The sequence below is a fragment of the Quercus robur genome, chromosome 3 (genome assembly GCF_932294415.1).
Source record: "Quercus robur chromosome 3, dhQueRobu3.1, whole genome shotgun sequence".
NCBI lineage: Eukaryota > Viridiplantae > Streptophyta > Magnoliopsida > Fagales > Fagaceae > Quercus > Quercus robur.
The window spans coordinates 68,313,911-68,458,089 of record NC_065536.1 but is presented as its reverse complement, the minus strand read 5'-3'; the positions used below and the strand labels follow the sequence as shown (position 1 = coordinate 68,458,089).

Sequence of the window (144,179 nt, the reverse complement as noted above, 5' to 3'; positions counted from 1 at the left end):
AATGTGGATTTGACTTGAACACAAAATATCCTTTAATTTGGTTGAGGGATGGATCGAAGATTACTGAAATGGAATTGCAATGAATCTCTGGCTATGAGCTTGTTTAGAAATCCTTTGTTCTTCGCGTTCTTCGTGTTCTTCGTGTTCTTCGTGCGTTCTTCGTCTTCGAAGGTTTGTGGTGGAAGTTCTTCGGAGCTTTAGAGGCTTGAATCCGTTGAGCTTCAATGATTTGTGATTTGTTGATGTTTTCGGACACTTTTGGCTTGATTCCCGTGAACTTTGAGATCTAGGCAGATGATCTGGATGATTCTGCTTCGAATGTTCTTCGATTTTGGGGCTGAAGTTCTTGAAGGCTTTGAGGCTTGATCTTCGCAGAGCTTTTTCACTTCTGAATTCTGGTCCTCCTAAATGTCTCAGGAAGGCTTCTATTTATAGGAGTTTTGGGGTGGGTGAGCGACACGTGGCGGAGCTTGATTGGTGACACATGTCACAGCTTGATTGGTCCGCTTGAGTCATCGCTTACACATGCGAAGTTGCTTGAGTCATCGCTTACACGTGCGAGGCTGCTTGAGTCATCGCTTACACGTGCGAGGCTGCTTGAGTCATCGCTTACACGTGCGCTGCTGCGTGATTGGCTCTTGCATGACACTTGGCAAATTTCTGTTGGCTTCTGAATAGTGATAGCAAAACCTAGCAGCAATACATGGTGTTCTGTAATTGGCTGTATTTTGTGGACTTGGTAATGTGATGTGTCAGCTTGTGATAGGTCGGGAATTTTCCCTCTCTACAAATGCCCCCTCGAGACTCGTTCACACACACGATCTCGGAGTGTGGTGTGGGAATGAGTTTCGAAAAATGGATTTTTGGTACTTGACTCTTTAAGTGAAGTAGTTGAAGGTAGTGGAGCTGTTGAAGGTGGTGGAGCTGTTGAAGGTGGTGGAGCTTTCAGAAGGATAAGATTAAGTTGAAGTACTTTCAGAAGAGTATTTTGGATCGTTGGCGGCGATCACAAGATGTTGAAGATGGGGAAGATGAGAGAATGGTGGCTGGATACAGCATGCAGGGTCATGGAACTAACCTCGTGTTTTTAAGAACTTCTGGTGAAGTTATTTCAGAAGATCACGCTTTGGATTACAACGAGGACAGGTGGGAAAGTGGTTGAGTGCGCCTGCATAATTGTATCACTCAAGTTAAGTTGAAGTAATTTCAGAAGCTTATGTATTCTGGGTATGCTGGTAGTGGCAACGAAGAAGATGGAAATGAAGCAAAGCAAATGAGCAAAGCATACACCACCATGGTGCTGGCCCTGTATGCTGGGACCCTTCTGGTGTAGATGTTTATGGGAAGTACAACTTTGAATATGGGACTGACTGTGTGTTGCATGGGGTCCGACAGCAAGTAATCGAATGCGCCTGTGTAATAGGACCATGCTGACGGACGTTATGTTGAAGTAATTTCAGAAGAGTATCTTCTGAAATCCTTCAAGCTAATTTTAAGTTGGAGTAATTTCAGAAAATGAGTTTTGAGGTACCAGCAACGATGACCTTTGGGTCCCATAGTAGTGGGGACATGGAATAAAGCTTTGATGACCATTTACCGGCACCAAAAGCTGAATTCTGATGAGCTGACACCTTGGAGGTTGTTTTAAGTGTTGGATGGACAACAATTTGTAGGATACCCCAACACTTTTTACCATCTTCATCTACTGCCTCTTGTTGGAAAAGCACAGAAAAATGAAAGATGGAACCAACTTGTGATTCTGGTCTTAGAAACCAGCCAAGTTGTTGTTTGTTCCGAACCACTGCTGCTGCTGGAAGACCAAGCAATTGGAAAGAGACTACAGGAGCCCTGAGGTTAGGAACAAGTGTGTCTGCCGGACTTGGATTTCCTGGCCAACCAAGTCCAAGGAAACGTGGAACCGCAATGCAGACCTTGTTATGAGTAATTTTATGGACAAAGGTGGTTGTTAAGTGAGAAACAAAGTTTGTTTGGATCTCAAAACTGCAATGATGTTGTAAATAGGGTTTCGACTGACCCATGGGAGGGTTGATCTCAAACCGATTATGAAGCAAAATCGGTTGCTAGGTGTTGAGAATGATGAGGTCATAGTGAGAAATGGTTGTGAAAAGGAGGATTTGAAAATCTGAAAGAGGCAAATCTTCATTTCATGATTCAGTGTTTTTTTTTTTTTTTGGATGAGTTTTTGATGAACCCGGCCCTCCTATTTATAGTAGAGAGATGAAGAATGGTAGGTAGGTAGTTAAGAATGGTGGTTGAGAATTTTTGGTGAGAATGGTAGATGGGAACGGTAGGTGGGAACGGTAGGTGGAAATGGTAGGTGGGAACGGTAGGTGGGAATGGTAGGCACCGAACGGGAATGGTAAGTTGAAGACTGGTAGGCACCGAACGGGAATAGCAGATTGAACTAATGACCTAGTGTAATTTTAAGACACATTTGTGAGAGTTCATTTGCACTTTGAAAGGCAAGTCTTGATGAAATCTGGAGAATAACCTTGCGGGGATCCCAATTAAATGGGTGAATCTCAAATTTTGTTCTTGAGGACCTAAGCTTTGATCACTTGGAATTGAGTCATTTTTGCAATTTTCAAGTCTCAAATGACGGAACGGACTCCAAAATCGAAATGTACTCGAAAAATTGATCAAGATAGGTCCATCTAAAAAATTTTGATGTTTGGTCAACATTTGCGCAAAAGTCAATTTTTTTGGAAATTGGACGTTTGCATAATTTCTCAGCTTCGAATGAAGAAACGGGTCCCAAAATCGGAATGTACTCGAAAAATTGAGTGGGACAGGCCCGTTTTTGAAAATTTTGATTTTTTGGTCAAGGTCAAAAGTCTGCTTGGTCAAAGCATTTTTTTTTTTTTTTTTCAGGCGGTTCGGATCCGGGTCAAACCGGGTCGGTCCGGGTCAAACCGGGTCAGGCCGTAGTGGGTGGTGACGTCACGGATGACGTCACTGCTCTTGGACGCGTGTGGCACGTGTGGAGGATGACGTCATCCATGACGTCATCGGACTCGTGTGGCACGTGCGAACTCAGGCGGATCTTGATCGGCGCGTGAGATTTGAAGGCCGTGCCGCCGAATCTTTTGGCGGCGCGTGCTTGGGCTTTTGGGCCTAAAATTTTTGGGTTTTGTTGGTCGAAGGCCGTATAAGACCCCTGTATGGTCAGTTTTGTAAATCTCTGAGCAGGTTTGCACAAATCTGAAGGCTTAGGTCGCGGTTCCTTTGAGAGATTGTGGCCGCTCGTGGCGGTGCGTGGCGGCTCCGTTGCTGAAGATTTTTCTGGGTTTTGTACACCAAAGTCTTTAGAAGACTTCTGTGGGTTGATTTCTTTGTGAAATTGTGTCAAAAACTTTAGAAATCCAGAACTAAGTCCGCAGCCATTGTTGGTTTTGCTGTCACCTTGGTCTTCATGGGCGGTGGCCGTTCTGACAGGACGGTGCCTAGATTTAGACTTGTGGGTCTTGAGGTTGTTGGTGAGCTGTATGTCATCCTGCATTTCAACAGTCGGTGCAGTTTTCTTTGAACTTGAGTGCATTGGAGTTGCAAAGTCTGACTTTAAACATTTCGGCAGCATCATTTTTTTTTTTTTTTTTTTGTCTCAGAAATTTTCTATATAAAGCCACCGGGTAAGCATTAAGTTGTACAAGCAGTTTGCAGTGGGTTTTATCTCAGAAATTTTCTATATAAAGCCACCGGGTAAGCATTAAGTTGTACAAGCAGCTTGCAGTGGGTATTATCTTTAAGTGTAGAGAATTTATGCAGAGAAATATATATTTATATATATATATATATATTTTATGCTTTGTTTATACTAACAATTTTTTTTTTTTTTTGTTGACAGGCTAGTGATTGAAACTGAAGCACATTTTTTTTTTTTTTTTTTTTTTTTTTAAGACGTGCCATGAGATTTTCTTCTGATAAACTCTTTGTTGTTGCTTGTTTTTGTTACGTAGCATGCTTTCCTTGGCAATTAAGCTGCACCAACACTTGTCTTTTCAATGCAACCATTTCAAGAGTCTTTGCAACGTAGCCGCATCAAGAGTTTTTTTTTTACCACGAAGCCGTGCTAGTATCTGTCCTTGTATTGAAGTCGTGCCAACATTCAACTTTGTCATGGAGTGATGTCAACACTTCATTCGTGCCAATATTCATCTTTATCATAAAGCTGCCTCAATATTTCATTCGCCGAAGCCGTGTCAACATTCATGAAGCCACGTCGAAACTTCATTTGCACAGAAGTCATGTCAACATTCATGAAGCCATGTCAACACTCCACATTGCCATTGAAGCTATGTCAACACTCCATTTTTGCCGAAGTCGTGCCAACGTTCATTTTTGCCATGAAGCCACGACAACACTTCACATTAGCACTTGCACTCGCATTGAAGTCGTGATAACATTCATCCATGCCATGAAGCTACGTCAACACTTCATTTTGCACCGAAACTATGTTATCATTCATCTTTGCCATGAAGCTACGTCAACACTCCATTTACGCCGAGGCTATGAAGCCACGTCAACACTCCATTTTCGCCGAAGCCGTGTCAACGTTCATTTTTGCCATGAAGCAACGACAACACTTCATTTGTGCCAAAGCCATGAAGCCACGTCAACACTCCATTTTCGCCGAAGCCGTGTCAACGTTCATTTTTGCCATGAAGCAACGACAACACTTCACATTAGCACTTGCACTCGCATTGAAGTCGCACCAAAATTTTTTAGAGGCAACATAGCTCAGACATCAAGGGTGCATAACATTTGAAGACGCCAGAGCATGCTACCAAGAATTTTGATATTGCACGAACATGTTCGTAGAGGAGAGATGATGCCACACCGGCTTCAGATATATAATTTATCATCATTCCGGAGGAAGTTGACGTCATCCAGATTTCAGAGACATGATGTGAAACAACACCACTCAGAAGGGAGATGATGTGGTTCTAATTTCAGAGTTATGAAGTGGCACAACCTAGAAGAGAAATGGTGTAGCTTAAACTTGCAAGGTACAAGAAGATGCCCCCAGGAGATAAGTGATGCAAAGCATACTTCAGAAATGTGGGAGAATATCCATTGAATATGGGCAATGCCTTGCCAACCAAAGGGACCTTAGAAGCGCATTGATGACTGTTGGAAAACTCCTCAAGTTAGACTGGCCATCATTCTTCTTTTCATGTGACTGAACTTGGTAACAAGTATTAAGCTGCCTACGTACCCCGGAGAGGGATCAAGTCATCACGTAGTTCAACAGACTTTTTTTTTTTTGATGATTTTTTTTTTTTTTTGATGATGATTTTTTTTTTTGATGATTTTTTTTTGATGATCCTTTTTTTTTTATATGATCTCTTTTTTGTTTTTGATGATTTTTTTGTTTTTTTGTTTTTTTTTTTTCTTTCTTTTTTTTTTTTTGGTTTTTTTTTTTTCAATAATTTTTTTTTTAGTGCGTGACTGAACTCAGCAAAAGAGACTAAGTTGCCTACGTACCCCGGAGAGGGATCAAGTCATCACGTAGTTCAAAAGATTTTTGTTTTTTATTTATTTATTTATTTATTTATTTTTGTTTGTTTTTCTTATGTGTTTTTTTTTTTTTTTTTTTTTTTTTTTTTTTTTTTTTTTTTTTTTTTTTTGCAAAAAGGGGGGCGCAGTGTGTAATAGTGGGTATCACCACTGATCGAACCCGAGATGGCCTCAAGGGTGACACGGGCGTCCAACCGCTACGCCACACTCGCAATTGTTGACATGGAGTGAGATTAATTTCTCCTTATTGGTACGCTTTGAAGGGTAATGGGAAGACATCATGTACTCTTGCAGCGCTACAGTGGGTAGTTTAAGCTCTTACCGAGGAGCAATTCTTGATTTTCAAGCATAGAAGCGTTTGAGGAACTTCCCATTGATGGGGCCGATCCTTACACCATCATTATCAATCAACTTGTAAGCTCCATCGGTGTAGACTTCTTGCACAACATAAGGTCCATCCCATTTTGAAGTGAACTTATTGCCTGTACGATGAGTTGTGATGATAGGTCTTCGAACGGCGAGGACTAAGTCACCAACTTGGAATGATCGTGGTTTGACCCTTTTATTGAATGCGCTTGAAAGACGAGCTTGATAGCATTCAAGGCGTTGTTGGGCCTCAAGCCTTTTTTCATCAAGTGCCTCTAATTCTTGCAACCTGAGCTTGGCATTTTCTTCTCCAGTCAATCCTTCTTGAATGGCAATCCGCAATGATGGGATTTGGCGTTCTAAAGGAAGGACGGCTTCAACTCCGTAGACAAGAGAATATGGCGTTGCTTGAGTAGGCGTTCGAAATGTTGTTCGATATGCCCATAATGCTTCTCCGATTCTTTCATGCCAGTCTCGCTTTGTCTTGGATACCACTTTTTTCAACAAACTGCCAAGTGTTTTGTTAAACGCTTCAGCTAGTCCATTTGCCGGGGCATTGTACATGGAAGAGTTGTATTGTTTAAATTCAAACTTCTCGCATAGCTCTGTCATCAGCCTATTGCAGAATGGTTTGCCATTATCAGTTATGATATACCGAGGGACACCATACCGATAGATCAAATGAGTTCGAATGAAATTGACCACCGTTTCTTTCTTCACTTCCCTAAGGGGTACAGCTTCCGCCCATTTTGAGAAGTAGTCAGTTGCGGCCAAGATGTACAAGTGGCCACCGGATGACTTTGGTAATGGCCCTATTGCATCAAGACCCCATGCATCAAAAGGCCAAGAAGCTACAATTGGGTGTAGAGGTTCTGGCGGCTGATGGATGAAGTTCGCGTGATATTGACAAGCTTCGCACTTCTTAGCGCATTCCATAGAATCTTGCACCATTGTAGGCCAATAGTAACCCATTCGTTTGATCCTATAGTGTAACTTAGGACCTGACTGATGTGCACCGCATATGCCAGAATGAGCCTCTTCTAAGGCTTGTTTAGCCTCCTCCTCTCCTAAGCAACGGAGAAACAATCCATCAAATGAACGGCGGAAGAGAGTGTCTTTATAGTAAATGAATCGAGCAGCCCTCCGCCGAATTTCAGTCCTGTGGCGTTTATCATCCGGGAGTCTTCCATGTTGAAGGTATTCAATGATCACTTGTCGCCAATCTTCTTTTTCGACAAGGCATACAGAAATGATGTTGGCTTGCTCTTCTTCTTCTTCTTCAACCACGAGAGGTACCACCCACCTTTGGGAAATAGCGACTTTGGTTGTCTCTTCTTGGGATAATGCTAAGGCAGTAGCCAAATTAGCTAAAGCATCGGCCTGTCTATTCTCCTTCCTTGTTATATGCTCCAATGTGATGGCCTCAAAGTTTGCTAGTAATTTCTTCGCATATTTGCAATAGGGGATGAGGTCTTCTTTCTTGACGTCATATTGCTCCAAGATTTGGTTGATAATTAATTTGGAATCCCCAAAGATTTCAAGCTGAGCTATGCCCATCTCAATGGCCATTTGTAGACCAATAATCAATGCTTGATATTCAGCTACATTGTTAGAGCAAAGTTCTTTTAATGAGAACGAGTACAGAAGTATTTGTCTTTGTGGAGAAACAAACACTACACCTGCCCCCGCTCCTTCTCGACGTGCAGCCCCATCGAAAAGCATAATCCATGGTGGCATTTCTTCAATGTAAAACACATCTTCATCCGGGAAATCATCGGAGAACTCCCAATCAGATGGAACTGGGTGATCAGCTAAGAAATCTGCCAATGCTTGTCCTTTGACAGCTTTTTGTGGAATGTATGCAAGGTCATATTGTTGTAGCAAGACTGCCCATCGAGCTATACGACCCGAAACCACTGGCCTGGAGAGGACATATTTGATCGGATCCGCCTTTGCTATCAAACGGACTGTATATGCTTGCATGTAGTGCTCCAGTTTGTCTATGGCAAAGAAAAGAGCGAGGCACATCTTTTCGATAGGAGAATAATTTAATTCAGCCCCATTGAGAGTTCGACTTAGATAATAGAGGGCTCTTTCTTTCCCCTCTTTATTTTCCTGTGCCATAAGAGCACCTAGAGACTTTTCTTGGGCTGCAATATACAGCACCAAAGGCTTTCCTGGGATAGGAGCACCTAAAACTGGAGGATTAAGCAAGTACCTTTTGATGAGCACAAAAGCATTGCTACAAGCCTCATCCCATTCAAAGTGCACATCCTTTTTCATCAATCTATTGAAAGGTTGACATCGACCGGCCAAATTTGAGATAAATCGTCGTATGTAGGCCAGTTTTCCCTGCAAGCCTCTAAGTTCTCGTAGATTCTTGGGCTCTGGCATTTTCTGGATAGCTTCAATTTTGGACTGGTCAATTTCAATACCGCGGTGCCTCACAATGAAACCAAGAAATTTTCCAGATGTTACACCAAAAGCGCATTTGCGGGGGTTCATTTTAAGCTGATACTTTCTCAGTCGGGTGAACACGGATCGTAGATCTGCCAGATGGTCTTCCCTCCTTTTTGTTTTAACCACCAAATCATCGACATAACACTCCACGTATTTATGAAGTACATTATCAAAGATCTTCTGCATGGCCCGTTGATAAGTAGCACCAGCATTCTTTAGTCCAAAAGGCATCACTTTGTAACAGTAAATTCCCTTAGGGGTACGGAAAGCTGTAAGCTGCTCATCCTTAGGATTCATTCGAATTTGGTTGTAACCCGAAGATCCATCCATGAAAGATAAAGCTTCATGACCGGTAGTGGCATCAACCATGACCTCAGTGATGGGTAATGGAAAATCATCTTTGGGACATGCATTGTTCAAATCACGGAAGTCAACGCACACTCGGATTTGTCCATTCTTCTTCTTGACAGGGACGATGTTAGCGATCCATTCCGGGTACTGCACTTCACGAATGAAGCCTGCTTCAATGAGCTTATTGACCTCGGTTTCTATTTGAGGTATAAGCTCTGGCCGAAACCGTCTTTGAGCTTGTTTGACTGGGCGCACGCCTTTCTTTACTGCCAAATGATGTAGAGCAATACTCGGATTGAGCCCAGGCATTTCCTTGTAAGTCCAAGCGAACACATCTTTGTACTCTACTAGGAGCTTGAGGTATCCTTCTTCTTCTTCAGGGGTAAGAAGCGCACTGATGAAAGTTGGCCGGGGTTCTTCAACAGTTCCTAAATTGATCTCTTTAAGTTCATCAACTGTAGCTTGTCCTCCATCTTCCAAGGCTGGAGGAGCTTCATCGACCTCTTCATTGGTTGCTTCAGCATCTAATAGTGTACCCTCTTCTATTGTAATATGAAACGAGGATGATACCTCTTCAATCTCCTCATCATGGACGGGTGACTGACTTGTATGTACAATCGTTCGTCTTTTGACTTTGAGCGATCCTTCAGTGTTGATCTCCAAGGTAAAGTTACGTTTCATGCGTGAAGGAATGCTACTGCGGATCTCATCATTGGCTTTCTTCTCCCCTTGAACGTCAAAGTTTATTGAACTTTGAGAATGACTATCAATAGGCCTTTTCGTTGCCCCCAATCGATCAAAGACTGATTTACAAGCAAGAGTGTCCCGATTTGGTGTTAAACAAGTTGTATTTAACCTGTCGAACACTGTGATTCGTGATGACGAGGCCTCGATGCGATCAAACACTGAGACATGGGGTGAAGAATGGTTTTCTCTTTGATTTGAACTTTCGCCGACCTCCACCGTTATGTATTGGGAACTTGAAGGATCGCTTCTTTTCTTGATCCATATCTGAGCTGGTTGTTCGGGAGTATAACCTAATCCGGTCTTTGGGATATGAATTTCATGCCCTTCAAGCCGCATTTTCCTTTGTGTTTTGCTAAGGCCATGCATCTTTTCTCCGGTGGCTTCTGGAATTAGCCTCCCTAAGTCTTCTTGTTTTGAGAAATCGTAGCCTGCTTTGGCTAACAGCCTATATGCCTTTGGGTCGAACCATTCTTTCGTCCGCTCACTTGGTAGAATACCATGCTCTATCGGGCTTTGCGAAGACCTCACGAATCCATTTAATGGCTTCGAGGGCAAAGGGTTTGTGGATGAAGTTAAAGGCATGACATGATTTTCTTTCAATATGGCTACATCCTCCATCGTGAGCTTTGCAGGTCTTCCCATGTCTTTTGTAGGTTGAAGGCATTCTGTGAATGGTGATTGTCCATTTTTGCGATGTGATAATGGTATATACCGGAGGAAGGGCTCTAGGCCTTTCTTTGGGGAAGAAATGTCCTTTTTGGCGATGAATTTAACATGCTCCTTTTCATCCTGTTTACTTTTCATAGACGGGATCTCAATTGGAAGAACCTCGCTAGAAATGTCTTCTTTTGCATAGAATTTTGCATCAGCAAAATGAGCTTCGGTTTCTGCAAAAGGCTTTAAATCGGCATCGACCTTTTTTATTCCATTTTGAAAGAACTTGAAGCATTGATGCAAAGTTGATGGCACTATTCCATTTTCATGGATCCAAGGACGTCCTAACAACATGTTGTAGGTCGTCCTAGCGTCAATGACGTGGAACAAGACGTTGCTTTTCAATTCCCCAATGGATAATTCTAGGTGGATCACGCCGATTGCACGTTGTCCTCCTTGATTAAAACCTTGGATGACCAAACGACTGTGTGATAATTCTTCCCTAGTAAAACCCAGTCGTTTCATGGTCATTTTTGGAAGTATGTTAACGGCTGAACCTCCATCCACAAGGATACGCTCGATCCTTTGTTCACGAGCATAACCAGAGACATAGAGTGGGCGATTGTGGGGCTTAGAGCCTAACAATAGATCCTTATCAGTGAAAGTTAAATCTGGAGAGCATGCGTAACATCCCTGTATTTGTTGAAGCGTATTGGTATGAGGGGCGTATATCTCTGGCTCCTCAAGAGCTTGGGTGAGCACTTCTTTTGGTGATGTGGAGGATTGCAAGGGTTCAACTTCATCGACCTGAGATTGGAGTTCCTCCAAGGATGACACGGTCTCTTTTGGATCACCATGGTCAACGTCCTCTTTTTCGTCCTGGATTTCGCAACGAGAAACTGTGTGGACAGCCTCGGCTAAGTCATTTTGAAAGAATTTTCTGGGGAAGAATTCTTCCAATGTGATGAGCTTCCGAGATTTTCGGGTTTGTGCTGAATCTTCATACACTTTTGTTTTCAGTCTCCCTTGCCTCTTATCACTCATTCTTTTTGACCAAGGCTGAATCTAGTTTTGTGCTCTTCTAGACTCTCGGGTGATCAAATGAAGAGGGAATGCTCGTTTCTTCTTCCATCTCTTGCGCACAACCATTGTCCAACCTTCTTCCTCATCCGTCGTTGACCTTTTATCATCGTTTGAATTATAATGAGGTGCTTTTTGTGAGAGCTGAACTTGAACCGGTTCCAGAGAACCAAAATGGATGAGCGTGGTATTTGCCCCTTGCCTAGTAGTTGGAGACATGGAACTAGGTAACCCACAAGAAAATGTGACAAGGTTTGACTGAGCAACATCATTAAAATCCAAGTCGATTTTCCTTTCCTTGGCCAGCTTCATGATGAGTTCTTTAAGAACAAAGCATTTTTGGATTGGATGACTTATGATGCGATGATACTTACAATAGTTCGGGTCATCAACTTTTCTCATCTCTTCCGGTCGTTTGCATTCTGGCAATTCAATTAATTTCAATTTGAGCAGTTGTTCTAACATTTCAGGCATATCAGCGTCTAGGAAAGGATAGACTTTTTGTTCCCACTCCTTAAGTGATGAGCGAAGCGTCTCACGCTGTTGACCTCCTTCGGGCCTCTTTTCATTGGCCTTCACATTTCTTGTTGAAATTTTGACTGGGGCAGGATCGACATTCATTGAGTCTTTGATATTACTTTTTGAATTCCTGTCATTTTTCCTTATTTCCCGTCTTTCTTTCCTTTCTTCAGGTACGGGAGGTTTCGTATTCCCATGGCTGGAAATACTTAATTCCATGTCATGCGCACGAGTTGCCAACTCTTCAAATGTTCGAGGCTTTACTCCTTGAAGGATGTAAAGAAGTCCCCAATGCATGCCTTGGATGCACATCTCTATAGCAGATATTTCAGTAAGTCTATCCTTGCAATCTAGACTCAAGGAACGCCACCGATTGATATAATCAACGACGGGCTCATCCTTCCACTGTTTAGTATTGGTAAGCTCCATCATGCTTACCGTGCGTCGTGTGCTGTAGAATCGGTTGAGAAATTCCCTTTCAAGTTGTTCCCAGCTATCGATTGACTCGGGCTCTAAGTCTGTATACCAATCGAAGGCATTCCCTTTCAGTGAACGAACAAACTGCTTTACAAAGAGGCCTCCTTGCGTCCCTGCGTTCTCGCAAGTTTCTACAAAGTGAGCAATGTGTTGCTTAGGGTTTCCTTTGCCATCAAATTGCAAGAACTTGGGAGGTTGATACCCATTTGGCATTCTCATGTTATCAATGCGCTTTGTATAGGGTTTGGAATATATGAGAGAACTTGTGGAAGAACCTCCATATTGTGCTCGAATGGTATTTGTAATCATATCCTGCAGTTGTTGGACAGACATCGAGGCCATTGAGGTGGAATGTCCATGTTGAGAAGTGCCTTCACCTCTTTTTTCTTTATCACCCCTGGCATTTCCTCCTTTGAAGGTAAAGCCAGGTGGCTGCTCGGGGTCAAGACTTGATTCACCCGAATCTTGTACCTCCAGCTTGTTCATTAGGGTTGCAATTTTGACATCCTTTTCTTCAAGTGCCTTTGTGAGAAGGATGACCCTTTGTTCCATTTCAGCCATTTTTTCTTCCATGGTAGAGGTGTTAGTCATCATTACTGGCATGACCTCTATAGATGATGGAGAAAATGATGAAACAGGATGAGTTAGAGGTGCTTCACTCCTTAAGTTTCTCATCACGGGTGAAGAGTTGATAGAAAAGGTCTTTGTTGGGGATGATTCATTACTGGTCCCCAAATCTTTCGAGGTAGATGAATCTTCAGTGGTAGCTTTCCTATTTGCAAGAAAGTCCAAAGAGATGACAGCAGGAGATTGGTTTTCTTGGGTTGGTTGAGGTTGGAGTCGATCAAAAGCTTTGGATCGACTGCGAGTGATTGGGCCGACATACTCATCAGCACTGGAATCATCAACCACTGATTTTCGGACATTCTTGCTAGAGGCCATTGAAGCTAGTAGCAAAATGATGTCGAATTTCTTTTCTTTTGAAGGAGAAAGAGATGAGAGGCAGAGAGGTCCCACCGGGCGTGCCAGAATTTGTAAGCGACTAAATTTCTAGTTCGAAATAAATCAAACAAGTAAAATAGTTTCACAAATGCGAATTTGTATTGATGATTGTGTGGTACAATTCTCTGTAAATACAAAAGAGTTATCCTCTGATTCGATCTCCTTGCAAAACTTATTGATTAGATTTATGGTAATGTGGATTTGACTTGAACACAAAATATCCTTTAATTTGGTTGAGGGATGGATCGAAGATTACTGAAACGGAATTGCAATGAATCTCTGGCTATGAGCTTGTTTAGAAATCCTTTGTTCTTCGCGTTCTTCGTGTTCTTCGTGCGTTCTTCGTCTTCGAAGGTTTGTGGTGGAAGTTCTTCGGAGCTTTAGAGGCTTGAATCCGTTGAGCTTCAATGATTTGTGATTTGTTGATGTTTTCGGACACTTTTGGCTTGATTCCCGTGAACTTTGAGATCTAGGCAGATGATCTGGATGATTCTGCTTCGAATGTTCTTCGATTTTGGGGCTGAAGTTCTTGAAGTTCTTGAAGGCTTTGAGGCTTGATCTTCGCAGAGCTTTTTCACTTCTGAATTCTGGTCCTCCTAAATGTCTCAGGAAGGCTTCTATTTATAGGAGTTTTGGGGTGGGTGAGCGACACGTGGCGGAGCTTGATTGGTGACACATGTCACAGCTTGATTGGTCCGCTTGAGTCATCGCTTACACATGCGAAGTTGCTTGAGTCATCGCTTACACGTGCGAGGCTGCTTGAGTCATCGCTTACACGTGCGAGGCTGCTTGAGTCATCGCTTACACGTGCGAGGCTGCTTGAGTCATCGCTTACACGTGCGCTGCTGCGTGATTGGCTCTTGCATGACACTTGGCAAATTTCTGTTGGCTTCTGAATAGTGATAGCAAAACCTAGCAGCAATACATGGTGTTCTGTAATTGGCTGTATTTTGTGGACTTGGTAATGTGATGTGTCAGCTTGTGATAGGTCGGGAATTTTCCCTCTCTACAGTTACTATCCATTTTCTCTCACTTTACCAATATCAAACTCAATTTCTTCCTCTTTACCAATATAAAAGAGAAGAAGAGAAGAAGAAATGTCAATGAACGGTTGTGGAATTATTAAACAAGGTATTACTATTGTATTTTTTTTATTCATAGTTATTTTTTAAAAATAGATTAAAATTAGGGATAATTACACATAACCCACTTGTGGTTTGGATAAAAATCACTTTACCTACCCGTGGTTTTAAAAGTGTCACTTAACCCACCTGAGGTATGTTTTTGTCAATCTCCGTAACCCACCCCAGTCTCTGTCGTTACAAAGACACCTTTTAACCCCAAAATAGAACATAATGCGAATCAAAACACCCAAAACTCAAAAACTTTTCAAGAGAGATATCTAAGGTGCGATCAGCTTGTTCTTCGTGGTTTAGAGTGTCTAGAGGGGGAGAAAACACTTGTTTTGCATTATCGAAGCTAGGTAAGGAATGTGTGACTGCTGTTCATCGCGACCCTGTTCTGTATGTCACTTTTAAAAAAAATATTTTTATATGTGTGCATTTTGCTATTTATATGTAGAATCGCTTAGGATGTAGTTAATGTACTACTATGGTTATTTATATAATGCGTATACCTGAAAGAATCAAGTTAATTTTTCAATGATTACACTTGTTTGTGAACTGTGGGTAGTGTGGTCCCTATGAATTTGTTGGGAATCTGGTTTTGCATGTGCTTTATGTGGTTCTTTGTTCGTGTGTTGTTGTGTTGTTGTCAATTTGTTGGCTTGTTGTCTCTTTTGGCTTCTTGTCATTTTCTGCATGTCAGTGTGTAAACAAACTACTTATTTTAATTACAAATGGTTGACTTCACATTTGACATTGAAATTCATGTTGGGGGATGTTTTGTGGAAGAGCCAACCATTGAATATGTGGGTGGGTCTTTACATACACTGACAAAGATTGACCCTAACAAGTTGAGATTCTTTGAAATTCGAGATTTATGCCATCTAGTTGGTGCTCCTAAAGAACACAGTAGATATAGGTAGTTACTTCCTGAAGGTGGTCTACAGGATGATTTAAGAGCCATAGAAACAAATGCAGATGTGGTGAACATGACTACCCTTCATAGGGCATGGCCAACTGAAAAAATCATAATCTATACTGATATAGATGTGGAGCCACTGGCAGTTGAGTATCCTGATGGAAGGGGACTGGCAAATGGTGGTGTAGGTGGTAATGGAGGGGGAGTGGTAGATGGTGTAGGTGGTGATGTAGGTGGTGATGCAGTAAGGGATGAAATAGATTTGGAGAGTGATTATGATGAAGATGATGAAGATGATGAGAATGATGAAGATGATGAGAATGATGAAGAAGAAGATGTTGAGGATGTTGAGATTGGTGCAAGTGATGAAGAAGAGGATGTTGAGGTTAGTGCAAGGGTTGAAGAACAGAATGTTGAAGGAGATGATGATGATTGGCTAAATGAAGGCCTAGAGAGGGATGACTTTGGTGATGACATATTTGCTACTCAAAACTTAACTTCACAAGGTTCTGCTCAAAACTCAGCTCCACAACCATGTGCTCAAAACTCAGCTCCACAAGGTTCTGCTCCCAATACAGCCCCAGAATCAAGTAATGCACCTCACACAGCCCCAGAATCAAGCAATGCACTCCATGCAGACCCTAAGTGGGCTGAGCCAGCCCTTGAGGATGGCCTGGTAAGCATGGATGGGTCTGATGATGAGCAGGTACCTGAGCAGGTAGAGTTTAATGATAAAAGTGACATGAGAAATGTTGTACTGAAAAAGGAGATGAAGTTTTCTAATGCAAAGGTGTTCAGAGTTGTTTTGAGGGAGTATGCAATCAAAAAACCTATTGACATCAAATTCAAGCTTAATGAGAGGACCAAGATATCAGTTCACTGCAAGAATGGGTGTGGGTGGAGATGTTATGCATCTCAAATAAGTGGAGAGCTAACATTTCAGATTAAGACCTTGACTGATGACTGTACTTGCCCCAAGTCTTTTAAAAATAGCCAAGCAACATCAGCTTATGTTGCTAAGAGGTTCATTGAATATTTTAACAAAAATCCAAATTGGGAGGTGAGTGGTGTACACAACCATGTGATGCAAAATTTATCTGTTGACCAGTGTAAACTAAGTGTATAGGTCAAAGAGAAAGGTAAAAGATTTGATCAATGGAGATGAGCAACTGCAATATGGTGTCCTTAGGGACTATGCATAAATGATAAACACTGTAGACAAGGGGAGTAGGGTTATACTACAGACAGAAATGGCTGATGAGACTTCCCAGCTAAAATTTAAGAGGATGTATGTTAGGTTCAATGCTCAAAAGGTAGGATTTTTAGGTGGATGCAGGCCATTTATAGGTTTAGATGGTTGTCACATAAAGCACAGATTTGGTGGGTAAATCTTATCTGCCACTGCCAAGGATGCAAATGACAACATTTTTCCAGTAACCATGGCTGTTGTGGAACAAGAAACCAGGGAGTCTTGGATATGGTTTTTGGAAATTTTTGCTGATGATATAGGGAGGCCAGAGGAGCTTCAGTTGGTCTTTATTTTTGATAGGCAAAATGTATGCAAGTTTTGTTTTTTTTTTTTGTTCAGTTACACTTGAATAGTTTACTTTGTTTGCTGAACTAACCTGTTTTGTTTGTTTGTTTGCTTATTTACAAGGGCTTATACCTGCAATAGAGAAACTATTCCCTATTGTGGAGCATAGATACTATGTGAAACACATCTACAACAATTTCAAAGTTGATCACAAGGTATTGGAGTTGAAGGATGCACTGTGGAGGTGTGCGGCTGCCACAACAGTAAGGGAGTTTGAGAGATGCATGCAGTATATAAGGGATTTAGATGAAAAGGCATATGAGTATCTTGCAAACATTGCACCTGCACAGTGGACAAGGTCACACTTCACTCCGAGGGCCTTAACATATTGTTTGGTAAATAACTTGAGTGAGTCTTTTAATGCAATGATATTGAAGTCTAGGGATAAGCCTATCTTTGCAATGTTGGAGTGGATTAGGGTTAGACTTATGACTAGGCTTTACACAAAAAGGGAAAGGATACAAAAGTATGCTGGAAAGTTGTGTCCAAGCATACAAGATAGGTTGGAGAAATTGAAGGTTGAAAGTAAGCCATTTAGTGCTACCCTAGCTGGCAGTTTCCTTTATGAGGTAGGTAGTTAGTACGAGAGGCATGTAGTTGATCTTATCAAGAAGACATGTAGCTGTAGGTCTTAGGATTTCAATGGCATTCCTTGCAAACATGCCATAACAGCCATTTATACAAACATTGAGACACTAGAAGACTACACCCACCCATGCTACTTCAAAGAAACTTACATGGAGATATACAAGGAGGTACTTCCTCCCATGCCTGGCCAGACAGAATGGGTTGAGACTGGACAGCTTGCTCCCCTAGCACCTCACATATACAAACCACCAGGCAGGCCACCTAAGCAAAGAAAGAGGGCTTCTGATGAGCCTAGGAAGCCTTACAAAGCAAGTAGGCTGAACAGACCTGTAAGGTGTGGGAAATGCAAAAAGGAAGGGCCTAACTCAATAGGGTGCAAGGTTGGCGTCACTGGGGAGACACCATGGCAAAGGAGACAGAGGCTTGAAAGAGAGAAGTTGTAAGTAATTGGGATTTAAATGGAAAAAAAAAAAAAACTTGTTTTTAAACTTACGAAGGTATTTATGTATTGAAACTGGGTTTTGTTGCAAGCAAGGGGAGGGGTTCCTACACCTAGTACCAGATCTGCACCTTAGCTTGCACCCCAGCCACCATCCCAGTAACCTACCCTGGCCTACAACATGATGTTTGCCACTCAGCCTTCATCCTCACAGCAAGGAAATTAAACTAGGCCATCTCACAGGAGAGTAGGATGGTTCTCTTCCTCACAGCCAGAGTTTCACACACCTAGGGAGACCTGGGATACCCTACCAAGTTCTTCACAGGTAACTTAGTTGAGTAACCTCTTTCCTGGATGGTTGTGTAGACTGAGATATTTTTTAACAAGTGGATCTATTTTTTATTTTGTAGCCTTCACATCCAAATAGGAGCACTGGTGGTGTGAGGACTAGAGGACAGCTTGTTGCACAAAGGCCACCAAAAATGAATTCAGTGGGTGGAAAGAGGAAAGAGGAAAGATTAAAGGCAAGAAATGAATGAAGCTAGTGGGTACGCATGCCAGCATTAGGAGTAAAGCTAGTGGGAACATGTGGGCCTTTTTGTTTTTTTGTGAAGATTCCTGTTGGCTTTTTGTAATTATCAATTAGTGTAAAAAACAATCACCTTGTTTTGAGCAATTATTGTAAGAGGCAAAATTTTAAGCCAATTATAAAATGCCACATCAAAGTTTAGTGGCAAATTATAAATTAATGTCATTAAATTAATTAAATTAGATAATGACATGTGTCATCCAAATTGGCATCACATTGGCAAATCGAAATTTGCCACATGTCATTTGGCCCACAAGATAAAGAAAAATTTCCTATTCAAAATTTATGGGTAATTATCTTTATTAAAATAAATAAATAAATAAAATAAAGATAAATTTTCTATTCAAAATTGGTAGATAATTATCTTTATTAAATAAATTAAATAGAGATAATTATTTATCTTTGTTGATTATTATCTTTATCAAAATATGATCTTTATCAAGATAGATAAATAGAGATAATTATCTCTAAGAAGAATTTGGGCCAATCAAAAGTCTGCTACATACTTTCAAGCATATCAATTCATAGTGGAGCTTATCCTCTGAAATCACTATAAATAGAGGACATCCCCTCTCATTTTCACCAACCAAGTTTTCAAGAGGCCTAAGCTCTAGAGAAATTCCATCTCAAGAAACTTTGAAGAACTTGAAGCATCTTTGAAGAACTTGAAGAACAACAAATCTCTATAAAGCTTAAGGCTAGAGATTCGTTGAGAAGACCGTTCAATCCATCTTCCAAAAAATTCAAGAAGATCTATTGTTCGAGTTCTTTGAAGTTCTATTGGAATTAAGCTAAAAAGCCTCCACAAACCTCAAAAAACCCAAATCTTTGAAACTCAATGGATCAAGCCTCTAAAGCCCCGAAGAACTTCAACCCTAGAGCCTTCACCTTCGAAGACTTGAAGAACAAAGAATCTCTAATAAGCTTGAAGCTAGAGATTTATTATGAAGACCGATCAATCCATCTTCCAATTAAAGTCAAGAAGATTTTTGTTCGAGTCAAATTCAATGAAGATAGAATTAGAGGGTATTCTTTTGTAAAAGAATTGAAATAGAGATTGTACTCATTATACATCAATACAAATTTATATTTGCAAACCTATTTCTTTTCAATTGTTTGATTTTCTACAATTGAAAAAAATTTGTGTTTACAATTATATGTATGTGTATATATGTATATATATGTAGTTGGCCTTGGAATGTGCTTTTTTGTAATTAAGGTACAATACACTCCAGGTTGTTAAATAGAAGTTGTGGTATTACAGTTTGTATGGAACAATATTTGTCCAAACTAGATTATATGAAAGTTTATTTATTGCTACTACAGATTGTGTCCAAGTAGGTTTTTCCAAAATAGATTGTATGGAAGTTATTATTGTGGAATGGTTGTTATGGTATGCGCAGGTAACTATATGGAACATTATTTGTCCAAACCAGATTATATGGAAGTTTATTTACCAGATTATATGGAAGTTTATTTATTGCTACTACAGATTGTGTCCAAGTAGATTTTTCCAATATAGTGTATGGAAGTTGTTATTGTGGAATGGTTGTTATGATATGCACAGGTCATTGATAATTGACCAATACTTTTTTCATTATATGCCCATAGACTTGTGGTATGACCAATACTTCTTCCATTGAATGGTTGTTATGGTATGCACAAAATACTCAATAATTGACCAATTCTTCATTCATTGACACATCAAAACATTATATCAGTAAACTAGTGCTATTACAATACAAATTCATTAATACCATTGCCATAACTATCTCTACTAACCAATTAACTAATTCAGGGCAACAATCTAGGTCTCTTCACTCCAGAGAACTCAATTGAGCCAAAACACAACAACATAACAATAACAAAAAAGATCCATGACAAAATGCATGCAATCTTCCACATTCTCTGCTTCTCTTCAGCAAACATGGCCTTTTCCTTAGCTTTTGCACAGACAGCTCGAGCCTTTCTCTCCCTTTCCTTGGCTTTTGCTTCCTCTTCAAGAGCCTTTTCTGCCATTTGCCTAGCTTCTTCTGCCGTTTCCAGAGCTGTCCTTTCCTGTTAGGACATATGTGTTTCACTTGTTAGGAACATATGTCACTATTTTTATGTAATTGGCTTATCCTTTGACAAAACGCACTTTACTTGTATTTGGGTAGATTTAGGATGTGTTTAAATACTTTAAGAAACCATGTTTCAAGATCAAGTGTTGAAGCCTTCAAGTCTGTCCAAGAAAACAAGCTGATAGTGCAAATTCATTAAAGCTCAACAGTTGCATCTATCGAGCTTAAGAAAGTTGTTCAAGCCTCGTGTGCTCGACACCCGCTTGACAGCTTCTATCTGTCGAGGTTTAAGAATTTCAGATTTTTGATATGATTTTCTTGGGATCCGTGAATATATCTTTGGTCTTTCTTTTCTCCTAACCCTAGACATATAAAAGGATTGTTTTAAGAGCCGTCAAACAGTTCACAAGTTGCACAAGCATTGAGAAAACTCTTTTCAAGCAAATTGTGACCGGAGACGAAGTTCTTACCCTAGTTCATCTCTTTCTCTTGAAGAAGTTGCTGTGTATGTGCACCGTAGGGTTTTGTGACCAAGCATCTTCTTGATCTTCATCGTGTGGATGAACTGAAGAACTTCGCAGCCAACAACCTTCTTAGTTGGTAATTGAAGTCACGTACTGGGATCTGCGCAATTGGTTAGTCACGTACTTGGGAGTCGTGCATTAGAAAGGGGAATTGTCACTACAAAACAAGTCCAATTGGGTATTGGGGTAAGGATTCAATTGTAAGTTGGTAAGGTACTTGGGATTCCTTTACTTGTAACTGCTTGTTGTAATAATAGTGGAGTTTCAGGAGTGGTGACTTGAAAATCACCTGGTCGGGTTTTTGCCGTTAGGTTTTCCCCATTTGTAAACAAATCACCGTGTTATTTATTTTCCGCTGCATAATTAGTTTATTGGTGATTTTTTTGTGCTATCACGCATTTGCATGATAAATTGATTAATTAATAACTTGGTTAATTAATTAATTAATTTTTATCACAAGGGGTCATTCAGTTTGTGGCCTATCATTTCCTTTTCATTGGCAAGTTAGAGAGCACTCTAAAGCTTAGACATCCTCTCTAGAGCCAAAGGTGTAGTTTCATTCCCAAGAGGATAGGTTGGGTTATCAACCCAAACAAAGAAAGGACACTTAGGACCAACCTTATAACGGCTACAACCTAAGAACCTCCTACCAAAATTGTACAAACTCAAACTTGTTCTCAAAACACAAGTTTGCTCATTGCACATATGCCCACATGAACCCGAGAAATTACCACTTGATGAAGACATGTCAACATAACACAATTCCTGGGAAGTACAAATTTAGACTTTCATACAGTAAGTTCGCACTTGAACAAAATCTGAAACCCTAAATCGAGAACAGATACAAATACGTGGGTGGGTTGCGATGAAGAACAGTCACACATACCTTGCCTAGCTTCGATGATGTAGAACAAGTGTTTTCTCCCCCTCCAGACACTCCAAACCATGAAGAACAAGCTGATCGCACCTCAAGTCTCTCTCTTGAAAAGTTTTTGAGTTTTGGGTGTTTTGATTTGCGTTATGTTCTATTTTGGGGTTAAAAGGTGTTTTTGTAATGGTAGAGACCGAGGTGGGTTACGGAGATTGACGAAAACATATCTCAAGTGGGTTAAGTGACACTTTTAAAACCACAGGTAAGCAAAGTGATTTTCGGCCAAACCGCAGGTGGGTTATGTGTAATTATCCCTTAAAATTAATATGATGTTAATTTTTTATTTTTGATACATGTATATTGTAGCACTAATGGATGTGAATGGAGTTGCAAGTGAGACTCAATACTTTGCTCCAAAAGATTGTTTTGACTTAAATGAACCACTCCAAGACGGTATTATAATTTTATTTTATTTGTAATTTACATTTCATTTATCATAGAATATGATGTTTATTTTTTAAACTCTTGTTATAATATAGCACCAAAATTAATATGATGTTAATTTTTATTTCTAATACATGTATATTATAGCACTAATGGATGAGAATGTAGTTGTAAGTGAGACTTACCACTTTACTCCAAAAAATTGTTTTGACTTAAATGAACCCTTTCAAGAAGGTATTATAATTTTATTTTATTTGTAAATTTACATTCCATTTATCATAGAATATGATGTTTATATTTTAAACTTTTTTTTTAATATAGCACAAATCGATGACAATGTAGATGCAAGCATGGTTTTGAAACTTGGACCGGACCGTACTGTTCGATCGGGTTAACTGAGAACTGTTCATCAAAATAGTTCTTTTAGCTTCCAAAATCAGCATATGTAGAAAAAGCAATGAACTGCACAAACCATGGTTGAATCGGCCAGTTTTAAGAACCGTGGACTGTTCTCAAAAGTTCAACTTCAAGTTAGAATTATTTTTTTTGATACGTACAGCTATTGTTGAAGCTTCTCAACCATGGTGAGATGTTGTTAGACCTTGAGCTTGCATCTTCATTTATTCTTCTTTCTCTCTCTTTCTTTTTTTTTTTTTTTTTTTTTTTTTTTTTTTTTTTTTCTCTGCATTTTTTCCATTTCTGACTTCTATCTTTTGAGAAAAAAATCCACATGACAGAATATTAAGAAGGAAACCTAAAGAACAGCACCTAAGTACTGTATCTAAGTCTTGCTCTTCTTCTTTTACTTGTACCAGATGCTTGGCTATCTACCATTTACTTGGGCCATGTATTAATATTTATTAGTTAATTAATTTTCTAATGGGCAAGTCTGCCACTCTTCCGGTTTTACGATTAATTTTTTTGAAATTTAATACATAGTTGATCATTTAAATGGACTTGGGTTGTTGGGCATTACATAAGATTAATTTAAATATAGGCTTGCACAAAAATGTTATGTAAGTATATGTGTATAAAATGTTGGGCATTATTTTATCAACTCCTTGATTAAGAAACTTGATATTTAATTTATTTTTGCTTATAATTTAGTATTTCTTATCTTTTTTATGAAAGTTATGATATAAAAAATACACTAGAAAGATAAATCTCAATGTTTATTTTGGCTATTTTAGTCAATTTTTCTACTTTTACTAATTAATGTATTAATTTATCTTTAAAAAAACTCTTAAATTAATTATGATGTCATCACGGTTGAACCTCGGTTTAACCTTGGTCCAACCTTCAAAACCTTGAACCTCTCCCTTTAACGGTTCATTAAACGGTCTGGGTCTGAACACCATGGATGCAAGTGAGACTCATCAATTTGTTCCATTGAATTGTTTTGATTTAAATGAATTGTCTCAAGAATGTATTATTATTTTCATTTTATTTGTAATATATAATTCATATTATATGATGTTGACGGTTTTTTTTTTTTTTTTTTGTATTTTTGTATTTTTGTTTTAATATAGCACAAGTTGATGATGATTTGATTGCAAGTGAAATTCATGGAAGTGTTTCAAAGAATTGTGTTGAATTTCCAAATGATGGAAAAAATAATAATACTTATGAAGAGGAAATAATTGATTGGAATAAATGTCCAATATATGAAATGGGGTTATTGAAGAACATGAAGATATAAATTTAATAGAAAATGAGTTTGAGTCTTTTGTTGGTCAATGTTTTCTTAGTGAAGAAGAAGCTTTCATTTTCTATAGAAATTATGCAAATCGATATGGTTTTACAATTTGAAAAGGTTGTATTGAGGAAAAAAAAAGGAGAAATAACAAGATGTGATTTCTTTTGTTATCGACAAGGTAAACAACCATTAAAAATAGTGATCCATCTAAGGAACAATGAAATAGGAAGTCTTTAAAATGTGGATGTAAAGCTCATCTAAGTATCATTTTACGAAAGTCATTTGATATTTTTCCTTGAGAATGACATGTCACTAAGTTTGTTATAGATCACAATCATGATTTGTTCTCCCCTTAGGAAGTGTTTCTTCAAGCCAATCAAGTTATCACTATAGATGATGAAGAACACATTTTCTTATTGAAAGAAGTTGGACTTTCAATTAGAGAGGTAATGCATGTTATGGAACTTGAGAGGCATTTGAAACATGGACAACAACCATTTTTTCAAAGGGATATTCATAATCATTATGTGAAAATGAGAAGGAAAAATGCAAATAATGATGCCATGGATCTCCCACGATTTTGCAAAGTTGCTAAAGAAGATAACTCTAGGTTTCAATATGAATTTACATTTGATGAAGAAAATAGGTTGGAGCATAATTTTTGGTCACCTACTCATTGTTTTGATTGGTACCAAAAATATGGAGATGTGGTTTTTTTTTTTTTTTTTTTTTTTAATTTTTTTTTTAATTTTTAAATTTTTTTAATACTACTTATAAGTTGAATGCTTATGATATGCCTGAAAGTTCAAATATGTGTATAAACACCCTTGAACGTTTAGACCCCCAAAATACAACTTAACCAATTCAAGCAATATGTCAAACAACTAGTGTGCGGAAAATTAACATAAGCTATAATATGAAATTGGAAAAAACTATCTAAGCCAAATTAAAATCACAACCCATAGCAGATAATAAAAGGCAAAGATAAAAGGGAAGAAAGATGCAAACACAAAGACAACAAGCGATGTGTTATCGAAGAGGAAACCGAAGCCCTTGGCGTAAAACCTCTCTGCCGCCCTCCAAGCGGTAAACAATCCACTAGAAAATATAGTTGGGATACATGGACAGCAATAGACCCTCCAAGCTTAATCTACCCAGTGCACCTAAGCCCTCCAAGCTTCTTGCTCCAACGAGGTTGCGCTGAACCTTTTTCTTTTCTAGCTTCCCGGATTCCGCTACTAGATCGTAGCATCAACCAATGAAGATTGGTTCCTTCCTAACTGCTTCCCAGAAATCCAAACAGCTCTCTCACAGTGATGAATATAGTGAGAACAAGGTTTGGTAAGATGCCTCTTAAGGATTTGACAATGGAGAGGAAGAGAGTTGAGGAATTTGAAGAGACTCTAATGTATAGATTGTGGGTGAATCAATCTTGTTTTTCTTTAGGGTTTCTCTCTCAAAATTCTCTCTGGAAGCTCTCTTACATTTGTGGGTAAAAGGGGTATTTATACTGGAGTGAGAGAGGAATGTGAAACGTCAGGTTTTACAAAACAGGGGTGGCTTGCGGCTTGACCTCGCGATTTGACTAGGTCGCGAGATCCAGTCGCGAGATAATCGTATGGCCAGTTGTCCTATTTTGTCCTGTAGTGCTCCAACTAGCATGACTGTTCACCTTCCGGCATGCTTGGCACGTGTGCTGCGTCTGGCGGCTTGCAGCCGCGAGTCACCCGCGAGGCCAAGCCGCGAGTCTCTGTTTTCTTGCACACTCATGAGCAAACTTCACTCTATCTCACTCATTACCCTTACAACAAACCCACCTAAATACAGGGTTATTAAATGCTGAAATACAAGCAAATTTGGCATGGAATAAAGCCAATTAGATGGTTGAATAAATTCAACCTTACAATGCCTTTTGGTATTTTTGTTAGTATCAATAATCATGGAAAGACAATTCTCTTTGGTTGTGCACTTCTTCGAAATGAAACAATAAGTGCCTTTCGATGGTTAATGAAGGTACATTCTTTGTCCTATAAATTTTTACAATTATTTTTTAAATTTTATTTGATTAATTAGTAGAATAATAATGTTTATCCTTTGAAATATTTTCATGCTTTAGTAAATTTGTATTTGATTAGCAGACTTTTGCATGCTTAATGGAGAATCAACCCAAGGAAATTTTGATAAGATCCATAGATTACAATGGCAATATCAAAAGAATTGCCGGCTACAAAACATGTCTTTTGTTTATGGCATATTATCGCTAAATTGGTTTACATCAATTCTTCGTAATCAATATTCAAATTGGTGCATGGACTTCTATAAGTTATATAAGTTAGAGTCATGTGAAGAGTTTGACAATCAATGGCTTCAAGTTATGACAAAATATGACGTGCTCTCTAACATACATGTAATTGGTTTATATCAAATCACGCACTTTTGGGTACCATGTTACTTTTGTGAGCATTTATTTGGTGGAATGACAACAACTGGAAGATCGGAAAGTATAAATGCATTTATTAAACGGTTTGTTAGTTCTTACACAAACTTGATCCAACTCATCAAACAAGTCATTATTTACTATTGATTTCTTTTGTTGTATATATATTTTTTATTTGTTAATATTTGTAGTCTTCATGTGTCATACAAAAGTTTTTAGTTTATTTTATTATTTGGAATTTTAGGTTGATCTTGGCATTGAAGATATTGACAAACACAATCACATGATACGATGTTGGAGACATATAGAGGTTCTTCTTTAAGATCAATGTCACCATTAGAAGACCAAGCATATAATGTTTTGACGCCCTATGCTTTCAAGATTTTTCAAAAGGAGTTTGGAAGAGCAACACAATATTTGGTGCTTCAAGAATACGGTATTGAATTTGTGCTACAATATTATAAGGATGAAACTAGTCAAAGGCACAAGGTTTTATGGGATGATAAGATGACTAATTGTAGTTGCAAAAATTTTGAATTTTGGGGTATATTTTGTCGTCTCATACTGTGTATTCCTTCATAAAGATTTTACCAAATTCCATCTTTGTATTTACCACCGCGTTGGTGTCGTGAAGCATCATTAAGTGAAAAAAAATTGCTAGTATTGGATGATGAAAATTTAGTGGAGAAGGAAAATATGGTTGATGCTAATGTTAATGATATGATTGATGGAGATTACTTCATTAATTGTCCTTAGCTCTCAAAGACAAAAGGTTGGTTGAAGTAAAAACGAATGAAAGGTGGAAGAGAATTAGGAAAGAAAAGGAAGTCTTGTGGCCTTTGCAAGCATGTTGGCCATAACATCTTAAAATGTCCGGAGAAAGATAATTGTACTTCCTCAAATGGTGCAAAAAAAAGAAAAAAAAATGTACTTTAAGTGAATTGGGATTGAATCCAATATTTTGTTTGAAATGTTAGGCATAAACTCTTGAGCTTGTAAAAGAAAAAAGCTATGACAATATTGTGTTTATATTTTATCACTGGACTAAAATGCTTCTCCATGACAATATAATGCCTTTGTTAATTTTGACACTTCTCTTCTCGTCTTTTTTTTTTTTTTTTGGTTGGTTTTACATTTCCATTTTGACAATATTATGCCAGTGAATATTCACATTATCATTTTCAATATTACGTCATTGTACTAAAATGCTTCTTCCTACTTTTTTATTTATTTATGAATTTACCTAAAATTTTAGAATGGATTCAATTGAAGACTTGAGCTTCCTTTACTGCGCTTGTGAATTTATGTTCTCTTATTCTTCTTTATTTGTTTGGCTACAAATCTTCGTCTTCATTTTTCATCTTTTAATTTATTGTTGGATCTTCCTATCTTTTTTCATTAGTTTTTAGGGTCAGGTGTTCAAAATTATATTTTAAAGGGTTCAAAAAAAATTTTTATATATATATATATATATTTTCTTTAGGGCAAGAGGTTCATTTGAACCAAGGTTTTGAATTCTATTCAGATTAGCAATTGGAACAGAAAATTACGATATCGGTCTATATTGGTGCATCGTTTCAAAATTAGTATTGGATGATGATGATGATGATGATACTACTACTACTACTACTACCACCACCACCACCAGCACTACTACTTTAAATTATTACTTTCTTTTTTGGCTCAAATAAAGTTATTTACTTGTTAAACTAAAATTTTAAAAGATTATCTAATAATTTATTTATTTAAAAGAAATATTCTAATGAGTGGTAGTTTTGTAAATTAGAAAGAATGTGGTGTTATTTGTAAAGAAAGCACATTCCTAGAAATTTAATATCTCCTTTTCGAGAAATTATACAGTCCTTATGGTGGACCACATCACTTGTCCATCATTCTACTAAAAGACTTCAATTTGTTTAAAATTGCTGAGTCAGTAATCAGTTTCTATTTTAAATTTTTTTCTCACTCAGCAATTTTAAACAGGTTGGAGTCTTTTAGTAGAGTGGTGGACCATATCACTTTTCCATCATGAGGACCTTATAATTTCTCCACATTTCCCACGTAAATATCATCCCCTTTTTTTACTCCTTTCTCTCTCTCTCAAACTTATCTAGTACATTTCTCATCCTTTTTCCATATCTGTAACTCCTCATCTTTTAAAATTTTTATGTTCCCCCATACGAAACTCCTGACTCAATTTCTCTGTCTTTTATTCCTTTTCACAGCTTTCTTTTCTAACTTAGTTTGTCTCCTCTTTGATTTCCCCACCATTAACCCAGTTTGTCTCCTTTAATTCTGGTCTTTAAAACCTTGATTTGAAGCCCCTCCTTTCAACATGGCTCTGCCATTGATTTTGGGGGCATCTCAGGCACTTCTCATATGTTTTATGGTTTTTTTTTTTTTTTTGATGTATTGATGTTGGTTGTTTCTCATGAGATGAGTTTTTTTTCCTCCACGTATATTTGAAAGAGTTGTATAGCCACATTTACAAAAATGTGGCCAATGATAGGTCTATAGTTGCGTTTTTAGAAATGCAACTATAGTTCTACACCTATGGCCCTGTTTGAAAAAATGCTATAGACTTGTTGGATCTATAGTCATGGTGCATAGGCCATGTATGACCAAATAGACATATAGCCATGCTTTTAAGAGCTACAACTGTGTATTAAAAACGCAGCTATAGCCCGTGTTTTTTTGGTATATCAAGGCTATTGAAACTTGGGTGGGGAATTCTTGTAAATTGATCCGCCCCATGCCCCATGGTAATTATTCCTCAATTTCAAAATAAAATCAAACACACTATATAGCCTTTTGATTACCTCACACATTGTTAGAGTAGGACTAACCAGATTAGCAACTGTCAGGCATGGCCTTACGGGCAGAATTGAGTGGAGTGGAACAGTATGGATTGAAGGTGCTTACCACCGTTGTAACCTTATTTTCTCATATAATGGATCATTAGCCGCACGCTCCAGTGAGCATTGCCAGCATAGGCACTACCGAGCCACATAAATTCTCTGCATTTATTAATGTCTTCTCTCTTCTTTAATCTTTACCTAAACAGATTATTTCAGAACAGGTTTGAAGTCTTCTAACCAGATATCATTTTCGCATCCATATACTACACAGAAACAAGCTCCTCCTCTCGACAGACGCAAGACACTAAGAATACCTTTCCAGACCCAGGACCTGGTACAACATCTTCTTCCCTACTACCAATAACAATTCACTCCATATTTGTAACAATAGCTGTGGGGCAGTACACGGTATAAAAATAAACTACTCAGTGCCGCAGATGTGTTCATTGTGCTTATTCTTCTTATGTTATATATTACGTTTTGGTATGTCATGATCTTAATTAATGCAAACTTCCGTATGCCTTGGCCTACTTACTCTGACCATCTAATCAAGATCAAGAAAGGATCAAATTAAATAAGAATTAAGCACACACAAGACAACAGTTATGACCAAATGGTCCAGTATATATCATATCTTGAGGTATTTGGAAGCCCTCCATATGCATTTAAGTTACACCAACTAATGATCAACATGTTAATCCTCAGACTGGTCACCCTGGACTTCGATGTTTTTATTAATTTTAGTAGTTCAATGTTCATTCACTTTTTGTGTAACTCATCAGTTTTCACTTACTCTTCCGAGCAACCAAATTGAAATCTCAGCAACAGCTAGAATAAAAAAAAAGGTACACATGAATGCATTGATGTATGGATGTTCTGTGTACGAGTGCACATATTATTGCCAGTTCTATTCTTCACAGTGAGTGTAGCAGCACTTGAAGTCCATGTTGTGGGCGAAGGGTAAGAAGCTGAAATGGTGAGTGGACATAGGCTGGGGATAGGGTGAAGGCATAGCGTTGTAGAATCATAGAAAGAGCAATCTTTGTTTCAGTGGTAGCAAAGTTAAAGCCCACACAGTTTCGGGGTCCCATTCCAAATGGCAAAAAAGCAGCTACGTTGTTGTTAGTAGCTTTGGACACACCTTCTGAGAATCTCTCTGGTTTGAAAAGATGCACATCCTCTCCCCATACTTGAGGGTCATGGTGAACTGCAATATTTGAGATGATCAACACCAGTTCAGCTGGAAGAGTGAGCTTCCCAAGTATAGTTTTCCTTTCAACTTTTCTTACTATTGAAAGTATAGGTGGATATAACCTTAAAGACTCATTGATGATCACGCCCATCTGCATGGGAAAAAATGTCAAAAATTTAGAATTTGCAATTGAGCTGGATATGTGGTACGTTATTTACATAAGTAATTAATTTGAGTTTGAGATGTTCTCACAGTCTTGAGCTTTGTGATACCATCTGGATTTGGATTTTGGTGGCCAAATAAATTGAGAACCTCCTTTCTTGCTTCCTCTTGCCAATCAGTGTGGATCGCTAGAAGCAATACAGTCCACGCTAGCAAAGAATTAGTGGTTTCTTGTCCAGCAAAGTAAAATGTCTTGCACTCATCCACTAGATCTTGTATTGAAATCTTTGGGCTAGAATTGGCATCATGATAAGCCTTTACAAGTAATTGAAGAAAATCATTCCCAAAGCTGCCAACCTCTTCAGTCATTACCTTCTCTTCTTTTTTCTTAATTATCTCTAATATAGAGTTGAATATTTCTTTTTCAAGCTGCTCTGATTCAATTTCATCGCTGGTTTTTAAAAATTTACTGTAAAAATAGACAAGAAATCAATTCACCAAGAATATAAAGTGGGGAGTAGTTCTTTGTTTCTCAATTGTTGGTTTAACGTAAAAGGGCTTTACCTGATGCCAGGAAACTTGAGTTTATAAAAATTTCTGGACGTTAAAAAAGTCAATTTCATCAACATCTGAAAAATGTTCTCCCCTTCCAAGTAACTGCTCCCAAAAGCTGTCCTAGAAATCAGTTCTGATGTCAATAGCCTAAATTCTTCAAATACCTCAATCTCTTTGCCTTCATGATGCTTCCACCTTTCTAGCATCACCTCCACACTAGTGATCATTGCTGGAATCATATTCTACATACAAAAGTGAACCCCTTGTAACAATTCGGACTAATTTCTAGGATTTTATATCTATGTTTTTTTGTATATAATTTATTAATAAGCTTATTTTTCATTGAGTATTAAAGTGGACCAAACAGAGAAAGAACAAGAAAGGTTCTTGATTAGGCCTGAATCAATGATAATTGATATGCCTTGATTCAAGCCACTTAGTGGTTCTTAAACATGTGCAAAATGTGAAACATATCTTAACATTGTGATTTGTTCCTCTTAAGATCATCGATTGAATAAGTTTTTCAATGCTAATAATAACTAGTAACGCTTAGGGTTTATTTGAGATTCGTTTATTAAGTTGAAATTGAATTTTTTTTATTAAAAGTACCGTAGATACAGATAAAAACTAACTGATATAGTAGACTTATAAATAATACTAAAAAGTGCAGTAAAACTCATAAATAATAATAAAAATAAACTAAATAATAAAATAAGTTGATTTCAAACTCTATTCCAAACGCAACCTAACAGCTTACTTTCAGGCTCTCTGCATGGAAGGCAGAATTGGCCAGTTTTCGCATCTTTGCCCATTTTTCACCTTCAGATGTCACAAGCCCATCTCCTAAGAGCTTCTTTATAAAACCTTCAGTCGTCTTTTGCTTCGGGAACGCGTTTTCTCTATTATTCAGTACCTCTTTGATAAGCTCTGGTTCTGTTAGGACCATTTGAGCTTCAGGACCGTTCCATAGAAGAAAATTCTTCCCTGGACCAAACCAAAAAAAGGGTAAGAAAATGAAATATGACCAAATTTAGTAAAATTCAGCTAAAACATAGTTGAAAATATATATAGTCTTTATGCTGTGCATTGTGCCTCTGATACTAATAGTAATATGTACTCATAATACACATAATATGTATTTATAGGGACAGATTTTCGTATAATCAAAAAAAAAAAAAAAAAAAACTGACAAAGCCATACTTCAAAATTGAGTCAGGAGAACAACTTGATCAGGGAAAGAAAAACAACACAAAATCCAAATTAAACTACTAATTAGTTTTTACCATATTTGTTGACCCATGAGTGAATATGAGGCTGAACTTTGGACACTATGTCATGTGATAAATCCATAGGCCTGCTCATGGCTTCTTTTTTCATGTTCAAAATTTCCTTGGTGCTTCCATGGAAGGATCTGTAGGAAGGACCTTTGATTCCCTGTGAACCCATTAGAAACTGCATGCGAATTGGAGTCCAACATAGTTTGAGAAGGACCCGGATGAGAGCTAAGAGAAAGTATAGACACACAGAGCTTGAAACACAGATTACAAGGATTCCAATAGCACCCATTTTTTTTTTTGCCCCTTTCAATGAAACTTTGTGGATATTTATGCAAATGTCAACGCTTGTTAAGTTTCAAATAGTGTGGGTCCCGCTTAATATAAAAATTGAAGGGTTGAGGAATTATTAAACAAGTTACGTATTTTTTTTATTCAAAGTTGATTTTTAAAAAATAGATTAAAATTAATATGATTTTAATTTTAATTTTTGATAAGCGTATATTGTTTTGCTCCAAAAGATTGTTTTGATTTAAATAAACCACTTCAAGAAGGTATTATAATTTTATTTTATTTGTGATTTACATTTCATTTATCACAGAATATGATGTTTATTTTTTAAACTCTTATTTTAATGTAGCACCAATATTAATATGATGTTAATTTTTTTTAATACATTTATATTATAGCACCAATGGATGGGAATGAAGTTGCAAGTGAGACTCATTACTTTATTTAAAAAAATAATTTTGACTTAAATGAATGACTTCAAGAAGGAGTTAAAATTTTATTTTATTTGTAAATTTACATTCCATTTATCATAGAATACGATGTTTATATTTTAAACTCTTGTTTTAATATAGCACCAATGGATGACAATGTAGATACAAGTGAGACTCATCAATTTGTTCCAATGAATTGTTTTGAATTAAGTGAATTGTTTCAGGAAGATATTATTATTTTCATTTTATTTGTAATATATAATTCATATTATATGATGTTGATTATTTTTTTTTAATTTTTGTTTTCATATAGCACAAGTTGATGAAGATTTGATTTTAAGTGAGATTCATGGAAGTGTTTCAAAGAATTGTGTTGAATTAAATGAGCTTCGAAATGATAGAAAAAAATACTTATGGAGAGGAAATAATTGATTGGAATGAATGTCCAATAGATGAAATGGGGTTATTGAAGAACATGAAGATATAAATTCAATAGAAAATGAGTTTGAACCTTTTGTTGGTCAATGTTTTCCTTGTGAAGAAGAAACTTTCATTTTCTATAGAAATTATGCAAATTGATATGGTTTTACAATTCAAAAATGTCGTATTGAGAAAAAAAAAATAAAAAAGGAGAAAAAATAGCAAGATGTGATTTCTTTTGTTATTGACAAGGCAAACAACTACTAAATAGTAGATCCATATAAGGAGCAACAAAATAGGAAGTTTTTAAAAAGTAGATGTAAAGCTCATCTAAGTATCATTTTACGAAAGTCGTTTGATATTTTTGTTCGAGAATGACATGTCACTGTGGCAAAAGCTAAGGAACTTTTGACAAGTTTCTCGAGGTTAACAAGAAAGTTCCCAAGATCATCCATAGCAGAGGTCCTGTAGGTTGGTCTCCGCCTCCAGTTCGTAGCTATAAGCAGGGCCGGCCCTAGGCCTAGGCCACTTAGGCCACCGCCTAGGGCCCCCTACTAGAGGAAGGCCCCAAATTTTGAGGGAAATTGATATATTTAAAAAAAAAAAAAATTGGAGATATAGAAAAAAAAAATAGTTTTATAGTTTTTCTCTACTTTTAATAAGTCCCAAATAATGAGTAATGCTAGAGATAATACAACTTTAAATACATGGGTCTTACAAATTAAGTAATGCTACAGTTACAAATTATTTTACAATAGTTTTATAAATTGTTGTTATAGCCAACTTTTTACTAGTTCTCACCACCGATAACATCTCTTTTTTATTTATCTATAATCATTTATCACATCATCAGTTTGTAAAAGTTTTTGCAAAAGAATTTGTATCTCTAGCATTTTCCCTTACAAATATATGTTTCATTAATCCCAATAAATAATTCAGATAGAAAAATATTAGAAATATTATTAATTTTACTTGAAAACTTTACAAATTGATGTGACAATTAATATGATATTATCAATAACCTATTAGATGCATTTTTGAATTATTTTTTGTGATTAGTGATACATTTTTGTAAGTCTCATGTTATAAAATTTATAATATCCCTAACATTATTTATTCAAATGCTTGTTTATTATCTTTTTGAGATATCATTAATTTAATTCATTTTAACATTGTTTGAAAGTTTTTTTTAGTAAAATTTGTTATAGTTTTAGCATTTCCCTCCCCCCCGCCCCCCCCCCAAAAAAAAAGCATATTACAAAATGAAAGGAATAAATTTTTGTTATAAAAAAAAAAGTATGATATTAAATACTAGTTAAATATTATTTAAGTGATAACAAAAAGGCCCTATTAAATTATATTGCCTTAGGCCTTCAAATTTGTTGGGCCACCCCTGGCTATAAGGCTAACTTTGATGCAGCAATGCTTTCTACAGCTTTGAAGGCTGGTCTAGGAGTGGTGAGTCGTGATTCTGATGGGAATATTGTCGAAGTTTATTCCTTCATGCTCTTGTGGAGTCTGTACTTGTGGTTCTATGGCTGCTCATGCATAATACCAAGAAGAGTGCATCATGAATTTCCTCATGAGTCTGAATCATACTTTTGCTTCAGTTACAGGTCAAATTCTGTTAATGGAACTTTTTCCCTCACTGAACAAGGTATTTTCTCTTGTTACCCAAGAAGAAAGGCAAAGAAGGGTTGGGTCTAACCCTATTGCTACTGAAACTACTGCTGCTCTTTTTCTCCAAAGGTTCTAATGTTCCAAGCAAAGACAATTATTCTAACAAGCCTAATGCAAAGAAGGATAGGCCAATTTGTTCACATTGTGGTGTTGTTGGACATGTAGTAGACAAATGCTACAAGATCCATGGCTATCCTCCTGGATATAAGACAAAGGAAAAGGTTTATTCAGCAAACCAAGTTTCATACACTCCAGCCAATTCTGCAGATGGTATGGAAGAGCTAACCATGGTGGCACTCACTTCATCTCAGTGTCAACAACTTATGTCCATGCTTGAATCTCATAACTTGGGATCACAGCAGCCCAACTTGGAGCCAACTCTTGGGACTCATCAAGCAGCCACTCTAATCACTTAGCCTCCTAAAGCATCTCAGCATTCTGGTTCTTTCAACACAGCAGGTTTTGTTTCTGTGATTGAAGACAAAGAATTGGATAAAGTTACTTCGCTTTGCTTGCATACCTCAATTAGCTTAGAACATTCAGTTTTCTCATCAAATCTTATTGTTCCCACTGATATCTCCCCACAAGATTGGATCATTGATAGTGGTGCTACTGACCACATGGTTCACTCTATTTCCTTACTCACAAAGATAACCTCAGTTGCCCATATACCTGTTATGCTTCCTAATGGTGAATCAGTTTTGGTTACTCACATTGGTCAAGTTCAACTCTCTTCTAATTTAGTACTTAATGATGTTTTGTGCGTGCCTTCATTCTCTTTTAATCTCATCTCTATTGGCAAATTGACACGCCATTTGAGGTGTTGCTGTATTTTTTTTTGTCTCACTTCTGTTTTCTTCAGGACTTACTGTAATGGAAGACAATTGGATTGGGTAGAAAGCATGGGGGTCTGTACATTTTACAGCAAACCAAGTCTAAACAGCTTTCTTCTATTGGCAAATTGACACACCATTCTGCTTATTCTTCTTATGTTATATATTACGTTTTGGTATGTCATGATCTTAATTAATGCAAACTTCTCGTATGCGTTGGCCTACTTACTCTGACCATCTAATCAAGATCAAGAAAGGATCAAATTTAATTAGAATTAAGCACACATAAGACAACAGTTATGACCAAATGGTCCAGTTCATATCATATCTTGAGGTATTTGGAAGCCCTCCATATGCATTTAAGTTACACCAACTAATGATCAACATGTTAATCCTCAAATTGGTCACCCTAGACTTCGATGTTTTTATTAATTTTAGTAGTTCAATGTTCATTCACTTTTTGTGTAACTCATCAGTTTTCACTTACTCTTCCAAGCAACCATTGAAAGCTCAGCAACAGCTAGAATAAAAAAAAAAGGTACACACATCCATTGATGTATGGATGTTCTGTGCACAAGTGCACATATTATTGCCAGTTAGTCTTCACAGTGAGTGTAGCAGCACTTGAATTCCATGTTGTGGGCGAAGGGTAAGAACCTGCAATGGTGAGTGGACATAGGCTGGGGATAGGGTGAAGGCATAGCGTTGTAGAATCATAGAAAGAGCAATCTTTGTTTCAGTGGTAGCAAAGTTAAAACCCACACAGGTTCGGGGTCCCATTCCAAATGGCAAAAACGCAGCTATGCTGTTGTTAGTAGCTTTGGACACACCTTCTGAGAATCTCTCTGGTTTGAAAAGATGCACATCCGCTCCCCATACTTGAGAGTCATGGTGAACTGCAATATTTGAGATGAACAACAGAAGTTCAGCTGGAAGAGTGAGCTTCCCAAGTCTAGTTTCCCTTACAACTTCTCTTGTAATTGCAAGTACAGGTGGATATAACCTTAAAGACTCATTTATGATCATGCCCATCTGCATGGGAAAGAATTGTCAAAAATTTAGAATTTACAATTGAGCTGGATATGTGGTATGTTATTTACATAAGTAATTAATTTGAGTTTGAGATGTTCTTACAGTCTTGAGCTTTGTGATACCATCTGGATTTGGATTTTGGTGGCCAAATAAATTGAGAACCTCCTTTCTTGCTTCCTCTTGCCAATCAGTGTGGATCGCTAGAAGCAATACAGTCCACGCTAGCAAAGAATTAGTGGTTTCTTGCCCAGCAAAGTAAAATGTTTTGCACTCATCCACTAAATCTTGTATTGAAATCTTTGGGCTAGAATTGGCATCATGATAAGCCTTTACAAGTAATTGAAGAAAATCATTCCCAAAGCTGCCAACCTCTTCAGTCATTACCTTCTCTTCTTTTTTCTTAATTATCTCTACTATAGAGTTGAATATTTCTTTTTCAAGCTGCTCTGATTCAATTTCATCGCTGGTTTTAAAAAATTCACTGTAAAAATAGACAAGAAATCAATTCACCAAGAATATAAAATGGGGAGTAGTTCTTTGTTTCTCAATTGTTGGTTTAACGTATAGGGACTTTTTACCTGATGCCAGGAAACTTGAGTTTATGAGTATTTCTGGACGTTAACAAAGTCAATTTCATCAACATCTGAAAAATGTTCTCCCCTTCTAAGTAACTGCTCCCAAAAGCTGTCCTAGAAATCAGTTCTGATGTCAATAGCCTAAACTCTTCAAATACCTCAATCTCTTTGCCTTCATGATGTTTCCACCTTTCTAGCATCACCTCCACACTAGCGATCATTGCTGGAATCATATTCTACATACAAAAGTGAATCCCTTATAACAATTAAGACTAATTTCTAAGATTTTATATCTGCTTTTTTGTATATAGTTTATTAACAAGCTTATTTTTCATCGAGTGTTAAAGTGGAAAACAGAGAAAGAACGAGGAGAAAGGTTCTGAATAAATCTCTGTTTTCTGTGATAAAATGTCTGTACAGTATAAGTCTATACACACACACACACACACACAACATAGTTGACCAATGAGGCCCTTGATTAGGCTTGAATGAATGATAATTGACATGCCTTGATTCAAGCCACAAAGTGGTTCTTAAACGTGCAAAATGTTAAACATATCTTCGCATTGTGTTTAGTTCCTCTTAAGATAATCGATTAAACAAGTTTTTCAATCTTACTTTCAGGCTCTCTGCATGGAAGGCAGAATTGGCCAGTTTTCTCATCTTTGCCCATTTTTCACCTTCAGATGTCACAAGCCCATCTCCTAAGAGCTTTTTTATAAAATCTTCACCCTTTTGTTTCTGGAAAGCGTTGTCTCTATTATTTAGTATCTCTTTGATAAGCTCTGGTTCTGTTAGGACCAATTGAGCTCGAGGACCGCTCCACTGAAGAAAATTCTTCCCTGGACCAAATAAAGACAAGCCAAGAAAATAAAAAATCAACAAATTTAGTAAAATTTAGCTAAAACATAATTAAAATTTATATATAGTAGTCTTTATGCTGTGTATTGTGCCTCTGATACTAATTGATAACAACTTACCTTCACACTACCTTCTTAAGAGAGATTATAGTATGTACTTACAGGGACAGATATATTTTCATCTACTCTTAATCAAAAAGATGAAATTGACAAAGCCATACTTCAACTTGATCAGGGAAAGAAAAAAAAAAAAAAAAAATCCTAAATTAAGCTACTAATTAGTTTTTACCATATTTGTTGACCCATGAGTGAATATGAGGCTGAACTTTGGAAAGTATGTCATGTGATAAATCCATGGACCTGCTCATGGCTTCTTTTTCCATGTTCATCATTTCCTTGGTGCTTCCATGGAAGGACCTGTAGGAAGGACCTTTGATTCCCTGTGAACCCATTAGATACTGCATGCGAATTGGGGTCCAACATAGTTTGAGAAGGACCCTGATGAGAGCTAAGAGAAAGTATATACACACAGAGCTTGAAACACAGATTACAAGGATTCTAAAAACACCCATTTTTTTTTTTTTTTTTTAAATTTTTCAATGGAACTTTGTGGATGTTTAGAATTATATGGTTTTCGTGCCCTGATTATTTAATATTTAATAAAACCTTTACCCCGTTGTCTAGAATCTAGATAGACTAGATGGGAATTTGCCTTTTTCTATTCTATAATTTCGGTGGCTTTGATGGTATAAAATGAGTTAAAACATGATACAAGAATACAACAAATCAACGATAATATTCACTGTTCAGCAAAAAAATCAACGATGAAAATGTTTATATTGGTTACACATGGTACAAAACAAAATAACAACGTTTTACATAATTTTCTATATGAACATGATTTTTAAAAATTGAACAATTAAAAGAACTGGAAAGAAGAGAAACTCTAAGGTTTTAAAATATGATGGAGGTTTAATGGCAGGTCGACCTGTAACAATTATTTTAATAATAACTAATTAACATAAAAATAAATAAAATAAATGTGAATATTAACTTAAAAACGATTTAAAGAGGTTGAGGTATCTCTCATTTGAAGATTAGGTATTCTCTTGAAATATTTTAATAAATTTATACAATAGAATAATAGAGTAACATAATTGAAGAGAAAATATTTCTAAAGTTTAAAGCTTATACAGTGAGTGCAAGAAATTATATTTAATACAAAAAAGTCAAATATCTCATCAGTGATGAGATGAGACCGTGACATTTAGTTTAAAATAAAGGGAAAATTTAGCTTGCATTTGCCGAGCAATGATTTTGCATTTTGCATTTTTGATTGGGTCTCATGGCACTGTTCACGACCTAGTCAAACTTGTGAAAAACACGTATAAGTAGTAAATCCTGGATCCCACAACACTATTTATAGTTTAAAAATTATTTTGCTATAGTGTTTTCAGTTTTTAACAAAATAAGTGGTATCCAAATAGACCCTTAATAAGAAAAGAAAAACACAATTAATTTTCTTGACAGCTTTTTTATATTTTTAATGAAAGTGGTGTCATACCTTTCCTTAAATAGTTTATTAACAATTACCCCAAGAGCACTTGTTAACACATTTTCAGTATTACTCTAAAATGAACACATAAATAAAACATCCTTCTAGTTTTAGTAATTTGAAAAATCACTCTTCACCGGGAGAAAACCCCACTCCTTCATTTCAATCTTTGTTTAAGTCACTTCATTTGTCCCATTTTGTAAAAATCGAACTTTTTAAGTGACCATCATTTAATGCATTGCTTATATATATATATATATATATATATATAAACATATACTAGTGTGCAAAACTATCATCATTAATTTAAACTTTAGTGCAATAAGGGTATTGAGTTTTTAAATAAAGTAAGGGGTATGTTAGAAAATTTATTTGTTGGTTTTTCAAAAAGGACTTCATTTTGGGACATCCCAAAATGGAATAGAAGTCCAATAATTTGGGACGGAGAGAGTATTAATTATTTTATTCATAAAACAATAACTTTTGTACTACAATTTTATCACAACTCTGATGTGATAAATTGTGAGTGTCTGCTTTTCATTTTCAAATGAATCCACAATTTTTCTCAACTACTAATAGTCTATCTATTGCACTAAAGTTGTGGCAAAAACCATGGTTCTAAAAACCGAAATGAACAAAAAACCAGAAAAAGGACTGGTTATCGGTTTTTTGGTTTGACCAGGATCGGATTAATAAATATGTTTGGTTAAAAATATATTAAATTTTTAAAAATGATTTAACTAAGCTTTTAGATCTTATATTTACCAAAAAAAAAAAAAAAAATACTAAAATATAACCAAAGACTTATGTAGTATATGAATTAATTAATTATATATAATATATTAATATTTAGTTAATATATAATTATTTGGTTATTTAATTCATAACTATATATAAATTTATGCTCATTTTTCATATTAATGAATTTATATTAACTAGTCGTTAATCCGTGCGATGCACGAGAAAACTACCGATAAGCCAGATATCAAAATGCTAAACCCCTACCTACAAAACATTAAGCATAATTGTTACTTTAGTCCAAAGGCATGGGTAAATATTTTATTATAGATGATTAAGATCAGAATTTTGTAAGTGAAAGAACTAACAATCTTCCATCGAATCAGATTCCTTTTCCTGCAATTTTCTTAGAAAGGATTTTCTATAGATCATGCAAGTAACTTTAAGTTTACCACAAAAGGGGGAAAATTTTCAGCACCCCCCAATTTCTCATGCTAACAAAATGGAACCTTGGTAAATTTGGAAAGCTAATAAGTTCCTTCTTTTTTATTAGGGTATTGATAGATAAAGTAACAATTACAACTTTCTTTAACTGTTCTTTGTAACCTGTTGGTACCTTTGCCCATTTATTTACTTTTTGATTGGTAATCAGTACAAATAGAAATTGAGCCACTTAATAAGGCAGGGATTTTCGAGGGTTAAGGCTATATCCATTGTTTAGCAAAAATAACTTTTTCCATTGAAATGGAACCTAAACACTACAATATACTATGATATTAAAACTCCAAGCATAAAAGCAGATTTAAAATAGCAACCATATGTTTGCTGCAATTATTAAACATACACAAGGGAAATATAAATTATTTAAATAACTCCAACTCGCTCAGTTTCCACTAAACAAATTCAAACCCATAGCTCAATTTCCACACAAAAAAATTCAAATTGATTATCACCATTTTAATATCTATTTAAAATATTGAAGATGTATAACTCACTTCAAAAAATATTGTACAAACCCTCAATAAGATAATTACATTCACTTCGATGGATAGTGTATCAAACAAAAGCAATTTTGATTGCCATATAATTTGATATGGCACATATTTTTCAGTTACAATAATATATAGTCCACACTACCACATCTGTCATCCACGGACTCATAAAATCTAATGAATTGAAACTGGAGTTGAGAACATGAGAAAGATCTAGGATAACTTAGTACTCCATCAAATTCTTTATTCAACTATGGAACAGAAACATATATTGGCAAATGAAATAGCAAAGTATGAGATTTATGTAATGAGCGTGAGAGTGAGAATAAGTTGCTATGACAGCAGGTTTCTCACAGAAAAATACAACATAACAATGAGGTGACTTACTTGAAGCTGAAGTTCCAAACCTAAGACTTATCTAAGTGTGTGCACAAACTCAATTACAGATACAAAAGAAACACAACTAAAACAGCACATAAGAATTCCATTAGCATAATCATATTTATAATGAAAGTGGCAGAACACAAAGTGCTTTAGAAAATACCAAGTCTTGACACATGGAACAATGAATTTTAGACTTGAATTGGAAACATCAGAAGAAGTAAAGGAAAATCCATAAAGCTGGATTGTTGGGGTCATCTATAAATATATATATATATATATATATAGATGACCCCAACAATAAGAATTGTTAATATTACATAAAGTAGCCAATAAAGGTTGTGATGTTGGAAATCAAATTGTGATTAGACAAAAATGTACCACCATTACTGGAATCTCCGACCAAGAGTCATCAAACTATATAAAATTCTAATCTAGTGACTGAAGCTCAGAGAGAGCAAGGTGAAGTTTTGGTAGCTGTAAATCAAGAAACAGAATGTAGGACTTTCCCTGGGAGCTGAAGGGAATGTCTTCCAGAATATATAAAAACCAAATTGATCTTCATAAAATCATAAATCAAAATTGCAGCAGAAAGAATTATGGATACAATTAAAAAGAATAAATTCAATTATATTAAATCATGAAATTACAACAGGCAAGTAGATGTCACAAACAACCAAATCGAATTTTACAAAAGAAGAAAAAAATATAGATGCTGAGAACATAAAACGACAATCCAACACCAAATCACTCACAAGCTTGTCTAACATACACCAGGAGTATGAGTAGTTTAAGCCTCAGCAGAACCACTTTTCAAAGCTCTCTCCAACCTTGCCTCAAATGGAGTAGAGTGCCAATTCACTCTCTTATCCTGCACGCCCACAAAAACTTAATCAGAACACTACTCCATCCCCTAAAACAAAAATCTCACTAATCTTTAAAACCTCAATAATTTTTTTTTTCTTTTTGCTTGGAAATAGATTGATCATAGTTGATTTCTTTAGGTTTTAACAATTATGCATAAAATAACATTGTTTAGGAACACAACCTTCTTTTTACAAGTTGAAGTATTTTTTCTGCTAAAATTGATATAACTAAACTAAAATTCAAAAAAAGCTAAGTAATCCAAACTATTCTAAGTTTGAACTTGAAACAGTCAAAACATAAACATACCAGCTGTATTTTTTCCGCACAAATTGATATAACTACACTAAAATTTGAGTTTCATGTACATAGATTATCACAGAGGCAAACGTTACAATTCAAATTGAGAGAACACTAAAATAGTTAGAAATTAGATGTATATAGATTATCACAGAGGCAAATGAATACCATACCTTTAACCTTGATTCGAATGGAGGAAAAGAATAAAGAGAAAGGCAATAGCAATAAACTTAGAAATTGAACAGCTGTGAAAAAAAAAAAGAAAAAAGAAAAAAAAAAGAAGAAGACTAATAAGAATCAACTATTTATAAGATAATAGTTATAATTACAGATTTCTAAACAAATTTGACAAATTTGATTAAAAAAAGACATGAACTTGTACAGAAGAGGTAGAAGGTTTGAAAAAAAAAAAAAAAAAAACAAGGGATTGAAGAAGGCTAATGTTTTAGGTGCCCAAATAATTATTCAATCAAACAAATGATTAAGCTAAGCTAAATCAGATGTGCTAAAAAACCTAGATAGCAAAATAAAACAAAACTTGAAGGTAAAGTAAAACCTGTAGGATTGTTGTCAGATTTTGAAGGTTGGGAGGCTCTTCAATACATCTCCACTTTCTTACAAAATCTGTAGAATTTGAATTTCTATGAGTGTTTCCCTGACTTCAACAAAAAAGAATAGAGTGAAAAAGGGGTTAGGAATTGAAATCCCTAAATTGACCAAAAAAAAAAAAAAACCTGATTAAAGATGAAATCCTTAAATTGACAAAAAAACCTAATTAAAGACAATAGGAAAAGAGTTTATTCATAGATTAATTGAGAGATACCAAAAGAGAATGCTCTGATATGGAGGCTGGGTCGGAGATTGAAAACGTTGGTTCCCATGGTCGTGCCCTTGCAAGCTTTCTGTGAAATAGCTTGGATTTGCGTTTGAGAGAGTGTATAGGTTCTATGTTTGGTGAGTAATGTCAAAAGGAGGGTTGCTGGGTTTAGTTTTGTCGAGAGGAGAGGTTCTGCCTTGCGTGTTTTAGTTTCAGAGGGTTTTGATTTCAGAATTATATCGGGAAGCGTACTTGGTGTTTGTGGAAGGAGACTATATATTTAATAAAAAAGAAATAAATCAGATTTAAAAATTAAAAATTTATGACATTTTTTTTTTTTTTGGTTTTGGTTTTATTTTTTTGTTTTATTATTATTTTTTTTAATATTATACTTACGTGGAAAATTGTGGGAGTTTCAAAAGTTTCGGTTTTATATATATATTTATATATATATAGATGAAATGAGATGATTTTTTTTTTCTTTTTTTAAGAAAAAGAAATGTCATGTTCACTTAAGACTTCATGAGTCATGACTAATGGAAAATTTTTTTTACAACCTTGCATGCCAACAACGTGGCAGTTGGCACCACACGGAACACACAAATTGAATGGAATTTTTTTTTTTTTTGAAGTAGAATGGATTTTTTATTTTATTTTATATTTTTTACAAAGCCTATAACCAATAGAAAACTGAAAGTTTTATTAAAAGAAAAAAGAAAAAAGAAAAAAAGAAAAAGAAAACTGAAAGTGCCACACCATTAAATATCTCAACCTGCCCCACTTCTTTCTAAGGTATCCCTCTATTTCGGCATTTGCATTTTCAGTTTCTTCATACCTGTATATCACCACTGAAGCAAACTGAAGCAGACGAGCAGCTAAAAAAGGCAGAAGCACAGATCATATCATTGTAAAATTGTAAATCTGCTTCATCTTTGAGCTTCTTCCTCAAATACAAAGATGGTAAATCTGATGTTTTTGCCTTTTTGGAGTCATTGTGGCTGGCTTCACCACTTCAGACTTAAGAGCATTTTCAAAATAAAAATCTCTCTTCTCCTTAAACCTAAAACAAGATCTCTCTCTTTTTAATTTTTTTTTTCTTTCAAAAACACAACAACAAAAGTCTTTATGAAGAACTGCTTAAAACCGGTTTAACCGTATCGGCTTTCGGTTTTGCTACTTGAACTGGCGGTTTCCGGTTTTTTACAGTTCTTCTCTTATTTATGGTTTTTAATAATAACCTGACCAAATTAATGTTTGGTTCCCAGTTGAATCGGCCGGTCGGATCTAGTTTTTAAAACCATGGCAAAAACTTTGTAAAAAAATTGTATCCAAGATTTTCTCTAACATAACATCATTTAATGCATTGTTTTCTACATAAAAATGTACTCCCTTCATCCCACATTTTTTTGTTTTGTTTAAAAAGTCAAATTTTTTAAGAAAACGTCATTTATTATCTTGTCTATCTTTTAAAAATATATAAGTTTCCAAAACTACTCTTAAAAAAATTTATCAAAAAATTGAATTAGTAAATTAATAGGGGTATAATAAGAATATTAGTAAGTTAATGACTTTTGTTTTTAGAAACATGATAATATTTTGAGACATTTCAAAATGGAATAGAGGACAAAAAAAGTGGGATGGAGGGAGTACTAATTTCTAAAACTATCCTTATTAATTTCAACATTAGTGCAAGAAGGGTATTGAATTTTTTAAATTAAGCAAGGGTTATGTTAGAGAATTTATTTGTTGGCCTTTCAAAAAGGATTTCATTTTGGGACATTCCAAAATGGAAATAGAAGTCTAACAATTTAGGATAAAGGGAGTATGAGTAGCTGCCTTTCATTTTCACATGAATCTACAAATTTTCTCAACTTCTTTCGGTCTATCCATCGCACCAAAGTTGTTGCAAAAATTACGTACAAAAAGTTGTATCCTAGATTTTCTCTTAACTTATTTGCTCCATATTTGCTTATTACATTTTAGCTATGTAAGCATTCTTAGTTAGTGTTTGCATATGTTCTTGTTTTCTCTCAATGTTTAGTATAAGAAAGTTCTGTTTGTTTTGCTTTATAATATTTTCAGAAAAATATTTTCAAGATTTTATAGTGTTTGTTTCATTGTAAAATTTGGTTAAACTTAAAAATATTTTCCATTGACAGTAAAATCATTTTGTAAAATTTTCCATTGGGCTAAGGTGCAAGCCGAAACCCATGCTAGTGGATAAGGAAGACAATATTGAACATAATGGCCTAGGAGTTTGTGCCGAGGATGAATTTGTCCTCGGCTAGCCAAGGCTGAGGTCCGTAAAGGATGCTTGCCATCTAGAGGTGCGATCCATGAAGTTATGGAAATATGGATAAGCATTGCAGAAACAAAAGACAGAGAAGAATCCCAAAATATCTTGGGAAAAGTTGCTATCACCGCATTGAATGCACCCCAGCTAACTCCTTGGCTGCATTGATGAGGAAGTGACATCTGCATAGTATTATTGCAGCCTTACAACCACCCCAGAAGACTTCTAGAGGGGGTTGATGGGACAAGTATCAGTATAAACCATCAACTATCCACGTGTAGGGTAGAGATGAAGGAAGATATGTAGTATAAATAAGGGTAGAGACCCCAAAGATTGGGAAGAAAGGGGGAAGAGAAAGCACTGTAGCAATCTCAACAACTCCTGTAACCATTATCATCCAATATATATTGGAACAGAGCTCCTCGGATTGTGCCCAGGACAAACTCTCTTGTACAAACTTGGTTCGTTTCTGTTTGATTGTCTTGGAAACTCATTATAACTGTTATCCCATTCACTAAAGCCTAGGTCTTCTACCCACTCTCTACAAATTTATTGTAATGGGTTCACTGGGCCAGTATCCCATACATTTTGGGTCTAGGATGAAAATTGTGTCCCTAAAATTGGCGCCGTCTGTGAGGAGAGCTTGTGTGATAGTGAGCGCAACGGTTAGTTAAGGTATGATCAGGCCCCCATTAGCAAGAGTCCCTGGGGAAAGCCATTATGGTGGCCAGTTTACTATATGAGTAAGACACTACATGAGGCACACATAATTGTTGTCCTAACTCAGCTTTCGCTCAGGTCTATACTTTGAAGTGTAGATTATATGAGGAGGATTGCTAAATGGGGCACAGTTCTAGGAGCTTCTGACATCAAGTACATGCCTCGTACCTCTGTCAAGGGTCAGGTCCTCGCGAATCTGGTGGCCGAGTTCGTTGAACCTCCATTAGAGGAAGTGGCAGCAACACAGAGCGATTCAAGGGGGCTCCGCGGCGGGGCTAGTTCTGGAAGGTATATATTGATATCTTCTAATCTATTGAAGCGTTATACAGAGTCTTAGCTATGTCGGATCCCCTCGGATCTCCTGCTAAGCGTTATACAGAGCCTTAGCTATGTCGGGTCCCTCAGACCTTCTGCTAAGAAGAACCTTAGCTATGTCGGATCCCCTCAGATCTCCTGCTAAGCGTTATACAGAGCCTTAGCTACATCGGGTCCCTCAGACCTCCTGCTAAGAAGAACCTTAGCTATGTCAGTTCCCCTTGGATCTCCTACTAAGCGTTATACAGAGTCTTAACTATGTCGGGTCCTTCAGACCTCCTGCTAAGAAGAACCTTAGCTATGTCGGGTCCCTCAGACCTCCAGCTAAGAAGAACCTTCGCTATGTCGGATCTCCTCAGATCTCCTGCTAAGCGTTATACAGAGCCTTAGCTATGTTGGGTCCCTTAGACCTCCTGTTAAGAAGAACCTTAGCTATGTCGGATCCCCTCATATCTCCTGCTAAACGTTATACAGAGTCTTAGTTATGTCGAGTCCCTCAGACCTCCTGCTAAGAAGAACCTTACTTATGTCGGATCCCCTCAAATCTCCTGCTAAGCGTTATACAGAGCCTTAGCTATGTCAAGTCCCTCAGACCTCCTGCTAAGAAGAACCTTAGCTATGTCGGGTCCCTTAGACCTCCTGCTAAGAAGAACCTTAGCTATATCGGGTGCCTCAGACCTTCTTATGTTGAATCCCCTCGGATCTCCTGCTAAGCGTTATACAAAGTCTTAGCTATGTCGAGTCCCTTAGACCTCTTGCTAAAAAGAACCTTAGTTATGTCGTGTCTCTCAGACCTCCTGCTAAGAAGAACCTTAGCTATGTCTGATCCCCTCAGATCTCCTGCTAAGCGTTATACAGAGCCTTAGCTATGTCGGGTCCTTCAGACCTCCTGTTAAGAAGAACCTTAGCTATGTCGGATTCCCTCGGATCTCCTACTAAGTGTTATACAGAGTCTTAGCTATGTCGGGTCCCTCAAACTTCTTACTAAGAATAACCTTGGGTATGTTGGGTCTCTCGGATCTCCTGCTAATTGTTAAGCAGAACCTTAGCCATGCATGAGTCCTCGAACCACATGCTTTGGAAAAATTAACACACATGGCATCTTTCTATAAGTGTCAAGACAGACCCAAAATTATAACCAACTCCTCAGATTGGTAGCTCTGAAAGGAGCAATTTACAGTACAAATATGGGGTGCATGAAACGGCACTCCGCCGGGTGTAAATCAAAGGATCAAAGTAGAATTAACTCTTAAGAATTCAAAACCCCACCTTTTTCCTTGGATGAGAGGAAAAAACTGGAGTTTTGAGAGGCTATTGTGGGGTTATGGGCCTAGATCATACAATTGGGTTTTGGGCTTAAGGCGCAAGCCGAGGATAAGGTGCCGTCCAAGGATGGGTAAGTATAGCTAAGGAAACTCATGCTAGTGGGATAAGGAAGAAAATATTGAACATAATGGCCTAGGAGTTTGTGTCGAGGATGAATTTGTCCTCTGCTAACCAAGGCCGAGGTCCGTAAAGGATGCCTGCCATCTAGAGGTGTGATCCATAAAGTTCTGGAAATATAGATAAGCATTGCAGGAACAAAAGACAGAGAAGAATCCCAAAATATCTTGGGAAAAGCTGCTATCATCGCATTGAATGCACCCCAGCTAACTCCCTGGCCGTATTGATGAGGAAGTGACCTCTGCACAGTATTATTGCAGCCTTACAACCACCCCAGAAGACTTCTAGAGGGGGCCAATGGGACAAGTATCAGCATAAACCATCAACTATCCACGTGTAGGGTAGAGATGAAGGAAGATATGTAGTATAAACAAGGGTAGAGACCCTAGAGATCGAGAAGAGAGGGGGAAGAGAAAGCATTGTAGCAATCTCAACAACTCCTGTAACCATTATCATCCAATATATACTGGAACAGAGCTCCTCGGATTGTGCCGAGGACAAACTCTCTTGTACAAACTTGGTTTGTTTCTGTTTGATTGTCTTGGAAACTCATTATAACTGTTATCCCATTCACTAAAGCCTAGTTCTTTGATGTGCATGAAATATATACAATAAAGTACTCACATATCTACATATTTAGCCTTACTTTTATGTTATTTTGTGACTAATTATATAATATCTTTGTGTTGTGGGTAACAAGGGTTTTACATGCAAAGTGGGGCTAGGCCAATTGAATCAAGCCAACTTACATCCAGCCATGCATGAATTCAAGAAAAGACCAACCCAATTAAATTTAAGTCCAATTGGAGCAAGGAATCAAAGGAAATTTGCTCCAAATCCAAGTCCAATTCGGATTAGGATTCCAGACTACACATCAGTTAGTATTTTTGGCATAACTTTCGGCTCAAATGTCCAATCGAGATGATTCAAATTGGGCTGGAACGTTAACTTAAAGGGATACAACTTTGTAGTTTACCAAAAGTCCAAATTCTGACGTTAAATGGGCCAAAATAGTCGGTTAAGTGAAGCCTAAAAATCTGGGATTTTCTCCAAACGAGAATTCAACTTGTAATAGGATTCTTTGACCTATTTAAGGGCTCTTTAGAGCAAAACTCAGGCGAGAGGCTGAGGCTAGTGCTAGGGCTGAGGGCTGTACATAGAGAGTGCGGCTACTTCTCTGGTTTTCTTCTATGACAGTTAGTTTTATTTTATTTGTCTAATTTAATGTTTAGTATTTTATTTTTGTGTTTTCTTTCAATTACCATGAGTAGCTAAATTTATAATTAGGGTTGAGGATGAAACCTTGTTAAGGATTATTAGTAATATTTATGTGATTTGATTTTTCTCACAATAATTGTTCTTTAATGATTTAAATTGTTCTTGCTTCATATCAATTGACTAAGATGAGATTCTAGATATGAGTTCAATCATGTTTTTCTCATGATTTAGGATTTGTCTTAATTAATTGAATGCTTGGTTTATTAATTCTTGATTATAAAATCGGATATATCTTGTGATTTGTTTGACTACGAATACAATTTATGATTTGATTTTTATACTTAAGAAGCGAAGAAGAACATGCTTTTGATTTTTAAAATAAGGGTTTAAATGATGATATTTTCCATGATAACAAGATTGATTTCTAGATTATCATGTAGTGAGTTGGGAAAAATTAATAATCATAAATATATGCTGATATGATTTACAAGGCGGATTCCAAAACCTTAATTCCTTTCTCTTGATTATTTACAACTTTTTATTGCTTTATATCTTTTGCTTAGTTTAACTACTTGCTTAATTTTATTATTTGTTTAGTATATTTAATTACAAAAAAAAAAAAAAAAACCAGTTTTTATTAAACTAGATTAGGATTAATTTGGTTAAGGTTTAATTAATTTTCCTACGTTTATACAAGTCCCTGTGGGTTCGACCTCGTTCTTGTCCAACTATACTGCGGTACGGTTCGTACACTTGCGAGTATTTTAAAATTTCACAACAAGTTTTTCTAGTTCTTCTACCCACTCTTTACAAATTTATTGTAATGGGTTCACTAGGCCAGTATCTCATACATTTTGGGCCTGGGCTGAAAATCGTGTCCCTACAAAACTAATATAGTTTCTTGTAGTTGAATAAAAAAATCTAGAATTTAAACCTTGGCTCCACACCTACACCCCAAAATTAATTTGTGTTTGATAATAAAGAGCAATCATCTTGGAATAGACCATATAAGTTAAAATCCTATAATAAGGCCATTAATCAATTTCTTCATTATCACTAGGTACCATGATGGCTCTTGTTGGAGCATGGCTTGAATGACATGTTGGTTAAAGCAGAGCTAGTTCAATACAATCTGAGGTTTATGATAATAACTTTTATACGAAGTCTCTTTTATATATAATTATTAATTTTGCATCAAGGAAATTTACAAATTTTATTTTTGTATTTTGGTTTTGCTAGAATCTTATTTTTGATAGATATGATGTCAAATCAATTTTATCATTAGGCCAAAACACAATTCAATTTTTGGTATAAATGGGATTGATCCCAAATCACTGGTCACTAATATTCAAACTTTGCACAAGTTAGAGACATGTATGTACTCAAATAATTGAGGTGAACATCTTCAAAATTGTGAAAAGAAAGCTACATGACTAGTCTTCATATTTTACGAGGGTGAACATCATCCTATAATTGTGATTTGTTGTCACTTCCCATACAAATCAAAATACTTGGGCTTTAATTGCTGATAGAGGAATTCCCTAGTTCACACATATCATATCAAATCTACATGAGTAATTAATACTCTAGAAAGTACAATAATAGCATACTTCTTCCTCACATATAATAATAAGTTCTATTATGTAAATTAATGGTGAAATTAAGTATTAATGTGAGAGGTGAGATCCCACTAATATGTTTTCCATTTTACAAGTCAAGCACCTTGTATCTTATTTGACACCTCCATTTTTTTTTTCTTTCAACAGAGGCATCCACAGTTTAAATCTCCCTTCTCCCAACTACTACTACTACTACTAATAATAATAATAAAAAATTCCTTATCTAAATTCATGGTGAAATTCACTATTCATGTATAGGAAAGAGAGATCTCACTGAAGTGTTTTTCCGTTCTATTGGCCAAGAGCCATGTAACGTAACTAATATCTTATGTTGTTATCAGCGGAGATATTTGGGGTTCAAATTTCTCCTCTCCACTTTTTTTTTTATCTTAAAAAAAAAAAAAATCCCTTTTCTTCTAATTTGAGACCTTACTTCCCAGCAAGCCCCCCCACCCCCCCCCCCCCCCCCCCCTCCCCTCCCTTTTTTTTTTGGTGGCTAAATCCCAGCAAACCTTCTTTATTAAACATACTTTACAAAGAAACTATATGGATTTGTGTGTGTTTGTGTATGCGCGAATTCGGAATGAAGCAACTTTTACACACCTGTTGGCATATATCAGCCAGCATAGTCTATATGAGGTTGTTAAGCTAAGTATTCAACCAATCAGTACCGCTAATGTCTTCATTCTGCGTAATATTAGATGGTCGCTAACCACGTAATCAAGATCAAGAAAGGGTCATAGTAAATTAAAATTAAACACAAGCATATAAGACAACGGTCATGACTTTAATTAAGACACGCGACCAACAGTCCAGATCGTATTAGATCTTGAGATACTTGAAAAGTCTCCAAATGCCATTACGTTACACTAACTAATGATCAACATTATCTTCATATTGGTCACCCCTGTCTTCAATGTCTCTACTGATTCAATGTTCATTCGCTTTTAATGTAGCACATTGATTTTCACTTACTCTCCAAGCTACCAAATCCCAATTAAGCTCAGAAACAACTGAAATAAAAAAGGCTACAGTATACATCCCAAGGCATTGATGTCTGGATATTCTGTGTACATTTTACTGCCAGTTCTCATCTTTACAATGAGTGTAGCATCACTTGAACTCCATGTTGTGGGCGAATGGTAAGAAGCTGAAATGGTGAGTGGACATAGGCCGCGGAAAGGGTGAAGGCATAGCGTTGTAGAATCATGGAAAGAGCAATCTTTGCTTCAGTTGTCGCAAAGTTCAACCCCACACAAGTTTGAGGCCCTATTCCAAAGGGAAAAAAAGCAGCTATGTTGTTGTTAGTAGCCTTGGCAATACCTTCTGAGAATCTCTCTGGTTTGAAAAGATGCACGTCTTCTCCCCATATTTTGGGGTCATGGTGAGGTGCAAGAGTTGTGATGTAGAATAATAAATTAGCCGGAAGAGTGAGCTTCCCCAGTCTAACTTCCCTTTCAACTTTTCTTGTAAGTGTAATTACAGGTGGATATAACCTTAGAGACTCATTGATGATCATACTCGTCTGCATGGGAAGCAATGTCAGAAAAATCAAGAATTTAAGAATTGCAATTGAGTTAAATGGTCTGTAATTTACACAAGTGATTGAGTCTGAGACATTCTTACAGTCTTGAGTTTCGTGATGCCATCTGGGTTTGGATTTTGTTGGCCAAATAAATTGAGCACCTCCTTTCTTGCCTCTTGCGAATCTGTGTGGATTGCTAGAAGAAATATAGTCCACCCAAGTAAGGTACTAGTGGTTTCCTGACCAGCAATGTAAAATGTTTTGCAGTCCAACAAATCTTCTATTGAAATTTTTTGGCTAGCATTGGGGTCATGATGAGCCTCTACAAGTAGTTGAAGAAAATCACTCCCAATACCCTCTCCAGTCATTACCTTCTCTTCTCTCTTCTTTATTATCTCTAATATAGCGTTGTGTATTCCTTTTACAAGCTCCTCCGATTCAATTTCATCATTAGTTTTATAAATTTTACTGTAAAAATGGACAAATGATATTAGGACATAGACCAATAGTACAATAACAACAATAAGCATTAGTTTCAAAATTTCAAGGTTAGTTATGATCGTCAACATACTAGTTACAGTCGGTCATATTTTAGAATGCTACTAGGACATGAGGATGCTAAGAATATTAAATGGAGAGTAGTCCATTGTTCCCCAATTGTTGGTTTAACTAAAAGGACTTTACCTGATGCCAGGAAACCTGAGTTTATAAGTATTTCTAGATGATATCAAGGCCAATTTCATCAACATCTGAAAAATGTTCTTCCCTTCTAAGTAACTGCTCCCAAAAGCTGTCCTTGAAATAACTTCTGAAGTCAATAGCCTAAATTCTTCAGATACCTCAATCTCTTTACCTTCATGATGTTCCATCTTTCTAGCATCACCTCAACGCTACTGACCATTGATGGAATCATATTCTGCAAAAGTGAATTCCTTCTAACAATATAAACTAATTTCCAAGAATTGTTTTCCTTGATACACATAATTTGCTGGGGCAGGAATTTGAATCATTGATATCTCCGTTAGAAATATTAAAAAGTACTAATTGAACTTTAATTACACAAGGCTCTTGACAATTTCCAAGATTGTATATCTATGCTTTTTTGGATAGAATTTTATTAATAATTTAATATGCTAATTTGTTATTGGGTTTGATTCATCTAAAATAGAATAGTGATACTAAAAATATTACAAATTTTACTATTAGCTTTACAAATAGATATGCCAATTTTAAGCGCATCACACAAAAAGTAATAAGAAATTTATTTGTTACACATATATTGTTGACGTGACATGAATTATATTAATAGACTCTATGGTTTGTAAAATTTTTATGATAAAATTGATAGTATATTCTAAATGGTAAGACTAAGAGTAAGAGATTACTTTGAGGCTCTCTGCATGAAAGGCATAATTAGCAAGTTTCCGCATCTTTGCCCATTTTTCACCTTCAGAAGTCACAAGCCCATCTCCTGAGAGTTTCTTCGCATAGTTTCCGATCTCAGGCTTTGAATAAGCGTTGTCTCTATTGTTCATCATCTCTTTGATTAGCTCTGGTTCAGTAACGACCAGTTGAGCTTTAGGGCCAAACCATTGAAGATAATTATTACCTGTACCAAAGAATATAAGGCAATAAAATTAAAAATGGCTAAATTTACTAAAATTGACTGAATCACTTTGAAAGATTTATTTACCATATTTGTCAACCCACGAGTGAACATGAGGCAGAATTGTGGAAAATATGTCATGTGATAAATTCATTGGCCTGCTCATGGCTTCTTTTCTCATGTTGAAAATTTCTTTGGTGCTTCCATGGAAGAATCTGTAGGAAGGACCTTTGATTCCCTGTGAACTCAATTGATTCTTCATGTGAATTGGAGTCCACCATAGTTTGTGAAGGCCCCGGATAAGAGTCAAGAGAAAGTACAGACACAGGGAGCTTGTAAGACTGATTACAAGGATTTCAACAGCACCCATTTTCTCTTTCTGAAGGAAACTTTTGGGAAGTATAGAATTAGATGGTTATCCTCAATGTTTCTACTTTTAATTAGTGAAGATGGTAGCTTTTCTTCTCACCAAGGGTGAGCTTCTTCCTCTCCGTCCCTGTTCAGCGTTACTGCAGGGAGGCCGAGTAGCTGGTTCTGCTCACTTTCCTCACTACACATCATCATAGATGGATTCAGACTTCATAGAACGAATCCAACGCATCACTCTCACACTGGAGGAGGAGCAACCTATTATGGTTCGAGCGGTACACAGGGAGAAGATTCTTGAGGAATATTTCCTCAGCCTCATTGGAAAGTTCCTAACTACACGCCCTTTGAACCTGAAGGCCGCGAAGAACCTCCTACGCTCAGTGTGGAAACTTGGTAGTGATCTAAAGATAGTTGATGTGGGGGACGGACTGCTTCAGTTTAAGTTCTCTTTGGAAAGTCAACTGCGATGGGTTTGGGATAATGGCCCGTGGAGTTTTGACAACAATATCCTGGCTTTACAGAGATGGGAGAAAGGCCTGACAACTAGGATGGTAAGTTTCACGAGCTTGCTGATGTGGGTTCAGGTGTGGGGCTTATCGTTTGACCTTATCAACGAAGAGGCGGGGTTGGACATCGGACGTGGGATTGGATTTGTGGTCAAGGTGGACTGTAGAGCACTTGCCTCAGACCAAGCTCACTTCCTGCGCATCTGAGTAGAAGTCCCACTTGACAAACCGATACGGAGAGGCGGTTAGATCATTAGTCCGGAAGGAGACCGGGTAAAGGTGGTGTACAAATATGAGAGACTTGTGGGCTTGTGCTTCCAGTGTGGTAGAGTAGGCCACGGAGCAACCTGATGCCCCCACCCGGTTGACGACACCACAGATAGCAGACCATACGGTGACTGGCTACAGGCAGGTTCCAAACACCGGTCCAACAACTCACCGGGGAGGACGGATAGCCCGCTGTGTCGAACCCTAACACTGCCACCCCAAGCACAGTGTTCGGGAACCCCACCCTCCATAGGTGTCAACGTGGACCCCACTACCAAAATTTGTGGAGCGGACAAGACAGGACCTACTATGGTCAGCTCACAGCCGCAAATCACGTTAAAGATCTCAACGGGCACTGACACCTTGAAGGCCGACACCATTGTGTTGGAACACACACCAACACAGCCCTGCCAACCACATGACAACCGCATCAGCATGAAAAGGAGCTTCCTTTTCTGGCGGGGAACCTGATAAGCGTGCCTATCTAGTATGGGCTGGACAGTGGTGTCTTAAAAGAGGGTCACGTGACTGGACTTTCTCCACAAGACACCTCACGTAGTTTTGCATGGGATATGGGACCTGGTGATATTAACACAAATATAGCAACTACGTGGAAAAGTCCTACACTGACCCAAAGTACAAGTACAATCAAAGAACTTTTAGGCACACAGGATCGGGTAGGAACTAAAAGAGCAAGTCGGGACCACCAAGAAAATGAGTGTGAAACAAACATGGAGAAAACTAAAAGGTGTAGGGTGTTGGCCGAAACTACTAAACCACCTCTCCCAACGGCAGCGGCTACATCCCAGCTCCGCTGGTCACCATGATTATCATAAGTTGGAACTACCAGAGGCTTGGGAACTGCCTGGCAGTTCAAGTACTTGCCTACTTGGTAAGAAAAAAAGGACCAACAATTTTTTTTTTAATGGAAACTAAGTTATCAGTAAGTGAGATGCAACCCATAAAAGCAGAGCTAGACTTTCCCCCGATGCTGGTGGTTCCTAGTTTAAGGCGAAGTGGTGGGCTGGCGCTGCTTTGGAAGAATGATGTGGTGGTGGATACTCAAACATACTCCCCCAACCACATTGACGTTCATGTTTCTTCCCCCATGCAAGCATTATGGGGGATGACTGGTGTGTATGGCCACCCTAAAGAGAGGATGAAGATCGAGATATGGATATTGCTTAAGCACCTACGGGCAAGGGCTTCACTCCCATGGGTGTGCCTAGGCGATTTCAATAAAATACTTTGCTTCGAGGAGAAAAACGGCCGAATCCCTAAGCCGCTCCAACCCATGTAGGATTTTAATAATTAATTAACATATTAAGGATAAGTATAATATATATGACTTTGTTACTAATTGGGGACTTTCTCTTTACAAGTAATATGTTATTGTCAAATTATGTCTAAACCATTGTATAGTTTTCAGATATGTTGACTAGTGTATGGGAGAGAGTCAATGGAAAGAACTCCTTCCATCTAGTTGTGTTTGGCCTCCACCAAGTAAAATTGAAAACTTTTTTTTGTAATATTAAAAAAATTGACATTGTCGTGATTTATGGTTCCTTTGTGTGCCTGTTGGTTATTGCTGTGAGATTGCATAGTCAAGCTTGTTAAGGATTTCTAATACAATTTGTTTAAAGGTAAATGTGTAATCATATGCAGAATGCTGACAAGCTTGCTCAACTTATTATGGCACGGTTTCTTGAATATTGTTGTTGTGTGGAGTTCAAGGACTGAAAAGTTCTAGGCTGGGGATTAACAAGCCTAATCCAAGATCCAGAAGGGTAAGTGAGCCCCAAGGACACCTACCTGAGGAAAGCAAGAGACTCAGGACAATCAATATCCTGTGAAGACCCAAGGAGAGTAGAAAAGATAACAACAAGGGCAGGGATGGTGGGAGCAAGTTTCCTAAAGGACATACCTCCCACCTCCGTATTTAATGCCTTACAATAACCTTATAAGCTACATTAATTTGGAAATAAACTCTGAACAGTAACTTCACAGCTAGCAGTCATTTCTACCACCTTCAGCAAAATCTTGACAGGATAAGTATCTTGTGAAGTTTCCTGAGACATACATGTGGAGGGCTGAGATGCATGGAAAAGGGATATAAAAGGAAGGGACCCCCCCCCCCCCCCCCAGAAAAAAGGGATAAACATTTTAAGAACCATTAGAATAGGAAATAGAATTGTGAACAGCCTTGTGTAAAACTTGAACTGAATTTATAAACAAGGAGTTGATCCTCAGACTTTCCTGATGAGGACTTTATCCTCAATTGTTGATTAAATCACCTCTATCTATTAATCTGGGCTCTCAACCTTAAGCTTGGGCTTAGTGTGGTATTGCACTTGGACTTGTTTCTCACTCTCTCAACAAATTCTATTGTTTGAGCTTGATTTGAAGGACAAGGTACCAATGATCTAAGTGGGCTTAGACCTGTATTTTTTGAGGACTTACAGTTGGTGTCGTCTGTGGGAAACATCTGTGTATGTTTTTAGACTCCTTAAAACATAATTGGATTAACCTAGTTAATTAGCCAAGTGATTACTTAGTCCAAATTTTAAATCTAGGTTAACAAAATCATATAATCATATCAATGTAAAGTGCGGAATATAAAGAACACAAAAACATGATGACCCAGGAAACCACACCTTTAAACACCTGGGGAGGATTTAACCTAGCTATCCTCAAGGTAAACCTGAATCCACTATGAAAGAATCAAAGTTTTACAATAGTGACTTAGACCACTAACGTCCTATTGCTACCCATCAGTAGAAAACTTATTGACACGACCACGTGCAAGCTCCGAGACCATGGACTCCTTCTTTCTTGGATTCTCTAGCAAGTACAAGCACACCTGCTTGTGTATCTTTAAGCTTTTATTACAGCAACTGAATGATCATCAAGTTCTCAATGAAATCTCCTTCTTGATAATCTTAAGCATGTGTAAAAGCAACCACCTCTCAGATCTCATAAGAGATTCACACACACAGAAAACAGAGCAACCTAAAAAACGTGGCTAGGGTTTCCCTTTTATACTTAGGGCAAAACATAAAACCCTACACGTCATATGAGCTTAGGGCTGAGTTGGAAAATTCTACAGAAAAACATTTTCCCCGACTTTCGATCAGTCGAGTCTAATTCTCGATCGATTAAGCCAGACCGAATTGCACAATGAATTCTGCAGCAGCTCGATTCATACTTACATAAAACACATACTTTGAGCAAGTCTAAAACAAGAATAAAAACCTGTTTTGATCATGGTTTGCCAACAATACAATTTGAAGTTCTAATACATTAGTTCCTAAGTACTTAGAACCTAACAAACTCCCCTTTTGGCAATCCGTGACAAAACACAAACACAATGCTTAAAGTTACAAGTAAAAGCCCTTTACATAAATAATCCCCATTACAAAATAATCCAACCTAACTACTATCCATCAGTTGCAAGTGTAGATAGTAGCACGACTGAATCAACCTGTATATTTCTTGAAATACTTAACAAACGCATAAACGCATGTTTGGAAATACAAGTAAAACAAAAATAAATTCTTGACTTCACAAAACACAAAGCAAAGACATATATCATGAATAACTCATAAATATAAATCTTTGAGCAGTGAAACAAGAAACATAGATAACAATGTATCTCCCCCTAAAATGAATATCCCAAAAACAATACTTCAAGAGCCAAAAAGGATACATACACAGTGAAGCACCTAAATACAATCTAAACTCCATAAGCTCCAACAACAAAAACTCTCCCCTTAACAACAAAAAATCCTCTACAAGTGTCCAAATGTACTCCCCCTTTTTGTGACGGAATGCCAAGGGAAAATCAGACTCCATCATCAAAAGGAGGTGGTGAAGGCGAACGTTGAAGATGCGCCAAAACCGCTCGCAAAGCATGGAGCTCATTAAGTATGTCCACCAAAATCTAACCATGAGCTGCCTGAACGGTCATAATAGTCTCCAAAGTACGACGAATGTCAAATTCATCCGAAGTAGATGGTGGAGGAACAGAAATAGCAGCAGCACCAACAGGATCAGCAGACGCCTCACTAGAAGTAGTACTTGTACAAGAAGGAGGGGGTGCGGTATCGAAAGGCTCAACTCGAGGGCATTTAGAGCTCTCTCTCATCTGAGCAGCCTTCTGCCTAAGAAAAGTGGCACCTATGGGAGCAATAATGTGTACGGGCTCAGAAGCGGGGAAGTCATCTAAACCTAAAATCAACAAAATCCTATGAATGAAAACAGGATGAAAAAGAGCATGAGCAGTAGAGGAACTCCTATGAACTTCGTTCAAAGAATGAAGAAGCAGATGAGAAAAACTAATTGGAGCATCCATAACAAGAGCATACAAAAATGCACATCGCTCCAAAGGAATGGTGTGCAGATGAGAGATAGGCCACAAAGAATGACACGCTATCTTAAAGAAAAGATAGGTAGTCTCAGTGAGCTCAGTAGAAGTGATCCGAGGATCAGAATCCCACCGGATAGAAGTACCAGTGATGTAAGACATGATGTTGTCTAAGGGAGGAGATTCATCATAAGGGTAAACAGGATGCTGGACCACAATTATCCTAAGAGCATTAGCCACTACACATGGAGTAATGGTGAACTTTACACCTCATATCTAACTCTTTACCAAAGTGTTGGAACCATAGACGTGGATAGATAGGTTCAAGTAGAACTCTCTAATCAGGGTAGCAGGAGGAGGATAATCAATATCCAAAAGTGGCAACCAACCTTGATGCTCAAAGTCAGCCTAAATTTTTCTCTTAAGGTTTAATGTTTCATACAACTCATGGCATTTCTCACTCCAAAACAAAGTGCCCACAGAGGAAGGAGTAGAAGAAGAGGAGGATGTCCTATGGGCTCTAGTCTTCCTAGGCATGGTGCTAGGGAAGGACAAAGAAACAAGAGAAATAACCAAAAAAAAAAAAAAAAAAACAACAACAACAACAAAAAGAAACCAAGGGCAGACTGCAAGTTAGCCCAAAAAAATATAGAAACAACAATCTATATGATGCATGAACAGATAAATGCCATGATGCATGCTCTAATGCAATGATAACAAGTTCAATTTAAGTTTAGAATCACAAAATTGGCTTAAGCATAGAGTTTATAACAAAAACCCAAAATTTTGAAAAACCACTTGTTCAATTTGTACTAAATTGACCAATTGATCATCACACAAGGTAGGAAATAGATTATAATGATCAAATTAATCAATTCAACAAGCCAATTTCATCAATTAAACTCAATTTGAACAAAATCCCCAAATCGGGAGTTTCAAGCCCTAGAATTTTCAATTTTTCACAATACATCAAATTGATCAAATTAAACACCAAAGATCATGTTTATAACATCCCCCAACAAAAGCCCATTAATCAATTGTGAAAGAAAAGACTTAATTCATCAAAAACCCCAAAAATTCATAGGTTCGAAATTTCCCAAATAATGCATGATTTAATGCATGAAAAGTGAAAATAAATGCAAAAAGAAGGGTATAAAGGTCTTACTGGCCTTGGGAGACAAAAACCTTGCAAAGAGAATGGAGGAAAATGACAAAAAATTGGATTGGAGCCTTGACTGAGTCGTATGGAGAGAGAAAAGTTGAAAATTTTTTGAAAAAGTGAGTTTGAATAGTGAAAATTAGTTTTTAAAAAAAATTCTCTACACGATTTTCGATTGGTTGAAAATGCTTCGATTGATCCAACACCAATCGAGTACCGATCGAAACAGACAGAGACTCACAAACATTTTTAAACGCAATTTCGATTAGTCGAAAAAAAATTTCGATCGGTCGAAATTCTGGAAAAAATAGTTTTTTGAAAAACAAAGCATTATTATGTAGAAACTCCTCAAAGCATTGAATTTTATGAAAAAAAATGCATGAGTATGAGATGGAATGCTTTTCAAAAACACAAGTTTTGAACCTAGTTTTCCCAAAATTAAGATTTTCAATCCATTCTCTTGAAATCTCAACCATCAAATATGTTTTGCATAAAACTTAAGGAATTTTCAAACATAGTTGGTCAAACCAAAGACACACTCAATAACATGTACAAAGTTTAGCAAAGAGTAACTTGTGTAGTGTGTGCAACTAGCAATAGCTTGAGATACATGTGAGGTGATATGTGAATAGAAATCATACACAAAGTCTACAAAATTCATCACATAGAATTTGAAAGAAACTATCACCTAAAGAGTTACATCTTATAACTCCCACATCTCGTAGATCATAAGCTTGCAATCATGTAAGTTTCTTGATTTTGTCCCATATTGTACACACAAATTTTAATTTAGCAAAAACTTATTAAAATAGTTGGGATAATATACACACCAATTTTATTTGATTGATTCTACTTTAAGTCCAATAATGTACACACCAATTATAAGCAATTTAACCAAGGCTACACCTTATTTTCTTTTTGTGCATGTGCTACACTTTCTCAAGCACAAAATCTTACGACATGCACTAAGGTGTTCATGATTGGCTAGTGAACAGTGATGAGATGGTTTATGCCTTTCTCCAAAGGTTCAAGTCCAATAGTCAAAGATATGTGACTTCAAGATCAAGACAAAGTGATCAAAAACAATAAACATCTTTCCCACACAACATGTGTTACAAAGCTTCAACTAGTAAAGTGCAATAAATAAGCTTATCCAAGCTAAACAAGGAACAAAGACAAGTTATGTGAAAATAAATTGACCAACCTTGTTTTCAATGCCAAGAAAATAAATGCAAAACACAATTTGCTTCATTTTTATTATTGTTACTATATAAAAAGAAAACAAAAACATCCTAGAATGAAATGCATGAATGTTATGCAATGCAAATCCTAGAAACAAAGAAAACAGAAACCAAAGAATAATGGTCACAAAAAGTATAGTAATGAAGCACAAGGACCATGTCAGAAAGACTCATTTAGATTGAGCCTTTTGCATCCAAAATTTTTTAGATGCACCTCGAGCATTGAAGTTCTTATTCACATGAGAATGACTACCAACTCCAGGATTGGAATAAAGGTTTAGAGCCTCTACCAATTCACCAATAAGTGCCATAGGATCTTGTGCTTGAGGCATAGGTACTTTTGGTTTGTTTGCTCGCTTAGCAGCTTGCAGCTTGTAACAGTTTGGATGAATGTGCCCAAACTTTCTACAAAAATGACAAACCCATGCAAGCTTATCGTGTGTTTTGTCCTTAGGAGGGTTAGGAGCCTTAGGTTTAGACTCATGAAGATCAACCCAATCTTCCTAGGAGGTGTAACTTCTACAGATTTAGCCTCACTCACAGAGGGTTTGACAACCTCACTCACATGGGGTTCGAAAGAAGAAGACGGAACAAAGTTTGTGGAATGGGATGCAGGCATAGAGATGCTTTCCACAAAACCTAAGCCAGTTTTGTCAGAGAGAGAGTTTTTGAACACTCAGAATGTGATCAAGTTTGGAGCTTGCAGACCTATCAGTTTGTTCTCTAGCAACAGATAATTCAAGTTCCAAATTCTTAACTTTATCAAGCAAAAGCATGTTCTTAGTCTTCACATTATTCAATAATTCATTAACATCAAACAGTTTCACAAGCAGATTTTTCTTTTCAAGTTCAAGAGATGCAATTTTCTTTAAGCCTAATTTAACACTCATGACATCCTTTGTAGCAACTTTACAAAGTTTATTGTAGGCTTCTTGAAGATTTGCATCCTCAGGAGTTCCCATCAGAAGGGTTCTCCTCAATAGCAACATTTTCATCAACTACTGCAGTAGCAGTGAAAGCAATGAAGTTTTCATCCTCATCACTACCAGACTCATTATTAGAAACTTCATCATTACTAAGGGTTACAGCCATAGCCTTACCCTTAGACCTCAAGTATGTAGGATATTCAGATTTCATATGACTATACTCTTGACATCCAAAACATTGAGGACCCATAGAATTATTAGAAGATTGACCTACTTTTTCTCCAGGTTTTTCAGTGTTGTTAACCTTAGTGGGATCATTCTTCCTAAAATTTCTATGCTCAGCAGTGTTCTTACCTCTTCCTCTTCTGTTGTTGTTTCTAAGGAAATTCCTAAAGTTCTTGGCAAGGTAAGCAATCTTTGTAGCAGAGAGCTCATCATCAAATCCACCAACATCAACATCATCAACTGACTTAAGAGCCATTGATTTGGATTTGCTAGTTTTGGGTAGGTCCAACTTATAAGACTGAAGAGATCCTACAAGTTCATTAACAGGGATGGAGTCCACATCCTTGCTCTCAGTGATGGCAGTCACTTTGTGTCTAAAATCTTCAGTTAAAGATCTAAGAATCTTCCTAACAATTTTAGGTTGATCATAGATTTCACATAAGTTTCGCATAAAATTCATCAAAGGATTCATCATCAGACATCCTAATGCTCTCAAATCTAGATGTTAATTGCTGCAACTTATTAATTTTGACAGCCTTTGTGCCTTCATGCGTAGTCTGGAGGATATTCCAAGTAGTATGAGCAACCTCAACATTAGAGATTCTCTTAAATTCCTCCATAGAAACTGCATTAAAGATTGCATTCATAGATTTGCTATTGAAGGCTACTGCTTCTTTCTGAGAAGTTTGCCACTCACTAACCAGAGTAGTGGGCTTCTCCCATCCGTGTTCAACAGAGATTCAGACTCTTTCATCAATTGATTTCAAGAATGCTTTCATACTTACTTTCCAATAAGCATAATTATTTCCATCAAAGAGAGGAGGAATAACTAGAGAGTGTCTGTGTTCCATAACAACAGGGGTCAAGGATCTACAACAAGAGAGCTACCTGCTCTAATACCACTTGTATGTTTTTAGACCCCTTAAAACACAATTGGATTAACCTAGTTAATTAGCCAAGTGATTACTTAGTCTAAATTTCAAATCTAGGTTAACACAATCATATAATCATATCAATGTAAAGTGCAGAATACAAAGAACACAAAGATATGATGACTTAGGAAATCACACCGGTAAAAACCTGGGGAGGATTTAACCTAGCTATCCTCAAGGTAAACCTGAATCCACTATGAAAGAATCGAAGTTTTACAATAGCGACTTAGACCACTAACATCCTATTGCTACCCACCAGTAGAAAACTTACTGATACGACCACGTGCAAGCTCTGAGACCACAAACTTCTTCTTTCTTGGATTCTCTAACAAGAACAAGCACACATGCTTGTGTATCTTTAAGCTTTTATTGCAGCAACTGAATGATCATCAAGTTTTCAATGAAATTTCCTTCTTGATAATCCTAAGCATGTGTAAAGGAAACCACCTCTCAGATCTCACAAGAGATTCACACACACAGCAAATAGAGCAACCTCAAAAACGTGGCTAGGGTTTCCTTTTTATACCTAGGGCAAAACATAAAACCCTACACGTCATATGGACTTAGGGCTGAGTTGGAAAATTCTGCAGAAAACACATACTTTGAGTAAGTCTAAAATAAGACTAAAAACCTGTTTTGATCATGGTTTTCCAACAATACAAATTAGAGTTCTCATACATTAGTTCTTAAGTACTGAGAACCTAATAATTTGCAATTCACTTTTCCCAAGTTACGGCTAACTCCAAACAGAGTAGAGAGGAATTTGTTGGCTCGCAGCTTGTGGACCACTTTGTCAGTCTAGAACGAAGGAGAGATCGAGAGCATGATTAAACTTCAAGCATTAGGGTGGAAATGCAACACATAGGGCATACTAGTAGGAGCCACTCAAGGACTAGGAGTCATATTACCCAAGAACAAGAGACACGAAATCTTAGGTTAGAGATTGATTATCTATGCAAAAAATTGTGTTGTAGGGCGCACAATAGGGGAAATTGGAGACCCCTATCAAGTTCAGGATCTGAAGATAGTAGTTATAGGCCAAGGTTCAAGACTCCCCCTAGTGAATCTTTCTCTACATCTTCATGCTTAGATAGGGTGGAGAGACATAGTAAAAGACACGAAGATAGCTCATTCCCTAAGAGCATGGGAAATGATGCAATGAGCAAAGTTCTACGCCAAATTGCTAAGTCACCCTTCACGCAAAGAATTGATAGGGCTAAGCTCCCTCATCGTTTCACCTAGCTTACATTTATTATTTACAATGGGAGGACTGATCTCATGGAGCATGTGAGTCATTTTAATCAAAGGATGGCCATTCATTCAAGGAATGAGGCCCTCATGTGTAAGGTCTTTCCTTCTATCCTCAGGCTTGTTGCCATGAGATGGTTTGATGGGCTAGAAGAGGGTTCTTTAGGTTCTTATGAAGAGTTGACAAGGGCCTTTGGAGCTAGGTTTGTGACATGCAGTAGGGTCCCCAAGCCTTTAGACTCTTTATTGCCCATGGTGATGAGAGAGGGGGAGACACTCAAAACCTAATCTAACAGATACTAGGAAACATTTAACAAAATTGATGGGGATTTTGAGGATGTGGCCATCAAGACCTTTAAGTTTGGGCTCCCAACAAAACATGACTCTAGAAAATCCTTGACTATGAAACCCACCTAAATATGCATCAGCTCATGGATCGCATTGATGAGCATAAGCGAGTCAAGGAGGATCAAACCCAAGGAAAGGGAAAAACCAAAGTCTTCCCCCCCCTAAAAGAAGAGATACTCGGCCAGAGAGGTACAATCATAGCTAATCCAGGAGAGAGTTTGCTAATCAATCCTCAAGGGCTAATGTATAAGTAGTAAATTCAGTTTTTAAGGAGTTGGTATATTAGATCCTCGAGAAGATCAAGAATGAGCCTTATTTCAAATGGCCCAATAAGATGGGAGGTGATCCATCCAAGCGTAATCAAAGTCTTTACAGCTAGTGTCATCAAGATAGAGGACACACAACTGAGGATTGTAGAACTTTGCGTGATCATCTAGACCAGTTGGTGAAAGCTGAGAAGTTGAAGTAGTTCATGCACCAGCATATAGAGCAAGTAAATTAGATCGGAGCAGGGTATTAAAGGAAAGTTGCTCCTCGGCTCAGAACAATCAATGTGATTTTTCCCACTCCTAGTCATGGTGTGGGTTCACTTTCAGGCATCATGTTAGTGGCATCGAAGCTAGAGCTCGAGGAGCAAATCCTAGAATCTAAGAAGGTTAGGCTTATAGCATTATTGACTTTGGGCTTCTTTGAGGAAGATAAGGTTGGGACTCTCTAACCCCATGACGATGCCCTAGTTGTGACCCTACGGATTGGGGGATATGATGTGAAAAGAGTCTTGATAGATTAAAGAAGTGGAGCTGAGATAATGTACCCAGACTTGTATAAGGAATTGAACCTCAAGCCCGGGGATCTGAACATGTATGACTCCTCTTTTGGTTAAATTTGATGGGAGAACTGTGATTCCCTGAGGAATGATTAAGCTACTCGTGCAGGCAATGAATGAAGTTGTGCAAGTAAACGTTATTGTGGTTGAAGCTTATTCCCCTTATACAACTATTTTGGCAAGGCCTTGGTTACATGTCATGGGAACGATGTTGTCTACCCTGCACCTAAAAGTCAAATACCCTACCGAGGGCTGAGTTAGGGAACTTTTTGGAAGTTAGATAATGGCTAGATAATGCCTAGTGGCTGCTATCAGACAACAATCATTGGATAAGTCTTCTTTTGCATCAAAAGAAGCCCCGTAGAAATTAACAGACCTCGAGGGAGACCTCGGGACTAAGCAGCAGGGTTTGCTCTATGAGGAGTTAGACAAAATGATGATTGGATCAGATGGAGACATGTATTTTCAAGAGGGGGCTCAACTACCCCCTATTGAAAAAGAGGAGTTTATAGGCTTTTTGAATGATAACGTGGATGTTTTTGCCTAGAGTGCTTATGAGGCACTAGGAATCAACCTGGACTTTATATGCTATCATTTGAATGTGAATCCTGGAGCTGTACGAAAATGACAATCACCTAGTGCTTTTCAAAGGAGCACGCTGAGGTAGTCAAGGATGAGGTTATCAAACTCAAGCAAGAAGGGGAAATCAATGAAGCTTTTTACCCTGGATGACTAGCTAATACTGTGGTGGTTTAAAAAGAAGAATGGGAAGGGGTGAATGTGTGTTGATTTCATGGATCTAAATAAAGCATGTCCAACGGATCATTTCCCCGTACCTCGGATTGATCAACTAGTGGATTCGACTGTTAGGCATCCTTAAATGAGTTTTCTAAATACCTTTCAGAGGTATCACCAAAACCTTTAGCTCTCCCCGACCAAGAGAATATAGCTTTTCAAACCCCTACTGGGAATTACCATTACCGTGACATGCCTTTGGCTTAAAAAATACTGGATCCACGTATCAAAGGATGGTGACCTGGATGTTTGAGTTTCAGATTGGGAAGAGTATGGAGGCATATATTGTGACTAATTATATTATGACCTGGATGTGCATGAAATATATACAATAAAGTACTCACATATCTACATATTTAGCCTTACTTTTATGTTATTTTGTGACTAATTATATAATATCTTTGTGTTGTAGGTAATAAGGGCTTTACATGCAAAGTGGGGCTAAGCCAATTGAATCAAGCCAACTTACATTCAGCCAGGCATGAATCCAAGAAAACACCAAATCCAAGTCCAATTCGGATTAGGATTCCAGACTGCATATCAGTTAGTATTTTTGGCATAACTTTCGGCTCAGATGTCCAATGGAGATGATTCAAGTTGGGCTGGAACGATAACTTAAAGGGATACAACTTTGTAGTTTACCAAAAGTCCAAATTCTGACGTTAAATGGGCCAAAATAGTCGGTTAAGTGAAGCCTAAAAATCTGGGATTTTCTCCAAACGAGAATTCAACTTGTAATAGGATTCCTTGACCTATTTAAGGGCTCTTTAGGGCAAAATTCATGGAGGCGGAAGGCTAGTGCTAGGACTGAGGGCTGAATGTATAGAGAGTGCGGCTACTTCTTTGGTTTTCTTCCATGACAGTTAGTTTTATTTTATTTGTCTAGTTTAATGTTTAGTATTTTATTTTTGTGTTTTCTTTCAATTACCATGAGTAGCTAAATTTATAATTAGGGTTGAGGATGAAACCTTGTTAACGATTATCAATAATATTTATGTGATTTGATTTTTCCCACAATAGTTGTTCTTTAATGATTTAAATTGTTCTTACTTCATATCAATTGACTAAGATGGAATTCTAGATATGAGTTCAATCATGTTTTTCTCATGATTTAGGATTTATCTTAATTAATTGAATGCTTGGTTTATTAATTCTTGATTATAAAATTGGATATCGTTTGTGATTTTTCTGTCAATGGATACAATTTATGATTTGATTTTTAGAATTGGATATATCTTGTGATTTGTTTGGCTACGGATACAATTGATGATTTGATTTTATACTTAAGAAGCGAAGAAGAACATGCTTTTGATTTTTAAAATAAGGATTTTAATGATGATATTTTCCATGATAGCAAGATTGACTTCTAGATTATCATGCAGTGGTCGGGAGAAATTAATGATCATAAATATATACTGATATGACTTACAAGGCGGATTCCAAAACCTTAATTCCTTTCTCTTGATTGTTTACATCTTTTTATTGCTTTATATCTTTACTTAGTTTAATTATTTGCTTAATTTTATTATTTGTTTAGTATATTTAATTGCAACCAACCAATTTTTATTTAAACTAGATTAGGATTAATTTGGTTAAGGTTTAATTAATTTTCCTACATTCATACAAGTCCCTGTGGGTTCGACCTCGTTCTTGTCCAACTATACTTCGGTACGGTTCGTACACTTGCGAGTATTTTAAAATTTCACAACAAGTTTTTGGCGCCGTTGCCGGGGACTTGGTTAGGAAAATAAATTAGGTCTTAATTGAATTTTTCCTTCTACTAGTTGTAGTTATTTTTTTTAAATAGAAAAAAAAAAAAACAAAAAAAAAATTTTATTTCTTTGTGCTTGGTGTATGAGAACTTGGATACGTGATAAAGAAAATCGTCTTGTTAGTTTTGATTATTCATCCACAATGGGAGAAACTGGAGATGATTCAAAAACTCTTAGGGAGTTGTTCTCACCCATAACCACCAACCCTCCATCTTGCATAGTATTGCCTGCAACCACTGCTGCACATTTTGAGTTGAAGCCACAGATAATCCACCTTCTTCCTACTTTTCATGGATTGGATAGAGAAGATCCTTATATGCATGTGAAGGATTTTCTTGAGATTTGTGCTACTTGTAAGTTTCAAAATTTCACTGATGACTCTGTTCGCTTGCGTTTATTCCCTTTTTCCTTGAAGGATAAGGCAAAAGCATGGCTTAATTCTTTGTCACCTGGATCTATCACTTCATGGGAACTGTTGGTCACAAAATTCCTCTCTAAATTTTTCCCAATGGCCAAGACCAATGCTTTGAGGAGAGAAATTGCAGATTTTTATCAGGATGAACAAGAGAAATTTTATGAGAGTTGGGAGAGATTTAAGGACTTGATCTTAAAGTGTCCCCATCATGGTTTTGAAACATGGAGACTAGTACAATATTTTTATAATGGTTTGACTCAGACAAATCGTAACATGATTGAGTCCATGAATGGTGGTGGATTTTTGAGTCTTGTAGATGATGAGGCATACAAATTTCTTGAGAATTTTTCTGAAAGTTCACAACAATGGGATTTTTCCAATCGTAAAGAGAGATGTGCTCCTGCAATTAAGAAAGGAGGATTGTATGAAGTCAGTGAAGATTTAGACATAAAAGCTAGGTTGGACAATCTCACTCGTAAGGTTGAAGCTTTAGCTTTAGGTAGAGGGATGAATTCTGTCAATCAAGTTCAAAGTGAAACATGCTCTATTTGTGCTAGTCCTATGCATACAACACAAATGTGTCCTTCTGCAGTTGGGTACCCTGATTTTTATGCTGAGCAAGCAAATGCACTGAATAATTATGGAAAACCATTTGCTAGTCCATTTTCAGAGACATACAATCCAAATTGGAGGAACCATCCTAATTTCTCATGGAGGCAAAGTCAGCCTCCCACAAATGTAGGTGGACAACAAGTGCATCAACAAAGTCAATTTCGTCCACCTACTCAAGCATATCCTCCCATTCCTCAATCAACACCTCAGTTTGTAGCACCACCAAGACAACAACCATCTTTGGAGGAGTCTCTCAAAACTTTCATGCAGTCAACTAGCCAAGCCATTCAAGAGATGAAAAGTTCCACCCATTTGAATACTCAAGCTATTTCAAAGTTGGAAAATCAAGTTGGCCAGTTAGCAACCCAAGTTGGAGAAAGGGAAAAAGGAAAGTTTCCTAGTCAACCTGTACCTAACCCAAAAGGACAGTATGCCATCAATGGTTCTTCTAGTTCTACTCATGGACAAGAACATGTTCAGTCTATTACTACCCTTAGGTCTGGTAAGCAAGTTGATAATCAAGTGAAAATTCCAGAAGTGGAGGATGATGAAAATATTGTGTTAAAGGAAAAAGGAACTCATAGTTCACATGATGATCATAGAGAAAAGAAGGACAACCCACCTGCCACTCCAATTCAGGATCTTAATTCCCCCCTTGATAGGAGGTTTGTTCCTAAAGCTCCATTCCCTCAAAGTTTAATCAGTCCTCAGAAAAGTGCACAATTTGGAGATATTTTAGAGGTTTTTAAGCAAGTGCAAATTAATATTCCATTTCTTGATGCAATTCAGCAAGTTCCTACTTATGCCAAATTTCTAAAAGATCTTGTGACAATGAAGAGAAAGACAAATGTCCCTAAAAAGGCATTTTTGACCGAGCAAGTCAGTTCAATCATTCAGAATAAATATCCAGTGAAATGTAAGGACCCTAGATCTCCTACAATTTCATGCAGGATTGGGGATCATCTCATTGAGCGAGCTTTGCTAGATTTGGGGGCAAGTGTGAACCTAATGCCATATTCAGTATACTTACAGCTAGGTTTGGGGGAGTTGAAACCCACAACCATGACACTTCAATTAGCTGATAGGTCTGTGAAAATCCCTAGAGGTATTGTTGAGGATGTGCTAATTAAGGTGGATGCATTCTATTTTCCTGTTGATTTTGTTGTGTTAGACACTGAACCTACTCTAAATGCCAATACACAAATCCATGTCATTTTGGGTCGCCCTTTCTTAGCCACATCCAATGCTTTGATCAATTGTCGGAGTGGTGTGATGAAGATTTCTTTTGGGAATATGACTGTTGAGCTTAATATTTTTGACATAAGTAAGCAAGTACTAGACAATGAGGATATATGTGAGGTTAACATGATTGGGAGCCTAGTCCATGATACTTTCCTACAATCAAGTTGTGAGGATCCCCCAAACGCTTGCTTAACCCGTTTTGATTGCAATTTGGATACTGAAAAATCAATTGAGGAGGTCAATGCATTGTTGGATTCTATTCCTCTCTTAAGTATTGATAGCTGGCAGCCAAAAGTGATCCGTCTTCCACTTTCTTCATCCCCATTCCCATCTATTGTAGAACCACTAAAGTTGGATGACTTTTGGGAACACCAATTGATAAGTATACTTCAAGAGCATAAGGAAGCTATAGGTTGGAAAATTACTGATATTAAGGGTATTAGTGCTTCTGTGGTTATGCAAAGAATTCACTTGGAAGACACAACAAAAGCTTCTCAACATGTTTTTGACCCAGGTAAGTTACAATATCATTGGACTAGTCCATTCATAATATGCATTATTTATCTCCATGGTGTTGTTGGGGTTTGGATGGTCCTGTTTATCAGGATTGATCTCCAGTTGTGTTAAATCTTTTTGCAAAAAAAAAAAAAAAAAATTTATTTTCTGATTTTAGATTAATCTTTGTGTTTATTTTCTTGTTTAGTTTTATTTTCTTTTGTTCTAGCTGATATGTGACAGAAATTAAAATTTATAACAATCAGCTTGATCAAGGTACGTCTCCTCCTTCTCCTTACCTTATTTTTCCTACTTGATTTTCTCATGTTGCATATTCATATTTTGCTCTCATTTCATTCAAGACATATATTTGAGAGTATCATTTTTAACATTGAGGGCAATGTTTGGTTTAGGTTTGGGGGGGATTTATATAGATTTCTATCTTTTTGTTTTGTTTAGTTGTGTTAAAAAAAAAAAAAAAAACTTTTGCCTAGCTTGAGGTTTATGTTGTGAGTTCATTATACTACTCTTGCTTAAAGAATTTCATTGCTTTCATGCTCAATTCATTGCACATGCACGTAGCCACTCAAACACAACTTGTTGTTGAAGGATAAAAATGATTAGAAAATCTTGATGATAACAATGTGGAGACTATAACCCCTGTGAGTTTTGAGCCAATCATTATTTTTGGAGGGTTATTTATTGTTTCTAATCTTAAAGTTCATTTGGAAGTACGTAACATGTTTCCCTTGTTGTAGTCTCATTGTTCTTTCTTTTGGCCAAGAAAAAAAAAAATGATTTTATGCCACACTTGAATCTTTTGAAGTCATTGATGTTGAATGAACTATACTAGTCTTTGAGAGATGAGATTAGGCCATTTTTGTCTACTTTGAGCCATATATGTATTTTTCTTTTTCTTTTTTGATACATTATCACTAGTCACCCCGTTGAGCCTTTTAATTAGCCTTTCTTTCTTAAAGCCCTTATCCATAGTGTTTCAAGATTGAATTTGATCAATTTGTTTCAATGTGGTGGTTTGTAAGAGAATTCAAAGAAAGAAAGAAAAATTCAAAGAAACAAAAAAAAAAAAAAAAAAAAAAAAATTGAAAAGAAGAAAAAAAAATTCAAAAAAAAAAAAAGTGTCAAAAAGAAGAAAATAAAAAAGGTTCTCATCAAATTTTGGGAAGTGAAATGGAAGGAAGGAATACTACTTTGAAGAAGAAGAGTTGAAAAAAAAAATTGTTGAATGGAAATTCCAAAAAGAGTTGACATTCCGACAAATCTTGAATTCTAATTATTTACCTTCACCCATTTTTATTTCATTCCCTTTACTTTTACCCTACATTACGTCCTAATAAAGTCCTTATTTGATCTTGAAGATTGTGTAGTTCAGATATTGATATGACTGAGAAGAAAAAGGTGTGGTATGAATATTTTTGGCATCCTTTCATGAGACTACTTGTTCTTTCTTGATTAAGCGTTTTTCATGGGATTTATATGTGAGGTATTTGATTTTGCTTACATTATTCCGCTCACATATATTGTTGAGAGTGTTACACCCCATTTCAAAGTGATTTCAATTGTTGAGTGATAACACCGGAAAGATTTGAGTTGAAACATACTTTCAAATAGAGATTCGACTCAAGTTTATTCTAAAACTAAGAGTATGTTTGGGTTGGCTACCACTTTTCACTCACATTGAGTTTTGATGGCATGAGAAATTTCTTTAGCATTTGTAGTGTTTTTGAACTTGAACTAATCCACTTTGCAAAAGGCAATTGAAAAAAAAAAAAAAAATTCTTTGTTTTGTTTATTTATTTTTTTAGTATTCATTCTCAGAATTTTGTGGGTATATTCCCTACAAACCCTCACGAGACTACAACTCGTCCACTAGTGTAAGCTAGGGGTTTAAAGGCTTGTTGCATATGCTAAATGCAATCGAAAATTCCAGCGAAAGTGGATTAGTTAGGATTTCCTTTTTCTTTGTTTTTAACTTCTTTGTTTTGTTTTACTATTTATCTGTTTTGCTTGAGGACTAGCAAAATGTAGGTTTGGGGGTATTTGATGTGCATGAAATATATACAATAAAGTACTCACATATCTACATATTTAGCCTTACTTTTATGTTATTTTGTGACTAATTATATAATATCTTTGTGTTGTAGGTAATAAGGGCTTTACATGCAAAGTGGGGCTAAGCCAATTGAATCAAGCCAACTTACATTCAGCCAGGCATGAATCCAAGAAAACACCAAATCCAAGTCCAATTCGGATTAGGATTCCAGACTGCATATCAGTTAGTATTTTTGGCATAACTTTCGGCTCAGATGTCCAATGGAGATGATTCAAGTTGGGCTGGAACGATAACTTAAAGGGATACAACTTTGTAGTTTACCAAAAGTCCAAATTCTGACGTTAAATGGGCCAAAATAGTCGGTTAAGTGAAGCCTAAAAATCTGGGATTTTCTCCAAACGAGAATTCAACTTGTAATAGGATTCCTTGACCTATTTAAGGGCTCTTTAGGGCAAAATTCATGGAGGCGGAAGGCTAGTGCTAGGGCTGAGGGCTGAATGTATAGAGAGTGCGGCTACTTCTTTGGTTTTCTTCCATGACAGTTAGTTTTATTTTATTTGTCTAGTTTAATGTTTAGTATTTTATTTTTGTGTTTTCTTTCAATTACCATGAGTAGCTAAATTTATAATTAGGGTTGAGGATGAAACCTTGTTAACGATTATCAATAATATTTATGTGATTTGATTTTTCCCACAATAGTTGTTCTTTAATGATTTAAATTGTTCTTACTTCATATCAATTGACTAAGATGGAATTCTAGATATGAGTTCAATCATGTTTTTCTCATGATTTAGGATTTATCTTAATTAATTGAATGCTTGGTTTATTAATTCTTGATTATAAAATTGGATATCGTTTGTGATTTGTCTGTCAATGGATACAATTTATGATTTGATTTTTAGAATTGGATATATCTTGTGATTTGTTTGGCTACGGATACAATTGATGATTTGATTTTATACTTAAGAAGCGAAGAAGAACATGCTTTTGATTTTTAAAATAAGGATTTTAATGATGATATTTTCCATGATAGCAAGATTGACTTCTAGATTATCATGCAGTGGTCGGGAGAAATTAATGATCATAAATATATACTGATATGACTTACAAGGCGGATTCCAAAACCTTAATTCCTTTCTCTTGATTGTTTACATCTTTTTATTGCTTTATATCTTTACTTAGTTTAATTATTTGCTTAATTTTATTATTTGTTTAGTATATTTAATTGCAACCAACCAATTTTTATTTAAACTAGATTAGGATTAATTTGGTTAAGGTTTAATTAATTTTCCTACATTCATACAAGTCCCTGTGGGTTCGACCTCGTTCTTGTCCAACTATACTTCGGTACGGTTCGTACACTTGCGAGTATTTTAAAATTTCACAACAGATGACATGGTTGTAAAAAGTAAGCAAACTTCGAAGCATTTGAATGACTTGGGAAATGTATTTTCGGTGCTTAGGGAGCACAAGTTGCATTTTAATTCTTCTAAATGCTCTTTTGGTGACAATTTGGGCAAGTTTTTGGGTTATATGAGGTTAATCCCGATCAGATAACAGCCATAAATAACCTGCATCCACCTCGGAATCCCAAAGAAGTACAGAAGCTAATAGGAATGAGGGCTGCCTTGAATAGGTTCATCTCTCGGTCAGCAGAGTGTTGTCGACCATTCTTTCAGCTCCTCCACAAGTGGTAGAATTTTGAGTGGAAAAAGGAAAGTATTGAAGCTTTTGAGGAATTAAAGTGGTACTTATCACATCTTTATGTTCTCTCCCGACCCGAGAAGGAGGAGGTTTTATATGCTTTTATAGTAGTTACTAATCATATAGTAAGTCTAGTCTTGGTTAGAACAAATGATGGGGTGCAATGGCTTGTTTATTACATCAACAAATCCTTGCAAGAAGTAGAAACTCGCTACTTACCCTTGGAGAAGGCAGTTTTGGCCATTATACATGCAACAAGAAAACTCCCTTATTATTTCCAAGCGCATACCATGGTGGTTCTTACCCAACTCCCTTTACAAGCACTACTTCAGAAATCTAACTACAAGGGGGAGGATTGCCAAGTGGGGAATGATGCTTGGTGCTTTTTATATCAAATATATGCCTCGGACAGGTGTAAAGGGACAAGTTCTTGCAGATATAGTTACTGAGTTTACCGAGGATTTTATGGGAGGAGATATGTCAGGTTCTGAGATCCTGGTAGTCTCCACTCCCTATCTTCCATCTTGGGAAGTTTATACTGATGGTGCAATTAATCAGAAAGGATCTAGTGTAGGAATTGTCTTGATATCACCCGAGAAGATAACTGTGGAACAATCCTTGAGATTGGGATTCCAACTACAAAGAATGAAGCAGAATATGAAGCTTTATTGGCTGGAATGGCAATGGTTAGCAAGCTAGGGGAAAAAGTTGTAGAGATTTTCTCAGATTCAAGACTAATGGTTGGGCAAGTCAATGGAGAATTTGGGGCCAGGGCCCAATGAATGCAAGGATATCTCATCAAAGTTAGGCAGGCTCGATCCAACTTTGAAGCTTTCTCCATAAGGTAGATCCCAAGAGGCCAGAACTCTCATGTTGATTTGTTGGCTATGTTGGCCACCTCTTCGGGATCAGGCCTCCCTCAGGGTATAATCGTCGAGGATATGGTGGTCCCCAGCCATAGTGATCATACACCAAACATGATGCATAGCATACAGGTTGGTCTAAGTTGGATGGAACCATTAGTTTTGCTCTTAAGGAACGGGTCACTACCCGAAGACAAAGGTGAGGCCGAGAAGATTCGAAGAAAAACTCCATAATATTGGCTTTTCGAGGAGCAGAAGTTATACAAACACTCCTACTCAAGACCATATTTACTATGTGTCCATCCCGAAGCTGTAGAACCCTTGTTGGAGGAGTTGTATGAAGGGATTTATGGCAGTCATACTGGGGGAAGGTCCTTGTCACATAGAGCTCTTACCCAAGGGTATTGGTGGCCTAGTATGCAAAAGGCTACTCAAGATTACGTAAAGAAGTATAACCAATGTCAGAGTTAATCTCCAAATATCCACTAACCTGGTGGGTCTTGAATCCGCTCTCCAGTCCTTGGCCTTTTCCTCAATGAGGCTTAGATATAGTGGGACCATTACCAAGGACAATAAGGAACCAAAGATGGCTTTTCGCCAGGACGGACTACTTTACAAAATGGTTTGAGGCTAGGCCACTATCTAATATTAGGGACGTGAATGCTAAAAAGTTTGTTTGGAAGAATATTATAACTAGGTTTAGGATTCCCCATACATTGATCTTAGATAACGAGCTCCAATTCAACAGTAAGGCTTTCAGAAGATATTGTGGAGAGGTGGGTATCAGAAATAGATATTCCACTCCTGCCTACCCACAGGGAAACGGGAAAGCAAAAGCAGTGAATAAAGTCATAGTTAGTGGGCTAAAGAGGAGACTGGATGAAACAAAGGGGAAATGGGTGGGCGAGTTACCTCATGTATTGTGGACATATCTCACCACACCTGAAAGATTAATTGGGGAAACTCCGTTCTCAATGACCTATGGATTCGAGGTAGTCATACCTCTCGAGACAGGATTCCTAACTGTAAGGACATATGTGATTCAATGTTAGGAACATATGTCACTATTTTATGTAATTGGCTAATCTTTTGACAAAATGCATTTTACTTGTAATTGGATAGATTTAGGATGTGTTTAATGTTTCAAGAAATAAGGTTTCAAGTTCAAGTGTTAAAGTCATGCAAGTCTATCCAAGAATTAAGTTAGAAAGTGCTATTCATTAAAACTCGACAGCTAGCTTGACAGCTAGCATCTATCAAAATTTAAAGAGAGCTGTTTCAGCTCGAGGCTCGACAACTAGCTCGATAGATAGGGTGTCTATCGAGGTTTATGAAATTCAGTTTTTCAAGACTGTCTTTTATCCAATCTGTGAATGTATGTTTGGGCTTTCTTTTCTCACAACCCTAAACATATATAAGGATTATTTTAAGGGCCGTCAAAGGTTGCGCGAGTGTGAGGTAAAGTTTTGTTCATGCAAATTGTGACCGGAGACAGAATTTTCCCTAGCTCATCTTTCTATTGAAGAAGCTGCTGTATTTGTACACCGTAGGGTTTTGTGACCAAGCAACTTCACGATTTTCATTGTCTGAATGAACTGAAGAACTTTGTAGCCAACATCCTTCTCTAGTTGGTGATTGAAGTCACGTATTGGGATCCGCACAATTGGTTAGTCACGTACTAGGAGCCGTGCATTGAAAAGAAGAGATTGTCACTACAGAATAAGTCTAATTGGGTATTGGGGTAGGGGATCAACTATAGGTTGGTATAAGGTACTAGGATTCCTTTACTTGTAATATCTTGTTATAATAATAGTGAATTCTCGGAAGTGGTGACCTTAAAATCACCCAGTGGGGTTTTTGCCATATAGGTTTTCTCCATTCGTAAACAAATCACTGTGTCAATTTATTTTCCGCTGCATACTTAGTTTAATTGGTGATTGTTTGTGTTACCACGCGTTTACATGTTAATTTCATTAATTAATAAACTTGGCTAATTAATCAATTAATTCATCACAAGGAGTCAATACATTCTTGGCCTATCACCAACGTTAAGAACTAGCTAGTTAGTGTGGAAGAAACAACCATTTGCTCTCAACAAGCTTGGATTTTGTTGACGAAAGAAGAGAGGTGGCCATGGTCAAAATGGCACATTATCAATAAAAGCTTAGGCAAGGGTATGATAGAGGAGTCAAGGTAAGGCAACTGGCTCTTGGGGACCTGGTCTTAAGGAAAGTAGTAGGAATTGTGAAGAATCCATTGTGGGGAAAGTTAGGGCCTAACTGGGAAGGTTACTATCGTATCACATCAGTAGCTGGTATTGGGGCCTATTACTTAGAAGATTTGGACGAGAATGTTGTTCCACATCCATTGAATGTAAACAATTTGCGTAGATGGAATATAAACAATTTTGGATTTCGTTCAAACTCTTTTTGCTTGATGTTTGATGCTAGGTTTTCTAAAGTTAATCATTGTGATTAACTTTTGTGTGAATTTGGTTAAGTGTTAAACAGAACCTCGGCCTTGTTCGACTCCTTAGGTCACAAGCCTTAGGTAAGTTAACTCTTATGTGAATTTGGCTAAGTGTTAAACAGAACCTCGATCATGTTTGACTCCTTGAGTCACAAGCCTTAGGTAAATTAACTCTTGTGTAAATTTGGCTAAGTGTTAAACAGAACTTCTGCCTTCTTCAACTGTTCAAGTCACAAGCCTTCGGTAAATTAACCCTTAAGTGAATATAGTTAAATCTAGAAATATAACCATAATTCTTTCTGGATTCTTGAATCATATTGTTAGGCTTAAATTTAGTTGATGATGACTTCATGTACTTGAAACTATACACTTTAATAAGGAGAGTGTGTATTATATTTTGCAAAGTAATGAGAAAGTAAGTATTTAAGCAAAATGAGAATGCAATAAAACTTGGATATATTCATTCAAAGTTCAGAAAAATGTTTACAAATCCGGCAAAACTAAAAAAGAAGAAGAAAAAAAAAAGAGCGTTTGCTAAATCTAGCCCGTTACAAATTTGCCTAAGTGCTAAACTTAACGGAGCTATGCTACAACATTCTTCACTTTCTCCTTTTTCTTCTTCTTCAATAGCTCAGCTTCTTCAACTTATTTTGATTTCAGTTCCACCACTAGGGCTGGAGTCTGTTTTTCCTTCTCAGTAGAAGGCTTAGAAGTTGGGGCTGCCAAGGATTTGGGCGCCGAGGAGTTAGAGCTTGGATCTAGCTGAGGAAGGGTAGAGCTAGTAGCAACATGAAGAGCTAGGGGATAGTAAACTTTGTTGGGCCCCCAAGGTTAGAGTCAACACCAACTCCAGCAGCATTAAGAGCTTTACCCCAAAATTCAAGATAGAAGGCCCAAGCCACATCTCTAAGTTGGGCGATTAAGCTTTGGGCAGTCTTAGTCATACCGTCATCATAAGCGGCTTGTTCAGCCTTCGCCTTTTCAGAATCCTTGCCCTCAAGTTCCTTTTGTTGGAGCTTGATTTGCTCTTTGGCCGAAGCTAGTTGCATTTCAGTCTTTTTCAATGAAACCCACAACTCTTCGACTTGCTTTTCAAACCCTCACAAATCAACTTCGGCATTCTTGCACCCTATCTCAGCCTTGGCTAGGTGGAAAAGTGAGTCCTTGTACTTCTTCTTTGCCTCAGCCAAAGCCTTATCCAAATGGGCCAGTTTACTCTCCACTTCTCGGGACTTTGAGAAAGCGTAGTCGACCCATTCCTCGGCCATAAAGGATGCTTGCATGGCTTGTTTTTAAGAAAAAAATGTATACACATGTTACAGTTCTTAACATAAAAGATATGAGTAAGTCATATAGAAATTGAGGTATAAAAGCTAATCTTTACAAGGTCCCTTTTTAGTGAGAGGAACTCTTCATGTTTCCTTAGCCCCTTTAGTTCCTGCATGTCATCAGGAAGAAGTAAGGCCTTTTCAAGTTATTCGGACACTAGCCCGGACTTGCCCTTCTAGGCATCCCTAAGGGTTGCCTCAGATGTGACAGGGTCTCCTATGCTGAGCACAAAGGCTGGGTTCCATATGGTGGCCTTGGAGCGCTGCTCCCCTTTAATGCTTTCACTTGCCTCAGCAGAAGTGCCCTTTTTTTATTGCACCCCTATAATTCTAGGCTCCTTAGAGGACGACTGTTGAGTGGATTGGGGTATCTCCCCCTCTTCAAAGCTCTCCTTCTCAGTCTATTTTCCCCTTTTTCTCTTCTTCTCTACAGCATTAGCAGTAGAGGAATGAGGTGGAGAGGGAGTAGGGGGTCGAGGTACAACGGGAACTACAGGAGCATTCCCCTCGGCGTAAGCAGTGAGTAGGGCTAGCAAGTCTGGAATTTTTTTTCCTCGAGCACCATTGCTTCAGGAATGTTAGCTACTTCTTGACTAGTACTGACTTGAATAGTAACAAGGCAACAATGACTAGGTTCTAGGGTATCTTCAGAGTCAGCCAGATAAAAAACCTCAAAATCTTTCTCTATGTCCTCTTGGGTAGGTTCAGATGCTGGCTCTTCCTGCTCTTCGACAGAGGGAAGATGTAACAGCCCAGCCTAATAGAAAAAAGAAAAAAGAAAAAGAAAAAAAGGGATCAGATTTTTTTTTTTTTTTAAGGAGCCACACGTGACCCCACTTACCACCACACATTCTCTCAAAATATCTCCCTCTCTCCCTCTTTGGCCAGTCAAAGTAAGTGTCCCTCTAAACTTTCTTTCGTTCATTTTCCTCACAAACATAACAAGCATTCCTCCCTCACTCTCTCCCACTATGTACCCCTTTTCCCACCATCTCCACCATCTTTTCCGGCAAGATCATTGCAAAACTCTCTAGGAACCTCTAAGGCATATTCATCTCTTTTGATTTAAGGTAAAAATTTCTAATCTTTTTGTGGGTTTATATGCTTTTGTTTGAGGTTATGTTTATCTAAGCTTTAATAATAATACCCATGTGATTTATGATATTAGAAGTGATATTTATGTGTTTTTATGTATGGGTTTTGGTCTTGGTGGATGCATTTGATGAGTGGGTTTATGCTTTTTACAATGGTGGTTAGCAAAGTGGTGAAGATTTGGGAGTTTGGCTTTCTCATGTGAAATAGTTGATGAATCTAATTTTTATTGTGTATTTGGAGCTAGTGGAGGATTTACTTTTGGGGTTTAATGGTGGGTATTATTATATATGTTGTTGTTTTGTGGGTCTGTACTTTTCCCTAAAAACGGCCATGCCCTCGGGGGTATCAACTAGTTTGGCGACCCTATACATGTGTCTCTATAAGGTAAAAGTAAGAAGAAAAAGAAAAAGAGAGAGAGAGAGAGTTTCCCACTCATTTACCCCAATATATTTGGACCGTTGGATCATCATTGCACTGTAGAACGTGAGGAGACAAGCAGCCGCCTAATGCAATAACTGTAGCGATGTGGATATCGAAGCATCAGGAGTGTTCATAAGACAAGTGAAACGACATCCCCACGTGGGAACGTGTTTGGCATGTACCAGCCTTCCCATTGCTACTAAAATCTTGCTCTTAGAGTAGCTCCTGATAGCAAGATTTTAGAGGGCTATTGTGTGGAGTCCAAGGACTGAAGAGTTCTAGGCCAAGGATTAACTAGCCTCATCCAAGACCCAGAAGGGTATGCGAGCCTCGAGGCCACCCACCCAAGGAGAGCAATAGAATCAGGACAATCAATATCCTGCGAAGACCCAAGGGGAGGAGAAAAGATAACAATGGGGGCATGGATGGAGGGAGGAAGTTTCTTGAAGGACATACCTCCCACCTTCACATTCAATGCCTTACAACAACCTTATTAGCTGCATTAATGTGGAAATGACCCCTGAATAATAACTTCACAAGTAGTAGCCCTTTCTACCACCTTCAGTAGAGTCTTGATGGGACAAGTATCCTGTGAAGTGCCCTGAGACATATAGGTGGAGGGATGGGATGCATGGAAAAGGGATAAAAAAAGAAAGGAACCCCCCATATAAAAAGGATGAACATTTTAAGAACCATTAGAGTAGGAAACAGAACTACGAACAGCCTTGTGTAAAACTTGAACTAAATTTATATACAAGGAATTGATCCTCAGACTTGCCCGAGGAGGAATTTATCCTCAATTGTTGATAAAATTACCTAAATCTGGGCTCTTTAGCCATAAGCTTAGGCTTAGTGTAGTATTGCACTTGGACTTGTTTCTCACTCTCTCAACAAATTCTATTTTTTGGGCTTGATTTGAAGGACAAGTTACCACTAATCTAAGTGGGCTTGGACTTGTATTTTTTTGAGTAGCACTTACAGTCGCCCTTTGAATTGCTCAAATTTTTTTTTTAATGGAGGCATCCATGGTTTAAATCTCCCTTCTCCCAACTAATAATAACAATAATAACAACAACAATAATAAAATTCCTTATCTAAATTTATGGTGAAATTCACTATTCATGTACAGGAGAGAGTGGTCTCACTAAAGTGTATTCCTGTTCTACCAAGGGCCTTGTAATGTAACTAATACCTCATGTTGCTTTTAGTAGAGATATTTAGGGTTCAAATTTCTCCTCTTCAGTTGAAAAAAAAAAAGTCCCTCTTCTTTTAACTTGAGACCTAACTTCCCAGCAAGCCTTTTTTTGGGACCTGTATGTGCGAATTCGGAATGAAGCAACTTTAACACACCTGTTGGCATATATCAGCCATCATAGTCTATATGAGGTTGTTTAGGTATTCAACCAATCAATGCCGCTAATGTCTTCATTCTGCGTAATATTAGATGATCACTAACCATGTAATAAAGATCAAAAAAGGGTCATAGTAAATTAAAATTAAGCAGAAGCATATAAGACAACAGTCATGACTTTAATTAAGACACGCGACCAACAGTCCAGATCGTATTAGATCTTGAGATACCTGAAGTCTCCAAATGCCATTGCGTTACACTAACTAATGATCAACATAATCTTAATATTGGTCACCAGTCTTCAATGTCTCTACTGATTCTATTAATTCAATGTTCATTCACTTTTTGTGTATCATTTAGTCTCCAAGCTACCAAATCCCAATTAAGCTCAGAAACAACTGAAATAAAAAAGGCTACAGTATACATCCCAAGGCATTGATGTCTGGATATTCTGTGTACATTTTACTGCCACTTCTGGTCTTTACAATGAGTGTAGCATCACTTGAACTCCATGTTGCGGGCGAATGGTAAGAAGCTGAAATGGTGAGTGGACATAGGCTGGGGAAAGGGTGAAGGCATAGCGTTGTAGAATCATGGAAAGAGCAATCTTTGCTTCAGTTGTCGCAAAGTTCAACCCCACACAAGTTCGAGGCCCTATTCCAAAGGGAAAAAAAGCAGCTACGTTGTTGTTAGTAGCCTTGGCAATACCTTCTGAGAATCTCTCTGGTTTGAAAAGATGCACGTCTTCTCCCCATATTTTGGGGTCATGGTGAGGTGCAAGAGTTGTGATGTACAGTAATAAATTAGCTGGAAGAGTGAGCTTCCCCAGTCTAACTTCCCTTTTAACTTTTCTTGTAATTGTAATTACAGGTGGATATAACCTTAGAGACTCATTGATGATCATACTCGTCTGCATGGGAAGCAATGTCAGAAAAATCAAGAATTTAAGAATTGCAGTTAAGTCTGTCATTTACACAAGTGATTGAGTCTGAGACATTCTTACAGTCTTGAGTTTCGTGATGTCATCTGGGTTTGGATTTTGTTGGCCAAATAAATTGAGCACCTCCATTCTTGCCTCTTCTTGCCAATCTGTGTGGATTGCTAGAAGAAATATAGTCCACCCAAGTAAGGTACCAGTGGTTTCCTGACCAGCAAGGTAAAATGTTTTACACTCGTCCACCAAATCTTCTATTGAAATCTTTAAGCTAGCATTTGCATCATGATGAGCCTCTACAAGTTGTTGAAGAAAATCACCCCCAATGCTGTTACCCTCTCCAGTCATTACCTTCTCTTCTCTCTTCCTTATTATCTCTAATATAGCGTTGTGTATTCCTTTTACAAGCTCCTCCGATTCAATTTCATCATTGGTTTTATAAATTTTACTGTAAAAATGGACAAATGATATTAGGATATCGACCAATGGTACAATAACAACAATAAGCATTAGTTTCAAAATTTTGAGGTTAGTTATGATCGTCAACATACTGGTTAGAGTCAGTCACATTTTAGAATGCTACTAGGACATGAGGATGCTAAGAATATTAAATGGAGAGTAGTTCTATGTTCCCCAATTGTTGGTTTAACTAAAAGGACTTTACCTGATGCCAGGAAACCTGAGTTTGTAAGTATTTCTAGATGATACCAAGGCCAATTTCATCAACATCTCAAAAATGTTCTTCCCTTCTAAGTAACTGCTCCCAAAAGCTGTCCTTGAAATCACTTCGGAAGTCAATAGCCTAAATTCTTCAAATACCTCAATCTCTTTACCTTCATGATGTTTCCATCTTTCTAGCATCACCTCAACGCTACTGATCATTGATGGAATCATATTCTGCAAAAGTGAATTCCTTCTAACAAGTTAGACTAATTTCCAAGAATTGTTTTCCTTGATACATAGAATAATTTGCTGGGGCAGGAATTTGAACCATTGATATCCAGTGGCGATGCCACGTACAGGCCAGGGTGTTCCCAAGAACACCCTGACCTGAAAAAAATTAAAAAAAATACAAATATATATATATATATATATATATATATATTTAAGCTATTTTAGGAACACCCTCAATCACAAAATTAGGAACACCCTCAAGTTAAAAAAAAAAAATTTATTTGTTCAACTTTCAAGCAAAAAAAAAAAAAAGCCCAAAAAAAAAAAAAAAATTGTGACAGAGCCAAGCCAAAATTTATCTGTTAAACTTTCAAGCAAAAAAAAAATCTGAAATTTATTTTTTTTTTTACAGAGCCAAGCCCATGGCAAGCCCAACAGAGCAAACCCACCCACGGATTCTCAAAAAAAAAAAAAAAAAACCTACACAGAGAATTAGAAATCAAACCCACCGTACCCACGGTCACGTTGTTGGTAGAGAAAGCAGAGAAAACCAAACCCTAATACACTATACAGTCTATAGAGCAAAAGCAAAACAAACTCCAACACTGTGTTTATCAAAAAAAAAAAAAAAAAAAAAAAAAACCAATACAAAGCCTCTGTACCAAAACCAAACCAAAAAAACCCCAATACTTGCTCGTCGTCGCCGTAGCTCGCTCCTCATCGTCGTCGTCGTAGCTCGCTCGCCCCTTGTCGTCGTCGCTTGTCGCTTGTTGCTCGCCCCTCATCGCAAATCGCAGATCATAGACGGTAGATCGCAGATCGCTCTTCTTGGTGCTCGCAGATCCCTCCCTCAAGGTATTTCTCTCTCTTTTTCTCTCTGACTTTCTCTCAGTCTCTCAATCTCTCTCTCTTTATCTCACTGAAAGTCTGAAATGAAAACTAAAATAATGAATGTCTGATATATCTCTCTCTTTAGTCTTTATTCTTTAAGACTAAATTAACTCAGTAACTCTCTCTCTCTCTCTCTCTCTCTCTCTCCTATTGGCTGGCCAAATGAATGGGCTTTATTTATATTTTGCTTTTTCCTGTTTTTTGTCTTTTTGAATTTGGCTTTATCAGTTTATCTTATCTGTTGGTGTTGGTCAGTGCGTGTTCACTGTGTTAGTGAGATATTAATTGTCTTTTAGTGTGTATTGTGATTTGTGAATCTGTGATTGTGAAATTTTTTGATTAGTAGGCTATTGTGATTGGGGCGTCATGCATGCCTGTGCTTGTCCGTTGAGTGGGGTGGGGGTAGATGGGCTGATGGGCACATGGGGCCAGGTAAACAATAATTAAAGCAGTGTAATGTGCTGCACATTACACTGCATTAATTATTATGCTGTAGATGGGGTGTGTAATGTCAGGCTCTTTTAGTGTAATGTGCATAAGGGGCTAAACAATGTAACAAACTAAAGCAGAATAATTAATGGCAAACAAATTAAAGCAATATAGTTTATTGTTATGCTAAACAACACTAATTAAAGCTGTATAATTAACCAATACATTATAAAAGAAAAATAAATTAAATTATGTTAGGCTAAATAATAATTAAGAATTTTATAATTAATGAAATAACAATATAATAAATTATAGTTTATAAAAGACAAACAAATTAATGAAACAACTAAACAACAATAATTAATAATTTTATTAATATTTCAAATGAACTTATAGTTTATTGTATAGGTACTTTTGCTTTTTTTTTTTAAGCACAAACTTCATGCCGGCCAAATCTTGAATTTCGGCCAGTATTTACTGAAATGTCCCGAAACACCCGAAAATAGACCGAAATGAACCAAAATTTTTTCAAAGTGGAATAAGAACACTCTAGAAAAAATTCCTGGAGTCGCCACTGTTGATATCCCCGTTAGAAATATTAAAAAGTACTGATTGAACTACAACTACACAAGGCTCTTGACATTTTCCACGATTGTATATCTATGCTTTTTGAATAGAATTTTATTAATAATTTAATATGCTAATTTGTTATTGGGTTTAGTTCATTTAAAATAGAATAGTGATACTAAAGATATTACAAATTTTACTATTAGCTTTACAAATAGATATGCCAATTTTAAGCGCATCACACAAAAAGTAATAAGTAATTTATTTGTTACACATATATTGTTGATGCGACATGAATTGTATTAACACTCTCTGGTTTGTAAAATTTTTATGATAAAATTGAAAGTATATTCTAAATGGTAAGACTAAGAGAAAGAGATTACTTTGAGGCTCTCTGCATGAAAGGCAGAATTAGCAAGTTTCCGCATCTTTGCCCATTTTTCACCTTCAGAAGTCACAAGCCCATCACCTAAGAGTTTCTTCGAATAGTTTCCGGTCTCAGGCTTTGAATAAGCGTTGTCTCTATTGTTCATTATCTCTTTGATTAGCTCTGGTTCAGTAACGACCAGTTGAGCTTTGGGGCCAAACCATTGAAGATAATTATTACCTGTACCAAAGAATATAAGGCATCAAAATTAAAAATGACTAAATTTACTAAAATTGACCAAATCACTTTGAAAGATTTATTTACCATATTTGTCAACCCACGAGTGAACATGAGGCAGAATTGTGGGAAATATGTCATGTGATAAATTCATTGGCCTGCTCATGGCTTCTTTTATCATGTTGAAAATTTCTTTGGTGCTTCCTTGGAAGAATCTGTAGGAAGGACCTTTGATTCCCTGTGAACTCAATTGATTCTTCATGTGAATTGGAGTCCACCATAGTTTGTGAAGGCCCCGAATAAGAGTCAAGAGAAAGTACAGGCACAGGGAGCTTGTAAGACTGATTAAAAGGATTACAACAGCACCCATTTTCTCTTTCTGAAGGAAACTTTTGGGAAGTTTAGAATTAGATGGTTATCCTCAATGTTTCAACTTTTAGTTAGTGATGAATGTGGATTTGTTGAATTGAGTGTTGTGGGCTTCAAGTACACCAAGTCCAATATGAATTAAATACTGAATTATTGCTAGAATGTCTCGATATAGTATTGACAATTGTAGAATTGTTGGATCATACCATGATGATATTATAAACAATTTAATAATTTATTAAGATATTAAGGATGAGTATAAGGATAATATGTATGACTTTGTTACCTGGGGACTCTCTTTACACGTAATATGTCATTGTCAGGTTTTTTTTTTTTTTTGAAAACATTGTCAGGTTATGTCTAAACCACTGTATAGTTTTCAGATATGTTGGCTAGTGTATGGGAGAGAGTAAATGGAAAGTCTCCATCTGGCAGTACTTGTGTTTGGCCTCCCCCAGGTAAAACTGAAAACTCTTTTTTGTAATATTAAAAATATTGACATTGTTGTGATTTATGTTGCCTTTGTGCGCCTGTCGGTTATTGCTGCGAGATTGCATGGTCAAGCCTGTTAAAGATTTCTCATACAATTTGTTTAAAGGTAAATGTGTAATCATATGCAGAATGCTGACAAGCTTGCTCAACTTATTATAGCATGGATTCTTGAATATTGTCGCCCTTTGAATTGCTCAAAATTTATTTTTTTTCAAGGGAGGCATCTACGGTTTAATTCTCATTTCTCCCCACTAATAATAATAATAATAATAATATTCCTTATTTAAATTTGTGGCGAAATTCACTATTCATGTACGGGAGAGAGAGGTATCACCAAAGTGTTTTTCCGTTTTACTAGCCAAGAGCCTTGTAACGAAACTAATATTTAGTGTTGTTTTCAGTGGAAAAATATGGAGTTCAAATTTTTGGTCCTCTCCGGTTAAAAAAAAAGTCCCTCTTCTTTTAACTTGAGACCTTACTTCCCAGCAAGCCTTTTTATTTTTTTTTGCTAAATCCCAGCAAACCATCTTTATTAAACATACTGATACACCCGACCAAAATGGTAATTGTCCATACAATGCATGTCATGGACGACCTTAATAAAACCGTCCTGAGGGAAAAGGTCGTCGCTCAAAGACATGAACACTCGTTCCCACTCTTCGCGGAGCCGTTACAAGACATTAATCAACCTTCAGACCGTTGGGAAGGGCAGCTCATCATTAACACCCTGCAAGGGCGTTACCAGGCAAGATTAAAGCCCCCATCAAGACTTCACCAACGGCTAGAAGAAATCACCTGTAAGCACACATATATAAAGACTGAACCCCAAAAGGGGCAGGGTAAGAAAAATACTCTAACACATTATCCTCATTGCTCTCCTTTGTCAATCTTTCTGACTTTGGCATCGGAGACCTTTTTGCAGGCACAACGCCGGCGAACTACTTCCTTTCTTTCGTCCACGAATTGCAGAAGATTGGATTGGTAAGGGACGGCTTCCATCTGGACGATCATAATAAATTGACGATCAGTTCATCATCACATACTTTACAAAGAAACTATATGCTTTTTTGTGTGTGTGTATGCGCGAATACGTAATGAAGCAACTTTTAAACACCTGTTGGCATATATCAGCCATCATAGCCTATATGAGGTTGTTAAGCTAAGTATTCAACCAATCAGTACCGCTAATGTCTTAATTCTGCGTAATATTAGATGATCACTAACCATGTAATCAAGATCAAAAAAGGGTCATAGTAAATTAAAATTAAGCACAAGCATATAAGACAACAGTCATGACTTTAATTAAGACACGCGACCAACAGTCCAGATCGTATTAGATCTTGAGATACCTGAAAAGTCTCCAAATGCCATTACGTTACACTAACTAATGATCAACATAATCTTCATATTGGTCATCCCAGTCTTCAGTGTCTCTACTGATTCTATTAATTCAATGTCCATTCACTTTTTGTGTAACACATTAATATTTACTCTCCAAGCTACGAAATCCCAATTAAGCTCAGAAAAAACTGAAAAAAAAAAAAAATAAAAGGCTACAGTATACAACCCAAGGCATTGATGTCTGGATATCCTGTGCAAATTTTACTGCCAGTTCTGGTCTTTACAATGAGTGTAGCATCACTTGAATCCCATGATGTGGGCGAATGGTAAGAAGCTGAAATGGTGAGTGGACATAGGCTGGGGAAAGGGCGAAGGCATAGCGTTGTAGAATCATGGAAAGAGCAATCTTTGCTTCAGTTGTTGTAAAGTTCAACCCCACACAAGTTCGAGGCCCTATTCCAAAGGGAAAAAAAGCAGCTATGTTGTTGTTAGTAGCCTTGGCAATACCTTCTGAGAATCTCTCTGGTTTGAAAAGATGCACGTCTTCTCCCCATATTTTGGGGTCATGGTGAGGTGCAAGAGTTGGCATGTACAATAATAAATTAGCTGGAAGAGTGAGCTTCCCCAGTCTAACATCCCTTTCAACTTTTCTTGTTATTGCAATTATTGGTGGATATAACCTCAGAGACTCATTGATGATCATACACATCTGCATGGGAAACAATGTCAGAAAAATTAAGAATTTAAGAATTGCAATTGAGTTAAATGGTCTGTCATTTACACTAGTAATTGATTTGAGTTTGAGACATTCTTACAGTCTTGAGTTTCGTGATTCCATCCAGGTTTGGATTTTGTTGGCCAAATAAATTGAGCACCTCCTTTCTTGCTTTTTCTTGCCAATCTGTGTGGATTGCTAGAAGAAATATAGTCCACGCAAGCAAAGTACTAGTGGTTTCTTGACCAGCAAAGTAAAATGTTTTGCACTCGTCCACCAAATCTTCTATTGAAATCTTTAGGCTAGCATTGGTATCATGATGAGCCTCTACAAGTAGTTGAAGAAAATCACCCCCATTGCTGTTACCCTCTCCAGTCATTACCTTCTATTCTCTCTTCTTTATTATCTCTAATATAGCGTTGTGTATTCCTTTTACAAGCTCCTCCGATTCAATTTCATCATTAGTTTTATAAATTTTACTGTAAAAATGGACAAATGATATTAGGACAACATCGACCAATGGTACAATAACAACAATAAGCATTAGTTTCAAAATTTTGAGGTTAGTTATGATCCTCAACATACTAGTTAGAGTGGGTCACATTTTGGAATGCTATTAGGACATGAGGACGCAAAGAATATTTAATGAAGAGTAGTGCTATGTTCCCCAATTGTTGGTTTAACTAAAAGGAATTTACCTGCTGCAAGGAGACCTGAGTTTAAAAGCATTTCTGGATGATATCAAGGTCAATTTCATCAACATCTCAAAAATGTTCTTCCCTTCTAAGTAACAGCTCCCAAAAGCTGTCCTTGAAATCACTTCTGAAGTCAATAGCCTAAATTCTTCAGATACCTCAATCTCTTTACCTTCATGATGTTTCCATCTTTCTAGCATCACCTCAACGCTACTGATCATTGATGGAATCATATTCTGCAAAAGTGAATTCCTTCTAATAATATAAACTAATTTCCAAGAATTGTTTTCCTTGATACACAGATAATTTGCTGGGGCAGGAATTTGAATCATTGATATCTCTGTTAAAAATATTAAAAAGTACTAATTGAACTTCAACTACACAAGGCTCTTGACAATTTCCAAGATTGTATATCTATGCTTTTTTGGATAGAATTTTATTAATAATTTAATATGCTAATTTGTTATTGGGTTTGGTTCATTTAAAATAGAGTAGTGATACTAAAGATAATACAAATTTTACTATTAGCTTTACAAATAGATGTGTCAATTTTAAATCACACAAAAAGTATTAAGAAATTTATTTGTTACATGTATATTTTTGATGTGACATGAATTATGTTAACAGACTCTCTAGTTTGTAAAATTTTTATAATAAAATAGATAGAAGATTTAGTTTTTTATTTTATAAAATAAAAATTAATTAAACATATTTTTCTAGGCTAATAATTGCAATTTTAATGGTGCTAATTCTAAATGGTAAGACTAAGGGTAAGAGATTACTTTGAGGCTCTCTGCATGAAAGGCAGAATTAGCAAGTTTCCGCATCTTTGCCCATTTTTCACCTTCAGAAGTCGCAAGCCCATCTCCTAAGAGCTTCTTCGTATAGTTTGCGGGCTCTGGCTTTGGATAAGCGTTGTCTCTATTGTTCATTATCTCTTTGATTAGCTCTGGTTCAGTAACAACCAGTTGAGCTTTAGGGCCAAACCATTGAAGATAATTATTACCCGTACCAAAGAATATAAGGCAACAAAATTAAAAATGGATAAATTTACTAAAATTGACTAAATCACTTTGAAAGATTTATTTACCATATTTGTCAACCCACGAGTGAACATGAGGCAGAATTTGTAGGCCTGCTCATGGCTTCTTTTTTCATGTTGAAAATTTCTTTGGTGCTTCCATGGAAGAATCTGTAGGAAGGACCTTTGATTCCCTGTGAACTCAATTGATTTTTCATGTGAATTGGAGTCCACCATAGTTTGTGAAGGCCCCGGATAAGAGTCAAGAGAAAGTACAGACACAGGGAGCTTGTAAGACTGATTACAAAGGATTTCAACAGCACCCATTTTTTCTTTCTGAAGGAAACTTTTGGGAAGTTTAGAATTAGATGGTTATCCTCAATGTTTCAACTTTTAATTAGTGTTGAATGTGGATTTGTTGAACTGAGTGTTGTGGGCTTCAAGTACACAGAGTCCAATATGAATGAAAGTACTGAATTATTGCTAGAATGGTTGGATCACACCATGATGACATTATAAACAATTTAATAATTAATTAACATATTAAGGATAAGGATAATATATATGACTTTGTTACTAATTGGGGACTTTCTCTTTACAAGTAATATGTCATTGTCAGGTTATGTCTAAACCATTGTATAGTTTTCAGATATGTTGACTAGTGTATGGGACAGAGTCAATGGAAAGAACTCCTTCAATCCTCTCCATCTGGCAGTACTTGCGTTTGGCCTCCACCAGGTAAAATGAAAACACTTTTTTGTAATATTAAAATAATTGACATTGTTGTGATTTATGGTTCCTTTGTGTGCCTGTCGGTTATTGCTGTGAGATTGCACAGTCAAGCCTGTTAAAGATTTCTAATACAATTTGTTTAAAGGTATATGTGTAATCATATGCAGAATGTTGACAAGCTTGCTCAACTTATTATAGCTTGGTTTCTTGAATATTGTTGCTGTGTGGAGTCCAAGGACCGAGGAGTTCTAGGCCGGGGATTAACAAGCCTAATCCAAGACCCAGAAGGGTAAGCGAGCCCTGAGGACACCCACTCGAGGAGAGAAAGAGAATCAGGACAATCAATATCCTGTGAAGACTCGAGGGGAGGAGAAAAGATAACAACGGGGGTAGGGATGGTGGGAGGAAGTTTCCTGAACGACATACCTCCCACCTCCGTATTCAATGCCTTACAACAACCTTATTAGCTGTATTAATGTGGAAATGACCCCTAAACAATAACTTCACAACTAGTAGTCCTTTCTACCACCTTCAGCAGAGTCTTGATAGGAAAAATATCTTGTGAAGTGCCTTGAGACATACATGTGGAGGGCTGGGAGGCATGGAAAAGGGATATAAAAGGAAGGGAACCCCCCTAGAGAAAAGGGATGAACATTTTAAGAACCATTAGAATAGGAAACAGAACTGTGACCAACCTTGTGTAAAACTTGAACTGAATTTATATACAAGTAGTTGATCCTTAGACTTGCCCGAGGAGGACTTTATCCTCAGTTGTTGATTAAATCACCTCAATCTGTTAATCTGGGCTCTTCAGCCTTAAGCTTAGGCTTAGTGTAGTATTGCACTTGGACTTGTTTCTCACTCTTTCAACAAATTCTATTGTTTGGGCTTGATTTGAAGGACAAGGTAGCACTAATCTAAGTGGGATCGGACATGTATTTTTTGAGCACTTACAATTGGTGCCGTTTGTGGGAAACATCTGCAATTCACTTCTCCCAAGTTATGGCTAACTCTAAATAGAGTAGAAAGGAATCTGTTGCCTCACAGTGTGTGGACCACTTTGTCAGTCTAGAATGAAGGAGAGATCAAGAGCATGATCGAACTCCAAGCGTTAGGGTGAAAACGCAACACACAGGGGATACTAGTAGGAGCTAATCAAGGACTGGGAGTCATGTTTCCCATGAACAAGAGACACAAAATCTTAGGTTGGAGAATGATTATCTATGCAAAAAATTGCGTCGTAGGGCACATGATAGGGGAAATCGAACATGCCTATCAAGTTCAGGATTTGAAGATAGTATTTATAGACCAAGGTCCAAGACTCCCCCTAGTGAATCTTTCTTTGCGTCTTCACACTTGGATAGGGTGGAGAGACATAGTAAAAGGCACGAAGATAGCTCATTCCCTAAGAGCATGGGAAATGATGCAATGAGCAAAGCTCTATGACAAATTGCTAAGTCACCCTTCACGTGAAGAATTGATAGGCCAAGCTCCTTCATCGTTTCACATAACCTATTTTTATTATTTACAATGAGAGGACTGGTCTTGTGAAGCACGTGAGTCATTTTAATCAAAGGATGGCCATTCATTCAAGGAATGAGGCCCTCATGTGTAAGGTCTTTCCTTTTAGCCTTAGGCCTGTTGCCATGAGATGGTTCGATGCGCTAGAAGAGGGTTCTATAGGTTCCTATGAAGAGTTGACAAGAGCCTTCGAAGCTAGGTTTGTGTCGTGCAGTAGGGTCCCCAAGCCTTTAGACTTTTTGTTGTCCATGGTAATAAGAGAGGGGGAGACACTCAAAACCTACTCTGACAAATACTAGGAAACATTTAACGAAATTGATGGGGATTTATAGGATGTGGCCATCAGGACCTTTAAGGTTGGGCTCCAAACAAAACATGACTTGAGAAAATCCTTGACTATGAAACTCGCCTGAATATGCGTCAGCTCATGGATCGTATTGATGAGCATAAGCAGGTTGAGGAGGATCAAACCCAAGGAAAGGGAAAAACCAAAGTCTTCCGCCCTAAAAGAAGAGATACTCGACCAGAGAGGTACAATCATAACTGATCTAGGAGAGAGTTTGCTAATCAATCCTCAAGGGCTAATGCATAAGTAGTAAATTCGGTGTTTAAGAAGTCGGTATATCAAATCCTCGAGAAGATCAAGAATGAGCCTTATTTCAAATGGCCTAATAAGATGGGAGGAGATCCATCCAAGCATAATCAAAGTCTTTACTGCCAGTATCATTAGGTTAGATAACACAAAACTGAAGATTGCAGAACTTTGCGTGATCATCTGGATTAGTTGGTGAAAGTCGAGAAGCTAAAGCAGTTCATGCACTAGCCTTTAGGGCAAGCAAATCAGACCAAAGCAGGGTATCAAAGGGAAATTGCTCCTCGGCCACCTCTTGGAACAATCAATGTGATTTTTGCCACTCCTAGCCATTGTATGGGTTCACTTTCAAGCGTCATGTCAGTGGCATCAAAGCTAGAGCTCGAGGAGCAAATCCGAGAATCTAAGAAGGTTAGGCTTAAAGCATTACCGACTTTGGGCTTCTCTGAGGAAGATACGGTTGGGACTTTCCAACCCCATGACGATGCCCTAGTTGTGACCCTGCGGATTGGGGGATATGATGTGAAGAGAGTCCTAATAGATTAGGGAAGTGGAGCGAAGATAATTTACCCAGAATTGTATAACGGACAAAACCTCAAGCCTGAGGATCTAAACAGGTATGACTCCCCTTTGGTCAGATTTTCTGGGAGAACTTTGATTCCTTGAGGAAAGATTAAGCTACTTGTGCATGTAGGGAATGAAGTTGTGCAGGTAGGGAATGAAGTTGTGCAAGTAAACTTTATTGTGGTTGAAGCTTATTCCCCTTATACAGCTATTTTGGCAAGGCTCTAGTTACATTTCCTAGGAGCGGTGTCGTCTACCTTGCACCTAAAAGTCAAATACCCCACTGAGAGCCGAGTTAGGGAACTTGTTGGAAGTCAGACAATTGCCAAGCAATGCCTAGTGGCTACTATCAGACAACAATCATTGGATAAGGCTTCTTCAACTTCAAAAGAGGCCTAATAGCAATTAATGGACCTTGAGGGAGACCTCGGGATTGAGCGCCAGGGTTTGTTTTGTGAGGAGTTAGACAAAGTGATGATCGGATTGGATGGAGATAGGTATTTTCAGGTGTGGGCTCAACTACCCCCTGTTGAAAAAGAGGAGTTTATAGGCTTTTTGAATGATAACGTGGATGTTTTTGCCTGAAGTGCTTATGAGGCACCAAGAGTTAACCTGGACTTTATATGCTATCATTTGAATGTGAATCTTGGAGCTCTTCAAAGGAGCACGCCTAGGCAGTCAAGGAAGAGGTGATCAAACTCAAGCAAGCAGAGGCAATCAAGGAAGCTAATACTATGATGGTTAAAAAAGAAGAACAGGAAGTGGCGAGTGTGTGTTGATTTCATAGATTTGAATAAAGCCTGTTCAGAGGATCCTTTTCCCGTACCTTAGATTGATCAACTAGTGGATGTGACTGTTGGGCATCCTTGGATGAGTTTTCTAGATGCTTTCCAGGGGTATCACCAAATAACTTTAGCCCTCCCCGACCAAGAAAAGATAGCATTTCAAACCCCTATTGGGAATTACCATTACTGTGTAATCCTTTTTGGCTTAAAAAATGCTGGATCCACGTATCAGAGGATGGTGACCTCAATGTTTGAGTTTCAAATCAGGAAGAATGTGGAGGCATATATTGACGACATGGTTGTAAAAAGTAAGCAAACTTCGGAGCATTTGAATGACTTGGGAAATGTGTTTTCGGTGCTTAAGGAGCACAAGTTGCATTTTAATGCTTCTAAATGCTCTTTTGGTGTCAATTCGAGCAAGTTTTTGGGTTATATGAGATTAATCCCGATCAGATAAAAGCCATAAATAACCTGCATCCACCTCAGAATCCCAAAGAAATACAGAAGCTAACAGGAATGACAGCTGCCATGAATAGGTTCATTTCCCAGTCAGCAGAGCGTTGTCGTCCATTCTTTCAACTCCTCCACAAGTGGAATAATTTTGAGTTGACAAAGGAATGTATTGATGCTTTTAAGGAATTAAAGTGGTACTTATCAACTCCTCATGTTCTCTCCCGACCCAAGAAGGAGGAGGTTTTATATGCTTATATAGCAGTTACTAATCACACAGTAAGTCTAGTCTTGCTTAAAACAAATGATGGGGTGAAAAGGCCTGTTTACTACGTCAGCAAATCCTTACAGGAAGTAGAAACTCGCTACTTACCCTTAGAAAAGGTAGTTTTGGCCATTATACATGCAATGAGGAAACTCCCTTCTTATTTCCAAGCGCATACCATGGTGGTTCTTACCCAACTCCCTCTATAGGCACTGCTTTGAAAATCTGACAACACGGGGAGGATTGCCAAGTGGTGAACAATGCTCAGTGCTTTTGATATCAAATATATGCCCCAGACAAATGTAAAGGGACAAATCCTAGCATACCTAGTTACTGAGTTTACCGAGGATTTTGTGGGAGACGAGATGTCAGGTTCTAAGATCCTGGTAGTCTTCACTCCCTGTCTTCCATCTTGGGAAGTTTATACTAATGGTGCAGTTAATCAGAAAGGATCTGGTGTGTGAATTGTCTTAATATCCACTGAGAAGATAACTGTGGAAAAATCCTTAAGATTTGGATTTCCAGCCACAAACAATGAAGCAGAATATGAAACTTTATTGGCTGGAATGGAAATGGTTAGCAAGCTAGGAGGAAAAGTTGTAGAAGTTTTCTCGGATTCGAGACTAGTGGTTAGGCAAGTCAATGGAGAATTTAGGGCCAGGGACCAACGAATGCAAAGATATCTCATCAAAATCAGGAAGGCTCAATCCAGCTTTGAAGCTTTCTCCATACGGTAGATCCCAAGAGGCCAGAACTCTCATGCTGATTCGTTGGCTATGTTGGCCACCTCTTCGGGATCAGGCCTCCCTCGGGTTATAATCGTCGAGGATATAGTGGTCCCCGGCCGTAGTAATCAAACACCGAACATAATACATAGCATACAGGTTGGTCCAAGTTAGATGGACCCATTAGTTTTGTTCTTAAGGAATTGGTCACTACCCAAAGACGAAGGTGAGGTTGAGAAGATTCGAAGAAAATCTCCACGATATTGGGTTTTCGAGGAGCAGAAGTTGTACAAGCACTCTTACTTAGGACCATATTTGCTATGTGTCCATCCTCAAGCTGTAGAACCATTATTGGAGGAGTTGCATGAAGGGATTTGTGGCAGTCATACTGGGGGAAGGTCTTTATCCCATAGAGCTCTTACCCAAGGGTATTGGTGGCCAAGTATGCAAAAAGCTGCTCAAGATTACGTAAAGAAGTACGACCAATGTCAGAGATATGCTCCAAATATCCACCAACCTGGTGGAGTCTTGAATCCGTTCTCCAATCCTTGACTTCTTGCTCGGTGGGGCTTAGATATAGTGGGACCATTCCTAAGGGCAATAAAGAACCGAAGATGGCTTCTCGTCGAGACTGACTACTTTACAAAATGGTTTGAGGTCAAGCCACTGTCTAATATTAGAGATGTGGATGCTAAAAAGTTTGTTTGGAAGAATTCGGGATTCCCCATACATTGATCTCGAACAACGGGCTCCAATTTGACAGTAAGGATTTCAAAAGATATTGTGGAGAGTTGTGTATTAGAAATAGATATTCAACTCCTGCCTACCCACAGGGAAATGGGCAAGCAGAAGCAATCAATAAAGTCATAGTTAGTGGGCTAAAGAAGAGGCTGGATGAAGCAAAGAGGAAATGGGTGGACGAGTTACCTCATGTATTGTGGACATATTGCACCATACCCCGAAGATCAACTAGGGACGCTCTATTCTTAATGAACTATGGATCTAAGGCGGTTATACCTCTCGAGATAGGATTCCCAACGTTAAGGACTAGCCAATTTTGTGTGGAAGAAAACAACCATTTGCTCTCAACAAATTTGGATTTAGTTGACGAAAGAAGAGAGGTGGCCATGGTCAAAATGGCACATTATTAGTAAAAGCTTAGGCAAGGGTATGACAGTGGAGTCAAGGTAAGGCCACCAGCTCTTGGGGACCTGGTCTTAAGGAGAGTAGTAGGAACTATGAAGAATCCATCATGGGGAAAGTTAGGGTCTAATTGGGAAGGTCCCCATCGTATCGCATCAGTAGCTGGTATTGGTGCCTATTACTTAGAATATTTGGATGAGAATGTTGTTCTATGTCCATGGAATGTAAACAATTTGCGTAGATATTATTATTAATAATATTTTGAATTTCGTTCAAACTCTTTTCGCTTGATGTTTGATGCTTGGTTTTCTAAAGTTAATCATTATGATTAACTCTTATGTGAATTTGGCTAAGTGTTAAATAGAACCTCGGCCTTATTCAACTCCTTAGGTCACAAGCCTTGGTTAAGTTAGCTCTTATGTGAATTTGGCTAAGTGTTAAACAAAACCTCGGCCTTATTTGGATCCTCGGGTCATAAGTCTTGGGTAAATTAATTCTTGTGTAAATTTGGCTAAGTGTTAAACAGAACTTCGGCCTTGTTCGACTCTTCGGATCATAAGCCTTGGGTAAATTAACCTTAAGTGAATATAGTTAAATCCAGAAACATAACCATAATTCTTTCTGGATTCTTGAATCATATTGTTAGGCTTAAATTTAGTTGATGATGACTTCATATACTTGAAACTATACACTTTAATAAGGAAAAGTGTCTATTATATTTTGCAAAGTAATGAGAAAGTAAGTATTTAAGCAAAATGAGAATGCAACAAAACCAGGATATATTCATTCAAAGTTCAAAAAAATGTTTACAAATCGGGCAAAACTAAAAAAGAAGAAAAAAAGAAGAAGAGCGTTTGCTAAACCTAGCTCGTTACAAAATTTGCCTAAGTGCTAAACTTAACAGAGCTATGCTGCGACATACTTCTCTTTCTCCTTTTTCTTTTTCTTCAATTTCTCAGCTTCTTCAACTTCTTTTGATTCCAGTTCCACCACTAGGGTTGGAGTCTGTTTTTCTTTCTGAGTAGAAGGCTCAGAAGTTGGGGCTGCCAAGGATTTAGGCGCTGAGGAGTTAGAGCTTGGATCTGGCTAAGGAAGGGTAGAACTGGTAGCAACACGAAAAGCTAAGGGATAGTAAACTTTGTTAGGCCCCCCAAGATCAGAGTCAACACCAACTCTAGCAGCATTAATGGCTTCACCCTAAACTTCGAGATACAAGGCCCGAGCCACATCTCTAAGTTGGGCGGTTAAGCTTTGGGCAGTTTGGGTCATTCTAGCATCATAAACGACTTGTTTAGCCTTTGCCTTTTCAGCATCCTTGCCCTCAAGTTCCTTTTGCTGGAGCTTGATTTACTCTTTGGCCGAAGCTAGTTGCGTTTCTGTCTTCTTCAATGAAACCCGTAACTCTTTGGCTTTCTTTTCAAACACTCATAAAGTAGCTTCGGTGTTCTTATGCCCCCTCTCGGCCTCGGCTAGGTGGAACAGTGAGTCCTTGTACTTCTTCTTTGCCTCAGCCAAATCCTTATCCGAATGGGCCAATTTACTTTCCACTTCTGGGGACTTTGAGAAAGTGTGGTCGACCCATTCCTCACTCACAAAGGACACTTGCATGGCTTGTTTCTAGGAGAAAATGTATACACATGTTAGAGTTCTTAACATAAAAGATATGAGTAAGTCATATAGAAACTAAGGTATAAAAGCCAATCTTTACAAGGTCCCTCTTTAGTGAGAGGAAGACTTCACGTTTCCTTAGCCCCTTTAGTTCCTGCATGTCATCAGGAAGAAGTAGGGCCTTCTCAAGGCACTCGAACACTAGCCCGAACTTGTCCCTAAGGGTTGCCTTAGATGTGACGAGGTCTCTTATGCTGAGCATAAAGGCTAGGTTCCATATAGTGGCCTTGGAGCGCTGCTCCCCTTCAATGCTTTTACCTGCCTCGGCAGAAGTACCCTTCTTTTATTGCACCCTTGTAATTCTGGGCTCCTTAGAGGGCGGTTGTTAAGTGGATTGAGGTATCTCCCCCTCTTCAAAGCTCTCATTCTCAGTCTATTTTCCCCTTTTTCTCTTCTTCTCGGGGGCATCAGCAGCAAAGGAATGAGATGGAGCAGGAGCAGGGGGTCAAGGTATGTTGAGGTATGAAAAAGATCATAGTAAAATAAGCCCAAGAAGAATAAGTTAAGCCCAAAAAGAATGAGTTAAGCCCAGAAGGAAAACTCAAGCTAAGTCCAAAGGGATTATACAGGAGACCCATGAGGGAATAAAAGAAAGGCCCAGAGGATCCCGAAGCCCAGAAAAGAGAAGCATCCAAAGAAAAAAGAAAGAGAGAAGACCACGGCAAAGTATAAGAAGCAAGGATCCTCAGGAACCATCAATAGGCGCGGATCCCTTCAGGCACAAAGAAAAAAAAGGAAGACTAGGACAGCTCGATAGAAAGAAGACAAAGAAAAGAAAACAAGAAAACAAAAGTAAAAAAGAGCGCGAGCGACCTCTCATGGCACAGACAGAAGAGGCCTCGGGGAACCAAGACAGGAAAGAAGAATGATAACAAACGATTTTTAAAAAGGCAGAACAGGATTCCGCCCAAATAGGAAAGATAAAAGGCGCCAGAAGTGAGGATGCCGAGAAGGGCATACCTCAGCACTCCCAAAGAAGATGGCCAACCAGAAGCTTTCAAAAGAATCAGAACTGAAAGAAGGAAAGAATGAGAAGAAACGGAAAAGGGACTTACCGAGACAACAGGGACAAGACATACTCTGTTCGCAAAAGAGCAAAACAGGGGAACCAATGGTTCCCCAAGAAGCCCAGAAAACTCCATTATAAAAGGAGGGGATGGGTTGCGAAGAAGGGTAGCGAAAAAAGTGAGAAAGAAAGAAGAAATTCTCTAGAAAAAGAACTATCAGAGAAAATCAAGAGTGAAGAGAAAATATTAAGGGAAAACAAAATATTGCTTCCCGGTATCCTGTAAAAGCCACTATTGCACACACTCGGATTCAACGAGAATCAAACTTTGCAAGTTTTGAAGGCTGAAATAGTCATTCAAGACTGCAATTTTTGAGCTTGATTGAACCTTGTAGCACGTCCTAGTGAGCTTTCTGTAATCAAACAAACAATGCATTAATGAAACTTTGCTTCATATTTCCCAGGATCCCCACAGCACTAATTTTTATCGCTTAGTTAATCCTGTTTCTTTCCTCCTGAATTTACCTTGTTAATTTTTGGCATTCTACGATATCCTTGTTTGTCATTTTGTTTGTATTGTCAGGAGTATTCTCTGCATTTCACTTGATTCTTAAACAGCTCGTTAGCTGCGGTGAGTCAAGGCCCGGTCCACCAAATCCTCCTTTTCATTTAGGCCTAGGATCCTTGGGCCTGAGTGTCACGAAAAAAGGGCACTCTCACATTTTGGCGACTCCGTTGGGGACTGGGCAAAGAAGAAGGAAGAAGCAACCCCTTCACAGAGAATGCCTCCAAGACAAAGAAACAGCAAAGGAACTAATGTGCCACCTACGGCCTCTGAGCCCGTAGGAGAAAACGAGGTAGCTTCCAGGCAAGGAGGTGGGATACCCTTGGTAGAACAGGAGGTTGTGTCAGAACAAAGACACGCAAGGCAGGAACCAGACCTCATGGCCAGGATGACAGCAATGTTAAAGGATCTGGAGCAAGAGGTTCGCCTTCTCAAAGAGGGCAGGACACAGGAAATCAGAGACAATGTTCCCCCTACTGGGCACCAAGATGGGACGCAGCCAGAAGGAGGGTCAGCAGTGGGAGGAAGAGCCAACCCTCAGTACTTGACACTGGCAGATGTCAATGCCCTCCTGGAGCAAGAAAGGGAAAAAGACTCAGGGATCCCCAAGCAATTCTCTGGGATCCCTCGTTCCCTCCAAAACTTCTTGGCAAACCATACCCTAAGGGGTACAAGCCCCCAAAGTTCCATCCTTTCGATGGGAAGAACGGGAGTGCTGTGGAACATGTGAGTAGGTTTGTCCACACTATGGGCCCCTATGCAGGAGACAGAGAATTATGTCGAGGGAATTCGCCAAATCCTTAATGGATAGGGCATACACTTGGTACACCACGCTGAGACCCGGGTTCATCAAAACCTGGGATGAGATGATGGAGAAATTCTGTGCCAAATATTACCCTGGTGAAGACAAAATCACTTTCCAGAATCTGCAAATGGTGAGGCAGAGACCTGGAGAAGATCCTGTTCAATTCATCAAAAGATTTGAAGATGTGTCCCTAGACTGCTATGGGGACCATGAAGAAAAGGAGCTCGTGGAAACCTGTATAGCCAACATGCTTTTTGATTATAGGCTCAACCTTGAAAACCTATGTATCACACAGTTTGCTGACCTGTTACAGAGAACCAGAAGGACGGCGCAAACCATGAGGACAAAAAGGCTACCCGCATCCCAAGCTATGACAGCATCAGTAGGAGAGAAAAGGAAGAGACCAGACGGGAAGGTGTTCGAGGAACCACCAGTGATCCCATGTACAGCTGAGGAATTAAGCCATGTCCTAGACAAATGGATCGGAGATGGAGTTGTTAGGCCATTCACTGTGTCCAGGCCACCAACTGAAGAAGAAAGGAAGAACCCTTTATTTTGCAGAATCCATAATTATGTCAAGCACTCCACCAAGGATTGCTGGACCCTTCGCAGACTATTCCACAAAAAATTGAGAGAAGGAACCTTGGAGCTCACTCAGAAGGAGCCGGAAGTGCAGAGGAACCCTTTGCCTAACCACAAAGGAAAAGGGGTGGTAGCAGTAGTAATACATGGGAACCCGGCAGAAGCAGGAGAATCTGAAGGATCCTTCCACCCGAGTACAGTCAGGACCCTCCAGAAGAATCCTAAGTTCAGGTCACTATTCAATCAATTAGGATTCGGACCAGAAGCAAGAAGGGTGGCCACAGAGTCTCTCATGAGCATAGCAGAAGATTCAGGGATGGAATGCTTTACAGCTGAGTCACATGCTAGTCGAGCTTTCCTGGAGACAACCAATGCAATAACTTTCACTGATGAAGACATGAAGATTGAGCACCCAGACCACCGTAGACCCTTTTATCTAATGGCCACCATAAACGGCGTTCAAGTCAGAAGAGCACTGGTGGATACAGGGGTATCACTCAATCTCATAGCCTTGAGTACCCTGGAAGCTGTTGGCTTAGTTGACAGAAGGATCCTGGGGGCTCCCATGAAAATAACAGGATTTGGAGGATCGGTGGAATCAACAGAAGGATACGTGCAGCTAGCCTTAAGGGTAGGGCCAATAGTAGCTTTGACAAGGTTTCATGTGATTAATGCAGAAGTTTCTTATCACGTGTTGCTGGGACGCCCGTGGCTTCATAAACATCGCCTTATTCCATCCACGTTCCATCAATGCATTAAAGGGAGGCTGAATGGAAGGCCCATAAGGATCCCTGCCAACCATAATCCTTTCAGCCAGGGAGAAGTGAACTTTGCAGAAACAATGTTTTATGATGAGTTGGAGCCAGATGATGAGAACCCCGCTCCAGGGACCCTAGGGGCACCTATCCTAGAAGAAGAAGAAGGAGGGAGGGGCACCCGTGACTTGAGAAACCTTCTAGAAAGAAAAAGACAAAAGAGGGAGCCCAGCTCTTCAGGATCCCGAGAATGTGTGGTGATGCGGGAACCTGGGGGAAGACTGATCTATCGTTTGTGAAGGTGCGCGGGACCCGAATGCATTGTGCTGGAAGGTCCCGGACTACCAAGATGCATGATGGCCCAAGAAGTAATCCCAGAAGAACCAGTTAAGGAGGCCCAGATTCAGCCTGAGGAAGAATTAAAGGAAATAGATTTGGGGACAGAACCAGGATCCCGAAAGCCTGTCTTCATTAGCAGTCAATTGGTGGCTCAAGAAAGAGAACAACTGGTAACCTTGCTTCAAAAATACAGAGATGTGTTTGCATGGACCTATGATGAGATGCCTGGTCTAGACCCAGGATTGGTAGTCCATTCTCTTAATGTGGACCCAGGAATGAGGCCAGTAGTCCAACCAGCTAGGGTCTTCCACACTGAGGTAGAAGCTCAAATAGTTGAAGAGGTCAAGAAATTGCTAACAGCTGGTTTTATCAAACCCATCCAACACCCAAAATGGCTCTCCAACATTGTACCTGTAAAGAAGAAAAATGGTCAGATCCGTTGCTGTGTAGACTTTCGTAACTTGAACAAGGCATGTCCTAAAGATGAATTCCCCTTGCCCAATATCGACCTCCTTGTAGATTCAGCTGCAGGAAACTCAATGTTCTCATTTATGGATGGGTACAGTGGATACAACCAAATCCGCATGGCAGCCAAAGATGCAGAGAAGACGGCATTCAGAACTCCAATTGGGAACTTTTACTATACTGTAATGCCCTTTGGCCTCAAAAATGTGGGGGCTACATATCAGCGGACCATGACAGCCATTTTCCATGACATGATGCATGAGGAGATGGAAGATTATGTAGATGATATTGTGGTCAAGTCAAAAACCAGAACAGGACATTTCCAAGTACTTGAGCAAGTCTTTGAAAGATGCAGGAAGTACAAGTTACGTATGAACCCCATGAAGTGCGCCTTTGGAGTGTCTGTTGGAAAGTTCCTTGGGTTCCTGGTACATCACAAAGGCATAAGCGTGGACCCAGCCAAGGCCACAGCTATTGCCACAATGAGAAGACCAACTACTGTAAGAGAACTCAAAAGATTCCTAGAAAGGGTCTCCTATATTAGGAGATTTGTGCCTGGTTTAGCCTCAGCTACCGCAGGCCTATCCAAATTGTTAAAAAAGGGGAATCAATTTATCTGGGGGACAGAGCAGCAGGAAGCTTTTCAAAGAATTCAGAGCATCATAAATCATCTACCCAACCTCCAGGCACCAATACGTGGGCGACCTCTGTTGCTATACTTAACATCAAACTCTCAGGCAATAGGAGCTTTGCTGGCACAAGAAGATGACCAAGGAAATGAGCAGCCTGTATACTATGTAAGCAGAACACTCAAGGATACCGAGACCAGGTACCCCAGAATAGAGAAAGCCTGCCTAGTGATCATTTATGCATCCCAAAGGTTGAAGAGGTACTTTTCAGCTCACCAAATCCTCTTGGTAACCAAGTCTCACCCCATAAAAGCGCTCCTGCACCGGCCCCTTCTCACAGGAAGGATAGCACAATGGCTAGTGTTGCTCTCACAATATGATATAGGTATAAGAACTCCCAAGGCTGTCAAAAGCCAGGCCATAGCAGATTTGCTAGCTCAATTCCCAGGAAAGGAGGAAGGCCCGCTGAGCGAAGAAATCCCTGGTGAGGTAGCAGTGGTGGAGATCCCAGGGAAGAAATGGACCATGAGGTTTAATGGGTCGGCTACAGCAACTTCAAATGGGGTAGGAATTGTACTAAGCTGTGAAAATGGGGATATCATGCCCCTATCTTTCAAGCTTGGTTTCTCATGCTCTAATAATGCAGCTGAATATGAGGCATACTTAACTGGGTTGAATATAGCACTCAGCATAGGAGTGAAACATATGAGAGTGTTGGGAGATTCCAATCTTGTAGTCTCCCAAGTGAAAGGTGACTTTGCATTACGGGAACAAAGTTTAGCAGCCTACAGGACTTGGGCACAAAGGCTGGAGATGAAATTTCACACCTTCAGCATAGAATACACTCAAAGAAGTGAAAACAGGTTTGCTGATGCGCTCGCCACCCTGGGATCCCAAATACCGCTTAATGGGAGGGATACGCTGATAAAAATAGGAAGGCAGGAACATTCTATTGTAAGGATCCTCCAAGGGATGTACCCCGGAGAGTCCAAACAGTGGGACTGGAGGGATGAAGTCAAAGAAAAGATGAAAGAGGTAGGTCCTAGAGGGAACATCAAAAAACTAATGGATTACACTCAGATAGAAGGAGAATTGTATAGAAGGCTGCCGGGAGGGATATTGTCCAGATGTATGACCGAGAAGGAAGGAAAGTCGAAACTAGAAGAATTACACACCCAAGTATGTGGAGTTGCAGAAAAGGTCAGCCTATACAGAAGGATGCAACGCATGGGGTATTACTGGCCAGATATGGACAAGGAAGCAGCAATCACACAGGGGAAATGCCAGGAATGTCGTGTGGCAATTGATAAAGAAGAAAGCTACGCGGTGTTTATTGCAGAAGATTGGCGGGTTCCTTTCATAGGATACCTAGCTCAGGGGATCTTGCCAACCGACAGGAAACTAGCCCACAAGCTCAAAAAGTTAGCGTGCAGGTATTTCCTACAGAATGATATTTTATTCAAAAAGGGATACCATGGGGATCCCCTCAGGTGCCTGGGACCAAAGGAAGCTAGAGAAGTAGTCAGAGAGGTACACTCTGGAGATTGTGGAAGTCACCCAGGGAAAAGAAGGCTGTACAAGCAGTTACTGTTGTTGGGATATTACTGGCCAACGATGAAAAGGGACTCTGAGGAGCTGGTCAAAACTTGTCGTGCTTGCCAAGTCCTGGGAGATGCAATTCACACTCATCCAAATGTCCTACAGGATATGACGACGCCATGGCCTTTTCATACTTGGAGGCTCGATCTCATAGGGCCTATAAACCCTCCATCCAACGGTTATATATGGATCCTAGCAGCCACGGAGTACTTTACAAAGTGGGTAGAGGCCATCCCCTTGAAAAAAGCTACTGGAGCAGCTGTGGCAAATTTCATTCGAGACCACATCATTACAAGGTTCGGGATCCCCAGAAGATTGATCAGTGATAATGGAATCCCATTCTTAAACAAAGATATGAAGGGATTAACTGAAGCATACCACATCAAGCATAGAAGATCTACCCCATATTACCCACAAGGAAACGGCCAAGCTGAGGCTACTAATAGGGTAATGTTGAAGATCCTTAAGAAAATGAAGCATGAGTATGGAGGGAAATGGAGTGACCATCTGGCAGATGTGCTTTGGGCATGTAGAAGCTCTGTAAAAACAGCCACAGGATTTTCCCCATTCTCCCTGGTCTATGGAACATAAGTCATCAGCCCCGTGGAGTTAGTCATTCCTACACCAAGGGTAATTCTGGAGGAAAATCAAGGAGAAAGTGAGGACGCAAACAATGAAAAGAGGCTAGCAGACCTGGAAGGGGTAGAAGAAGAAAGAGAGCTGGCCAAGAAAAGGAGCCGGAGATACCAGCAAAGAATGACCAAAGCATATGCACAAACGGTACGCCCAAGAGTATTCACTGAGGGACAATTAGTACTAAGGATGGCGGAGCACGTGAGGAGGAACCTGCCAGGGCCTTCCAAGTTCACCCCAAAATGGGAAGGACCCTACATCATTAATGCAGCTCATGAGAGTGGGTATTATTACCTTGCCAAAGAAGATGGGACAGTCCTGACAGAACCCATAAACGGAAAATGGCTGAAGCAATACTATGCATAAGGACAAGGGGATCCCGGTACCTCAGGATTCTTTTACCAGCTTCACTATCTGCTAAGTTTTTTTTTATTATTATCCTTTTTATTTTTTTTTCAGCCTTTATCATGAATTCTGGTCTAAGATAATTTTGTTCAGGAACATGTGATGGAATCGACACTTTGTGGTCAATACTGCACCAAATGATTTTTTTCATTGTTCCTTAAAAATGACCATGTTTTAATGAAGTTCCTGTTTCTTCAACATTTGAATCTTTCTTTAAATACTGCAACGACCAAATTTGGATAAATATAAGGAGGGATACCTGAGTCAAAAAAAAAAAAGGGGAGAATATGTAATACCCTTTTACATATGGCCCAGAATCCACCTCACAAATAATTTCAGATATCCCACAAACAGTTCCAAGTGCATAGGTCTAGGATCACAGAATAAAAGTGAAGTATCTAGGATACCTAGCTTAGCACTTGGCAAAAGGGGAACCTGTCAAAGTTCATGAACTGGGACCGTATCTCAAAAAAATACATAGGAAAGGATACCAGTGTACCCAGTTCAGTACTTGCACAATAGATTACCGGGTACCTGGACCAGAACTTACAGTGAAGCCTGTGGAAACCATAGTCCAGGACTCAGGAAAGAAAAGAGTCATAAGAAAGTAAAGGCAATATATCCAAGAAAAAAGGCAGATTCACATACTAAGAAATGAGAAGCAGTTTTGAAACACAAAAAAAAAGAGAAAGCAAAGAGTAGAACAATGTTAAAAAAAAAAAACTTATACAACCCCAAATTGTTTATGTAAGTCTAAAATAAGCTAAAGAATGAGGCCAGCCAACAGGGAGGCATCTGGAGAAATAACAGGCACAGTCAAAGAAGAAAGGATCCTCTGCCGCTTGACCTTCAAGTCTTGTAAAGCCTTGTGAGCATGAGCCAAAGCTTCCTCAGCAGCAGCTATCTCAGTGTCTATGCTCTTGAATGATTGCCTTTGAAACAGCATATGAGCCAGCAGACGCAAGTGATTCAGCAGAAAAGACAAATTGAACTTGGCCTCCAGAAGGTCTTGCACCACCCCTCTCCACTCCAGAAGCTTTTCCTCAGACAAAGAATCTACAGAGGAATTCCTCAGGGAAACCAGCACGGCACACAGCAACTCCATCAAAATATTGCCTAGAAAGATGCCTCCCCTGAAGCCACTGGTGAAATCCCCGTGACTCTTGAGTAGACTCTCTAGCAGCGGCAGGCCTTCCACAGGAACAGAGAAGCACAGGAAGTTGCCATAAGAAGACCCAAAAACATGGAAGTGGCTGGCGGGAAGACTGTTAAATTCCAAGAGATCAAAGCGAGCCAGGAAGGAGGAAAGCCCTGAATCAAGATTTGAGGCAGCCACTTTCGAGGCATCCCCCATCACTGTGTCACCACTTGCAGAAACAGGGGGACTTGCAGCCTTTTGCTCTGGATGAAGGTCAGCAACTTAAACAGGTCTCACAATTCCTTCAAGGATAACGGGCTCAGAACCTGCAAAGCCTGTATCAATATTCAAAAAGAAAAGAAAAGGAAGAACAGATTTATTCTTAAAAAAAAAAAAAAAAAAAAAAAAAGAGAAGGAAAAGAAAAAGAAAAGAAGGACAAACCAGTTCCGGCTTCTTGGGGCAGAGCCTCTTCTTCCTGATCCCCTGACTTCCCTGAGGATTCTGGGAAAGAACATAAGGCAAGTTGAAGAAAAGGTGAAGGACCAACGGCAAAATGGCTAAAGGAAGGAATAGATGCAGGGGGCTTCGCCATAAAAGAAAAGGAAAGAGAAAGGCGAAGGGAAGGAAAGAAAAGAAAAAGAAAACACAATGGGAGCAGCTCGCACTCACCTTCTGAGCTGTCTGATTCTAAAGAAGAGGCAACACTGGGAGCGGATTTCTCACTGGTTTGACCTAAAAGGGAGAAAGAAAAGGAGGAACTCAAAAAACTGGAAAAGAAAATAAAGATATAACGCTATTCCAAGGAAAACAAGGCTTACCTGTTTGTTTGGATAAAGGAGTGTCTCCCAAAGCGCCTTTATCTGATAAGGATTGAGGAAACACAGTCCTGATAGGACTAGGAGTACGTTCAAGATGGGGACTTTGAGATGAAGGGATCCCAGAGACTTTGGGATCCTGAGAATCTTGGGAATCTTGCATCGGTTGCCCGGTTTCCTCAGCTGAACCACCAGTAGGGGACTCCTTCCCCACAGCAGGGAAAACAACAGAAAGAGCTGTGATAGCTTCCTCTCCCAGAGCCTTGCCAGTCATAGGAGGGGATACCTCCACCTAAGGGAAGAAGAAGAGGAAAAGGCAGCGCCAAGTAAAAAAAATAAAAAATAAAAAATAAACAACGGGAAATGCTAACAACACAATGACAGAACAGAAAGGAAAAAAAAGAAAAGGGGAGACACACATACCACATCATCACCAGAAGATTGGCTTTTACCCTTCTTGTGATCAGACTTGCGCTTGGACTGCAAAGGAAATCATCACTCGTCAGCAAAATAAAAATAAGTGCAACAACAAAAAAAAAAAAAAAAGAGAGAAGAAGGAAAGAAGTCTTGCCCTTCTCTCTCTCTCAACAGATTCTTTGGAAGTCTTTTGCTTACTACGAGTACGCCCAGAGGGTCCTAAAGGAGGCTGGGATACCAAACCAGAGGATCCTAAAGAACCATGGACTGAAGCAGTCACAGGAACCTGGGAAAAAGAAGACTCTACCTTGGTCTTCTTCCGGGTCCTTGAAACCAAAGGTTCCCTGACATCCTTGCCTTCCTGAGATGCCAAGTGCGCTTGAGATTTCCCAGTTTTTCTTCTTTTCGCCTCAGAACCTATCTCCACACCCCCTGTACTTTCGCCAACATCAATAGCTTTCATTTTCTTCGGCCTGACGTCCTTACCTTTACTCGGAGCAGTGGCAGCACTTATTGTCTCCATTGCACCTTTCTTGATGGGCACTCCAGAAGAAGCGCCAATAATGAGACTATCACCCAGCCAAGTCTCAGGAAAGTCCTGTCCATAAGCCACCCAACCTCCCCTGGAGGCATGCCACTCTGCGAACCCAGTCTTGCTGCTTGCAACAGCAGAAACAATCCCAGCAGTAGGAAGGGATAAACGTCTATTAGATGTCGGAGCAGAAACAATGTTAGGATTCGGGGCTTCCCGAACTGTACCAGAGCCAACATAATCAACAAAAGACTTTTGTACTCTTCTCCAATAACTGGTATAGCCGCTAGAAGCAAAGACTCCTCTCTGGGAGTTAGGCACTGCAAATTGGGGGCTCCTCCGTGACCAATAAGAAAAGGCCTGCAGCCTCAGGAAAGGATCCAAGGAAGGAAGGGATGGCACCACGTCCTTAAAAACTGGAGGGATGTCTTGGTCAAAACCAAATTGTCGGAGCACCTGGTGTGCTGAATAATGAGTATATTTTGCGTCACTTGAAGAAGGCACAGGAAGCCAGGAGGGGCTAATGCAGGCAAGATAAGCCAGACTGCCCTCATCACCACGGCGCAAGTCAAAGGTATTACCTGTAAAAGATAAAAAAGAAGACAACACAGAATCACACGTGAAGCCAAGACCAAACTCACGAGGGGATCTCCAATGTAAGCTCCCTACTTGATCAAACAACTCCACAAGATTAAGGCCACCGCCTTTCAAGCTAATCCAACGAAAAATGATGGGAAAGGCATCGGTAGAATTGCCACAAAGACCCTTCACTATGTCAGGGGATCCTTGGAACTTGTCCTTCACAAATTTCAAATTCCTGCACTTGGCCAAAGTAGCTGCAGAACGGTCCCACATGAAAATCTGAAGAATGGCACAGTGAAGAGATGAAGTGATCACGTAACAAGAATCACCCTCAGTCTCATCTCCATGAAGTTGGTCCAATTGAGAGTAAACATGACCCAAAAACAGAGGGGCCAAAGGATACTGGGTGCCTCGAGCCAACTTGATTGCCAACGGAAAAAACGAAGACTTAACTCCGTACCCAGGGAACTCACTAAACAAAAACTTACTAAGCCAAAAAGCCAGAAAACCGGCCCACCTCACTTCTTTATCCTTCTCACGAGAAAGGGTCATCACCCATCTCCCCATCCTAGCCGGCTTACCACCAGAAGAGGCAGCGCGACCACCAAAATGACCAAACAATTTATCCTCTACCACGAGATCCTCACCAGAAAGGCTAATATCAAACGGGCTCTCTTCACCAAACACCGGGAGTAGGAAATTATTAACCACATCTTCCAAGGTGATCGTCAATTCACCAGCAGAAAAGAAAAAAGTATGAAGAGAAGGGCACCAACGACGTACCAGATGCCTGAGCCCTTTGGCGTCTCTGAAGCCCTCAAGGTTTCTGGAAATAGCCACTGCCTTTAGGATACCGGCGCGCTCCAAGCGACCCAAAAACTCAGCATCAGACAGTTCCTTGTCTACCCATATAGGCCATCCCTGAATCTTTCCTAGGACAAAATCAAAGAAAATAGGAACCGCTTCTCGGATTCCTTGCCTAATTTGGAGATCGAAAATCTCTCTAGGGTCAGGAACCTGGGCGGAACCAGCGAAACCCGCTTGGCCAGAAAACATCCAAACATGAGGGGATGGAGGAGCCTCACCATGAGATATATGAGGGAAAAACAAACTGGGAGAATACCAAGGATCTCGTAAAGGGAAGGTCGGATGTTCGGTAACCTCGTGAGAATCACTCGAAGCAGAACCAGAAGAACCTTCACCCTCAGAAGGACTGGGAGTACGCTCTCTCCTCTTTCGGGAAGAAGAAGAAGCCATCGGAACAACACGTACAATGAGAAGAAAGGAGATTGAAAGTGCGAAAAGGGGAAAACCAGAGTAACAGAGAAGAAGAGAAACTCAAAGAATGAAAAAAGCTTAGAGAAGCAAAGTGATAAGATGAAACGGCTACAATAAAGGCGCAAGTAGCAGTTGGGGAAAACAATTTATGGAAAGACGCGCCAGTTGCAAAAAAATTTAATTTGAAGAAGGGATTAATCAGCAGTTATTAATGAGAAGCAATGGGAAACGAGAAAAGTGGGTAGGGGAGTTTTACCTCAAATACTCAACTGCCACGTCCCGTGTAAAGAGGAAGCTGCAAAAAAGTAATAATTATAAGAGAACGCAACACGCAAAAAAGAGGTAACCAAAAGCAGCAGAAAGGGGCCGGGATCCCGAGTAAAAGGGGAAGGGAACCAATAGAAGTAGAAAAAAAAAAGGGGATCCCACGAAAATCTTAGGAAACCTAAATCACTCATGCGTGGGCTTCAGGCAACCCACGAGCTCGGGGGGCTAAATGTTGAGGTCTGACAAAGATCATAGTAAAATAAGCCCAAGAAGAATAAGTTAAGCCCAAAAAGAATGAGTTAAGCCCAGAAGGAAAACTCAAGCTAAGTCCAAAGGGATTATACAGGAGACCCATGAGGGAATAAAAGAAAGGCCCAGAGGATCCCGAAGCCCAGAAAAGAGAAGCATCCAAAGAAAAAAGAAAGAGAGAAGACCACGGAAAAGTATAAGAAGCAAGGATCCTTAGGAACCATCAATAGGCGCGGATCCCTTCAGGCACAAAGAAAAAAAGGAAGACTGGGACAGCTCGATAGAAAGAAGACAAAGAAAAGAAAACAAGAAAACAAAAGTAAAAAAGAGCGCGAGCGACCTCTCATGGCACAGACAGAAGAGGCCTCGGGGAACCAAGACAGGAAAGAAGAATGATAACAAACGATTTTTAAAAAGGCAGACCAGGATTCCGCCCAAATAGGAAAGATAGAAGGCGCCAGAAGTGAGGATGCCGAGAAGGGCATACCTCAGCACTCCCAAAGAAGAAGGCCAACCAGAAGCTTTCAAAAGAATCAGAACTGAAAGAAGGAAAGAATGAGAAGAAACGGAAAAGGGACTTACCGAGACAACAGGGACAAGACATACTCTGTTCGCAAAAGAGCAAAACATTGGTTCCCCGAGAAGCCCAGAAAACTCCATTATAAAAGGAGGGGATGGTTGCGAAGAAGGGCAGCGAAAAAAGTGAGAAAGAAAGAAGAAATTCTCTAGAAAAAGAACTATCAGAGAAAATCAAGAGTGAAGAGAAAATATTAAGGGAAAACAAAATATTGCTTCCCGGTATCCTGTAAAAGCCACTATTGCACATACTCGGATTCAACGAGAATCAAACTTTGCAAGTTTTGAAGGCTGAAATAGTCATTCAAGACTGCAATTTTTTAGCTTGATTGAGCCTTGTAGCATGTCCTAGTGAGCTTTCTGTAATCAAACAAACAATGCATTAATGAAACTTTGCTTCATATTTCCCAGGATCCCCACAGCACTAATTTTTATCGCTTAGTTAATCTTGTTTCTTTCCTCCTGAATTTACCTTGTTAATTTTTGGCATTCTACGATATCCTTGTTTGTCATTTTGTTTGTATTGTCAGGAGTATTCTCTGCATTTCACTTGATTCTTAAACAGCTCGTTAGCTGCGGTGAGTCAAGGCCCGGTCCACCAGATCCTCCTTTTCATTTAGGCCTAGGATCCTTGGGCCTGAGTGTCACGAAAAAAGGGCACTCTCACAAGGTACAACGGGAACTACGGGAGCATTCCCCTCAGTGTAAGCAGTGAGCAGGGCTAGCAAGTCAGACATTTTTTTCCTAGAGCACCATTGCTTCAGGAATGTTAGCTTTCTTGACTAGTATTGACTTGAGCAACAACAAGGCAACGATGAATAGGTTTTAGGGGATCTTCGGAGTCAGCGCAATAAAAAACCTCAAAATCTTTCTCTATGTCTTCTTGGGTAGGTTCGGATGCTGTCTCTTCCTACTCTTCATCAAAGGGAAGAGGTTGCTTGTGGGAGTAGAGGAGCTTTGCTGCAAGTGGAGCAAATAACCCAATATCCTGAGTATTGGATGGAGGAGGTTCGGTCAAGAATCTGAGGACAACAGTGTCGATCAGCGTAAGCCTCAGGTCTTTGGCTTTAATCACGTGCTTGGGAGATTGGAAAGGCTTGGATATAGGCTTGAATCCAAGGATTACATGTACTGCCCGAAGTTGGCAGTCTCGAAGAAGGAAAATCTCTGATTGCAAAATCTGGTTAAGGTCTGCAAAGTTCACCAGGTTTTTGTTCGAGGCAATGTGAAACTCGTCTGCAGAGGAAACAAGAGAAGGTATTAATTAAAGCAAAAGTTGAAAACAAAGGAGTCAAAATAAGAAAGGAATGCAATCTAAGTTATTCTAAGTCCTCGGGTGCCCCACTTGCTTCCCCATCTTGGGTAGGGCAATACAAACCATCGTGCTATTCACCCGAGATGATGAGGAAATCTTCGTCCCTACCCTTATTGGACTCAGGAATACAAGAAATCAACCTAACAAAGGGCACTCTACACCTAAAATAGTAGCCCGTTTATTTACCCTTTTGACAATTATAAACCCAGTTTATGTCGTGACAAGTAAGGATGTTCCCCATTTTCTGATTTAGCATGTCTACGCTACCGAGGACCCTAAATAGGTTGGGTGAGCATTGGGTGGGGCAAAGCCTAAAGTTAATGAGGAAGTCCCTAGTAACTCTACCCATGAGAATTTTCATTCCACCTTCAATAAAGGCAATCATGGGAATGACAATTGCCTCGAGTGGATTACTAACTGACCACTCTCCTAACTCGCAGTGCGTAAATTCTACACCGTTAGGGATTTTGTACTTTTCCCTAAAAGTGGCCATGCCCTCGGGGGTATCAACTAGTTTGGCGAACCTATCCATGTGTCTCTATCACGTAAAAGTAAGAAGAAAAAGAAAAAGAAAGAGAGTTTCCTTCAAGGCAATGGATGAAAGGCCTAAGGCACTTACGAGCGATGAAAGTTGATCCTTAGACTGCTGCTTCTGAGAAAATATGTAGAAAGCATGTAAATCTAAAAATTACTGCCATTCACCCTTTATATAGAGGTGGGAAATGAGTGGTAAGTTTCTCGCTCATTTACCCCAAGAAATTTGGACCGTTGGATCATTATTGCATCATAGAATGTGGGGAGACAAGCATCCGCCTGAACAATGACTTCACAACTAGCAGTCCTTTCTACCACTTTCAGTAAAGTCTTGAAGGGACAAACATCCTGTGTAGTGCCCTAAGACATACAAGTGAAGGGCTGGGATGCATGGAAAAGGAATATAAAAAGAAAGGAACCCCCCCCCCCCCCCCAAAGAAAATAGAACTACGAATAGCCTTGGGTAAAACTTGAACTGAATTTATATACAAGGAGTTGATCCTCAGACTGGCCCGAGGAGGACTTTATTCTCAATTGTTGATTAAATCACCTCAATCTGTTAATCTGGGCTCTTTAGCCTTAAGCTTGGGCTTAGTGTAGTATTGCACTTGGACTTGTTTCTCACTCTCTCAACAAATTCTATTGTTTGGGCTTGATTTGAAGGATAAGGTACTATTGATTTAAGTAGGCTTGGACCTGTATTTTTTGAGCACTTACAGTCGCCCTTTGAATTGCTCAATTTTTTTTTTCAATGGAGGCATCCATGGTTTAAATCTCCATTTTCCCAACTAATAATAATAATAATTATTATTATTATTATTATAAAAAAAAAAAAATTCCTTATCTAAATTCATGATGAAATTCACTAGTGTTTTCCCATTCTACCATGAGCCTTGTAACGTAACTAATACCTCATGTTGTTTTCAGCAGAGATAACTAAGGTTCAAATTTCTCCTCTCCAATTGAAAAAAAAAAAAAAAATGTCCCTCTCCTTTTAACTTGAGACCTTACTTCCCAGCAAGCCTTTTTTTGGCTAAATCCCAGCGAACCTTCTCTATTAAACATACTTTACAAAGTCTACTATCATTTCCTCACCAAAAAAAAAAAAAATTTATGCTTTTTTGTGTGCGCGCGTATGCGCGAATTCGGAATGAAGCAACTCTTACACACCTGTTGGCATATATCAGCCATCATAGTCTATATAAGGTTGTTAAGCTAAGTATTCAACCAATCAGTGCCGCCAATTAATGTCTTCATTCTGCGAAATATTAGATGATCACTAACCATGTAATCAAGATCAAAAAAGGATCATAGTAAATTAAAATTAAGCACAAGCATATAAGACAACAGTCACGACTTTAATTAAGACGCGACCACCAGTCCAGATCGTATTAGATCTTGAGATACCAGAAAAGTCTCCAAATGCCATTACGTTACACTAACTAATGATCAACATAATCTTCATATCGGTTACCCGTCTTCAATGTCTCTACTGATTCTATTAATTCAATGTTCATTCACTTTTTCTGTAGCACATTGATTTTCACTAACTCTCCAAGCTACCAAATCCCAATTAAGCTCAGAAACAACTGAAATAAAAAAGGCTACAGTATACATCCCAAGGCATTGATGTCTGGATATTCTGTGCACATTTTACTGCCAGTTCTGGTCTTTACAATGAGTGTAGCATCACTTGAACTCCATGTTGTGGGCGAATGGTAAGAAGCTGAAATGGTGAGTGGACATAGGCTGGGGAAAGGGTGAAGGCATAGCGTTTTAGAATCATGGAAAGAGCAATCTTTGCTTCAGTTGTCGCAAAGTTCAACCCCACACAAGTTCGAGGCCCTATTCCAAAGGGAAAAAAAGCAGCTATGTTGTTGTTAGTAGCCTTGGCAATACCTTCCGAGAATCTCTCTGGTTTGAAAAGATGCACGTCTTCTCCCCATATTTTGGGGTCATGGTGAGGTGCAAGAGTTGGCATGTACAATAATAAATTAGCTGGAAGAGTGAGCTTCCCCAGTCTAACATCCCTTTCAACTTTTCTTGTTATTGAAATTATTGGTGGATATAACCTCAGAGACTCATTGATGATCATACCCATCTGCATGGGAAACAATGTCAGAAAAATTAAGAATTTAAAAATTGCAATTGAGTTAAATGGTCTGTCATTTACACTAGTAATTGATTTGAGTTTGAGACATTCATACAGTCTTGAGTTTCGTGATTCCATCCGGGTTTGGATTTTGTTGGCCAAATAAATTGAGCACCTCCTTTCTTGCTTTTTCTTGCCAATCTGTGTGGATTGCTAGAAGAAATATAGTCCACGCAAGCAAAGTACTAGTGGTTTCCTGACCAGCAAAGTAAAATGTTTTGCACTCGTCCACCAAATCTTCTATTGAAATCTTTAGGCTAGCATTGGTATCATGATGAGCCTCTACAAGTAGTTGAAGAAAATCACCCCCATTGCTGTTACCCTCTCCAGTCATTACCTTCTCTTCTCTCTTCTTTATTATCTCTAATATAGCGTTGTGTATTCCTTTTACAAGCTCCTCCGATTCAATTTCATCATTAGTTTTATAAATTTTACTGTAAAAATGGACAAATGATATTAGGACAACATCGACCAATGGTACAATAACAACAATAAGCATTAGTTTCAAAATTTCGAGGTTAGTTATGATCGTCTACATACTAGTTACAGTTGGTCACATTTTGGAATGCTATTAGGACATGAGGATGCTAAGAATATTAAATGGAGAGTAGTCCATTGTTCCCCAATTGTTGGTTTAACTAAAAGGACTTTACCTGATGCCAGGAAACCTGAGTTTATAAGCATTTCTGGATGATATCAAGGTCAATTTCATCAACATCTCAAAAATGTTCTTCCCTTCTAAGTAACAGCTCCCAAAAGCTATCCTTGAAATCACTTCTGAAGTCAATAGCCTAAATTCTTCAGATACCTCAATCTCTTTACCTTCATGATGTTTCCATCTTTCTAGCATCACCTCAACGCTACTGATCATTGATGGAATCATATTCTGCAAAAGTGAATTCCTTCTAACAATATAAACTAATTTCCAAGAATTGTTTTCCTTGATTGTATATTTATTAGAAATATTAAAAAGTACTAATTGAACTTTTAACTACACAAGGCTCTTGACAATTTCCAAGATTGTATATCTATGCTTTTTTGGATAGAATTATATTAATAATTTAATATGCTAATTTGTTATTGGGTTTGGTTCATTTAAAATAGAGTAGTGATACTAAAGATAATACAAATTTTACTATTAGCTTTACAAATAGATGTGTCAATTTTAAATCACACAAAATGTATTAAGAAATTTATTTGTTACATGTATATTTTTGATGTGACATGAATTATGTTAACAGACTCTCTAGTTTGTAAATTTTTATAATAAAATTGATAGAAGATTTAGTTTTTTTATTTTATAAAATAAAAATTAATTAAACATATTTTTCTAGGCTAATAATTGCAATTTTAATGGTGCTAATTCTAAATGGTAAGACTAAGGGTAAGAGATTACTTTGAGGCTCTCTGCATGAAAGGCAGAATTAGCAAGTTTCCGCATCTTTGCCCATTTTTCACCTTCAGAAGTCGCAAGCCCGTCTCCTAAGAGCTTCTTCGTATAGTTTGCGGGCTCTGGCTTTGGATAAGCGTTGTCTCTATTGTTCATTATCTCTTTGATTAGCTCTGGTTCAATAACAACCAGTTGAGCTTTAGGGCCAAACCATTGAAGATAATTCTTACCTGTACCAAAGAATAAAAGGAAACAAAATTAAAAAATGGCTAAATTTATTAAAATTGACTAAATCACTTTGAAAGATTCTTTTACCATATTTGTCAACCCAAGAGTGAACATGAGGCAGAATTCTGGAAAACATGTCATGTGATAAATTCATTGGCCTGCTGGTGGCTTCTTTTCTCATGTTGAATATTTCTTTGGTGCTTCCGTGGAAGAATCTGTAGGAAGGACCTTTGATTCCCTGTGAATTCAATTGATTCCTCATGTGAATTGGAGTCCACCATAGTTTGTGAAGGCCCCGGATGAGAGTTAAGAGAAAGTACAGGCACAGAGAGCTTGTAAGACTGATTACAAGGATTTCAACAGCAACCATTTTCTCTTTTTGAAGGAATCTTTTGGGAAGTTTAGAATTAGATGGTTATCCTCAATAATGTTTCAACTTTTTATTAGGGATAATGAATGTGGATCTGTTGAATTGACTTTTGTGAGCTTCAAGTACACCAAGTCCAATATGAATAAAAGTACTGAATTATTACTAGAGTGGTTGGGTTTGGCCCGCCCCCCCCCCCCAAAACCCAAAAGCCCCAAAAGGTAAAACTGAAAACACCTTTTTGTAATATTAAAAAAATTGCCTTTGTCTGCCTGTCGGTTATTGCTGTGAGATTGCATAGTCAAGCCTGTTAAGGATTTCTAGTACAATTTATTTAATGGTAAATGTGTAATCATATGCAGGATCCGTGACAAGCTTACTCAACTTATTATAGCAAGGTTGCTTGAATATTGTCACCCTTTGAATTTTGGTTATTCACAAATTAGTAAAACTAGTCATAGATACCGCGTGTTTATTCGTGATAATATTTTTATTTTTTAGGATGGCCTTGTTATTATTTTTTTTTTTCAATTTGTACTAATTTAATAAATAGTAATGTAATTCATAATCATATTTTCATTTATTATAGGAACAATCACAAAATGTAATATATATAATTTTTGTTGTATGTACCAAAATTTAAAAATAAAAAAAATTTCTCAAGAATTCAAAGGTAATTTAGTGAAATATTAATTTTTTAATACAATTTACTTTATAATATTTTGTATATCATTAAAAATATATAATTTGGAAATTATTCTGTTAGTTTTAAACAAACTATTTCAAACCCAATTTTTTTCTACCATACAATCAAAAACACCAAGAAACATATCTTAAAAAAAAAAAAAAAAAAAAAAACTACAATTCAAAATAATAAAAAAGAAAGGGAAAAACAAAATATTGTAACTCTTTTTTATTTTAAAAAAGCCAAGGTACAATTCCAAAGGAGAAAAAAGTAGAGATTTTTTTTTTAAAGAAGTATTGTGTGAATGTTGTCATAATCTAATATTACATCTAATCCAACATGTGAAAAATGAATAGATAAATAACTAATTTTAAGCACAAAATTGAATTTATTTTCTTAAAAATCTCAGAGAATACACTAATAAGATAAGGAAGATGAAGAACAGTATAAAATATTCGTAAACGCTTAAAGCAATTACTCAGACATCTAAGAAAATGAAAAATGACCAAATTTAGTAAAATTTAGCTAAAAAATAGTTGAAATATATATACATAGTCTTTATGATGTGTATTGTGCTCCTGACACAGTGATACTAATTGATAACAAATTACGTTCACACTTCCTTCTTAATTAGAGAGATTATAATATGTACTTATAGGGACATATATTACATCTACTCATAATAGTGGGTTAATCTCACATTGGAAAATGAGTGTGAGTAAAAGAGGTTTAAAGCTTGTGTTGTATATCCAAAAGTTAGGCCCTTTTGGATATACACCACTATAAGTTTCTTTAAAAAACCTTCTCTCTTCTCCCCGTGTGTGTGTGTTAAAAATACTTAGTATTCTTAAAAAAAAAAAAAAAATTGACAAAGTCATATATACCACAATTGAGAGAGGAGAACAACATTTTTTTTTTTTTTTTTTTTGAGAATTAACTTGTGTGATTTTATTAAGGTAAATCAACTAAAAACGAAACAACATATGATGGGACATCTTCCATCCATACTTGAAAATTTGATATGTGTATAGCATGTTTCGCCAGATTATGAGTTACACTATTGCCGCTTCTCTTAATGTGAGAATATGACAATCTTACAAAATTATTTGCAAACAACTTGACATCCTCTACCAATAAACCCAGTGGGGATAGCTTATGGCCTTCTGCCTTCAAAGCTTGAATCAGACCAAGAGAGTCCCCTTTGAGTATGGCATTTTGGAAACCTAGTTCGTACGCAAACTTCAATGCATAATTCAACAACTTGATTAGGCAAAGAAAAACAACACAAAATCCTAATTCAACTACTAATTTGCATAATTTATTTTGACCATATTTGTTGACCCATGAGTGAATATAAGGCTGAGCTTTGGAAATTATATTATTTGATAAATCCATGGGCCTGCTAATGACTTCTTTTCTCATGTTCGAAATCTCCTTGGAGCTTCCATAGAAGGATCTGTAGGAAGGGCCTTTGATTCCCTGTCAACCCATTAGAAACTGCATGCGAATTGGAGTCCAACATAGTTTGTGAAGGATCCAGATGAGAGCTAAGAGAAAGTATAGACGCAGAGAGCTTGTAACACAGATTACAAGGATTCAAACGACACCCATTTTTTATTTTTTCAATGAAACTTCGTAAATTAATGGTTAGAATTAATTATATGGATTTCGTCAATGTTAAGCTTTCAATGTGGTCTTTCAAAATTTTGATTACTTTTTGTGTTTTTAAGTTGTTATTAATAAAACTTTTACAGCCTAGTCTAGAATATAGTTAGACTAGTCATAAAATGACACAAGTTGTGCTACAACTTGCCATGTGGGTGAGTTGTGGCACAACTTGTGCCATTCTAAACAACACTAATATTACTTATTTTTCTATTCTATAATATGATAATAATGAGTAAAAACTTAAAATATGATACAACAAATCAACGATAGCAACATTTATATTGGTTACATATGGTACAGAAAAAAAGAAAAGAAAAGAAGACGTTTTACATAATTTTCTATATGAACATGGTTTAAAAAAATTGAACAATAAAAATTACTGGAAAGAAGAAAAACTCAAGGTTTTAAAATTTGATGGAGGTTCAACGGGAGGTCGAACTGTAACAACTATTTCAATAATAATTAATTAAGATAAAAATAAATAAAATAAATGTGAATCTTGACTAAAATACTATTTAAAGAGGTTGAAGTTATCTCTCATTTGAGGATTAGGTATTCTCTTATTATTTCAAATATTTTAATGAATTTTACAATGGAGTAATAAAATTAAAGAGAAAGTATTTCTAAAGTTCAAAGCTTAAACAATCCGTGCAAGAGATTTATTTTTATTTTTTTTAATTTTAATTTAAAAAAGTCAAATATCTCATGAGTGATGAGATGAGACCATGATATTTAGCTTAAAATAAAGGGAAAAGTTTATTGATGCCTTAACGGCATTAGTTTACTTCAAAAAACCTTATAACTTAACTGACACCTCATGTTGTTTCCAATGGAAATATCCTGGGATTCAAATCCCTAGCTGAAAAAATTAAAGAATAAGAAGAACTCCCTCCTTTTACAACTTGAGATCAGACCTTATTCCCCAGCAATTGCTAAAAATAAAAAGATATTGCTTCCTTAGACTATAATTCTTTACAAATTTAATATCAATTACAAATGATTTTAATACATCGAAATAACTTATAACACAACGTTGCCAAGTTAGAATTAATTTATGAAAATTAAGTATTTGATTTGAGTAAATTATTTTTAAGAGTCCAGTTATATTTAGGTTGGCCTCTTCTGAAAAAATTTCCTTGCTCCACCACTGCCAGCAAACCTTTTTTTATTAAACATACTTTACAAATAAATTATATGCTTTTTGTGAGTGTGTGTGTATGTATGCAAGCGCGTGCTGAATGAGGCAACTTTTCACTTACACACCTGTTGATATATATATATCAGCCACCATAGTCCACATGAGGTTGTTAAGCTAAGTATTCTACTACTTTAGTTGTGGGGATCATGCACGTAATCAAAAACTCAGTGCCGCTAATGTCTTCATTCTGCGTAATATTTGATGATCTCTAACCTTTTAATCAAGATCAAGAAAGGATCAAAGTAAATTACGATTAAGCACAAGCATATAAGACAACAATCATGATTTAAATAAAGACGTGACCAACAGTCCAGATCGTATAAGATCTTGAGATACTTGGAAAGTCTCCAAATGCTTACACTAACTAATGATCAGCATAATCTTCATATTGGTCACCCCTGTCTTCAATGTCTCAACTGATTTTATTAATTTCAATGTTCATTCACTTCTTGTGTAACACGTTAATTTTCACTTACTCTACAAGCTACCAAATCCCAATTAAGCTCAGAAACAACTGAAATAAAAAAAAGGCTACAGTATACATCCTTAGGCATTGATGTCTGGATATTCTGTGCACATTTTGCTGCCAGTTCTGGTCTTTACAATGAGTGCAGCATCACTTTAACTCCATGTTGTGGGCGAATGGTAAGAAGCTGAAATGGTGAGTGAACATAGGCTGGGGAAAGGGTGAAGGCATAGCGTTGTAGAATCATGGAAAGAGCAATCTTTGCTTCAGTTGTTGCAAAGTTCAACCCCACACAACTTCGAGGCCCCACTCCAAAGGGAAAAAAAGCAGCTATGTTGTTGTTAGTAGCCTTGGCAACACCTTCTGAGAATCTCTCTGGTTTGAAAAGATGCACGTCTTCTCCCCATATTTTGGTGAGGCGCAAGAGTTGTGATGTACAACAATAAATTAGCCAGGTGTGAGCTTCCCCGGTCTGACTTCCCTTTCAACTTTTCTTGCTATTGCAATTACGGGTGGATATAACCTTAAAGACTCATTGATGATCATACCCATCTGCATGGGAAACAATGTCAGAAAAATTAAGAATTTAAGAATTGCAATTGAGTTAAATGGTCTGTTATTTACGCTAGTAATTGATTTGAGTTTGAGACATTCTTACAGTCTTGAGTTTTGCGATTCCATCCGGGTTTGGATTTTGTTGGCCAAATAATTTGAGCGCCTCCTTTCTTGCTTTTTCTTGCGAATCTGTGTGGATTGCTAGAAGAAATATGGTCCACGCAAGCAAAGTACAAGTGGTTTCTTGACCAGCAATGTAAAATGTTTTGCACTCGTCCACCAAATCTTCTATTGAAATCTTTAGGCTAGCATTGGCATCATGATGAGCCTCTACAAGTAATTGGAGAAAATCATCCCCAATACTGCTACCCTCTCCAGTCATTACCTTTTCTTCTCTCTTCTTTATTATCTCCAATATAGCGTTGTGTATTCCTTTTACAAGCTCCTCCGATTCAATATCATCATTAGTTTTATAAGTTTTACTGTAAAAATGGACAAATAATTTTTAGGACAACGCTGACAATGACAACAACAATAAGCATTAGTTTCAAAATTTTGAGGTTAGTTATGATCTCAACATACTAGTTAAGGTTGGTCACATTGTGTAATTCTATTAGGACATGAGGACGCTAAGAATATTAAGTGGAGAGTAGTTCTATGTTCCCCAATTGTTGGTTTAACTAAAAGAACTTTACCTGATGCCAGGAAACTTGAGTTTATAAGTATTTTTGGATGATATCAAGGTCAATTTCATCAACATCTGAAAAATGTTCTTCCCTTCTAAGTAACTGCTCCCAAAAGCTGTCCTGGAAATTGCTTCTGATGTCAATAGCCTAAATTCTTCACATACATCAATCTCTTTGCATTCATGATTTTTCCATCTCTCTAGCATCACCTAAACACTACTGATCATTGATGGAATCATATTCTGCAAATGTGAATCCCATCAAACCATTTAGACTAATTTCTAAGTGATGATACACAAAAATCGTTAGTGAGTTGATCGTCCACACATGTGTCAATGGGTGCACCTGAAGAACAAAAGAAAAGAACCAATCAAAGGGCACCGATGGGGTACCGGTGAAAAAACCCTTTGATGGTTAAGTTAGAAAAGAGCTCCAACATTGCTAGAGAGTATAAGCTTTAGAGAAATTGTGCGTACCTTGATTTGTGAGGGTCTTGGAGTTTTTATAGTAGCGTAGGGTTGACATCCATGCCTTGATCAAGAAGATGTTTCCTTGTAGGAGAGAAACTCTTTATTTTGCGTATCTTGCAAAATCCTTTCCTTGTAGGAGTCTCCTTGGTTAGGGTCAAGCATGGGGTGCAAGACATTTCTTTATGGGGAAGATCTTCATAAATGCTCATATATTGTGAGATTCTTTCCTTGTAAGGATTCTTCTGATTATGGTTGGGCGTAAAATGTAAGGCATTTACATATTAGGATCATTGGAGACCACTTAGGCCACATAGGTGCCACATGACTTTGACACCCATCTCCCTTCAGTCCGTACACCTTAAAAAGTCCATCTGTCTCTCTGCCTTTCCATCCAGGGCATGATTCCTTTTGCTTGCTCTTTGACTAGCAGGCTAACTAGACCGTCTCTTTTGACAACACCGTCGCCAATGACTAACTCTACTGATAGGATCCGTCTGCTTTGGAATTTATCCTTATCAATGGGTCAGTAGCGGAGTATTCCATCTTGATGGGTCAAAGTGCTCGGACTTTATTGGATGGAAATATCCTTATTAGTGTGCAAGTTAGTTTGTTGATTCGACAAGTATAATGGGTCATCTCCAGGGACTGGGTGATGAGTAGGGTACCTAATGACCCTTTGATACATAACGACTGTGAAGGTGGAGCGTGTCGGGTGGTGTCAAGGAAGGTACCTGATGAGTGCTGGGTCCCTAACAACCCCTTGGTACCTAAGGATCCCTAAGGCGGATAGTGTCGCACGATGTCAGGGAAGGTACCTGACGACCCTTTGGTACTTGATGACCATTAGGGTGGAGCGTGTCACGCGGTATCATGCTCCCTTCATAACCAACCATACTTTTGGTGACTGAAAATTCTTTTGATAAGCTCATGATGCTTTTGGTGACCGAAGACTCTAGGGTGTTAGGAAAAATTTTCTAACTAGTGAAAATATTCCCTATCAGTTGCCCCCCATTTCGTAGTTGACACGTAAGTGGACTAGTGCGGAATATGAAGGCTTGTGTTGTAATCGTAGAGTGTTGGGGGGTTTTTTACCTGCCCCCCACTCCATGAGCAACTTAATTTGAGGATTGGTACTTAAGTTGATTGTCATCGAAGGATTGCTGCTTGACTCAATCATCCTTGAAGGGTCATTCGTCACCTTGGTAACTTGGTTAAATGATTGTCCCACAAAGAATAATGCGATAACCCAACTCAGCTAATTGTCCCACAAAGAATAAATTGTAAGAAAGGTTAGGAACATTAAAGACCCCAGGAACTAAGAGGTTGGAGGTCAAAACGAAACCTATATTATGAACAGACATTGTGGAACCATTTGCTGTGCGAATATTAAAAGGGTGTCGTGCTGGTTTAAGTTTAGAAAATAAAGACGAATGAGGTGTCATGTAATTGCAACAAGCAGAATCCATAAGCCAAGAGGTAGGAGACATACCAAATAAAGCTGAGAGAGAAGAGGAATAAGATGAATTACCAACCATACGAATGACATTAGCAATGATGTTTATAAGGTCATCTCTGGAAATGGTGAAAGTGGATCCAAAAGACTGAGACTGTGCAGAGACAGGAGCCATTGGTTGGACACTCTCAGTGTTAACAACAATAGCAGTAGAAATTGAAACAACTGATTTTATTGCGATGATAACAAATCTCAATATTGTGGCCAAAATGTTTACAAATATTACAAAAATGTTTGCTGGATTGTTGGTGACGATTGTTGCAAAAGGAAAAAGACTTGTCCTTACTCTTTATTTAAAAGCAAAATATGCAAAAATGAACTACAAAAGTCAACTCTGGCAAAAAAGTCAACGGTCAACCTTGATCAAAGTCAACTCTAGAAGACAACGGTCAATGTTGTCAAGTCAACGGATGATGTCAATAGGCTGACTGGGAGATGACGTCGGTAGATGACAAGGCGATGACATTAGCTAGGGTTGACATGGTAGAGCTGTTGGCGCGTGTCATGCGTAAGACAGCATAGACAGCGCGTGAGGTGCGTGAAAACTATGCAGCGTATATCAGTGGTGTGTGGAAGTGTGTGAGCTACCCGATGAAGCCAATTCTTTTTCAAAAATGTAGATCGGAGAAAGATGAGTCTGATGGTGGCGGAGGCAACAAGATTGGAGCAACCCTAGTGGCTCACGTGAAGCACATGGAAAATTTGGCCGTAACTTTGACCGACGCGTGGATGGTCAAATGTCGACGGCGTTGTGTAGAGGGATTGAAAAGCTACACGGTGATGGGTCTTATGTCCTAGTCGGAGGTCAAAGGTGATAGATTCGATGATGGCAGTGGTTTTGGCGGTGGAGGAGGAGCTTCTAGCGGTAGAGATTCAACCCTGAGGGCCTCTGACGACAGCAGGGCAGTCTAGAGAGGGCACTAAAAGGGTTTACTAACCACCAAAGTTAAGGCAGCAGAAAAAACCGACAAAACAAGACTGCAAGACACAAGAAAAGTAAAGTTGTGACTCTGATACCTTGTTAAAAATACTGAATGCAATAGTATTGTATTTCTCAAAATGAAAGAATATACATGAGTGCCTTTATATAGGAGGCATATAAGTGCAGTACAAGTAAGAGTGTAGTACAAGAATGTGTGCTATACAAGTAATCTAGTTGGGCCTAAAGCCCACAACACTATACACGTTAACAAGCTAGTGTATGGAAATGGGAGAGAGTCAAAGGAATAAACTTCTTCTATCTTTTTTTTTAGAGAGTTTTAACTTATGACATCTACTCCAGATGATAGCTTTTTACCATTAGACCAAGATACTAATTAGTTTTTGGCATAGGTGAGAATTGAACCTCAAATATCTTATTTAACCATCAGAGATTTTACCAGTTGAACTAACTGGAACCCACAATAAACTCCTTCCATCTAGAAGTTGTTTAACAATCTGTGTGGACATACTCGTGATTGGCCTCCACAAGGTAAAACTGAAAACTCTATTTTGTAAATATTAAAAAATTGACATTGCTATGATTTATGGTGCCTTTGTGTGCCTGTTGGTTATTACTGTGAGATTGCATAGTCAAGCTTGTTAAATATTTTTAATACAATCTGTCTAAAGGAAAATGTTTAGTCATGTCAGAATACCGACAACCTTGCTCAACTTATTATAGCATGGTTGCTTGAATATTGTCGCCCTTTGAATTTTGGTTATTCACAAATTAGTAAAATTACTATATCATTTGGTATGGTGTTGCTAAAACAATGTTGAAATAAACTCGTTTAGAATGTGAGGGACGACAATATCTTGATATGAATAATTCCTCACATGGAAAAAACTAATCACATTCAGTCTTAAATTTTGATTGTATAGTAACATAATGTCCATATACACCCAGAACAACTAGTAATTTACCCGTTAATATGTTTTTGAATAGTCTAAAACTAAGTTATAAGGGTTTTGAGAAATTTTCTTCATATCCCACCAAAAATTATCGTTTAATTATATTATATTTACTAAACTATTTTTATTTTATACCAATGATATGTGTTTTGTCAATGGTAGTTTTGAACATCTTTTGTATCATACTAGTGGATGTCCCACGCAATGCACAATGTGCGTGTTTGTTATTAGTTATTTTATAATACTTATATTTTTTTTATGAATTTTTATAATACTCATATGTGCTATAATGTTTGGAGAATTAATTTCGATTATGTATTATATGTCATTAAAATAATGAATGAAAAAAAATTGTAACACAATATATTCATAAGTAACCATAATTAATTAGACTAAAAATCCTACTATATGCCCTTTTTTGTTTGATCAGGTGTATACGTATATTTAGTTCTTCCATTTAACCATTTCCAATATAAAATTTTTTATTATTTCCTTTTTTTTAGAAGTAATTTTTTTTTTCTTTTTTTTTAAGGAAACACGTGAACTTTTGAAGGCTAAACATCTAAGATTTAAGGTTCATAATTTCTAATTCGCAAAACTAAATATACATGCCTAGAGATTAAAAATAAAACAATAATTGAATATGGAAATATAAACTTATACTATTTAATATCTTACGTTTAATTTTACTTAGATCTGAGTACCTTAATCACTTACAAAGATTAAATACTTTCCAAAAATATAAATAAAGACAAAAAGCACATACCTTTTAGAAACTTCATATGTTGTTAAAGCATTGTATCAAACTTTGATAGTGTTGCTGAGAAGTTTAGATCATATGCACTTGAAACCAAAGCCAATTTCACTCTTTTTGACACTAATTTCTCACTCTTTGTCTCTCTATCTCTTTAGTCCTATTTTTCTTTTGGCCTTTCGATATTTTGTGAAATTGGAATATATAAAAGAATATGAAAACTAACATTGAATGGAGAAATTAAAAGTAGAAGAGTTCAAGTAGTTGGAAAAGGGAGTAGAACCAAATCTTTTAATTTTTTGCATTTATGGTTTAAACTAATCATTGGTAAGAAGATGGGAGGTGAAAGGCTAAACGAAAAAGAACTCATACAAAACACCACATGGCGGAACCTCATGCACTTCTGCATGAGGTCTCTGCTTTTATATATTTATTGATTGATTGATTATAGAGTAGTAGAAAAAAAACAAGCTAGCATCTAGAGTACTACGGGGTTAACTTTCTACACAACTTAAAATCATGAATTATGTGGTACTAAAAGACAAAGTAATTAAAAATTGAAAAACACGGCAACGAAATCGGTTCTAGCGCAACAGGCCATTGTTTCTAATAAAGATGTGCAAGGTTCAAATCTCTTCTCCCCAAGCTACCAAATTGATATATATATATATATATATATATATGTGTGTGTGTGTGTGTGTGTGTGTGTGTGTGTGTGTGTGTGTGTGTGTGTGTGTGTGTGTGTGTGTGTGTGTGTGCGTGTGTAATCATACATAAAGATCAATATTATTGCTGTTTGGTGATCCAGCTGAAGCCATACTATGGTTTTGAAACCCGGACCAGACCGTATGGTCCGACCAGAAAAACCTCGAACCGCTCATTTTTACGGTTCTTTTAGCCTCAAGAACCGTTCAACAAGAAAAAAATAGGGACCCATGTGAACCGCAGTCAGACCTCACGGCTTTGAGAACCGTGATTAGACTGCTTCTCACGGTTCCCTCCTTCCCTTTGAATCTTAACCTTTAAAAAAAAAAAAAATAAATAAAATAAAAAACCCACAGAAAAAATGAGATCCTCACCGATGAAACCGTATCGAGCTTTGGGCCGACTGAACGAGCCGATGCCGGTGAACAGAACTTGATGACCTTTCCAATGTCGATGCGATGACACAGTGACACAGTCGGAGCTGATTTTCAAAACCCACCCATATATAGAAATAAAATTAAGGGAAAAAAGAGAAAAACATTCTTAGTAAATTACTAGAAAGAAATCCTACTTATGCCCCCCAACACAGAAGGTAATTGTTTTTGGTAGATTACATCTTAGCGTCGCCGTTGATGCTTCTTCCATATTTGCAGAAGAGAGAGTAGAGTTAAACTTAGAAACTAACGAAGAGAAAAGAAAAGACTGAAAACTGAAAAGTAGAGAAGAATGAGGTAATCAGATAAGATTAAAAGAAATGACAATGAATGCCACCTTTTGATTTCTAAGCTATTCAATTTTTTTTTTTTTAATAAAAATTAGAGTGCCACGTTGATTTGAAAAGTATAAAAACAGAAAATCACTACACTTTTTTTTTATAATAAGTCCACAGTTAACCAAAAAAAGGAAAAAGATAATAAGAATACTCCTCTATTAAGTTTAATTAATTTATTTATATTTTAAATAATTATTAAATTAATTATGACGTTATCACGGTTCGACCCCGGTTCAACCTTGGTTCGACCTTAAAAACCTTGAACCTCTCCCTTTTATGGTTCAATGAACGGTCCGGGTTTAAAAACCTTGAGCCATAGTACTCACAGAGTCAAGATTGTTGTGAAATCTTTGAAGTTGCTTGAAGTCCCTAACGAAAATTATGTGCCTACAAAATCCAAAGTAGAAGAGTACAACTGGGTTAAAGCTACATGTGGTCACGTAATTAATTAATTAATTCACTATAGGAGGTTTCAACTAGCAATTAAGGTTAATTTCAGTTTTAAAGAATTAAGTTTTACTTAGTGGATTTTTGCCTTTGGGCTGATCGCTAAACCATCTGCAGGGACGAAACTAGGATTCGAAATTGAGGGGGGCTAATATAATTTTCTTGAGAGGGGCAAATATAATATTTCATGGACTTATCTTCTAAAATCTTAAATATATACCTATTATTTAATATTTAAAAAAAATTGGGGGGGGGGGGGGGGGGGGGGGGCACAGCCCCCCTCTTCTTGTACATAGTTCCGTCCCTGACCATCTGTGTTTTTTTCTTTGGTGTTTACCAATGGTTTTTCATATTGTAAACAAATTTTTGTCTCATTTATATTTCTGCACTTATACTTTTGTGATTTGTTATTATGATTTAATTAAACCAAAATAGATTTTTTTTTTATTACAAAACCAAAATAGAATTTACTTTTATAATTGAAAAAACAAAGAAGATAAAATAGAATACTAATAACCATAAGCAAATGCAATAAAAAATAAACGTAAACTTCATGTAAAATTACCCCCACCACCTCCTATTGTCATGGAATTAGAGACATGTGTTTGTTTATGTTTAGACCCCTTAAAACCAGATTGGTTTAACCTAATGAATTAGCCAAGTAATTACTTAGGTTAATTATGAGATATAGGTTAAGCACATGCAAACATATTACTTAGTGTGGAAAATTAAAGAAGATAATAATATGATGACCTAGGAAAACCAATGAAACCAACCGTTTTAAAGTAAAAACTTAAGGAGGATTTAACCTAACTATCTTCAAGATAAACAAATTCATTATGATATAATGAAAGATTATAATAAATTTATTCCCTAAATCTAAAGCTACTTCTTGTAGAACTTACTAATACGACCACGTGCAGCTCTGACTCCACAAACTCTTCTATCTTGGATTTGCTGAACACAAACTCCTACACTTGCAATTTTGAGATCCCATTCAAAGGTTTCAAATCACCATTAATAGTAGATTTTTATGTAGAAACTTGTTTCCACCCATTCTTGATTATAGATCTCTTGTTCAGGCACTACTCTCTGGTCTATCTCATCTTTATGTATAAATCAAACCATTCCAACTGCATTGAAGCAAAGATTGTTCTCTCGATGATTTTACAACGCTACGCTTTCACCTTATTCCCTACCTATGTCCATTTGCCATTTCAGCTTTTTACCCTTCTTCCACTACCTGGATTTCAAGTAATTCTACATATTGTGAATTCCATAATTGGCTGTGAGCTTGGGATTTAGTAGCTTGGAATAATATGTGAAAATTGTGGCTTGAAAAGATTTACGTCCTCTCCCCATATGTCGGGGTCATGGTGAACAGCAAAGTTGGAGACGTTCACCATTAGATTAGCTGGAAGAGTGAGCTTAATTCCCCAGTGTAGCTTTCCTTTCAACTTTTCTTAGTATTGAAATTGCTGGAGGATATAACCTTAGAGCCTCATTGATGATCATGCTCATCTGCATGGGAAAGAATATCATTAAAAAAAAAAAAAAAAAAAAAAGAATCTAACTGCCTCTCTCCTCCAGTCGTCTTCTCTTCTTTCTTTCTCTCATTTTTGATACTTATCGTTTATTTTACTGTGTTGCACTGATTTTGAATATAGGGCTAATTTTTTAGCTTTTAGGGCTTGTTTGGATTGAAGAGGGAGAGTGAGAGTATAGTAGAATTGGTACCTTTGAAAATGAAAGTTTAGTTTGAACTACTCTTAAACTATAAGGTTTCAAGTAAAATTTGCCCAAAATATTTAGTGGGTTGGAGGAGTTCAAATCTTCTATCCCACTCTTCTTCCTCCACTATATACTCCACAAATAAAAACATGTCATATGTCCTTCTAATTTATTAAATACTAATTTTATGCCTTTTATTATTTCAATTTCCTAAAATAGATAAATAAATAACCCATCATATTTAGGTGATTGAAATAATAGAAGGCATAAATTTAGCATTTAATAAATTAGATAGACATGTGGCATGTTTTTATTTGTGGAGTATATAATGGAGCAGGAAGTATGGGACAGAAGATTTGGACTCGTGTTGAGGTGTGAAGAAAAGTTTTTGTTGTGTAAGTGTGTAATAAATACTGATTCTTTCAAATCTTAAACTATTAGGAAATAATAGAATTTAATCATGTAACCATAATTTTAATACCTCTTTCACATGTGGACCTAAACTTTCCTTTAATAAGTAAAGTCCAACACATGGGATTTTAACATGTTAAATGGGAGGTATGGTGAAGTTAGAGATCGAACTCGAGTTCTTTTATTTTAATACAATGATAAAAGCTTTAACTATAAGGAAATTATAAATTTAATTATTTAACTATATCATATTTGTGGGTTTCTCTAGGCTTTATTTTAATCATAATTCTAACGTTGCGTCGTGGACATAACTGATACTAATAATCAGACCCATCACTTTTTTGTGTAAAAGTTGTCCGTAGCATTATCATTGATATATACACAAGAAATTGGTTAGTGCTTGAGAATTAAGACGTCCTTACGGTATTGAGTTTTGTGATTCCATCTGGAGTAGGATTTTGATGGCCAAATAAACTGAGCACCTCAATTGATTCCCTGTGAACTCAATTGATTCTTCATGTGAATTGGAGTCCACCATAGTTTGTGAAGGCCCCGGATAAGAGTCAAGAGAAAGTACAGGCACAGGGAGCTTGTAAGACTGATTTCAAGGATTTCAACAGCACCCATTTTCTCTTTCTGAAGGAAACTTTTGGGAAGTTTAGAATTAGATGTTTATCCTCAATGTTTCAACTTTAATTAGTGATGAATTTGGATTTGTTGAATTGAGTGTTTTAGGCTTCAAGTACACCAAGTCCAATATGAATTAAGTACTGAATTATTGCTAGAATGTCTCGATATAGTATTGACAAATGTAGAATTGTTGGATCATACCATGATGATATTATAAACAATTTAATAATTTATTAATAAATTAAGGATGAGTATAAGGATAATATATATGACTTTGTTACCTGGGGACTTTCCCTTTACACGTAATATGTCATTGTCAGGTTATGTCCAAACCACTGTATAGTTTGCAGATACGTTGGCTAGTGTATGGGAATGGGTAAATGGAAAGTCTCCATAGGGCAGTACTTGTGTTTGGCCTCCCCCAGGTAAAACTGAAAACTCTTTTTTGTAATATTAAAAAAATTGACATTGTTGTGATTTATGTTGCCTTTGTGCGCCTGTCGGTTATTGCTGTGAGATTGCATAGTCAAGCCTGTTAAAGATTTCTAATACAATTTGTTTAAAGGTAAATGTGTAATCATATGCAGAATGCTGACAAGCTTGCTCAACTTATTATAGCATGGTTTCTTGAATATTGTCGCCCTTTGAATTGCTCAATTCTTTTTTTTTTTTCAATTGAGACATCTAGGGTTTAATTCTCATTTCTCCCCACTAATAATAATAATATTCCTTAATTAAATTTATGGTAAAATTTACTATTCATGTTCGAGAGAGAGGTATCACCAATGTGTTTTTCCATTTTACTAGCCAAGAGCCTTGTAACGAAACCAATACCTCGTGTTGTTTTCAGTGGAAAAATATGGGTTCTTTATTAAACTTCCTTTACAAAGAAACTATATGCTTTTGTGTGTGTGTATGCGCGAATACGTAATGAAGCAACTTTTACACACCTGTTGGCATATATCAGCCATCGTAGTCTATATGAGGTTGTTAAGCTAAGTATTCAACCAATCAGTGCCGCTAATGTCTTCATTCTGCGTAATATTAGATGATCACTAACCATGTAACCAAGATCAAAAAAGGGTCATAGTAAATTAAAATTAAGCATAAGCATATAAGACAACAGTATGACTTTAATTAAGACACGCGACCAACAGTCCAGATCGTATTAGATCTTGAGATACCTGAAAAGTCTCCAAATGCCATTACGTTACACTAACTAATGATCAACATAATCTTCATATTGGTCACCCCTGTATTCAATGTCTCTACTGATTCTACTAATTCAATTGTCATTCGCTTTTTTGTGTAGCACATTGATTTTCACTTACTCTCCAAGCTACCAAATCCCAATTAAGCTCAGAAACAACTAAAATAAAAAGGCTACGGTATACATCACAAGGCATTGATGTCTGGATATTCTGTGCACATTTTACTGCCAGTTCTGGTCTTTACAATGAGTGTAGCATCACTTGAACTCCATGTTGTGGGCGAATGGTAAGAAGCTGAAATGGTGAGTGGACATAGGCTGGGGAAAGGGTGAAGGCATAGCGTTGTAGAATCATGGAAAGAGCAATCTTTGCTTCAGTTGTTGCAAAGTTCAACCCCACACAAGTTCGAGGCCCAATTCCAAAGGGAAAAAAAGCAGCTATGTTGTTGTTAGTAGCCTTGGCAATACCTTCCAAGAATCTCTCTGGTTTGAAAAGATGCACGTCTTCTCCCCATATTTTGGGGTCATGGTGAGGTGCAAGAGTTGGCATGTACAGTAATAAATTAGCTGGAAGAGTGAGCTTCCCCAGTCTAACATCCCTTTCAACTTTTCTTGTTATTGCAATTACGGGTGGATATAACCTCAGAGACTCATTGATGATCATACCCATCTGCATTGGAAACAATGTCAGAAAAATTAAGAATTTAAGAATTGCAATTGAGTTAAATGGTCTGTCATTTACTCTAGTAATTGATTTGAGTTTGAGACATTCTTACAGTCTTGAGTTTTGTGATTCCATCCAGGTTTGGATTTTGTTGGCCAAATAAATTGAGCACCTCCTTTCTTGCTTTTTCTTGCCAATCTGTGTGGATTGCTAGAAGAAATATAGTCCACGCAAGCAAAGTACTAGTGGTTTCTTGACCTGCAATGTAAAATGTTTTGCACTCGTCCACCAAATCTTCTATTGAAATCTTTAGGCTAGCATTGGCATCATGATGAGCCTGTACAAGTAGTTGAAGAAAATCACCCCCAATGCTGTTAGCCTCTCCAGTCATTACCTTCTCTTCTCTCTTCTTTATTATCTCTAATATAGCGTTGTGTATTCCTTTTACAAGCTCGTCCGATTCAATATCATCATTAGTTTTATAAATTTTACTGTAAAAACGGACAAATGATATTAGGACAACATCGACCAATGGTACAATAACAACAATAAGCATTAGTTTCAAAATTTTGAGGTTAGTTATGATCGTCTACATACTAGTTAGAGTTGGTCACATTTTGGAATGCTATTAGGACATGAGGATGCTAAGAATATTAAATGGAGAGTAGTCCATTGTTCCCCAATTGTTGGTTTAACTAAAAGGACTTTACGTGATGCCAGGAAACCTGAGTTTATAAGCATTTCTGGATGATATCAAGGCTAATTTCATCAACATCTGAAAAATGTTCTTCCCTTCTAAGTAACTGCTCCCAAAAGCTGTCCTTGAAATAACTTCTGAAGTCAATAGCCTAAATTCTTCAGATACCTCAATCTCTTTACCTTCATGATGTTTCCATCTTTCTAGCATCACCTCAACGCTACTGATCATTGATGGAATCATATTCTGCAAAAGTGAATTCCATCTGCCAATTTAGACTAATTTCCAAGAATTGTTTTCCTTGATACACAGATAATTTGCTAGGGCGGGAATTTGAACCATTGATATCCTCGTTAGAAATATTAAAAAGTACTAATTGAACTACAACTACACAAGACTCTTGACAATTTCCATGATTGTATATCTATGCTTTTTGAATAGAATTTTATTAATAATTTAATATGCTAATTTGTTATTGGGTTTAGTTCATTTAAAATAGAATAGTGATACTAAAGATATTACAAATTTTACCATTAGCTTCACAAATAGATATGCCAATTTTAAGTGCATCACACAAAAAGTAATAAGAAATTTATTTGTTACACATATATTGTTGACGTGACATGAATTATGTTAATAGACTCTCTGGTTTGTAAAATTTTTATGATAAAATTGATAGTATATTCTAAATGGTAAGACTAAGAGTAAGAGATTACTTTGAGCCTCTCTGCATGAAAGGCAGAATTAGCAAGTTTCCGCATCTTTGCCCATTTTTCACCTTCAGAAGTCACAAGCCCATCTCCTAAGAGTTTCTTCGCATAGTTTCCGTTATCAGACTTTGAATAAGCGTTGTCTCTATTGTTCATTATCTCTTTGATTAGCTCTGGTTCAGTAACAACCAGTTGAGCTTTAGGGCCAAACCATTGAAGATAATTATTACCTGTACCAAAGAATAAAAGGAAACAAAATTAAAAATGGCTAAATTTATTAAAATTGACAAAATCACTTTGAAAGATTCTTTTACCATATTTGTCAACCCAAGAGTGAACATGAGGCAGAATTCTGGAAAATATGTCATGTGATAAATTCATTGGCCTGCTGATGGCTTCTTTTCTCATGTTGGAAATTTCTTTGGTGCTTCCGTGGAAGAATCTGTAGGAAGGACCTTTGATTCCCTGTGAACTCAATTGATTCCTCATGTGAATTGGAGTCCACCATAGTTTGTGAAGGCCCCGGATGAGAGTTAAGAGAAAGTACAGGCACAGAGAGCTTGTAAGACCGATTACAAGGATTTCAACAGCAACCATTTTCTCTTTTTGAAGGAATCTTTTGGGAAGTTTAGAATTAGATGGTTATCCTCAATAATGTTCCAACTTTTTATTAGGGATAATGAATGTGGATTTGTTGAATTGACTTTTGTGAGCTTCAAGTACACCAAGTCCAATATGAATGAAAGTACTGAATTATTGCTAGAATGGTTGGGTTTGGCCTCTACCAGGTAAAACTGGAAACACCTTTTTGTAATATTAAAATAATTGCCTTTGTCTTCCTGTCGGTTATTGCTGTGAGAGTGCATGGTCAAGCCTGTTAAAGATTTCTAATACAATTTATTTAAAGGTAAATGCGTAATCATATGCAGGATCCGTGACAAGCTTGCTCAACTTATTATGGCAAGTTTGCTTGAATATTATCACCCTTTAAATTTTGGTTATTCAGAAATTAGTAAAACTAGTCATGGATACCACGCGTTTATTTGTGATAATATTTTTATTTTTTATGATGGTTTCGTTATTATTATTATTTTTTTCAATTTGTACTAATTTAATAAATAGTAATTGATGATGCTGAAAAAATCACCAGTAAGCTGCACAGTCCTCGTGTACTCGAAACAACATTTGCACAGCAAAAAAAGAGAAGACCTAACAGAGAGCACTGATGTGATGTTGGCCAAATACCCTCCGAAGGTCAAGTCAGAACTATTCTCACAACTCTAGAGTGTTAGAGAGGGTAAATTATGCGTATCTTGGTTTGTGAGGGTGCTTGGATTTTTATAGTAGTAGGGGGTTGACCTTTTTTCCTTGGAGTATAAATCTTTTCTTTATAGGAGTCTTCTTGGGCATATTTTGTGGGATCCTTTCCATATAGGAATCCCTATTAGGTTTCTCAAAACGTGGAGGGCAAAACATTTCCTTACATACGCAACCGTGATTGGCAAGCAATCTTTTACTAATGTCGTTAGCTTACACTATGCCTTTAATCTTAATCCCATCAGCTTCAAGATCCCTTCAACTTTATGATCCTGTTAGCTTCATGACCTCGTCAACCTTATGGTATGCCCTGCCGGTGCTTCTCCCTACAAATCCCTTCTGTCGACAATCTTCAAATGTGGGCTAACGGGTTTAGTCGTATCCGTCAACTTATCCTATTGTGATTAATCTCTCTTTTATCCTCATCAGTTGCCCCCTACTCCATATTCTCGTCACTTTCTATACTGACGGGTTATGGAGTTAACGTTTTTGTTGATTGATTATTGTTATATTCTTTAAGGGAGCGGGAAAATCATTTACGAGGAACTCCTCGAGCCGCTGTGAATTTAATGCTCTGGACAAATGGCGTGTTCTCATTGGCTTAGCTTCTGACGAGGGTGTCACTTCGTCTTCCGTGCACTTCCACTCTATTTATAAATGGCGCCTCCTTCTCATTTCCTCTATTTCATCCTTGCTGATCTTCGAAAGAGAGATACCGTCGCCCTTAATTTCGTCAGCTCATTCCTTACTTCCATCAGCTTGTCCACTGCTGCCCTTGAAGCCATTCTTCTTTAGAAAGTCAACTTACCAGTAAGTTCTATTTCCTCTTCTCTTTCATTTTTGCTTATGCCTAAATAATTCCTTAGTGAGGACGTCAGCTTAGGTACTTAGATTGGATCCGTCACTTGTAATTAGTCAGATGTCAAGTGACACGTCGTGTGAGGAGTCGTCAATCCGCGAAGGTGCGGGCTACGACGAGGCCTTTGGTTCGGGTGATGAGTCAGAGGACTTCTCTTCTTCGTCAGAGAGAGAGACGTCAGCCCAATCTCCCGACGGTGATGAGAGTTATACTGAGGGAGGTGAGGATGAAGTAGAAGAGGGAAGAGGGGAAAGTGGAAGTGACGGGGACGATGTTGATGTTGACGGGGATGATGGTGACGGTGATGAGGAATCTAGTGGAGGGACCTCAGAGGGTCCAGGGGATAACCGTCCTTTCATTCTTCCTGAAGATTGGGCCATCAACAAGTTTTCACCTATGATGAGTGATAACTCTCCCTAGAGAGATCGAAAGATGTTACTCAGGGAGAACTGCTGACGTTGGCATGTATGATGCCATGTTTGCTGTGGGTCTAAGATTGCTGTTGATGGCCTTGCATCGTCAGCTAGCTGATTTTCTGGGCCTGTCCGTCACTCAAATTGCCCCGAATGCCTGGAGAATTTTCATAGGTGTTGAAATCCTGTGGGGTCGTCTTAGTGGAGGAAACTGTCAACTTACCCTAGACGAATTCTTTTATTGCTACAGACCCCATCACATCGCATTTTCTAAGGGGACATACCATTTTAATGCCTGGGAGAAAGGTTTAAGACTAGTATCACATATGCCAGATTCCAATAGGAACTGGAAAAGTAGATATTTCTTTGTTGAGCGGACGGATTGGGTTTGCCGTCAGGAGGAATGGGCGACGATGCCTCATGGTTATTTTGACAATACTTGGGCTTTTGTCAGGGATTCAGGTTAATCCCGTCAACCATTTTTCTTTTGTTTTGAGGTGACACTACTAACATTCTTTCTCTCTTTTTTTCTTTTCAGCTTATACCCGTCCCCACATAACTGACGAACAGGAGGAGTTCATTTGTCGGGTTCTCGAAATTCCTTTGGAGGAACGAAAGTGTAAGGACTTGATCACCCTTGACACTATTCATTTATACTGCAGGGGTCTAGAACCGTCAGTTGAAGCCTGTAAATTGGACAATTTCTCTCGCCTACGTGAGTAAATTCTTTATTTCCTCCATCCGTTTACTCCTCTGTCTGTTGTTCTAATTGTTAGTTATTTTGTATAGAGATGGAATTTGCTAAGTAGAGGGTGAGGGCTGCCGCAGCCCGCAAGAAGGAGGAAAAGAAGGCAAAGGAGGCAGAGGGGAAACCTCCTTAACCCCTAAGACCGTCGCTAAGCCTGCAAAGAGGAAGCCCGACGGGAGTGACAACCGTCCATCCAAAAAGGCCGCCGTCACTCCTGGGGATAATGCTCCAAAGGAAAAATCCCCCCTTAAGCCAAGCCATGGTACGGGCAAAGGGGTAATGACTTCTTCAAGTCTCGTCAACGAGGGCCCTTGCTGCCTCTTGACCTATAAGGACTATGCCGTCGGGGAGGTTGAGTCCTTCATAAAACCGACGGACATAGGGCCTTATGACTTGTTGGGGAAGGAGGATTTAGGGGCGTCAACCCTTTTTGATCTCACCAGGGTATGCTTGCTACCTTTTGGTCAAATTGGTTTTATTTTGTTTTGATTAACTTTGACTGATGTCTGTGTTCTCTTCTCAGGCCTTGGTGTGCGTCAAGGCCCTTTAGGACTGTTGCGTTGCCAAGAAGGGGGTCGTCACCTGGGTCCAGAAGCATAATATAAATTTGATGAATGAACAGGGGCAGTACAAGGATGTTGTCCGTACGCTAAACAAAGAGCTGAAGGAAGTCAGGAAGAAGTTGGAGGAGGCTGACCGTCAGAAGGAAAAACTTCAGTAGGAGGTGATGGATCTGGGAAAAAGGGTGTAGGCGGCTGGGACTGATGCCGTTCGAGATTTTAAAGCGTCGCAATCGTTCATTGACTCTTGTGCTGAGTATTATGGCACTAGGTTTGATGATTGCCTTAAACAAGTCGTGTCGGCATTCCCAGAGCTGGACCTGTCTGGAATTACAATGGATGATGAAGGTGACGACTCCCTTGAGTCTAATCTTCCTCCAGAGGATAACGGTGTCGTTGTTCTTGCTCAGCCTGCTGCAAATCCTCCTCCTACTCCTGCTTCCAACTCTCCGACTGTGATTGTAGACGTTGAAAATCAAAAAGTTGACGGGAATCCTGCTGACACTCCTGCTCCTTAGTTCTTTTATTTGTATTTTAACCATGTATTTCAATCACTTTCCAAACAATCATTTAATGTGTATTTCAATTACTTTTCAAACAATTGTTTAAGTGCCCGTTTGGTTTTTTGGGCTTTTATTTGTATACAGTTTCATTTATTACGTGGCATGTTATTCCCGTCGTCTTCATATTTTTTAATCATTGATTGTGCCAGGCGAAGTCCTGGTAAGCACTCCCATCTATTTTAGGAACCCTGTTAGTTTTTTGAACTTGTTTGAAAACTCCTTTGGTATGGTCTTTGTGTGACTTATGAGCCCGTCCATCTTATCCTTTTGAGTTGGATAGTCTCGTCAGTTTTACGGGTTTTCCCCTTGGGTATTTGATTATGTCACTAATTTTACGACCTTGCTCGTCATTTTTCAAGGTCCGTCGGCTTGGTAGCTTTATCCACGTCGTGTTTAATGGTTCCATCGCCTTTGGTAGCCCGTCGGCTTTACAGCCTCGCCCATCAATTGTCACCACTTTTACAATTATACTTACTTTAATGTGACCGTCGGTTTTCTAATTTCCAGTCATTTTATGGACTTAATGTAAGCCCGTTGGTTTTACAATGGTCTCATCCATTTGGTGGGACCATCAGCTTTTTGGCTTCCATCCATACTTGTGATCTTCAATTTTTGTAGGTCCATTGGTTTTGCGATGGTCTCATCTATCTGGTGAGACCGTCAGCTTTCAGCTTTCATGCTATGGACTTGATGAACTCATCACTTTTATAATTTCCTCTTATTGAGGGATTTTAACAGTGTTTTATCCTTTTTGGGG

At 37.8% G+C, this 144,179-nt stretch overlaps 7 protein-coding genes, 1 non-coding gene and 2 pseudogenes across 12 annotated transcripts; 2 read left to right on the top strand and 8 right to left on the bottom strand.

The window, feature by feature from the left end:
• Positions 1-5,659: 5,659 nt before the first annotated feature.
• LOC126720004 (uncharacterized) lies at positions 5,660-11,160 on the bottom strand. The gene has a single exon (XM_050422489.1). The coding sequence runs from the start codon at positions 11,158-11,160 to the stop codon at positions 5,881-5,883; it is 5,280 nt and encodes a 1,759-aa protein (XP_050278446.1). The 3' UTR covers positions 5,660-5,880.
• Positions 11,161-16,676: 5,516 nt separating this feature from the next.
• LOC126720002 (uncharacterized) lies at positions 16,677-17,862 on the top strand. Its single transcript, XM_050422488.1, has 3 exons — positions 16,677-16,797; positions 16,895-17,400; positions 17,467-17,862. The coding sequence occupies exons 1-3, from the start codon at positions 16,677-16,679 to the stop codon at positions 17,860-17,862; spliced, it is 1,023 nt and encodes a 340-aa protein (XP_050278445.1).
• Positions 17,863-29,885: 12,023 nt separating this feature from the next.
• LOC126719070 (cytochrome P450 CYP749A22-like) lies at positions 29,886-32,853 on the bottom strand. The gene is made up of 5 exons (XM_050421625.1): positions 32,533-32,853; positions 32,007-32,233; positions 31,259-31,491; positions 30,785-31,163; positions 29,886-30,683 (listed from the first exon to the last, which is right to left on the bottom strand). The coding sequence occupies exons 1-5, from the start codon at positions 32,813-32,815 to the stop codon at positions 30,255-30,257; spliced, it is 1,551 nt and encodes a 516-aa protein (XP_050277582.1). The 5' UTR covers positions 32,816-32,853; the 3' UTR covers positions 29,886-30,254.
• A 3,564-nt stretch (positions 32,854-36,417) lies between these two features.
• Positions 36,418-39,495, bottom strand: LOC126719072 (cytochrome P450 CYP749A22-like). The gene is made up of 5 exons (XM_050421630.1): positions 38,935-39,495; positions 38,404-38,627; positions 37,789-38,021; positions 37,313-37,691; positions 36,418-37,210 (listed from the first exon to the last, which is right to left on the bottom strand). Exons 1-5 carry the CDS (start codon positions 39,215-39,217, stop codon positions 36,782-36,784), a joined length of 1,548 nt encoding a protein of 515 aa, XP_050277587.1. The 5' UTR covers positions 39,218-39,495; the 3' UTR covers positions 36,418-36,781.
• Positions 39,496-52,844: 13,349 nt separating this feature from the next.
• Positions 52,845-55,456, bottom strand: LOC126719074 (cytochrome P450 CYP749A22-like; annotated as a pseudogene).
• Positions 55,457-55,597: 141 nt separating this feature from the next.
• Positions 55,598-56,113, top strand: LOC126720001 (uncharacterized protein At4g02000-like). Its single transcript, XM_050422487.1, has one exon. It carries the CDS (start codon positions 55,598-55,600, stop codon positions 56,111-56,113), a length of 516 nt encoding a protein of 171 aa, XP_050278444.1.
• A 14,416-nt stretch (positions 56,114-70,529) lies between these two features.
• LOC126720079 (small nucleolar RNA R71) lies at positions 70,530-70,638 on the bottom strand. Its single transcript, XR_007653245.1, has one exon. It is a non-coding gene; the product is annotated as a small nucleolar RNA R71 (small nucleolar RNA).
• Positions 70,639-84,196: 13,558 nt separating this feature from the next.
• LOC126720000 (cytochrome P450 CYP749A22-like) lies at positions 84,197-93,355 on the bottom strand (annotated as a pseudogene).
• LOC126719073 (cytochrome P450 CYP749A22-like) lies at positions 84,237-88,877 on the bottom strand. Its single transcript, XM_050421632.1, has 5 exons — positions 88,483-88,877; positions 88,175-88,398; positions 85,675-85,907; positions 85,080-85,458; positions 84,237-84,986 (listed from the first exon to the last, which is right to left on the bottom strand). Exons 1-5 carry the CDS (start codon positions 88,763-88,765, stop codon positions 84,558-84,560), a joined length of 1,548 nt encoding a protein of 515 aa, XP_050277589.1. The 5' UTR covers positions 88,766-88,877; the 3' UTR covers positions 84,237-84,557.
• LOC126719071 (cytochrome P450 CYP749A22-like) lies at positions 90,491-139,718 on the bottom strand. 5 transcript variants are annotated; one of them, XR_007653182.1, is made up of 6 exons: positions 139,277-139,718; positions 138,969-139,192; positions 138,266-138,498; positions 137,668-138,046; positions 136,866-137,561; positions 90,491-90,605 (listed from the first exon to the last, which is right to left on the bottom strand). XR_007653182.1 is itself a non-coding variant. In XM_050421629.1 (6 exons), exons 1-6 carry the CDS (start codon positions 139,557-139,559, stop codon positions 118,633-118,635), a joined length of 1,548 nt encoding a protein of 515 aa, XP_050277586.1. In that variant the 5' UTR covers positions 139,560-139,716; the 3' UTR covers positions 118,300-118,632. The 5 variants fall into 5 exon arrangements, 4 of the variants coding, with proteins under 4 accessions (XP_050277586.1, XP_050277584.1, XP_050277585.1 ...); XM_050421629.1 differs by lacking the exon at positions 90,491-90,605 and adding an exon at positions 118,300-118,859 and having other exon boundaries at positions 137,360-137,561; positions 139,277-139,716; XM_050421627.1 differs by lacking the exons at positions 90,491-90,605; positions 136,866-137,561; positions 137,668-138,046; positions 138,266-138,498; positions 138,969-139,192 and adding exons at positions 118,300-119,061; positions 119,168-119,546; positions 119,766-119,998; positions 120,509-120,732; positions 120,818-120,958 and having other exon boundaries at positions 139,418-139,710.
• Positions 139,719-144,179: the final 4,461 nt, after the last annotated feature.

Coding starts and splice junctions, on each gene's coding strand:
- LOC126720004 (XM_050422489.1), bottom strand. CDS start 11,160: ATGAGTGATAAGAGGCAAGGGAGACTGAAAACAAAAGTGTATGAAGAT.
- LOC126720002 (XM_050422488.1), top strand. CDS start 16,677: ATGGCTGTTGTGGAACAAGAAACCAGGGAGTCTTGGATATGGTTTTTG. Junction 16,798..16,894: donor TTTTGATAGGCAAAATGTAT/GCAAGTTTTGTT, acceptor CTTATTTACAAG/GGCTTATACCTGCAATAGAG. Junction 17,401..17,466: donor CTGGCAGTTTCCTTTATGAG/GTAGGTAGTTAG, acceptor TGTAGGTCTTAG/GATTTCAATGGCATTCCTTG.
- LOC126719070 (XM_050421625.1), bottom strand. CDS start 32,815: ATGGGTGCTATTGGAATCCTTGTAATCTGTGTTTCAAGCTCTGTGTGT. Junction 31,492..32,006: donor TCCATGCAGAGAGCCTGAAA/GTAAGCTGTTAG, acceptor TTTTGTATGTAG/AATATGATTCCAGCAATGAT. Junction 30,684..30,784: donor GTATCACAAAGCTCAAGACT/GTGAGAACATCT, acceptor TTTCCCATGCAG/ATGGGCGTGATCATCAATGA.
- LOC126719072 (XM_050421630.1), bottom strand. CDS start 39,217: ATGGGTGTTTTTAGAATCCTTGTAATCTGTGTTTCAAGCTCTGTGTGT. Junction 38,628..38,934: donor CTCATGGGTCAACAAATATG/GTAAAAACTAAT, acceptor TATTTGGTCCAG/GGAAGAATTTTCTTCAGTGG. Junction 38,022..38,403: donor TCCATGCAGAGAGCCTGAAA/GTAAGATTGAAA, acceptor TTTTGTATGTAG/AATATGATTCCAGCAATGAT.
- LOC126720001 (XM_050422487.1), top strand. CDS start 55,598: ATGGATTCAGACTTCATAGAACGAATCCAACGCATCACTCTCACACTG.
- LOC126719073 (XM_050421632.1), bottom strand. CDS start 88,765: ATGGGTGCTGTTGTAATCCTTTTAATCAGTCTTACAAGCTCCCTGTGC. Junction 85,908..88,174: donor TTCATGCAGAGAGCCTCAAA/GTAATCTCTTTC, acceptor TCACTTTTGCAG/AATATGATTCCATCAATGAT. Junction 84,987..85,079: donor ACATCACGAAACTCAAGACT/GTAAGAATGTCT, acceptor CTTCCCATGCAG/ACGAGTATGATCATCAATGA.
- LOC126719071 (XM_050421626.1), bottom strand. CDS start 139,559: ATGGTTGCTGTTGAAATCCTTGTAATCGGTCTTACAAGCTCTCTGTGC. Junction 138,499..138,968: donor TTCATGCAGAGAGGCTCAAA/GTAATCTCTTAC, acceptor TCACTTTTGCAG/AATATGATTCCATCAATGAT. Junction 138,047..138,265: donor CTCAGGTTTCCTGGCATCAC/GTAAAGTCCTTT, acceptor CCGTTTTTACAG/TAAAATTTATAAAACTAATG.